Consider the following 124,971-nt stretch of genomic DNA (forward strand, 5'->3'; position numbering starts at 1 on the left):
GCCCAACAGCATCCTGGCTTCTCACAGAAATAGTACGACCAGCAGTACTAGAGAAGCAGCATCCCCCTGTACTCAGCACTGGTGAGACTGCACCTTGAACAGTATGTTCAGTTTCGGGCCTCTTACTACAAGAAAGATATGCTGGAGATTGTTTAGAGAAGGGCAATGAAGCGAGTGAAGGATCTATAGAACAAGTCTTATGAGGAGCAGCTGAGGGAACTGGAGCTGTTTGTCTAGAGATGAAGAGGCTCAGTGGAGACCTTATTGCTGTCTACAGCTACCTGAAAGGAGATTGTAATGTGTTGTCAGTCTCTTTTTCCAAGAAATAAGTAAGAAGATGAGAGGAAACAGCCTGAAGTTGCACCAGGAGTGGTTTAGGTTGGATTTCAGGAAAAATGTTGTCAGTGAAAGGGTTGTGTAGCAGTGGAACAGGCTGCCCAGGGAAGTGGTTGAATTACCATCTGTCCTAGAGGTATTTAAAAGATGTGTAGATGGCGTACTAAGAGACATGGTTTAGCAGTCGTCTTGGCAATGCTAACAGTTGGATTCTATTACCTTAAGGGTATTTTCCAACCTACAAGATTCTATGAAAATAAAAGTATTCTCCATGTGTGGACACAGCAGACAGATGGTAAAATCTTGCAAGCAATCCTTTCCATCAGTGGAGCTAATTAATAAGATGATTTCAGAGGAAAGTTTACTTCACTAGTGATGAAATGAGGTTTATGAAGGAACAGCAAAATTCAAAGACGTTGTTTAAATAGTCTTTACTTTCGCAGAACTGATGATACTCAGTTTGGAAACACATAGGCAGCAGAATAGGTAGCTTCAACCAGGGCTTCATCTCTGCATCCGTCCTGGCCACATGAACTCACTATCCAGAAACCATTTTATTATAATGATTTAATACAACTATATAACATACATTCGTACTTGGAAATAATTAACAGTAATTCATTATTAAAGAACAGGGAGGTCAGGGCTGGTTGTTGCAGTTTAAGACTAAATTGACAGTGCAGAGACTAAATGGAATCAGATACTGAAACAGTCTAGTCATGGATATGTGTGCTGTTAGTGATGAGTAACATGACTTTCTGTTCCACAGGACAGATTGTGTGGTCCAGGAGAGAAATCAGCTTGGTCACTGTAGCAGTTCCTAACGTTACTTCCTTGTCCTGTATTAGGAGAGAAGTCAAGTGGGTCAGTGTAGCAGTTTGGATAGGGCCCAGGGCTATTTCCTCTGCCACTTGCGTTTTTACTTGTTGGAAGGCTTGCTTTTGCTTGGTCCCCACATAAACGCATCTTAATTACATCTCCATTTATAGTGGTTTCACTAACTCTTTCTGGGAATGTGCATTTGTCAGAATCCTACCATTCTAAGGCAATGCTTGAGCTTCTTTTTCGTTGTTAGCTTTGGGAAACACCTCATCTTTTCTACCATTTCACTAGATATGTCATCTTCCACCCATTTTACCCCAAGCAACTGCATTTCTGTGTTAGACTTCAGATTTCTTGATGGCACACCTTGCCTTCAGCAAGATTTTAATGACAGCTTAATATTTTTTCAAATATTGCTTTTTTTTTTTCTCCCCAGAGTATGACATCATCAATGTACTGCTGGCGTTCAAGGCTACTGCCCATCTCCAAGGTTTCTTGAATCAGTCCATGGCAAATGGTGAGACTGTGCTTTCATCCTTGGGGTAATCGATTCCAGGTGCACTGCATTCCTTCGCAGGTGAAGGGAAACTGAATTCTATGCCCTTCTATTATGGGAACATAAAATAATGTGTTGGCTATGTCAGTGCTGGCATACCATTTTACTACTTCTGCCTCCAACTCTTACTGCAGCTGGAGCATGTCTCTTAAACTAAGCCCTGAAATTACTCCCCTATTCTTGTGTACCTCTTAACTGAAGTATAGCCAAGCCCAGTCAAGGTCAGCTGCCACACTGGCCAAAAATACAAAGCTTATTTTCAAACCTCTGCTGTAGCTAGGTCTATGCAGTGTTCCATATGCCCCCCAATGCTACATGCAGTACCTTGCTCCAAGCCCACTTCGACAGACTCTTACGTGCTGCCACTTCAAACCAAATGGTAGTGATGAAGATAGGGAAGGTGCTGGTGGTAGAAGATGCCTAAGCAAACTCCCACCCCCCATCAGATTGACTGACAGCAGAAAGGCTCTGCTAAAAATCCCTGCCACCCTATCCTCCCCACTGAGCTTGCAGCAACAGAACACCATCAGTGGGCTCCAATTATACCTTCCAGAGTTCCCATGAGGAAACTAGAGAGTAATACAGGGGGGAGAGCTCAAGAAACCAGCAGCCTCAGGTGATACAAAGCACCAGATTAACAGTAGCAGCAACATTCCTGTCCTTATAGGCCAGGTATCCAGGCCATGGGGTACCCCTCTCTTGCCTTTTCTTCTTCCAGCTAAACCAGCCCGGTTTCCACTGTCAGTCCTCATACATCATGTGCTCCAACCCTCAGATCATCCTAGTGGCTCTACTCCAGACTTGTTTCAGTTTCTTGAGATCTCTCCTTGTACCTGGAAGCACTCAAACCAGACACCGTATGCAGACACAGCCTCACCAGTGCTCTGTAGAGGAAATAATCACTTCCACCTGCTGGCTACACTTCCACTACACAGTCCTGACTGCTGTAGGCCTTCATGACTGCCAAGGCAGACTGCTGACTTTTGTTCAGCTCCTTGTTACTCTTCTCCAGTGTATTCCAGCATGGGACTGCCTTTATTGAACTCCAGGAGGTTCACGCTGGCCCATTCCTTGTGGCAATCAAGCTCACTCTGAATTTCCTTCTAGTTTATCAACAGCTAACAGTCATCTCCAAAGTACAGACTGCGAGATGGAACCAGTCCAGGATGCCTATTCGAGACATAGACATAGGAGAGTCATTGGATTTGCTCCTGAAAAAACTCTTGGTCTACAAGCATTGTACACTTTGACTTTTAGCTGACAGGTAAACAGTCCATTTCTCGTGGCAAAATGGCTTGACTTAAAACAGGGGAGATGTTGATATCAGTCCCTCAAAATTACTTCCTCAAATGGTATAGCTGGCAGTAGGAAATTTGAGATTTTTCTGTAACTTGATAATGCTGTAGGCTATGCTGTAGTAATTGCAGTGACCCCAGAAACAGAAGTCCATGATAGAAATTCCGCATCAGCTTTGCATATAGGTAGCCATTGAGGTCCCTGTGTGCCATGCAGGACAGTACCAGGACCAAGGAAGGCTCTGATAGCCTGGCATAGAATGCAACATTTGTTTTTCCTATGCTACTGCTGCAGGTGTAAACACTTAACTGTTACCTGTATCCAATGCAATATCACAGTAATACCAATCTCCAAACCAGGCTTAGAAAGAAAATTGATCCCTTCAAAGCTGCTCTTAAGCTGCTGTATTGTGTCTTGGAACTGTCAGCAGCAATACATGCAATCCAGGGACCCTGAAAGACACTTGAGAAAGCATGGGCAATGTTTGGATGGATCTTGCCATTGAACTAACTAGAAGGTCCAGAGCACTGAGGCCAACACAGCAACTCTGAGTTGTGGGTACACATTTCTCAGAGAAACCTCATGGTCTGAGACAGGCAATGACATGGTACAGAAAATGATCATCCCTTGTACCCTATAAACATCCTTTTTCAGCAGAACTTCCATTTGCTTCATTTCAGACCAACAACGTTGTTCAGCTGCTGCCATTTCCTTCCTTTTTTCTTCTCTTCTTACTGGAGACTCCAGCAAGAATTAATAAAAGGATGCAATTAACAGTGTTTTATATGGGATCATTGAAAATGAAAAAATTATGAAAAACAGTTGACTGCCCACTGTTAATTTCCTTTTCCCCTTACTCAGACCAGGAGTACAGACAGGCATTTTTTATTTCTGTTTTGTTTTCCCCCTCACCAAGGAGCTGACATAGCCACGTTTTGTTATCTATCTCTTTATTTAAACAAGAGTTAAGAACTTGCTTGTTCTGCTCAGGCACCACCATAGGCAGAACCTGTGGACAGCATGAATAATTTACACCAGCATAGGACCGATAGAGTACCCCAGAGTGTAGCTTAGCAGTGCAGCAGGGTGGAATATGGAATCAGAGCCTGTATTTGCAGCCTCCACCAACATTACCACACAGTGTTTGTGTTGCCAATTTGTGTCATGACAGCAAGGGAAAGGGCAAATCCTGAACCCCACTGGGATGGTGAGGAACAGCACATAAATGTGTCATCCTCCAAGCCACAACCAGTTTTCCTCAGAGCATACACTCAGTTCTTTGAGAAGCTGGAAATGTGTGGTTTGTACCTTTGTACTTAAGAGAGCCCTGCACTTTGCATCCTGGCTCTAAAGACTTGATTTCAGAGTCAGAGAATAAGCTACTATCAAGTTCAGAACCCACAGGGATGACTATACTTCCACAAACCCTAATGATTTTTCCAAATATGGAAAGAGCTGTGAGATGTAATCTTGGTGACTAAAACTCTCCTACCCATCATACAGATGTTCACAGCTCAAGGACTTTCACCACACTGTGAAGTACTCATCAAAATAGAAGCCTAATCAACACCTCTTATAAAGCCTGCAAAAAGTGATTAACCAGTGCTATGCTGTAAACAGCAATAACTGGATTCCTTGAGCACCTCAAGCAATTGGACAGGAACATCATTCACACACTCACTTGTGTTTTGGCACAGCCGCTGCAAAAGTGCACATTGGCAAAAAAATTACTCAGGGCAGAACTGAGCTGATTTTCCAGACTCCAAACGAGATCATAGCCTAGTGACTACTTTCACTACACAGTTAAGACACATAAACAAGTTGTCCTGAAAGGCTGCTTCAAGCATTAGCTGTTCAAGACAGTCTGAATACACATTGACAATTAGACGAAAAAAAGGGAGAGGTTTATAATTTTTTTTAAAATATACTTTTAATGTGCTATATAGGCATGATCGTTATGAGATCTTCCACCATATACACAGCACTACACAATGCAACATACCACATTTTCACTGTACATTAAGAAGTCTGGGAAAAATATTCCTTCACTGGAAAATATAATACAATCACTTAAATAAAGACAACATTACAGTGCAAACAAAATCCTGGTTTTATTTATTCTGCAATTACTTTCTAAAAGTCTTTTTTAAAAATGAATCAAAAAAAACACCCACAGACAACTCTCATGTTCTGAGATGATCTCTTCTTGCTGAAACAAGAACCCTGATATGATCCTTGAAGCTGTAATAAACTCCATACACATTTGTATGATGCATATCAACCTCATTTTTATGAAGCATGGGATTCCAACCCAAAATCTGAAGACAGCAATAAAGCGGCATCTCCGGGCTTCAGCTGACTTTCGATCAGGCACATGACAAGAAAGATTCAGTACAAAAGTCATCCCCATGAGCTAAAGACAATATGCTTAAGAAACCTGGAAAGGCCTTGGTAGATGATGCTGTTGGTTTCTACTGGTAATTGCTGTTAGAGACAGTAGGGGCTCACTTTTCCATTGCAGGAGAAGAAAAACAGGCCATGGAACAGCAACACTGCCAGATTGCCAAAAAAGCACTTCAACACGCAAAAGAAGCCATATGACCTATTTCTGTCCCAAGGGGCATGATGGAGTTGTCAGAGCCCACATAAGCAATGACCCAGAGAGCAGCAGATGCAATCTGATTCCCAATCTCTGCAAGCTCTGCTACCTTCAGGAACTCCTACTCTGGTGAGAAAAGAACTGAGAAGTGTCTGTATGCTCTTGCCAATTGGGTGATGTCAAAAGGAGAATGAAAAGTTCTGCAAAGACTTAAGAGAAATAAAAAGTGCATGTAGGTGAGTACATTAAAAAGGGGATGATTTGTTTCAGTTGGAGAGGAATGTTGTCCTTGTACTCCGTTGTGCCACCCAGTAAGAACCTATTCCAATGTAGCTTCAAATTCTGGATTAGATAAGGACAGTTTAACCCCCTACGGTTGCTGCACAGAGCGACACGGGGCTCCTCACATATATGTGATCCACTCATGTTCAAACTGTGTTTGATGTCATATAATGAACAAAGCAGGCTTAAACTGAATCAGAACATTAATCACCAATGACATTATATGGGACATCCTTGAGGTACTTATCAGATTACACAATACAATGAATCACTACTTTTACAAGCAGTAAATGGTTATTCTGTTAAAATTTTTCAGCTTTGCAATCATAAAAGGCATTAGCAGGTAAGAAAGCTGAATTAAACAATACACAATTTCAGAGTCCTGTTGAAGTCTGTAAAATAAAAAGCTGCATAGAACCAGTTTGCTACTACAACAACTGATGGGTTAATGCACAATATTCTAGACATAGATGGGAGATGGCAGAAAGTGCGGACTATCAGGCTATTGATCCCCAGTTCCAATTTCTGCACAATTATATTTTTTTCACTTATCCCATTCAATAAGCACACAGAACATGGTAGAAAATACCTCCCAAGCAGATGGGCACTGAGTTGGCAGGACTAACGTACAGAGAAGCTTCTGCAGAGCTTCTGACTGAGAATGGTTGAAACACAGCAGGAGGCTTCTGCTCATGGTGAAAATGAACACTGTGCAAAAGGTAGATCTCAAGTGATCATGTTTTAAGAATGCCTTGGTACCCCAGAAAAACAAATTCTGTTCTGTTACATACTGCAGTTCTCATTTAAACAGCTGTAAGGGCCACCTTGTGGAAAGCCAGCATGACATACACTTGTTAGTTTGCTACCTCAGTAGGACAACCATTTGATCCAGATGAATAAGCAAGTGAAGATTTTGCCTACTAAAGCTTTATAAAAGCTTTAGACCACTCGCATACGTAAATACTAACCCACATATTAAAATGACTCATTCTCAACTAATTAAAACATTACGGTATAACTACCCCAAACAGAATTAGCTGCCTGCATCTATGAATGAAACTTGAAAATGAAGACAGTAACCCTTAAGAGATCATTGTACCAAAAAGGATAAAAACTTATAACAAACTACTTTTAAATTACATCCCCTGTTCATAAATAATTGACCATGATTTGCTCTCACAAAATCATTTTAAGATTCTGTGCCTGATAGGAGTTCAATATTTGACTACCTTAAGAAACTGTATTAAAATATCCCCAAACTCACCAAACTAAGTGACCAGCACCACAAGGACTCATGTGCTAAGCAGCACCTTCTAAGTTCCACCAAGAACACCCTAGAGTCCTTCAGAGCCAGGTTACTCTTTCACATTGAGAAGTTTCCCAGGGTAGCAAGAGAATCAAAGTTGCTGGTGTTTTACAGCTGAGAAGAACTTATTGATTCTTCTCACAACATGGATGAAGAACTTTCATCGGGAAGTACTTTCAACAACAGAGAAGCTCCGTGAAGTTTATCTGTTATTCTTGCACTAAAATAAGATTTCTTTCTCTTATGTAGAAGCATAGCTCTAGAGGCATGCTGCAGCATTAGAGTACCATACACACAGTCCCATACACAACTCTGCAGAGTGCCCATGTTCCCAAGACTAAAGCCTGTCACTCTTTGTCTCACTCAAGCACTGAACGTTCCAGCAATGAATTCTGTGCAGCCCAGCTTACCTCTCACCTCCCATCCACAGGAAGGGGTGAGACTAGGTTATTAGAGGGTCCGCACAGCCACAGGGTAGAGCAGTGACAAGTGTTCTGCTCCTTTGATAGGCAGCTTTTTTGTAGTGTAGTAGTGGATGACTTCAGGAACACTGTCAAAGGGAGGGCTGTTCTGACCCAGGATGTATTTCTCTTTGGTTTTCATCAGTTTCATGTGCATAAAACCTTGACTGCTCCTGCAAGGAAAGCAAAGTGTTAGTTCATGCTTGTGCATAGGGAACAAGGAAGCAGCACCACAACAGGCCCTCCTTCATGATGTAGGGGCGTGTAAGAGAACAAAATGTATGCATTTGCTAAGTGACTGGCCAAGACAGTGGCCAGACTCTGACAGACAGTGACTGCTAGCTGCAAATCCCCATGGACAGTCCAGTACAATGGCAGCTTAAGCTAGTATTTTGTTTTCACCACCTGTGCTGTCTGGATCCAAGCGCAAGCCTGACAAGACAATTAGCATGGAATTGATCCAGAGGACAACCCCTTTCCTGTCCCACCCCTACAGTGTTTTCCTGTGAACATCTACTTTTCATTACAGCCCATCATTACTTCTGGACCAAAAGTTATCATTGGTTGTGATCTGTTAGAGGCCTGAGGTTCTCTCCGTAGACACATAGGCTGGCCATGAACCTCAGATAAGGCAAGGCCTGTCCTGTGTTGACCTCATGACAGACCACATCCATCCCAACCTTGCAGCAGCTGCGCAGAACATGGCTATGTACAGAACCTGGTGCCTTCAGCTGGGAAAACTTCCTTAGATGAGCCTATTCCCAAGATAATTGGCATAAAGAATTTCACTTCCACACCACTGGGCAAAGGCAGCCTTTCTCCAGGCAGAAACCAGTCTGTAACTTCCATACCAGAAGCATTCAATTCCTAGATGACCTGCCTGCACAGCACACTGCCTCTTTGAGGGGTCATGATTACACAGGGGAGAGTGGCACGGTAACTACCTTGTTTGCTCCTGCAAAAGCAACCCATCCAACATAATGCCACTCTGGTGGGTAGCATCCATGTATGACATAATATAGGAGATGGTAGAGCTGACCTCATACCTTCTCATGGGTGACCCTTCAGTGTCTGCTGTCTTTAGCATGTAATACAGGCTATTTTAAGAGTGTAGAGATTAGCCAGGACAAAACAAGAGCAGAGGACAGCTCCTACACTTCAAGAAGTTAAATGAGGCCCAGAGGGTTCTTGCAGCTTGCTTCGTGTCTCGCTCCCTAACTTTATGACTCCACACCATAGTTTCTTCCAAGTGTGTGCAGGGACAAATACCATAGTGTTAAAACTGGAGTTGGCCTACGTCAACAAGGAAATCCAGTTTAAGATGACACAGAAAGCTACAGCAGGAAAACAAATCATGTTATGTTAAAAGCAGCTTCTCTAAAATCTGCCATTTTTTAGTTAGGAGGTACAGCGTTCCTTCTGGAAGTGTTTGTAGCACAATCAATCTCATATCTTTCAGATGTGTTCAACAATTCTCTGATAAGACACCCTTTCTGGTGAGCAGAAATCACTGCAGACACTATAGTTATAGCTATACACACTTAAAATCTTTCTTTAAATACCAGTTTCTTAGGCAAAAAGATCTCTTTCAAATCATAATTACTCTCTAAATAATTCCCCTTTAACAAGGGAGGCATCTATAAATACTTTATTATGAGGACAGATGTATTGTTCCCCTCCTTCGGTTCACTACACATCTGCTTTTCTACAAAATGCCTTAAAATTGTGCAGATAACTTAATGAAATTACAGATGCGTGCTAATTCCAGGAGTACAGCAAGAACTGGAGAACAATCTGCCAACTGTACTTTCATGCAGAAAGGGCAAGCACACATGCCCTTTTTGAAACAGAAAAAGCCCACATATAATGTAAACTAATTGCTACAAGGCATGTATTCATGGCAGACAGCTGTGCTTCCTTAATAAGGACCCGTGTACGCACTTAGGTTTGGGTAGTACATGGTCACTAAGCATGCAGTATATGAAGCCTATGTCTACCAGAATTACACAAGCAAACAAAAAGCATCTCCTTTATGTCATGACAGGTCAGCCTTTTGGGAGGCCACACTGTTCCTGAAGCTGAGTAAAAAAAAAAAAGTAGCCTAGAAGATATGGATAGTAGCCTAATGGGATTCAACCAAAGCAAATAGAAAGCTTCTGCCCTTGGGATGGAATAAACCCAGCTAGCAGTGCAAGCTGGGGCATGACTGGTCAGAAAAGCAATTATGGTGGACAGGACACAGAACATGATTCAACAGTCTGCCCATGAAGTCCTAGTGCACTCTGGGCTGTGTAGTAAAGGTGTAGCCAGCTGCTTGAAGAAAGTGACTACTTCCTCTACAGAGAACTGGTGAGGCTGCATCTGTATCTGTAACTGGTGTGAGGGTCCCTCATCAAAAAAAGAGAAGCCAACATTGTTGTTGTTGTTGTTATTGCTTATTTGTTTTTCTTTCACTGTTCCATTAAACTGTTCTTATTCCAACCCACAAATTTTACTTTTTGTTTCCTGATTCTCCTCCCATCCCACTGGGAGCAAGGAAGACGTAGGTAAGCAACATATGATTCTCGTTGCTGGTTGAGGGCAGGGGCTAAGCCACATCACCTACTTATATCCTAGTGATCAGAATGGAAATTAGCTGCCTGCTAGTGACATCAAGGCAGCAACTTAAGTCTATAACTGAATGTTTCGGGGGCTTGTTTTTTTTATGTCAAGAGAAGTAATTTTACTTTCAGCAGTGGGATTAACACCATGAACTAGGCTACACATATCCTCAGTCCAGTCTGAGGAAGGGATTGCTGGTTGCCATTGTATCTGTGGTTAACTCTGTTAACTACCCCATGCAATACCTTGTTTAAGTACTTCTATACAAGCCAAACATCTGTCCTGGTGAAAATGGGAGGTGAAAGAGGGTGTCTTATATAAACATCACTCAAAGATTAAGCACTAGGAACAGTACAAAGCCACCTAAACACTAGCTGCACCACTTGTAGACTTCTTAGTCTATTCACTGAATTTGACAAAACCGTGAAAGAACAGAGGCTTGAAATCTCTCCCATCATCACACATGGGAAGACATAGGACTGCTTAAGCTAGAAACCCATTGGGACACAAAGTACATTAAGAATAGAATTACTTGATAAAATAGTCTAGATTGGAAAGGGGCTTTAAAGGTCATCTTGTCCAACACTCCTACAATAAGTAGGGACAAACTCAACTAGATCAGGTTGCTCAAAGCCCTGTCCAGCCTGACCTTGAAGATTTCCAGGGATGGGGCATCCACAGCCTCTCAGGGTAACTTGGGCCAGTGTTTAACCACTCTCATAATAAAAACGTTCTTCCTTGCATATAGTCCGAATCTACCCTCTTTTAGTTTAAAACCATTACCCCTCGTCCTGTTGTAACAGGCTCTACTAAAAAGTCTGTCCCCATCTTTCTTATAAGCCCCCTTTATGTATTGCAACACCGCAATAAGGTCTCCCTAGCGCCTTATCTTCTTCAGGCTGAACAATTCTAACTCTTGCAGCCTTTCCTCATAGGAAAGGTGTTCCATCCCTCTGACATTAATAATTTTTGTAGCTTCTGGACCTGTTTAAGATAATTGGGTCCAACTGTTAACCCCACACAATCAAGGCTACCTCTAAACTATGTCCTTAAGAACCCACACAGACAACACTCATCACTGACCTCCATCTGGATATTGAGCCATTAACTGCTACTGTCTGGACACAACCATCCAGCCAATTCCTTACCCACAAAACAGTCCATCCATCAAATCCATCTCTCTCCAATTTAAAGAAAGATGTTGTGGTGGACCATGTCAAAGGTTACAGAAATCCAGATACATGACATCCATAGTTCTTCCCTTGTCCACTGATGTAGTTACTCCATCACAGAAGGCCATTTTATTGGGCAGGTAAGACTCACTCCTTGGCGAAGCCATCCTGGCTGTACTGAATCACCTCCTGGTCTTCCATGTGCCTTAGTGTAGCTTCTAGGAGGATCTGTTCCATGATCTCATCAGGCACAGAAGTGATGCTGACAGGTCAGTAGTTCCCAGGGTCCTCCTTTCTATTCTGTTTTAAAATGGTTGTTATGTTTCCTTTTTTTCTGTTACTGGGGACCTCAAGTGACTGCTATGACTTTTCAAATATCATGGACAGTCATTTTACCAGTACCCTCAGGACTCTGGGATGCCTCTTGTCAAGTCCCACAGACTTACGTATGTTCAGGTTCCTCAAGTGGTCACTAACCTGATCTTCACTTATAGTGGGAAGGACTTTGCTCCTCGAGTCCCTGCCTTCGGGTCCATCCACTCAAAAGTTGTGGGAAGAGAGCTTGCCAGCAAAGACTGTGGCAAAAAAGTTGTTGAGTACCTCAGCCTTCTCCTCATCCCTTGTTACCAGTCATGTTCACCAGGGGAGGTACACTTTCTTTGACCTTCCTTTTCTGGCTGACATACCTATAGAAGCTCTTCCTATTCTTCACATCCCCTGTGAAGTCCAGCTCCAGCCACATGTTGACCTTCCTGACCTCATCTCTGTACAACCAGGCAGTGTCCCTGTATTCTTGCCAGAGTAGTGGCCCTGCTTCCACTGCCTGTGGATTTCCTTCTTGCCCTGTAGGTTAGTTGACCAGCAAGTCTCAACTCAGCCATGTCAGCCTCTTGCCTTCCTTACCTGATTTCTTACACCTGGGGACCACAAGCTCTTTTGCTCTATGAAAAACATCCTTAAAGATCTGTCAGCTTTTTTTTGCTCCCTTGTCCTAGGGGGCAGTTTCCCATGGGGTTCTATTGACTTACCTACTTGAACAGCCAGAAGAGCTTTAGGTTAGACATCAGGGAAAGGTTCTTCACCCAGAGGGTGGTGGAACACCGGAACAAACTCCCCAGGGGGGTAGTTATGGCCCCAAGCCTGACAGCATTCCAGAAGGAACATGTCCCTTCCAACTCAGGACATGCTATGATATTTATTTAAGCTAGAAGTTTGCTTTCCTAAAATTCAGAGTCCTGACTTTTTGTCTGACCCACATCCCCCAGGACTGCAAACTCCATCAGTGCCTGACCACTGCATCTCAGGCTGTCTCCAATCTTGATGTCTCCTATTAGCTGACTTGCATTGGTGACCATTGGGTCCAGTATCACATCCCCCTGGTAGTGCTGTCTATTACCTGGCTTAAGAAGTTATCCTCAATGCACTCCAGAAGTCTCTTGCATTGCCTACATCTCACTGTGCTACTTTTCCAGCAGCAAAGGAAGCAGGTTTGCATGATAACTTAGGTGTAGTTAAATTACATGATCCTTTATTCAGCTAGATACTTTTAGAGAAAACGCTGATTGAATTTGCAGGATGTCGGGAGAGCTCCTGGAAAGAAAGAAAACTGATCACCCACTAATGGAGAGGACATGAACTCTGATTGCAATATCATGAGCTTAAGAGGATTATGTGAGCTTTGGAGGGGTCATAATGGAACGATCATCATCACAGGGAGATGGTATACAGAATTAATAGACTGCATCAAGAGGCTAGAGTCAGCACTAGTTTTGGCAGAAGTATGGCAGAAGAGCTGATGAGTAGTGAAAGAATCTTACACTCCAGAAAGCATGGATTGGATGAGGTCAATCACTTAGCTACCTTACCATAGAGCAAGTTACAGCGAGACTTAAATACCACCAGGAAATGTTTTCAAAAACTTAGGAATACAACATGCAAAGGGACCACAACATGCATTCAGATGTCCATAATTGCAAATATAAATGTAACTGTCACATTTTCCTCTTGAAGTTGTGCTTTAGCTGTGCTGATGCAAGAATTAAGTAAAATACTTAAAAAATGAAAGTCATATTCCAAAACTTAGAATAATTTAAGGGAAAATTTATACCTACATATATGTGAAGTATGTGCTATTAATGCCTCAACTTCTGAAAATATCTAGAGGATCACTATATAAAAGAATACACAAATCAAATGACAAATGTGACAACAGGAGCTGAACAGCATTTATAAAGTAGATGTGTTCCATTTCAAGGCAGAACTCTGTATTACAGAGAGATCCCAACAATAATAGCACAGGAATTGAGATTTTTAAAAATAGTTCTACAAAATATTTTTCTTAAGCCCTAGAATACAATCTCAAAACTAGGTTAACAGAAGGACTTCTACTCAGCCCAAAGTGGAGATATAAAACCAACCTAAAATTTGCTGAACTAAACAGAGACTAAACCAGGGTTTCAGCATAAAACAGGGCTAGGCGTGGCTCTTTATTTCTAATGAAGATAGGAAGGTAAAAAGGATCAGGTGCTGTCTATGAAAGTGTTGCCTTATTACCATCAAGTATCACCATCATCCCAGCAGTAAAATGTGTCACTAGAACAAACCTGTGAAGAAACCATGTAAAAGCCAAACTGGTAGGAGTAATGCTAGGAAAAAAAACAAGTAGGCCTGTTTCTCAGACATACTTGGAAGGATAGGTTCTACATCAGACCCTGTCCTCTAAGAAGGAAAGAAATTAAACAATTCACTTTTACAGCTTATACCAAGGTCAAGGGCATTCTTGTTCTCCTGCACTGAGTGGAAACCTTCCCTGTGCTAAAAATGCAAGTGAGTTTATGTCCCTGCCTATGGCAGAGCTGTTGGACTAGATAATCTTTGAAGGTCCATTCCAAGCCAAAGCATTCGTGATTCTGTTCTAAGATATGTTGAAACCAGCATCTGTAATGTACCCTGATCAGGCTAAGGTAAGTGAGGTAAGTTCAAAGCAACACTAAGACTGCAACAATGCTCATTTCCTAATTCTGTAGATCTTCCATCCTTGATCTTGGGCTTTTCAGTTTCTAAAATTGCAAGAATACTACCACAGTAAAGTATACAAAGACTTCCTCCCATGTATGAAGCAAAACAAATAAAATTCCCCAACAATACAGTGGCTTATTCAGCCTGAAGCACAAGCAGCAGGAGCATTTCAAATCAGAAAAAAACCACACATATACAAAAAACCCAAAACCAAACCAAACAAACCCCCAAACACAAAACAAAAAACCTACCACAAACAAAACCCCAAACCAACAAGTTTATTTAGTTAAATAGGCACAAAATTAAAACTAAAAATCTCTTCACATTCCCAAACTGCACTGTAATTCAGTATATATCATGCAGACTGACAATCTCAAACTCTGCATGGCCACCTGAGCTGAACCAGTGCAGGAGACTACATAATTTTATCTTCTTGTATTGTGGTGTCTATAAATAGCTTATAAAAAAAAAACCCAGAGAAATTAGGGCTTATAAATTAACTTGATTATGTTTTACTGACAAGTACTTACTTCAGTGAAAGAGAATAGTCATGCTTGCTTGTTTGACTGTTTCTTACAAGGTAGCTACACTCTTTACATAAACGTAACAGGTTTTCTGCATCTGTCCGACTGATTGCTCCATGATACCATCTAGGAAAAAGCAGAGAGATTAATACAGTACATGCTCCAATTCATAATCCTTTCAATACTTTGTTTCTTTAAGGTATGAATTGTGGTTAATATCAAACGGATATTTTGAAGATCTAACATATTAGGGAGAAAAAGCACATTGCTTGCACTAGCTGAAGTTAACTTTACAGCTTGTGAAGAGGCCTGTAGTTGCTGTCAGCTGATGGAAAAAAAATTAGATCAGGAAAAGGTGCAACAGGATTGGTGTACATATTTATGTAAGAAATTCCCACTCAGTGCAACACATCATAATCTTTATCTTGCAAGCAGCAGATCCACAATGTACACATTTACCCCACTGCATGCCTGTGATATATCAATATTTCACTAATATACAAAAGCACAAAAAGAAAACCAAATCACATCTGAAGATTATGAACATTTAATAGTGGAAAAGATTTGCTAAAATAAATCTTCAAGAAAGGAGGAAAGTTACAAAGTATGAAGATCTGTAACAAAGATACTTGCTCTAAATGTAGCTGTGACAACTCCGAGCACTTTAAGTAAATCTCTGGTGGACCCGTGGAGCAGGTGTGATCAATTCAGGGAAGCAAGGAAATGAGGAAAGGAGAGGTGGGTCCTTCACTAAACTGACTCCTGCAATCAAAGAACCTTATTAGCACATGCTACTTTGTATCAGCAATTAAAATCTCACAGTCCAATGGTGAATGCTTTGACCCTTCCCTCAAGTTTCCTGAGCAATGTAATGTGCCTGGCCCTGCACTGCAGCAATCACACCCCTGAGGAACATACCTTCCTGCAGTTGTCAGATGCACTTCAAAGCACAATGTGACACTACCATGCCTAAGAAGGCTAATTCATAAAATCAGAAGTGTTCTGTTTCTGTTATTACCAGGAACTGTTGATGGCCTTGTGCAAAAAAGTTTTCTTTCATTTGTTCCAATTGTATTTCTCTGCTGAATTTACTCTGAGGGAGATGTTCCAACTAAAAGGTAAGTGAATAAAGACCAAACAAATCCCTTTGACAGAAGTCATGCTCTTAACTACCTTGCGCTGATGCCAGCTCCATTGTAAAATCTGAATAATGTGCTAAAGAAAACTTGATGGTCAACTTAGAAGTTGATTTTGTGCCTGGTTACAACCAAAGTCTGCATCAGAGAAAGCTAAAAGAGGGTTATACTATTGTATATCCGAGATAGACTAGAAAGGAAGACCCTGACAATTCTGTCACTTCAGATATAATTGAGACACAGATTCAAATGTTTTTGGGCAGTATTCTCCCTGTCTCCCATTAGATAGTTAGGGCTGGAGGATATTTCTCAACAAATAAGACTAGGTTGTCTTCTGAGTGTAAGGGAAGAATATAACACGAAGTGTAAATCAGAAAATGGATCTGGAGAAGTCTAAAAAGATATTCCTGTTACCTATAAATATTTTTTGCTTTCTTTTCTCCCAAAAGAGCCAAATAAAATATGACCTAGCCAAAACCAGGGACATACCCTGGATTCTGATATTGAGAGGGAAGTATTTTATATATCCTTCAGATCTAGCACTCCCCATTTGGCAAAGAGGTTCATGGAAAAAGAATGCAGGGCTGGTTCCATGCAGCAAAACCTGCTTTTAAAACAGCTGGAAGAAAAACAATGAAGTATGAAAACAAGTGCTGGTGGAAGAACGTCTGATTCAGAAGTGATGCCTGGAAGCTGTTGTGGCTACAGCTGAGAACAAACAGCAATATCCAGAAGTGTGATTGCTTGTGAATCATATGCCCATGTAAATGGGACACTCAGTTTGCTCCCGTTCTAGACACATAGTGAGATAAGCACAGTGCTATTGTCAGCTTAAAGTTCCTAACTAGTTTGACGTTCCAGCTGTATTAGGTCTGTTTGCCCTGGGTCTATCTACTTTTTAAACGCCAAAATACAGATATTTGTACAGAAAGGTCAAAGATTCAAATGTCAACGATGCAATCACAAAATAGGGAAATAACACCTTGTCAAAGATACCAATGCAAGAGCATGGGACATAAAAACCTGAAGACATGTATGACTTCTAAGATATCCTGGAAAACACAGGCACACAATGCAAACCTGAAAGCAAAATTCAAACCTAATCACACACTTTGACCTTTATCAGGACCTTCTTCTAGGACAGAGAGTACCCTGATTGTGGTTTATAGAAAGTTTTTCCTAATGTCCCTCACTTTCTCAATGGCCAGGTTTCGGCCACTATATGGCCACAGCTCCACCGAAGACAGGACAGCTGCACCAATTATGCAGTAAGTATAATCAGTTATTACAGCTCATATAATGCACAACATTGGTCTGTTTCTGAATTGTTCAGAGCAAAATAGGAAGTGACCAGATCTTGTAAATCAAGGCTGGGAGGGATTCACTTTCAATGAGACAATAGAAACAGCAGAAGACACTTTCTTCTTTTCACTATTACTGAGGAAATGGAACAAATTCATTCATCGCCTCTGGGTCCATGAGTTACTAAGTTCACATTTACAGATTCCTTGATCACAAGTAACTAAAAGTATTTTCTGGATATATTAATACACATAGGTATTTCTGACTTCTTGGGATACTTCCTAATCTACCTGTCCACTTGTCAACTTGCATGTTTCCTTTCCTCTAGATCTTGTACTCCTTTCAACAAAAACAGACTAATTTTTTTAGAGAAAAATGGAATGGCTTGGCATGTGCTGTGGAGAGGTCTCATGCTGCTAAAACTTGAGCAGTCTGAATAATTATGAATAACTTAACGTACAATACATTTAAACTCTTCCATTTTCTGACACATTATTTTAAACTGTGCATTTCAGGTTTGATCCTGTTTAATTCAAAAGAATCTCACGTGATTAACACTTGAATAATTAAAGGAAAAAACCTAGCTCTCCAGTTTTCAGTTATTATTATCATCAATTGCAGTTATATATAACTGCAATTGTACTAAAAGAGAGAACTACACAATGACATATTTATGAGTCCAAAGTTATTTACATATGCTCAACTTCTTAAAGTATTCAAGTAATTTAAATGTATGGGGGGTATGGTGGGCTGGAATTACTGAAATCTGAGGACCAAATTTTACACTCAAATTTATACCCTTATAGTCATTTATCTAACAGTATCAGTGAGTGATTTCACAATAGTGGTTGCTACTTCTTCTGTTGGAGATACACCTACATTCTATCAATGAGCAGATGGTTCAAAGGCTGAGGTTGATTAGCTGGAATATGATACCATGGGGATGACAGGGTTCTGTTTCAAGCTTAAGTTTTCAAATATTGCATATGAAAATAGTATATCAAAATAAAAGGAATTTCTGAAACTACTTTCTCGCAGATGCAATTGACAGATGGGATTCTCTCCTACTGAGGGTCTGAAATGCAAAAGGATTGCTAATCTGCCCAATATTGCTACCATTCAGGAGCAAAGTATTCTCATAGAGAGCACACTCACATGCACACTAAATTATGCCCTCCCTCTTCTGTGAAAATAAATTCTGCATCTAACTTAGAATGACTGTGTCTGGAGTGGGACTGCGTTCAGGGATTCAAGGCACAGCTTCCTCACTTTACTGCATTAATCCATTGGCTTCTCAGTGCTTGAAAGTATCTGTGTAACCTCTGTAAATTGCTCCACAAGATGACCTTTCTTTGTGTAACAGGGGATTCTGGCCCCTTCAATGAGACTGCACCTTGAGTATGATACAGGACAGTAGGTCATTTCATTATAAAAGTCAGTCTGTCCAAATGGTTCAAGGAGGGTAACAATGAGGCAGGACAGAAGGGTACCCTCATGGATACCAGACATTCACTCCAGGGAATTCCCCTAAAACTTGAGTCTTGAGCTGAAAAAACTGCCTCTAAATACCACCTTCATTTGACACCATCAGAGTAGAAATGACAGTCTCTTTTCTGAAAGTTTTGTAAGTGGTCTTATCAATCTCTCCCTGGAATAGTATTACAGATAGATGCACAGCATGTCTGAATTACTAGAAACGCGCTATTCAGCCACAAAGATATAGAATTTGTGCAGTTTTAAAGCACAACGTGTACAAATGCAACATAAACCTGTTTTCCCTGATGCAATGTAATCAACTTGGTTGAAAGCAGAATAACTGTACATATTTGGGAGATAAAATTCACTGTTCCTGAGATGAGTTTCCTGTTTAAGTCTATTTTGTTTCTCACAAAAGTTACTTACAATTTGCAGGATTAATAAGAATAGTTTTTTTGTGAGCACTACCACACGGGATACTGAGGAAAGGGAGCTGGACAGCAGGATGTAGGACACTTGCTGCTCCTGTAAGTGGGGAGGCAAAGAGCTAGAGAGCAATTACTGTGCTTACTTACATCTGCTTTTCCAGTTGAATAGTTGGATCTATTCTCTCTCCCAGGATCCCGCAAAACTCTGGACTGCCATGTTTGATGGGTTTAAAGCCTCCTCCAGGTGCTCTCAACTGCCTGCGCTGGTCATTTGAGGGAGATCCTTGCCGTTTCTCACTGCCATTAAATTGGGCTGCAAGATACATAAGAATTACCTCTCCAGTGAAGGGTAGCAAGAAGCAAAATAGTTGTAGCACTTAGAGAGGTTTCACACTACTCAGGAAGAATAAACATGCACCCATTAGCATTAAGATGTAGTCGTTCATCTCCAAAGTTATATGTATCATCTAAAGGTGTTTCTAACTATGGCAGATACAGTCCTAAAACTCTTGCTTTTCCAGTATTAAAATTCATACTCTTCTAAACCTTGTTACAATAACTAGTGCTTATCCTAACATTTGATACTTTCTTCCCCAAGAGAAGATACTTTTAAACAAGTAACAGTAACAAAGATAGGCTTTCAGTCACCTGCCATAATTGCAATAACAAATGAGAACATCAAGAATGCAGCATAGTTCAAATTATGTGGAATCATCTGACAGTGATCTAGGTGCAAATCCAGACAGCTAACACCCACCTATCCATGTCAAAAATACTGGCAAGCAGCAAAGAATTGAAAGTATATCCATTGACACAATGCTGGCACAAAGCTTTTATCTTGAAACACTAGTGTCCAAAGTAATGACAATGGCGTTTGTTAGTTTCTCTCACAGACTGTATTGTTCCAAGAAAAGCAATACTTTGCAAAGCTGTAATTTCTTAGACCGCTGTAACATCTGTAGCAAAGCACATACTAATTATGTCTGCATCCTTATTCTACAGTTACACTTAAAACTACGGATTCTACATACCAATCATTTCAAAGAATTAAAGGACTGAATATTGACAGAAACAACAAAAGGAGCTACATCCACCATCTTTCTGACTCTCACTGCCTTCTGCTTCTAATCAAAAACTAATACTCTCAACTGCAGACGGATTATTGTTTTAATGTCATCTACTGGGGACCAGGCAAAATAACCCCTTCACTGTATCAGAAGGCAAACATCACAACGTGAGCTTCAACAGCAATATCAAAGAAAAAGTTAAGAGGAAAATTAAAGGCACTCCCTACAACAGAGTGTTGTAGATCTCATCCATTTAGAAATCAACTTATTATAACACATAGCCAGTTAGGCCTGTGGCTGGTAGTACTTACTCTCTTAAAGCAATGCTATACAACAGGCAGACAGCTGTGATGTCCAAAAATATAAAGCATGTAGAATAAAGATGTGTTGGATATAGAAAATGTTTTGGAGCATTTCTTGTTGTTTTAATATGCTTTCCTCATGGAGCTTAAGACACTGCCAAATCCCCTCTCTACTCAGAGGAAGTAGGCACAGACTAGTGAAAAAATTGACCCAATGTATTCAATCAAATTCTGAAGTATGCATGGCAGAAATATGCTGGTTATTTCTTAAAATGAGAACTCAGATTTAACCTCATTACTGCTTAATGAAAGCTGATTAGCATAACAAGAAGAAACATTGCTTGTGTGTACTTGGCAGTGATATATATGAAGAGCACTATTACTTCAACTGTAAGAAAAACATCTGGATGTAATTTGAGAACTCTAAGAAGACTGGTGAACATCATGCCAGCTTCTGACCAAGCAACATCTTTCAGACAATAAAAAATTTAGTTTAAAAAAAAGTGAAATTCAGTTCTGACTGTAAACAGCAACATCTTTACAACACGATGGTTACAAGTAGAATCTGTTCTCCAAAAATAGCACAAAGTTAAATTTCAGATTATTTTGAATGTTTGTCTGAAAAGTTCAGACATGTCTCTAGACTCTTGCCCTATTTCTTTTGTGTGTGTGTGAAATAAACTGGCAGGAAGAAGCAGTCTGAAAGGGATATCCAGGCAGATTAAACTGACAGGCATTATACTGAGTCAGGAAACAACCCACATAATGTTATCAGGACTGAGTTTTGGCTGCTATAAATCTCCTCTTAAAGCTGTAGTATATACCATGAAGGTTCAGAAGCTCAACTCCACGCAGCTGGGAGTGGAAATGTTTTTATTGCTATGGTACTTAGGTCTACATAGCCATCACAGTATTGAACCGACTGGATACCTGACCCTTTCTCTTTCTCTATGTGGCCTCTGCCCCCTAGTGGGTGCCACACCCCTCTGCTGGTGACATGAAAGAAATCCCCTGCTTCAAGTCCCCCAGGGCTCCAGCTCCAGGGTTCCAGCTTTCTGTGCAACCACCATTGCAGCCAGCAGAGGTCATGAAGTTTGGCATCTACAGATCCTCTCTCAAGAATCATAGAATCATTTCAGTTGGAAAAGACCCTCAGGATTATCAAGTCCAACCATAACCTAACCTAACTCTAGCACTAAACCATGTCCTTGATAACCTCATCTAAACACCATTTAAACACCTCCAGGGATAGTGACTCAACCACTTCCCTGGGCAGTCTGTTCCAATGCCTGACAACCCCTTCCGTGAAGCATTATTTCCTAATATCCAATCTAAACCTCCCCTGGCACAACTTGAGGTCATTTTCTCTTGTCCTGTCACTTGCTACTTGAGAGAAGAGACCAATACCCTCCATGCTACAACCTCCTTTCAAGTAGTTGTAGAAAGCAATAAAGGATCTCCTCAGCCTCCTTTCTTTTATCCAGGGTGAACAGCTCCAGTTTCTTCAGTTGCTCCTCATAAGACTTGTGCTCTAGACCCTTCGCGAGCTCCATTGCCCTTCTCTGAATTTGCTTCAGCACCTCAATGTCTTTCTTATGATGAAGGGCTCAAAACTGAACAGAGGGTTCAAAGTGGAGCCTCACTAGTGCTGAGTACAGTGGCACAATCACTTCTCTAGTCCTGCTGGCCACACTATTCCTGATACAAGCCAGGATGCTCTTGGCCTTCTTAGCCACCTGGGCACACTGCTGGCTCATAACCAGCCAGCTGTCAACCAACATCCCCAGGCCCTTTTCCACAACACAGCTTTCCAGCCACTCTTCCCCAAATCTGTAGTGCTGCCTGGGGTTGTTGTGATCCAAGTGCAGGACATGACACTTGGCCTTGTTAAAACTCATACACCTGGCCTCAGCCAATCGATGCAGCCAGTCCAGATCCCTCTGTATGACCTTCCTACTCTCCAGCAGATCAACACTCCCACCCAATTCGGTGTCATCTGCAAACTTACTGGGGGTGCACTCAATGGTCGCATCTAGATCATTGATAAAGAGACTATACAGAACTATCCCCAATACTGAGCCTTGGAGAACACCACTCATGACCGGCCACCAACTGGATTTGGCTCCATTCGCCACAACTCTTTGGGCCCGGCCATCCAGACAGGTCTTTATCCATTGAGGAGTACACCCATCCAGGCCATGCGCTGCCAGCTTCTCCAGGAGAATGCTGTGGGATATAGTGTCAAAGGCTTTACTGAAGTCTAAGTACACAACATCCACAGCTTCTACCTCATTTACTAGGTGGGTCATATTGTCATACAAGGAGATCAGTTTTAGGTATTTTGTATACTTTGAAAGAAAAATTACTTCTGGGTGGCACACAATCCTTGTGTGGGAAGCTAACATGTAACTCTGGTATTATTCTTAGCATTTAGAAAATTATCAAAACTAATATGTAAGGAAAAATTCAACTCACAGAACCCTTGTGCCACACTAAACCACAGCAACAACCTGCAGAGAGGTAAATAGCCCTAAAGAATTTCACCTTTGAAGACTTAAGCGTCACCTGCTCAAGCATTTGATCCTCCCTGCTCTTCTGTGCAGTTCAAGGGCTTTACTTACCCTCTCACCTTCAAACAAAATATTTTTTGCTCAAAAGCAGGTCTAACACCAAACTGTCCAAGAACACATGCAAGAATGGCTGAATATGTCTCCAGCCAAGCAAACACTGGATAGGTTGGCAAAAAATAACTGGAAGCCTTTAGACTAATACAGTCAGCAAGCATTAACTGTTCACCCTCCTCGCAGAAGCTCTTCAGCACCAACCCGTGGTCACTGTAGCCCAGACACTACCATGGCTTCTGGTCTTGCTCAGAGGGCTAGAACAATGGGGATGAATGAGGAAGCATACCATCCTTCTTCCTCATGGGCAGAAATGCACACACAGCTAATATGAGAGGGTCTTGACTGACAGGGAAGTCTCTCAAGGTGGGAGAAAAGAATTCCCAAGCAGACATAAGAAGGTAACAGAGTGGGACCAGCTGTCAGGTAGGAGGACAAATGAGAATGTAGGCATAGATGCAATTCTGTGGGACAAAAGAAATTGGAAAAGAAGACCACAACCAAAAGAAAGAAAGATGGACAAGAAGCAGCCATGGTGCTAGAGGGAAACGAATGGGAAACCCTCTAGAATTTGGAACAGAGAAATTCCCTGGAAAACACTGCAAAAAGCAGCCTAAGGCCCATTGCAAATCTACTGTTGGTGGCTCTGCACAGCTTCTCAATGTGTTGTGGGTAGCTTGTTGGTCCTTCCAAGTAGCAGACATCTTACTTCTGCAACAGTTACTGTGGACTGTGCTGCTGTGTAGTAGGGCTCACTTGTCAGGAGATGGACACTGCGCACATGCTCTGGGCAATGGCAGCAGTGCTGCCATCACAGAGACACATGAAAATGCAAGTAAATATCTACTGAACTGCGATAGACACCAATGCCACAGCACAAACCCAAAGCAGAAGGCTTTACACACATACATGAGACTGATATTCAGCATCTGTAAAACAGACATTGTGGCACTGGAAACGTGGTGATAGCTTTCTCTGTTGATCAGTCTATCTTGGCACACAATGGATATCCCAGATCTCACAGACAGAATAACCAGAATCTCACAGACAAGCCAACTCCCAGCACAAGTCTTGCAAGCATTTAACTGGTCCAGCAAAGGGGATGAGTAAGTTCAGACAAGCCTGAATCAAAGCCTGCTTCCTCCTGGCAGAGCTCAGAGCTCAGCAGTGGAACCATATATCCTACTAGAAGTCACACTAGCAGGTTAGATTTGTGTGATGGAGTTCATGTTGTCTAAGGAAAGAGGCTCCTTTACCTGGACAGCATCCAGGCTGGTTTAGATCCAGCCTTTAAAGAACTACCAGCATACACTTAATGGGAAAGTGCCTGAGCCAGGAACTGCACAAGATTGTTAACAGCTCACACACGAGAGCAAACCATGCTGCTAGGAAGTAGAAATCTGTTTTCTCTAACCTCTTCTTATGTTCCACAGGAGCCCAACAAGAGGAAAGGGGATGCTGAGCAAGAGGTTTTAAGCAGCTACTTCAAGTTCATCCATGTGTCTCTTGCTCCCACCCACATTTCACAGGATGGATACTGCAGAGATCAGCCTAGCTTGGAAACAAACCCAAACAACCTAAAAAGATGTAATAAAAAATGAAGCAGAGAGGCAGAACGACACAACAGATTGCCACTGCTCTACTCCACTGTGCTAGAAGAGAAACTTATTTCTGCCACCCACATGTCCCTGCCTATTAGGGGATCAGATCAGAAGCACCCAAGAAGGGTATTGTCACAATAGGCTCTGTTTACAAAACAGTAGCCCTATATAGCTGTGGAGAGAAGCCACTTCTCATTCCTGTAAGTATAGTAAAATTATTGCACACAGAATTGCAAAATCACAGAATCATTCAGGTGGAAAGAGACCATGTGAGGTACCTAGTCCAGCCTGCTCAAGGCAGAGTCTGCTATGTGATCAGATGAGACTGTTTAGAACTTTATCCAGTCATCCCTTCACACGGGATGAAAAAATCTGAAGATGGAGACTGCAAGAGCTCCTTGAGCAATTGGTTCCAATACTTGAATGTCCTTGCAGAGAAAAAAAAAAAGATTCCTAATATCAAATCAGAACCTCTCCTAATTCAACTTATGTCTCATCTTCTCATCACATACTTGCTCATTTGTGAAGAACCTGGCTCCATCTTCTTAAAGATCTCCTCACAGGCATTGGAAAGTTGCCATGACATGCCCCTAAATCATTCTCCAGGCTAAGCAAGCCAGTTCTCTCAGTGTCTTCTCACAGGTTACATGCTACAGTTCCCTGTCATATTGGTGGCTCTCTGCTGACATCAACATTTATCAACATCCTCCTTGCAGCAGAATTCTGGACACAGTATTACACGTGTTGTCCAAGAAATGTGAAGTATAGAGGAACAGTTGCTTTGCATGATCTACATTTGATGAGGTGCATTTCCTCTCCTCCTCCTCTGGGTTACTAAAAAAGATGCTGAACAGGAAGGTTCCAGAACAGAACCACACTTCTAACCATACTCCAGGAAGAATATGAATCACTAAGTAATTTACTTTTGAGGTCAATGACCCTGAGAGCTTTTCATGCATCTAGTAGTCCAGACTATCCAGGCTACAGCATTCCAAACCAGGTAACACAGCTGATGCCACAGCACAACATGCTGAAGGCTAAAGTCAAGATAGATGACACCTACTGCTCTCCTTTCATTAACAGATCTAGTAGTTTCAATGCAGAAACAGGTTTGTTAAGCAAGATTTAATCAGGGTAAACGAACACTGACTACTAATCATTGCTCTCAGGCTTCTTCCATGCTCCCTCCCAGAACCACATCTCTTTTTGCCCCCCCCCTCACCACAATCACCAACACACACAGCTCTCCTTTCCAAGCTTTCTGCCAAGTTGACACCTACAAAGGAAACGGAACAACCCTGCTCCTAGACACAGCTTTTCACTAGAACATGCCATTGAAGGGAAAAATCATAGAACATGTATGACTCTAGGACCCTACAAGAGCAATCTCAAACATGGTTGGACCAACTGATACAACTAGGTTCTACTGGGAACACATAGGCTCCACAAAAAAAAAAAAAAAAAAAAAAGAGCAGTCTTGGCCTTTAGGATCACATCCTCACTGAAGTAAGCAATAAAAGGGAAAAAAGAGAGCAGTATAACCAACACCAAGCACAGACATCTACAGAGACAGAAAACAGTTTGTGACAGATCCTACTGACTGATAAGTTCTTATGTGGGAGAACTCCAGCAGTTCAAAAGGATTAATCCAAAACCAAGTTCAACATACCCATAGAAATGTTTGCTATTATAACAAAACCAGTCCAAATATTGAGAAACTCATCACTGAGTAGAAGCATGCTACTGCATTCACATTACACAGCTATTTTTTGTCCTGACCCTTTAAGAATTGCCCCATAATTTAAGGACCTTGCAAAGCAACTCCCTCATCTAGGAATCCTACCTGCCAGAGCTGGGATGGTGACTTTGTTCCACTCCCATGGCTGATCATATTCATCTGCAGGCCTGTCATCATCCTGTGGCAATTTGCTTTCTTGTAAATGGTGACTCATCACACTTTCAGAATCAGAATCCACACCACTGCCTTCTGGTTCATAGGGTGTGTCATAGAGCTGCATGTTTTTCTGGTGGGACTGAAACTCTGTTGGCAAGAAAGAAAATCACATCAGCATCACTACTAACCATGCCTTATCATTACAGTCAATAATTTTAGAGCATGCAACTTTGACCTGTTCCTTAATAGACACATAATTATTCAGATGGTAAGCTTGTACAAGACTTCTAAATTCTACCTCTGCATTTGACAAGTGGCCAGAAGTAAAAGTTTGCTCTAGTTAATAACCACAGCACAGTCTCATGCCTCCACCAACAATCCCCAGCTTGCACAGAGCCAGCTTACAGGAAGCACACAATCCCTGTGTAAAGCACACTTAAAAGCAACTGCACATAAATCCCCAAGAACATTGAAATTTGTTTTACAGTTAACTCTTCCAGAGCAGATTGTTCAGAAGTGAAATTCAAACATACAAAAAAACCTCACAAAAGCTGATAATAAAATTATCTGCAGTTACCTCTACAGAATATCAGCAGAAAATGACCTAAGACTAGAGGAATACTAGTTCATAAAACTGGAAAGGAGCCAGTGCAGAGCTACCAAGACGGCAGGGTCCTGGGGCCTATGATAAGAAGATATGGTTTTTGGTTGTTCTGCTGAAGGCAAGGCCAAGAGGGATTTACCAGCAGCTCTCAGCTGCCTGAAGGGCAGTTAGAGCCAAACACTTTGAGCAGTATCAGAAGATGCAATAAAGAGAAAGAGAAACAGACACAAGATCAGCTTGAGAGATCCAAGTGGGACATCGGGGGAACCTTTTTCTCCTGGTGTATAGTGCAGTCCTAGGACAGGTCACCAGGTATGTCATGGTAAGTGTCTCCATTCTTTGGAGTTTGCAGAGCCTTGGCTAGACAAAGCCAGGGTGACTCAATCTACTGATGCAAAACTGGATGGAGTGGGTTACAGACCAGATGACTGTGACGCCATTCAGAGGCACCTGCAGATGTCAGAAAATTGCAGGTTAACTGGCTGGAAAGCAGTTCAGCAGTGAAGGACTTTGGGGTCCTCTATGACTGCAAGTTGAACACGAGCCAGCAATTCACCCTCAAGGTAAAGAGGGCAAATACTAACTTGGGCTGCATTAGGAAGAGTGTTGAAAGCAGGTCAAGGGAGTGCTTCTTCCCCTCTGTTCAGCACTGGTGAGGTCTCATCTGGACTGCTGGGTCCAGCACTCACCTTCCCAGTGCAAGAAAGACACAGACATACTGGAGCAAGTCCAGCAAAGCGCCATGAAGCTGGAAATGGGACTGGAGCATTTTTCATAGGAGGACAGACAGAGAGCTGGGACTGGACAGGATGAACAAGATAAGTTTCGTTGGGGACCTTATCAACACATACAAACACCTGATGGAAGAGAGTAAAGACAGAGTCAAAGTTTTCTTGGCAGTGCCCAGTGACAGAACAAGAGGCAACAGGCATAAATCAAAATACATGAAGTTCCATCCAAACAGAAGAAAATACCTTTTCACTGCCATACTGGTCAAACATTGAAACAGGTTGCCTAGAGAGGTTGCGGAGTCTCCACCTGTGGAGATATTAAAGACCTGACTGGACACAGTCAAGAGCAACCCATTCCAGCTGACCCTGCTTGAACGGGGTGTTTTATTAGATGATACCAAGAAGTCCCTTCCAACCTCACCTATTCTGTGTTCATTCTGCCCACTGACGGGAAAAAATTAATTGCAGCAAATTGCAAAGTTACTTAAAAAACAACACAACACCTCGGGGAGAAGGGAACTTATTAACCTGCAAATGAAGCAAAGATTCAGGGCAATTCTCTCCATTACTATAACAAAAGCTGTTCATAAATTCATCTACCAGCAAGACCTTTCTAACCAGGTCATTGCTCCAAATCATTTCAAAAGTACTGTAAAATTCCTAAAATATGGCAGTGCCCTTATCACCTGGAAAAAAATTACTACCTTGACACATTATAGATACAGTAAACTTGAAGAAATATACACCAAAACCCATAATGTAAATCCAAGCAAGACAGGTCATGATAATTCCTACTTATGAATGATAACTACATTACCACCTTTCAACACAGGCAGAACCTCAAAAAGGTTATCTTAAAGGGCAGCTTGTTTGGGGGAAAAAAAAAAAAATCCTTCAAATATTTTAAATTAAAACCACACAGTATCACAGTATGTTTGGGATTGGAAGGGACCTCAAAAGATCATCTAGTCCAATCCCCCTGCTGGAGCAGGAACGCCTAAGTGAGGTCGCACAGAAACATGTCCAGGCGGGTTTTGAATGTCTCCAGAGAAGGAGACTCCACAACCTCCCTGGGCAACCTGTTCCAGTGCCCTGTCACCCTCACTAAGAAGAAGTTTTTTCTCAAATTTAAGTGGAACCTCTTGTGTTCCAGCTTGATCCCATTACTCCTTGTCCTATCATTGTTTGCCACCGAAATGAGCCTGGCTCTGTCCTTGTGGCACTCATCCTTTATATATTTATAAGCATTAATAAGGTCACGCCTCAGCCTCCTCCAAATTAAAGAGATCCAGCTCCCTCAGCCTTTCTTCATAAGGGAGGTGTTCCACTCCCTTAATCATCTTTGTTGCCCTACGCTGGACCCTCTCCAGCAGTTCCCTGTCCTTCTGGAACTGAGGGGCCCAGAACTGGACACAATATTCCAGATGGGGTCTCACCAGGGTGGAGTAGAGGGGAAGGAGGACCTCTCGATCTACTAACCACCCCCCTTCTAATACACCCCAGGATGCCATTGGCCTTCCTGGCCACAAGGGCACAGTGCTGGCTCATGGTCATCCTGTTGTCCACCAGGACCCCCAGGTCCCTTTCCCCTACACTGCTCTCTAATATGTAATTTCCCAACCTATACTGGAACCTGGGGTTGTTCATGCCCAGATGCAGGACTCCACACTTTCCCTTGTTAAATTTCATCAGGTTATTCCCCGCCCAACTCTCCAGCCTGTCCAGGTCCCACTGGATGGCAGCACAGCCTTTGGCAGCACAGTCTTTGTCTTTCATCTATCTTTTGAAATGAATTCTGCTCAAGGAAAAATGCTGCACTAAGAAAAAACTGTGTTTGAAAAAATATACAGTCGATATTTTAATGAATTCTCCTGGATCAAAAAGATAAGTAGTTTATTTCTTCTGAAGTCAGAAATGTATGTATCTGTCTGTCTTTCAGTACTATGAAACCAATCACTGCTACACCAGGAAGTCTGCATTTCTGAGGAGCAGAAGCCATGATTCTACCAAACCAAAGACTCTAAAAAATAACCCCACAAAAAACCCCACAACAACAACACAATAACAATGCAACCCACAAACCAAACCAGATTATTCATTTTAAGTGCCAAATTCATCTACACGACTGGGTCCTGGTATGTAAGTCTATTTCAATACAGGAGCCCATGACCAACAGTTCTTTTTTACCTACAGGACCAAGCATGCAACTGCACAGAAAACACTACCTGTAAATATAAGGTGGTTTGTTACTGATTAATTGTTCATGATCAGGGCCCACAATTAGAAAAGTTGGAAATATTTGATTCTAGAGCAGAAAGGTTTCTCTAGAAAAAACTAAAACCTAGGGACAGTAAAGAAGCAGAAGAAGGAGAAAATATGTATGTGCATATATAAAAACATATGTGTGTGTACACATACACACACATATTCAGCCTCCTTTAAAATGTTTTCTATAAATTTGCTTGGAAGTCCATCTTTTACTTGATATATTTGAAGAGTATTGGTAAAGTAATTTTACTAAAAGATAGATCAGAAACAGTTCCTTTCAACAACAAACAGCACAGCTGAATCTGTACCACAAGCAGTACTAGCATTATACACACTGATAGTTCAGTACAGACTTGATATTTAAGAATTAGGTAGTTGAAGACAACAGAACATTTATGATGGTTCTCAGAATGTTCTCAACAGAACATTTATCATGGTTCTCAGCCAGATGAGATGTGCTCTTATCTTAATTTAGCCATCTGCTCGCATTCCCCATAGAGACAAGGCAGGGAGAATGACTGCTGCTTAAGAAAGCCTAGAATGTATTTCTTCGATGGACATGGTAACTATATGGTGAAAAGCAACATCGAAATGTGAACAGTACATTGTTTCTAAATAAACATCTAACCTGTGAATGATTGTGTCACTATGATTAAAAACAAGCACACAGCCCAACCAAACAAAAACCAACAAAAACAAAAAAGCCCAAAACTACATCAAAAATCGAGAGCTCAAAACATAGTCTGAAGCTTCACTGAAGACTAATGCCCATCTTTGTTAGCCATTTTGTCAGAAAAATGCCATGGAAACAAAGAGTAGTCAAAACTTTGGATGTGGTATCTGATGCATCCATAAGACATCTTTTCCTCTGACCAGGATTCCAGCAAGAGCAGGTACCATCAGTACTTTGTATCATCCTCTGGCAGGACTTAAAAGCACACAGCATCTGTATACTAAACTGTTTTTTTCCTGTTCAGTGCAAGGAACAGTGCCAGTGACTATTTGCCACAGTGATAATTTGCAATTTTACAGATGGCAAATTTCAAGAAAAAGCGATCAGCAACAGTGATTATTTGCAATTTGCCCACTTTGACTTGCTTTTCCCAAGGAAAGCATTCTCCTAGTTGCAATCTTTCTCTTCTGTCACTCAAGTTGAGCTACTGGCACAATGTAGGAACTCTGATCAGTACCCAAGCATCTAATGAAGATGACTCAACATCTGTTGGATGTAAAAGCCTTCAGATATGACTCCAAATGTTAGAATGGGAGTTTCGGTAAACTCAAACTCCAGCACGCTCCTGCACATGCATACAGCAAGGATCAGTAATGTAAACATGAAAGATGGTCTACATTTGCTCTTCAGCTCGGGAGTCAAAATGGTTTAATCTCGAATTCTACCTCCACGTGAGTAGACCAAGAAAGCTGCTCAGTTGTCATCACATCCAGCCACAGATATTTGCTTTTCACAGTCCAAGGCATTGAATGCAGTAAAAGACAGCTGACTTTCTAGCACAGAAAAACTGACAGGCATATGAATAATCAAATTACTGTGAAAATCATTCAGCTCAATCCCTTTGGCCTATAATCCCTTTACTTATTGTGTCAGCTCAGCACATGATTGATGGAAGGAGCAACTAGTACCTCGCATATGTAACACTTTAAATACTCTATGCTGAGCTTCCCAGTTGCTAATACTCAGCATCTTGCACTTATTTGCAGATTTGTCTGTAGTTATTATGCTACTCAGCCAAACTTTGACTAGATGCCGATTCTTAGTTCAAAGGCCACTTACCAAGTAATCCGTTAGTAATGCAGTGGTGTTTACTTCCCCTTGGACAACATCTTATATAATAGTACAGAACACAAAGCAGTGTTTGAGTGTAGCCAGCTACTGACAAAATGCTGTAAAGTATACAGGCTATCACATCATCACTCAAGAGCATTTGTGCTTACAAATATATCTAAAACCAGCAAATAAATCTGGTTAGCATTCAATAAAGCATCAGTCACAACAGACTCTACTGTTAAGGAAAGCAAACCACAGTCATGTAAGCACCATAAATCAGTTCTTTTCCCTTCTTGCAACAGAAACATCACAAATCATGATGCATAACAAAGGATATTTTCCACCTAGGTCAGGTCAGAAAGCATCATGTTAAAAAAATCCATTCCTGTCATGATCTTGATGCATACAACTAAGCCAATGCTTTCTGGTCATTTTTCTAGTTACATTCTTATTTTCCAACATGCATCTCTAAAACACTAACAAATGTGCATGCAAACATTTTTCAATGCACAAAACCAAACCCAAAGAGAAAACTGCGGAAAGCTGGATTTTTTTACTGGGTGTTTTGTTCTTTATTTGTTTTTAAAGAAAGATATAGGAAGATCCTTTAAAAAGTGATTAGGAAAGGTTGTCTGTTGATCAAAGCTCTGTATTCTACCATGATGCCAAGTTTTCTTAGTGACATTGCATCTCACAACCAATGGAAAGGAGAATAGTAAGTGCTATTCAGGTTAACATACAAAAGCAATGGCATATCTGAAAGATATAATTTTTTTCCTTTGTCTCACTCTTCTCTTTCTACTTCAACTGAGATAGTAGCACAGACACCTTCCAGCTCACCTCAGACTACATTATAGTCATAACAGCTGCTGCAGGACTTGCTTAGAAAAAGCTCAAAAGGGCTCAGCTGCGCCTTCATGCTTTTCTGTCTTGCAGCTCATCCCAGCCAAGCACAACTATTTAACAGACCATATGAGAGCTACAACCGCACAAGAGCCACCAAACCCACTACTTCTTCACACAGATTTTCAAACTACCCACTCCACAGAAAATTAATGCAGAACTCAAAGCCCAGGGTTCCTCCAGGCAAGCCTCATTTCCCCGCAGTTTGCCTGGTTTGTTCTTAATTGCTAGTCTGACCTACAACAGCATTAGTTTTGCAGGCCTACATTCTGCTTCATAAATCCAAACTGTACGCAAAGTCTCCCACTCCAAGCCACCAACACCTGAACAAGGCAGAATCAAGAGCAAGCTCAGATGACGATTGAATATTTCCATCTTCTTTTTGCACACATTGATATTGCTCAAGAAATTCAGTCACAATAGCATGGCATAGCCCAGGAGCATGCAGAAACACACTGCAGGTTTCCTAGATCTTTGCCTGAGTAGGGGTGACAAAAAGAAATGCACATATCAGCACACCAACACACACCAAACCAGATGAGGCTTACCTGACCGCAACCAGAAAGGGCAGGCTTCTCCTGCAGAGAATAGCCTCTGATAATTGTAGCAATTAGAATGGTGATGAACAGCTGAGTTTGTACAGGTATTTGGGCTTCTCCAAAAGAGCACTTTCAAGCAGAATTATTCAGAGCATGACGCAGGGACTCTTCAAACTACAGGCAAGGGTTTTATAGCATTTTGAGCTCAATGGTTTCTCTTCCCCAACCATCCAAGCACCCAGTCCTTTTCTTCACTTTTTGTGGAGGAACATAGGTCAGATTCATCACACACCAAGCAAGTAAATTGCATGAATGAAGATAAGTTCCTCCTACATGCACTCTCATCTAGCCTGTTATGATGTTGACCTACTTTGCCAAAGTTCTGGACACCATCTTCCCATTATTTTGGGAGCAAGTTGTGTCTTAACAAGAAGCAGTGGCAAGAAACTGAAAAAAACCCTAAAATTATATTCAGGCTTGTGGTTCAAGTGTCAGCATTTAGTCCACTTCAAGACCACACCAAGTCATAAGAGCAAGATGAGGGTGTTGAAGCAGGAGAGGAAAAAAAAAAAGGGGGGAGGGAGCGGGGAAGAGGGCATTTAAATAATTTTGTCTTAAACTCATCCGGGACAATATGTTTGTACATTGAAACCAAGAAACAAAATACTGTGCATGCAACTGGTGCATTGAGTGGAAAGACGTAGGATCTCTCTTGGTCTCTCTTTCTAACCCCTATTCCAGACCAACGTGGGGGGATGGTTACTCTTTCAGGAGAACACTAATTTTGCAATTACCCACCTGTACAGAATAGAAGAGTTAGTTTTTTATTTTCACATATCTGTAAGCTGGTATGCAGTATCCAGAGCAACAAGCACTGCTATAATATTTACCATTAGAGAGAATGCCTTATATTATTTTCAGGGAGAAGACAGATTTCAGCATAGAGGAATGCTATTAATTTTATGCACACCTGGTTTTCACCTCCACTTATGCACCTAGTCATAGCAACCACAACACACCACAGTCTCTCCCAACACGAAAAATAAGACTCTACGCATTCTAGCCTTATTTCCTTACAATTACTGATGGTGTGTGAAGTGCTCCACGAAGACAGGAAGAGAAGCACCAATCATCATGGCATCTAAAGTGACAACATGCCTCAATTGATGCATGAGACCTAATGCAAAGGAAGAAGTCTTCTTCTGTAATTGTTCCTAGACAACTTATTTCCTTTAAAACCTTGCTGAATGAAATATCTGTACAAATTTCTAATGAAGTAAGAAACAACTTGAAATAGATGCCAAAGCCCTGGAGGTTTCTAACTAACATTACTTCTAACATATTTTAAAGTAGTAGCACAGCTGTTCAGAACATATGCCCTGGCTTCTACTAGGCCGCAGGAAATTCTGCACTACAATCAGGCTAGCAGCAAGTGCAGGCAAAGCTCTATAAACACACACAGTAATAGTAGCACTATGCTCAGGACACATCAGACATCCTCTTCTTTGTCAGTTCTAGGAAAAGCTCTCCAAGATTTCTAGTTCAGTCCTCTAGAAAAACCTCAACATCTAAATAAAGTCACCGTGTTACCAGTCAGAAGCCTACTCTGTGTGCTACTGAACTTCTTCAAATCTCCCTCAGTAGCTCCTCACATGGCAAACGATGAGCTGAAGGCACATACACATCACATTTCAAGAGTGAAGAGCTACCTTGCACTTTTCCCCACTTATTACATTTAAAAAAAAAAAAATTAAAACTTCATCCCCTAGAATGACCAACATGTAGTCGTCCTATTCACACCATCTGGCAACAAAACAATTAACATAAGAATTCTAGTGAGGAATCCACAGTACCATGTGAGATTGAATGATGATGGATGAATTATAACTTTGAGTTGTTTTCTAGTCATGGCCAGCCTAGTGTTAGATCCTCAAATAGAATCTAGAATTGGAATACATACAACATAGGAATAAAAGAAGAAACTTAAAGTCTGTTGAAAACTATGCCAGTGGCTTAGTGGCCAAAGACACTGCCTGACCTGTGTTGACTGCAGCTGTTTGCCATGTTCAAACGCAAACAGATTGCAAATCTTAAACTGAGCCACAACAGTGGTTAAAGATCACATGTTCATTTGCTAGACTCAGTGACCTTCAATAGGCCAGAAATGTTCTTTCTAAACATCCCATGCTGTATGTGCTAATCTGTGTGGCCTAATATTTATCAAAGTAATTACCATTGCTCTTTTTACATTATTTACAGTAGTAAACTCAGTGCCAACAAGTGAGTTGCCACAGGCCACTAGTAAGGGAATCTGCAAGAACTGACTCAGCATTGATGTGTTATAGTGACTATTCAAGTGAAGTTTTAAGACTATTCAAATGAAGTTACATGTCTGAACAAAACAGAAAACCAAAGAAAACCAAAGAAAACCACCAAAGAAAAAAAAAACAAAGAAAAAAAACAAAGGAAAAAAAACAAAGAAAAAACAAACAAACACACACACCCAAACAAAACAAAAAAGAGGCCTCTCTCCAACTACAATGGAAACTGACACCCAAGACTTTTTGAAGTAGGTGCGCATTCATGGGAATGCTTGTTTTTATCACCAGTCCCAGTATTTCTATGATAGCTTGCATCAAGAACTACCTCTCTCAGCATGTCCACAGATGGCTCCCAGTTGACGCAGGTGAACTGCTTTTGCTAGGCTGCCTGTCATGCATTGGAGATTCCATTGTGATTCAGATACTAGAAAAAAGCAATGAAGTGCAGAAAGGCATTTGCTCTGCTAACATCACCTGCATCTAGAGAGGAGGCTCAGCTTTCTGCATCCATAGGTGTGAGCTAGTTAAACTTGCTTACTGCTGTTCTACTGTAATGCCAGAATAATGTAGATATATAGACAGCACGATAAACACACAGAAAAAGAAAGGAAGGCGGATGCTAATATTGCAAGCCTGTGAACAAAGCCGTGAATTTTCCTTTGGAATTCTCTCTAATATTCTCCTTGATTAACCTCAGAAAAGTTCCTGTTGACTGCGAGGGCAAAAAAAGCACTGCAGCTTCTTGTAGGACATGCAACTGAAGAGAATTCTCAGAAAACGATATTTGAGCTTATAATTTACTTAACAAATCTTGACCCAAGAGAGGTATAGGGCTTTCTGGCAAATACAGGAATTCATATGGTAAAACTTTGTTCCAAATTTGACGTTCCATTGGTCTCAAAAAAGGCCTTTCATTCTCTCTTATGACCTCAAAAACTAGCACGGTCAATTTGCTAAGAAATCTCTTACAACTAGTTACCACAGAATAAGTCTATTAAAAAAAAAAAAAAGGTTTAATTTCCCAGCTTCATTAGAACTATGGGTCCACTGCCGATGCCTTTAAATTTCACCCTCAGACTCCTTCATGCAGTATTACAGTTCTCTAGCAGTAACATTGCTGGGGGGGAATAAAACCCCCCTCTCGCCCCCATCTAAGACTGCAGGATTTCTAGCCCTGCATGAAAACAAATCAGTTCAAACTCCACATCAAACCAACCTGGCTCCACTCCACACCCAAATCAGTACCAGTCTGCCCCAGAGAACCACTGAGCACTCTGACCCCCTCAAAGCTGACCAGTGTGAAAAGACCGACTTCAGCAAGGAGGTAAAATGATGAGCTCTCTCCCCAGATGTGCCAAAATCTAGGAAACAAGACAGAAGCAAAAAGAAACAACACCAACAACCTCTGATTCAAAGCCAAGAAGCAACACAATGCCACAACAAGGATGGATGACAACACTTCATGGAAAAAAAAAAAAAAAAAAAGAGAGTGGGGGGAGTAAAGCTCCCCCTTTCTCTGCTTAGGAGCGGGCAACCAGGTTTTTCCTTTTTTTTTTCTTCTTCTTGCTGCAGTTTAGATATAGCCAAGGCCACGCAGCTGGCCTAATTGCTGGTATGAAGTAGGGGGCTCTGGCAAACTCCTCTGTTACAATGAGCTGAGTTTATCTTGCAGCTTGAGACAGGCCTGAAATTTATATTCAAACTGTACAACACAGGCCTGGGATAATTTATTTTTTTGTTTTCCCATTTCATTCCAACCATAATACACTTTATATGCAATTCCAATTAGCTCAACAGTTGTTACATTACTCAGCCCCATTTACCTTTTACAATTTACAGCTGTCAAAAACCAGTAGATTAAGCATCAATCCATTATTACATTTTCCTAGATCCAAATCAGTTCATATTCTAGCAACTTTTAAATACAACTTCATACAATACCAAGTTCACATCCATCATAGCATTTAGGTGTTTTTTGTTTGGTTGGGGTTTTTTTGTTTGTTTGTTTGTTTTTGTTGTTGTTGTTGTTTTTGGTTTTTTTTCCCAATGCAACGCAGAGTTTGACAATTTAAATTCTTTTCTGGTCTCAAAATTACTAGATAACAATATAAGCAATTACTCTAGCGTGTAAGGATGCATCCTAAGGGGGAGCAAGGTGGAATTTTAGCAGTGAAAACAGTTCCCATTTTGTAATTATCTCCCCAAACAAAATTATTTTGGTACCAAATATAAATATGCAAATTAAAATACTGAGCTCAGATATGAAAACCAAATACCAAGTTCAAATATGCAGACAGATCAGAGTTACACTTATTCAAGACAATATCTCAATTTTTGCATTGCACCTTTGAACCTCTTACTGCTCATCCAGGTGGAGGCACTGCTGGATCTCCCTGACAAAACAGGTCAGTGCACGCTGGAGCCCAATCGGCACCTGCCTCCCCGCCGCCGCAGCAAGCTGGACAGGGCAAGGCTCTTATCAGTGTCTCATCTGATGTGCTAGAACTGTTATTCCAAAACCAGGATTCCTTACTTGGTGTGCATACAAAAGAGCCAAATCTAGCACATCAAGACAAGACACAGCCTATCACAGAGTTGTGCAAGTCTGGATATTGGAATAAAGCTAGCATGCTAGAAAGAAAAGTAACAGCTACTAAACACAAAATCTTATCATCATGTTCATGCAGTAAAGAACTAAATTACTCATGATATTCTGTATTATCACAGAACACACATTTTGAGTCCATGGATTCTTATTATATAACAGTCTATGAACTTACTGTACCATATAATAGACAAAGACCTATTAAACTGTAATATTCTTAAACAGATACCTACAAAGAAAAGAGGTTAATAAGGAAAGCATCTTGTAGAATTCAGCAAGTTTTCTATGACCTGGATGTTATCAGTTAATTCTCAGCTCGTTGAAGCTCTAACCGTTCCACCTGTAAAACTGTCTGAAATGATTTAATGATCTCTTGTAGAGATTTATTTTGTCCTGCTCTTGTCACCTTAAAAACAACATTAATTGCAACAAAGTATTATACTTCAAGATTCTATTCTCCGGACACTTTTCCCAATCATTTAACTTATACCGCAGCCACCATTAATTGCAATATTTCACAAGATCTTCCTTCCTCATATTTCCAAGTGCTTTCCTACGTTTTAAAACACCTCCCAACACCAATTTCTTAGGAACATGACTGAAAACAGTCATTCCTGACCCCATCTCATAAATAAAGACCATGAGAAAAGGGAGGGAAGGGGGGAAAGCACAGGGCTGCTTGCATTGCAAGTGGGAGAAGTGAGGAGAAGGTTTTACGGTGTACTTATATCACAAAGAAACAATTCTAGCAACAACCAGTAAAACAATTAACTCACATTGCTGACAAGCTGCTTGATTTTCAGAGAGGCAATACACAGAAGCACGTAATATGTACTGTAAAACTCACAAATAACACATTGATAGCAAACATTAGCATTCTCTACCGCTCATTTTAACATCAGTGCATCCTTAGCTTCTAAGTTTTCAATCTGCTTATTGATGGCCTCTTAAGGATGGTCAATAAATTGCATGTAATTCCCACTGGGACCCTGATTAATAGTTGTAAATGATTTGGCTGCTTTGTTGGTTTCAGGCACCTCTATCATAGCTTGATATGCAAGGTCTGTTGACTGCCTCAGGATTTCAGAAACTAATAGCGCCTGTAATTGTGGTATGTCAATTAGTGTCTGTTCCAAGAGTTAGGGGATACCTGCCCCTTTCAATGAGTCCCCATCATTCCATCCTAAATGATCTATAGCTGTTACATTGCATAGGTCTAATTTTGCTTGAGTCTTTCATGGTTTTTATCTGATCTTGGGACAACACGTACACATACTCATTTTCCTTTTAACTTTTCAAAAAAAAAAAAAAAAAGCTTCAAATCCTCATCTTCATCCGAGTCATCAGATAACATGGACTTGAATGGTGCTGGAGAATCATTAGTAACGGGGGGGGTTCAGAACAGTGCACATTCTCGCCAATACTTTCTAGCATCATAATTATTCGTATAACCTGAGTCCCCAGGCGCACCCCCTTTCCCATCATGATCAGCATGATTGCATTGCTGACTGTTGGATTCACTCGCTATTAGCTGATCTGTCACACAGTTCTCTTGTCCAGTTCTTACCCAGTGACTCCTGCTCTCTTGTGGAAGTTGGAGGGTTAAAAGGCGGTAAAGGCAGATACAAATTGGTAAAAGGACTGATAGTACACTTGTTTACGACTTTAGCACTCTCAGCTTTCACAGGTTCTTTGGGCAAGTTGTCTGATTCCAACCCTTTGGACTTGCTGTTCTCATCAGGGTTGGGTAACAGTGTAGGAGGCCACCCGCTCAGCATTTTTCCCCCCCCACCCCAGACTGCTGAACCATCGGGGGTGCCGAAGGCATAGCAGGGGACAGAATAGGGAGGGTATCAAAGACATGAACCGGGTAAACTTCACAGTGACTTTCAGGATACTTATCAGGCTGCAATGATGCAAAAATTCCAGCAGCAGCAGACCGTTCGGCTCTAAGATCTTTTAAGGTGGTAATTATGAACTTCCATGTAGCTGCTAATGATTTAGCTTCTTTATCCCCGTTGCTGACTTTATCCCATAATTTCTGCCCTATATCATCCCAAAGTTCAAGTTTAAGTTTTGAGTCACTAATGCTCATAACAGTCTTTTCAGGTTTTAATTGCTTCAGTGTAGTAATTATCAGCTTCCAGGCGGTTACAAGGCCGAGAATATATTTTTCACTGTGACTGATTGCCTTCCACAACACAGTTCCCACTTTTTCCCAAGTCTCTATTTGAAAAGCTCCTAACAGATCAGCAGGAAACCCATTGCCTCTGCACCAAATTAGTAGTCTTTTGAGGTTACTCTCCTCATACCCCTCTCTTAGAGAGAAGATGCAAGAGGAGCTGCAGTATTTCTTCTTCTTCTTTAAAAATATTCTGCCCCATCTCCTCTCGCCCCCAGCTACTCACCTCTTTGGGTGTCTGTTGTAATGATATCGGATCCTTTATCCCTCCTCTGTCACTTCTGTAGCGATCAATCAGGAGCCACGCAGCCCACAGGCTACATCCCGGTCATGGTCCAACCAAGCCATTCCAGCTGTGGCTCGCTCCCCACAGCAATCCTCCACCTTCCGTAAATTCTCCTTCTGGATCACGTCAGGGTCAACACTTGCGAGGTCGAAAACTCATGGACTCCACACAATCCAATATGAATTCAAGCGAAGCCATTTATTACAGAAACAAGCCTCCTTATATATGCAGTTCTTTCCTGATCATGCGTCCACGCTCCAAGCATGCATTAGCTGATTGCATATTGTCCATGTTCACGAGCTGTCCACGCGCCCAAGTCTCACTGCTAATAGGTCTGTTGATTTACATCTTGTTGAGGCCCTGTTATTGTAGAACTGCCTCACTCCCACAGCAGGTCCTGTTTGCAGCTTTTTGAAGTGGCCTTGAAATTCCTTTGGGCCTGGCTAGCTCAATAATAAATCTCCATCTAATAGAAACCCATCCACATAACAACCTCAAGAAAATCCCTCAAATCTCCCACAGTTGACAGAACCCTCACATTCATCAATGCTCTGCCCTTCCTCATCAAGCACTTCCCTTAGTTTATGTTCACCTTTGCTGATAATGCACGTGTCATCACCCAGGCTGATGAATGCATTGAACAACACAGCCAACAAAACTTGTATCTCTGTGCCATGATCCAAATGCTCTAGAGCATCCCTAGAAATAAATTCCAGCTCTTCAGATGCAACATGCAGACCCCTGTTCCATACCAGTTACCGACCCCTGGAGCATGTATGCAAGATTATCTGTTCAGTCTGCACCACACAGACCAGGCTTGTATGGGGTAGGACATGTTCTTTTCAGAATTCACTACATCTGGGAGACTTGAATTTAGCTTTCCATTTACGGCCAGAAGCCCTTTTGCAACTTCCAGTCTTCAAGGGGTACTGGAAGCACACTGCTAGGTTGATTAGGGAACTGATCTAACACGTTTAGTTCCCAGGACAGCTGTGTGACTAGCCTCTTGTGACAAATGCATCAATCACAAAGTAACGTCTCAAGGAAAGCAACTATTTTCAGAAATGCTACCCATTGAAGTCTACAGAATTCTGAAATACAAGAAGAGGGGTTTCTCCCTGTCTACCGTATAAATGAAGCAGATGCGTGATACCAAGGCCAGAATGACCAGTGTCCCTGGCACAACGCTAGGTGATGACTGACAAAGCAAAGGAAAAACATGGTTTGCATTCAAACTTCCAGGCAGGGCACAAACCCGAGGCACTTCTAGGCCTCTAAGAAATCAAGGTACTGATGTACCATATGCTTACCTCAACTCTCAAATCATCGTCCTAACTCAAGGGCCCAGACTGCCTCAACTCTCCTTCACTAGCCATTCTAGAACACAAAAACACAGCTCATGATCTGGAATGGACAGAACCGTTTTTGCTGACACACATTCCACAAGGTAGACATGCCCCTTAGATAATGATTTTTACCTCCTCTCTCACATATCCCCCTCCCTCGTTTTTGATAACATAGTACCAAATTAGTTTGAGACTTAGTGACCTTAATTTTACTATTATTCAAGTAAACTGCTTTTTCTGTTATAGCATGTATCATGCTATGCACCTTGTACTCAAAAAAATTGTGAGCTTGAGGTAAGGAGCTCCCTTCAAAGTCAAGTAGCAATTTAAAAAGGTAACAGATGCAGTCTATTATCTCCTTCTTGTAGCCAGTACTCTTTGTCATACCATAAAAAGATACAGTTCTTTGTGTAATAACTTGATTGACAGCCTATCTCCATCTGAGTGATGATCCAAAATTGGATGCTCCTGCAAACGTGAGTTTTAGAGGCAGGTCCAACATCTGGACCAGCTATAGTCCAACAGGCAGACTGCTGCCTTGTTTTGGCATTTGATTACAAATGTTTCATGCAGTCTGAGGATTTGATTAATTCCTTCTAAGAGACACCTGGAAAAGCTGTGTCAACGTGTGCAGTGGTCAGGAGGAAGCAGAAAGGCACTATCCCTCCCAGCTCACAGGGTATGGCTGGGATAGGGCCTTATGACTTTAATGGGACTTTAAAGGGGAGAAAAAAAGCACATTTTTCCTCAGCATAGCAATATCCATGAACTGAGGGCATCCTCTCAAGTAAGAGATCACCACAGAAAACAAACAGACCCTGATGAAACTCAGTGATAGTTATGTTATCCTGCATTGCTGCTTCTTTCATCTTCTCTTTGCCTCCAATCCATATTCGTCTATTTCATGCTGGGATTACGGTTACTCAGGCAGTATCAGCAATGTTGGTATCTTCTTTGCAGGTTACGTTTTTCTCTCTTGTCCAGCTGCTTCTCAGCATCCTTCGAATTCAGCATCTTATCGCTTATCTCTACTTGTTTTCACACATGCTAGCAAGCAGGCCAGGATCTCACTCCATGCATAGTCCAGGATGCAGTATGTCAGATATTAAGATCAAAGAGAACTTCCTTCATATATCTGCACTTACGCTGGGACAACCAATCTCCAAACAGGTTGGGGATAAAGCAGAGATGGAACACTGTTCCTGTGGCTTTGAGTGTACACCCATCCAAGCTGAGACTCGCATTGCACAGCACACCAGGAAGCGGATTTCTAGGAATTTTCTCTGAGCCTCTGGCATGCACTTCCTGAAGACAGGATAAACATGAATATCAGCACAGGCCATCAGATGTGTTTGGCTGCCAGGATATGACCGCTTCTTATAAACACACATTCATTCTCAACTTGCTCTACCTTTGCCTCAGGTCAAGCCTTTCCTTGAAAGCCTTTCCAAACCCTAGCATAAGTGTTGATTTCTTTCAATCAACATAACCACAAGTCTAGGAAGACAGTATTTGGCGGGGGGACACTATCAGCAGAAGAAACTTCAAGCCTGATTAAACCCAATTCTAACCACAAACAACATGGAATCAGACAGACAAATAGTTTATTGAAACAACTGCATGTCCACAGAGGTTCATGAAGGAAGAATGTTTTGAATCAACATATTCACTACTTCTAACAACATACATTTCTACTCAGGTGTAAGCTTAGCTTCTCAAATTGAAATAATAGGGTCTTATTTCATATGGACATTTCCTTTTGCATAATCCTCTACTAACTCAAGGAGCATGCAGCACATACAAACTTTAGGTTCCTATTTCAAACTAGCCTTTACACCTGGTTTCCAGATTTGTTCAAGAGTTAGAGTACATCAGTAAACATGCAGTAACTAACAAAAAGCTATTTTGTTTTCTGTGTCTCCTAAAGTGTATTCTTCCGGGGTTTGCAGATTCCCCTTCTCTGGGATTAACCCACATTCAATATAGTCAGAAGGATTTCACCATATATGGATAGCCACAGACTGCTCTTTTGATCATCAGACAGCACAGCTAACAAACACAACAAACAAAGCAGTAAACATTTTGAGGCCAACCAAACTGCACTCCAAAGGTCTTCTTTAGAAGTACTAGATACATAACAGAACTCAGCTGAGAAATATAAACTGAATCTTTAAAGTTGCCTTTGGATTTTCATTTGCCAAATACAATTCAAAGACATCTGTGCAAAAACAAAACAAAAACAAAACAAAACAAAAGTGAAACATAACCTGACCTCACTGAGGGGAAGACTTTTTCTGTTTTTACCAGCATTAGGACAAGATGAGTGGAAACCAAATATCCAGATCTCAAAAGACTAAAGGTTTTCACAGAGATATTAAGCACCTTATACTAGCTCAATCAAATACATATTCATAACATTGGCTATACCATTATCTACAATTCAACCCCAGCTTTGGAAGTGCCTTTAGCATCTTTGAGAGCTCCTTATATTTCCTTTATAACAATATATGGAGCAGATAGAACAACTAATCTGCTGCACCAAACACCAGTTCAGCAAAAAGGTGTCTTGCAATTGCAAGGGTACAGAAATTTACTGGCCCTTACTTTAGCTAAGCCACCCATCATCGTGCACTAAACCATACCATGCTCTATGGCTAATCTGGAAAATGAGATAAAATATGCTTATGTCCTAAACACAAGAATAAACTGATAGACTTCACAGTTAAAATTACAAATGCTTATCACTGCTGTAAGAGCAAGAACCTATTGGGACTAATCTGTTGTTTCTGAGAAATTACTTGACTAGAATGAATAGATTTACATCAGTGAGAAATAAAAGCTCCCAGCCCCTCTGTATCATACTGAAAAATTCCAAATAACATAGTCTAGATGCCATTTCCTGTGTCTCTCTTCGGAAATGCTATTTGAGATAAACAGGAACACTTGCATGAAACAAGGATCTTTGCATCCAACAGCCTCATCTTCTCCCACTGATTAATCTTTCCTGAGGGCCCAAAACAGGAGATGCCAATAGAAAAGGAAAGCATAGAATCAACTTAACTGGGCACAAGAGTGATTTCTGCTTTACAATGAGAAAAAGAGGATGTGCTGTACAAATCCAAGAAATGCACAACTGATCTGCACAAAGATGTGTTGACTGAGTCAAATCATCATAAAGTAAAAACACATGGTCCCATACCCCAGAAAAGTTTACAGACTGCACAGTCAGGAAGTAGGAAATGGATGCAGATAATATGAGGAAAATACAGGGACAATACAGTCACATAACACCAGGACAAGGAGTTCAAACAGTCCAAACTCCTACAATACCCCCATTAACCACCTCATTAAATCACCTACATGACAGAAAAGGACAGATACTACCAAAATAGCAGTTAAAGGCTCACAGACGTCCTGAAGTGTCTCATTTTGACAACTGGTACAAAAAACTCAGAGAACCAAGGAAGGCAGGAAGGAATGGAGCCACACAAAGATATAGCGGCCCTCCTCCAGAGGGAAGACCAAGAAGTCTGAATCTGATCGAGGGAAAAAAGGCCATAAAAAAAGTTGATCAACTTTTTTTAAGTGAACTAACACAATGTTATCCTTGGGCCATCCCTACTATGAACACAGATACAGCACTGACATGGTCAAGCTGAGTAATACACACTCCTACTCCCACGTCTCACATTTTTATCTCCCCACATAACAGTACAAATTCTCTATATTCAATGGTGAGTTCTAGAGCAGTGTTATCAAGGCACATGCAGGCACATGAAAATCGTCCTTAATGTTGACCATCTAAGCGCCTTCAGAAAATGGTTTTGCAGACCAAAGGACATTTCTATTCCATAGCAGCTATAATACCCATGTCAACTGCCATGCTATTAAAACTCACATGAGCAATTGCCTTTTCTTACCAGTCATTATTCTCTGGGCTTCATACGGTTCCATATAGCCAGTGTTTTCCCCTTTCCCCATTCTGTTCAACTCACTTTTGGCATCAAATGGATCTGAGTAGTCATCAGCTATCAACACCTGAAAGACAGGAACGTAACTGTTACTAGAATCTCCAGTCAGGTGTGCAAACCAGAAGGCAGTAACATACCAGAAAAAAACAAACCAAACCAAAACCGAAACAAACAAACATCAACAAAAAAATCCCACACAAAACAAAACAAACAAAAAAACCCACAAACCACAGTTTCACACAGCTGTATCCTATGACATCTTCGAAGTACAGTCTAAGTTCAGAAAACTAATACACAATTACCACAAATCAGTTATTAAACGGTGCTGAAACAGAAATGTGCTCCTGTTCATACCAGAAACCTTACAAAGGTAGGCTCTATGTCAAAAGATTTCTGGCTACCGTAAAATATGGAATAATTGGGATGGACAAATTAGAAAGATCCAATCTGTCAGCACATTCAATCCAGTGCAATTCTTATCAGAGAATTTTGACAATATTCAGCAAAAGCGCACACTTTAACCTACCTCACTCCCTCTGCTTTTTAGGTTTATCAGCTAAAACCAGAAATATTGCCAAGAACTTTTAAAATAAATACTCAAAGGCTACTCTTTTCACTGCATTAATAAGAAGCTTCGTAAATTAGTTCTCAGTTGAAAAGTAACAAAACACAAAACAAGTTTCTTGCTTAAACTTAGTTCTTGAACCCACCTGTGCCAATCTTTCTCTCAAAGGAACATTATATTTACCAGCAAAATATAATTATCTGTCAGAAGAACAAGCTTCTTTCCTCCATTAGGAGACTAGAAAAAACTGAAGGTTAGAAAAATCCCACCCCTTACACTACATTACCACACTCCCCTGACTCCTGTAAAATCATTGCATGCTGTGCAAGTCCCATTGGTTATACAGGCTTTTTAATCAGCTGATTGAAGTACCAGGAATCACTCCTCCTGTTACTGAAGGATAGAGTTAATCTTGGTTTCTAGAAAATGAAAAGAGGACTGTGGCAAAGAAAAAATCTCCATATAAGAATTACTGCAGAGCAGAGATGCAGTATAAGACAGGCAAAAGCATCTGAAGCAGAGAAGGCAGCAGCAGGCCTCAGCATCAGAATTTCCACAGAATAATAAAATAATTCAGGTGGGAAAGTACGTCAGGAGATTACCCTACCCGACCCCTCACTCAAAGCAGGGTTAGCCTAAAGGGTCCTGCCCTGAAAGCCTACTCTCCAAGATGGATTTTTCAACCAAGACTCTTTCTGTCCCATCATTTACCAGCACCAGCAAGACCGACAGCAGATTGCTATTCCAACAGCTTCAGTCTTTTAAACAAAGAACCAGGAATACAGTGCCAGCTATGAGACTGAAGCTGCATCTGCTTCTGTCTCCTGCTACCACCATACCCCATCAAACAGAGCAAAAACTAGGACACATAACCATTCCCAGAACAAACACCTACACAAATGCCATGAAATAAACAAACACTGTATTAGGAAAGGCAGAGATCTCTTAAGATTAGGGAACAAAACATCAAACACGTTAGAGTCACTGCTCAGGCTCTGCAACACTGCCACACTGCAATTTTATATTGCTTATTTTGCTTCCCAAATAAACATAGTAAATATTTTCTAAAAAAAACACACACACATCAAAAAACCCAAAAATCTCAAACACAACCAACCAAAAACCCACCAAAACCAGTCAATAATAAAAACTCCATCACATTCCTCTGCATAAGCTCCAAACAGCTGGACTACAGATCACTCACAAGCACATCCCAAAGAAGGAACATTTTAGAAGATGTATTTGTTATCGCTAAACATACAGATGTGAGTGTCAGAGCATGACTTAGATGTCCTAGAGTCACAGGTTAACAGCTGAGATACCAATGTATTTGGGATTGATGTTTCATTTATAAATTAATATTGTTTTCCTCCACTCAAAGTTTGAAGTGCCTGGAAGTTTATGTTTGACCAGAAACCACTGAACTGACACAGATAATAGAGGGAGGAAAAATAATTCTCTCTCTTAGTGTCTGAAATGACTGCCTCATTATTATGAAAAACAGTTAACCCAAATGAAAGAAGTCCCCTCCCCCATGTCTGACAACATATGCCCAAGCAGCAAATCAAGTGATAGCAGCTGAACACACTTAAGACAAAGACAACAATGTGTATCACACAGCACTAATTTGTCCTAGTCACAAGGACAGGTTTATCTCCAAAAGTGCTGCAGTTGAAATGCCATCCATTTGGTCTTCTGATCCAATCCTGTCAAGAGCTGCATAGGCTCTGCTGCTCTCCTATATAAAACTTACAAAGTAATACTAGCCAATCCTTAGCTAAACTATACTAAAACATGAAAGAGAAAGCAGTCTAACACAGTTATTTGACATTTCATCTTCTCCATTCGCCAAAAATGTACTAGGAGGAAAACTATACGTATAAAATGCTGTCATATGAGATAGAAGTCAAGACTGATTTGCTTTAAGTATAATGGTAACTTATTCAAGAGCTTACTGTACCAAAAGCAAACAGAAGGTCTAAAGAAACAAACTTGTTATTCAGAGAGGTCTAACAAAGCAAAAGTTGCTTTCCAACAAGGAAATTAAAAAAAAAAAAAAAAAAAAAGGGAGGAAAGTCCAAACCCACATTATTTAATTATTGGTTTTATTACTATTATTTTTTTATCTGTGAATCTGTACCAGATCAGACTGAGGCTGGAAATATATCCACTATAGTAATCCCTGGAATGAAAACCTCCCCTAGCTTGGATAGTGGGTATAAACTCCTCCCCTTCAGATGAAAAACAGTGTCAGAAGCACCATGAAATGACTTGTTCAGCTGGCTGCCAAATTGATCTTTGATGTTAGCAACTGAAAAACACGACAGTAAAGAGAAGGGAATGGATGCAGTCTATCACATACCAATGCATCCCTCCCAGAAGTCTCAACTAGTCACGCTACCTAGGCTCTCATGCTGTACCTGCTGTATCTGCCTTAGAAACCATTGAAGTAGCAACATGCTGAGCTTTTGTAACTGCAGGCTAGAGAGGGCATTCACACACCTTTGGAGTGGGACACAGTTAACTTGCCCCTCTGACAAAAGCAGCCAACTTTTATGTGGGTCCTACCTGTCAAAATGAACCACAACCACCAGGGAATCCTCAGAACGCCTCAGGCAAATTCAGATTCCAAATCATGTCTCAATTGGCTCTATTTGTTAGGGCTATTGTTAAAGACCTCTAGCTTATCTCTTAACAGAGTGCAAGATTATCAGAGAGGACTGCGAGCTCCTACAGCTCCTGATTCCTGCTCTATACAAGCCCACCCCATGTCACCCCATACACGTATGATATTTTCTATCACATGGATCTAGTAATAGTAACTTGGGGCATGAGAACTTTAAGCAAAAGAAACTCCAAAATATAAATAAAGGTAGCTGAGTAGCTGAGATACTAGTGAGTTGTACTGCCATCCAGAAGGACCTATATAGCCTGGAAAAATAGGCTGACATTAACCTTGAGAAGTTCAACAAGAAGTGCAAAGTTCTGCACCTGAGGAGGAGCAATGCTATGCACCAGCACATGGTAGGGGCCACTCAGCTGGAAAGCAGCTTGGCAGAAAAGGACCTGGGTGTTCTGGTAGACACCAAGTTGAACTTGAGTCAGCAACATGCCCTTGCTGCAAAGAAGGTGAACGGCATCTTGGGCTGCATTACGCAAAGCATCAGCAGCAGGTCTAGGGAGGTGATCCTGCCCCTCTCTGTAGCACTGGTGAGGTCACTCCAGGAGTGCTGGGTACTGTTCTGGGATGACCAGTACAAAATAGACATGGACATACAGGAAAGAGTCCAGCAAAGGGACACAGATGATGAAGGGAACGGAGCACCTCACATATAAAGAAAGGCTGAGTGAGCTGAGGCTGTTCAGCCTAGACAAGAGAAAGTCTAAGGGGGATCTTATCAATGTATGTAAATACCTGAAGGGAGAGTGCAAAGACAGAGCCAGGTTTTTTTCACTGGTACACAGTGACAGAACAAGAGACAATGGGCACAGACTGAAATATAGGATCTTTCATCTGAACATCAGGGAACACTTTTTCAAATGTGAGGGTGATTGAACAACAGCTCAGGTTGCCCAGAGAGTCTCCACCCTTGCAGATATTCAATAGCTATCTGGACATGGTCCTGGCAAACTGGATCTGCGTGGCCCTGCCTGAACAGCGGGGAGCTGCATAAAATAATCTCCAGAGGTCCCTTCCAACTTACATGATTCTGCAATTTTTTGATTCTGTCCTTGCAGTAAAAACTAAGTCCCTAGTGCCAATTTCAGTCATTACCAAATGTGTTTTGGTAACTAATTCTAAATGTGACTTTGAATACACATGGAGAAACAAAATTTTAAGCACCAAGCTCAGACTAACACTCCTCCAAGAACACATACCAGCCACCTCTGTGCCACAGGATGTTCAGAAGAAATGCTGAAGAGACAGAAAAACAGTCATGCTAATTCTTATTGTCCAGAAATAGGACAGGGACACATTACCAAGATTGAAATGTCCATTATTACAGATGCTAACAAACAGATTACAGCTGGACAAAATGCAAGGAAAGACAAACATGGGTACTTTTAAAAAGAAAAATGTATCCCTTCTGAGTTTTTAGCTATAACTTTTAACCTCATGTCTAATATCCTGTATCCCTCACCCTCTCAGTCCAAAAGGAATAAACACTTTGTACCATAAGACCAGAAATATCAGCTATAAGATTCCGTTAAATACACCTGACTTCTTCTCACTTGCAAGAACAAATAAAACTTAGACCTTCCACATACAACACCTTCTTACCGTCTACTAAAAGGTTTTCATTATATAAAGATACTAATAATGTTCCATGGAGCCTAAACATTTTTATACAAGACCTTCAAAGTTCAAACAGCATTTCCATAGTCTATTGCAGTATCAAAAAAGTACTTGTTTCTTACATAATGTAAGGAAAGCTTTCAAGGCAAAGAGCTTTAACACACATGCTCAGCTAGCAGCCAGATCTCTGTACAACACACTTCTGAGGTGGATGCCATGGAAACAAAGGATTTTATCTTATACAAGCACAGAATTCACACACAGACATTGTTTCTAGACCTTTGTAAACCAAGTCAGTAACTGTGCTACTCTGTACAGTTTCCTGCCTGATTGCTGCTGTCACACAGTTACATGCCTTTGTACTGGACCAGCTCTGCCTGTGAAGAACCAAGCTATTTTCCATGGTAATAGATACATCCTGTGGAAACGGATCTGGCATCTTGCAGCGTCTTCTGCATTCAATATCCAGAACTGTGGCACAGTTCTGCCTCCATTGCACAGAAGGAGTGCAAAGTGCTGGTCATTATGAAATAATTATCTCTTAAAGGACAAGTACACTACAATGCCAGCTTTTAAATTCTACAAACTTCCTGCAATGCAGTGCGATACAGTTGCTCTTTGAATAGTGTTCCGTGTTCTTCAGCTACAAAGCCAGGCAGAGAAATGTTCAGATTCAACCAAGTGTAATATGTGAGAAAATACACAGTGTCCTTTCACACATTTTACCCTCAAAGATTACTACTTTCACAGATTTACACACATCACACAATGCCAAATAGAGGAGAGTCTCTCAGGAAGACTTAAACTCATTCTTTTAGATCCCCAATTCACCAGGTGGTCTGTCTACTGAGTTGATGGTAAGCCAAGTCTTGTATTTATTTTCACACAAATACAGTAGCCACCATATTGTTCCGGCATATGTCCACATGTTGTTCTGTCTTGCCTACATGCATTTTTTTTTTTCCACAGGAGAGCTAAGAAGTTACCATGTCCCAGGCCAGCACAAAAGAAGGAAGACAGTAATCCTTCATACTGGAGGAACTGAGCTGCTTCTGCCATGAATTCTAACTCAGCCTGCCCTCCCTTGTTTGAAGATAAGCATCATTGCTAAAGCACAAAAACCTGCCTGACTGTATTACCTAATTAAAAAAATAAAAAAATAAAAAAAATCCACCCACCAATTTGAATGACAACTCTCCCTTGGGCATCCGTTGTAGAGGTTAGTCACCTCAGTATCAAAGATGCATGGTTATTTGTTCTTCTCTGCCTCAACTTAGTTGGTACTGCTACCTCTCCACATCAAAGCTTTCTGAACCCCAGACATATTACATCTCTGTTGTTACTTTTACAACTTATACCTGGAATCTTTTATGCATACTTTGCTGTTTGTCCTTTATAAGTAACCGTACCAAATAAGCACTTTCCTGAATCTCCTTCCCATTCAAGTAACTCTTTCAAGTTTAACACACAACTGAGCTCTTTGGCTAACTCTTTACTGGTGGTGACCAGTCACAAAATTGCTCACTAAATTTGTTGAAAACTGTATTTCTTGCTTTTCAGTTGACACACAAGGAAAACAGCACTCTATCCTTGTATATGAACAAGAAAAAAACCAGAGTTGCTGGAACAGAACACAAGCATTTAGCAAATACTATTGGACCATTCAACGTTAACATACTTCTATGATGATAGACTACTATTTGGCTACTAGATCCTTTTTTAATTCCTAAGGCACTTACTAGCTTAAGCTATGCTACTCACAGATTTCTCTCCAATGCTTTTAACATTTCTATCAACTCTTCCGAATGTCGGACCTCTGTTCTTTGTTTTTTTAATATACCACCTTTACTGTCCTTTCTACTATACCCTTCTTACAGAAGTTTATTTCCACTTGCTTTATTTGCTACTAAACTAGACACACTCTATTAACTAAATTCCTCATTTTTTCTCCTCTGTGAATAACAGGTGTTGGAGAGAGGCAGTTTTCTGCCTGCCCAGTATGACAATTGCTTACCAGATTCACCTGTCAGGCTTTACATTTCATGGCTGTGAAATAAGAGTGATTTCATTTCCATTACTAGGAGGAAATAACACAATTAAACAAAAGGCCAACTATGTAACTCCCCCAAATGAAACTCAGTTGTGGGTGGGGGCAGGCACACTTACCTTTTGAGGTGTAGGGACAATTTCATTTCTTAGACATGTTAAAATTTCCTGCTTGTCACAAATAGTTCACTGTCTCAAAACCAGAAAGAATGTGACTATGAGTGTTATTTTTTTATTTTAATGGAGGCTGCAAATTGAAAACAAGTTTTAGAATGTGCAACAAATGCTTGGGACAGCACACAGATTTATGATCACACAAGGTAGCAGATTACCTAGCAACAGATGTATTTTCTGCTTCAAAACCTGCTTCAGTAGGGTCTAAGACTGAAAGATAATAAAAAATCATACACCACTTAGGAAAAATAAAATACATAGTAGTTGCACTTCCAAGTGTTTTGCCTCAAGCAGTTATTTTCTCTCAGTATGAAGTTGCTGAAGTATTGCCTAAGAGCAGATACATGGTAGCAAATACAGGCAATTGAAAGAAGACTGAATATACTGAGATTGTAACATAGTAAGACTCTAACTTTTACCAATCACTTCAATAAAAGATGTTGCTTCCATTCAGAAACTACACCTAAAATGACAAACAATGTAATAAATTCTAGACTTTCAATCTTGCACTATCACCATCACAAGCTGATTTATTTGGAATTCCATCTGGACATGATATAATTTACTAAGTTGTCATGGAAATGCAACCATGTTACGTATTTAAACATGTACGCACAGATCATTTAAATTGATAACATTCTGCACATACTTAGAATTCCTGTGATGTGACTATTACACTGAAGTTGTGAATGCCAGTTTACAAAATAGAGAAATATTAATTTCTCATATATGAAAAAATAAACCATACTCACAGGAGCAACAGAGGGAGGGGAACATGTGCTGTGCTTACAAAATAACTAATACTACCTCCCTCTGTGAAGTTTCTCAGCTATAACCTGAGTTCCTGAGCACAGCACTTTCCAGTACTGTGTCCACATTATTTTGTTAATATTTGTAGAGAATGGCCAGTAAAAGAGGGGAGAACACAACAGAACCAGTAGTTACAGAGTTTGCTTCAGTATCTGTCAATTGGAAACAAAGTTATCACGGAAGTTGTGATGTTGTTGTAACACAGGACTTTGAACTACTTCAATGCTGAATTAGGAGGCAAAAAAGCTATTACTGAACACATGACAAATTGTCTCCTTAAAAACAGGCATTTTGACTCGGGATGGCACCTCTTTGAGTTCTGGGTTTTTGTGGGTGCTTTGTTTGTTCGGGGTTTTGTTTGTTTGTTTGCTTTTTACTTAATATGTGACCATTCCATACCACACGCAATAGGGCTGAGGCCACAACTTGGGGTCAAAAGCATGGAGCTTCTCAAGTGACTCTAGGTCTACCCAAGCAACCCCTCACTCACATTCTGTTCTGTAGGAGTATGCCAGCCCAAGAGCCTTGGTACCAGTCATGAGGCTGGCAGTACACGGTTCTTCAGAGCAAGTCTAGGCACACCTGCAAACCTGCCCCATCAGAAGGGAGGTGAGTTTGAAAGCCAGCCCTGAAATGTTAAAAAGGGCCAGGACACTCAGTGAAGCATGGTGGAAAGCAGTGGACACTCCAGATGTGCTCAGACAGGAGCTAGCCTTCTCACCAAAAAACCTCCAAGGGGCTATATAGCCCGAGCCCTGGTACCTAGTCTACGGGGGCGGGAACTGGAGCACAACACTCACTTTATCTTTCATGGCAGGAGGGGCAGAGGTCACCAGCTGCTTGGAGCCCTTGTCGAGCTTCTTGTCTGCGCCATCGCTGCCACTGCCGCTCTCGACCTTGATAAGCCTGTGCTTGGAAGAGATGTACTTCACGTCGGGCGGTGTCACCGGGCGGCGCTCGCTGTGGCTGCGAAAGAGGAGAGGGGATCCCGGCGTGCAGGTGGCGGAGGGCGCGGCGCAGCATGACGAAGAGGAGAAAGTCTTGCGGGCCGTCTCTCTTAGGTCCTCGGGCGCATAGTCCGGGTGGCACATGGCGCGCAACTTGCGCAGGGACGAGCCGGGCCCACTGTACGGGTCCTCGAAGTCGCGGTCTTTCTGCGCCCGGTAGGCGCGGAGCAGGTCACTGGTGTCGTCGCGCAGCCTGCGGTGCGGAAAGCTGGGCGAGGTGTGGTGGTGAAGATGGAGGAGGCGCGGCGGCGCGTCGGGGCGGGGCGTGCTGCCAGCACCGTTGCGTTTCTCACGGTAGTCGGGCCGTGGAGGCTGCGGGGGACTCTTGGTCTTGTTATTGCCCAGGCTGAAGTACTTGTTCAGCCATTTGGCCATCGTCTCTCTCGGCCGCGGCCTCTCAGCACCACGCGTTGCTCCTGGCGCACGGCGCCCCAGCCCCCCTCACCGCCGCCGCCCGCATGGAGAAGCAGGGCGGCGAGGCGGACCAAGCGCCCCCCTCCGCGGGCACGCCGCTCCTCGGCTGCCAGCGCCTGGAAGGGCCCCGCTCAGGCCTCCGATTTTCCAGCAGGACCGAAGCGTTCCAGGCCCGAGCAAGGCACTGGCCGTAGCTCCGCGCGCGGCCCCGGGCTCTCGCGAGCGCAGCCGCAACACGCCCCAGGAAGGTGAGGGACGCACCCACAGGCAGGCCCTTCCATGACGGCCCGCCCACCGGCGCGGCAGGGGGCGGGGAGAGCCGGGCGGGCCCGGGCCAGGCGCTGCCGGGCGTTGCTGTGGAGGGCGCTCCGCCCCGAGCGGAAACGCGTCGGCACAGTGTCTCTCTGCTGGGGGTAGGTTCAGGGGTTTTCGCTGTCTCCTCGTGAACGCTGGAAGGGACAGGTTATGCAGCAGCAGAAGCAAGCGTCCCGGGGAAGTGTCCATACGGCGTCTTCCTGAGCTCCGCGGCCGAAAGAACTCGCCCACGCTGCTTCTCCGAAAGAGCGAGGAAGCGGCGCTGCGGACGTGGGGAGGTGGGGGTGCTTTTCCTTTGCTGTCTGTCCTCTAGCCTGTCGCCCGGAGGGGCCGGGCCACCTGAAGCGAGACTGATGTGGTCTCAGCTCTTCGCAGAATTGACCAGCCAGAGCCTGGAAACAGCATTGTCTGAGATCACCAGTCAGGTATGAGGCTGTGAGACAAGTCAACAGGCATATATTCATTGCATCAAGTTAAATCTATGTAGACCCCAGGGTCTGCTCTGTTGTAGGTGTGCACTGCACTGTGGTACAGCACAGAAGGGCTTAATGAACATAAAGAATGAGAAGAAGTAAATTGTCAGCCTTTTGTCTTTTAATTCTGTCCGATCATACTATACTAAAATGACTCCTTTTTCTCATCTGCTCAGTCTCCAGGTGTTGATGGCATGTTTTTTATCCTTCCTCTCTACTTGGATTCAGATAAGATGAACATATTAAAGTGAAAAATAATGAAACTGACAAATACAGGTCTCCCTTCCAAGGGAACTGGCAGCCACAGCCTCAGCATACCAGTAGATTCTTGAATGTTTTATGATCTGTGTGCTGAACATGTGCCTTTTCAATAATTCACTTCTTCCTGTAAGACATCTAGGATGAATCATGTTCTTGGATTCACTACTCAACTGCTTTTTTTGAGTTTTTTTTTTTTTTTTTTTTTGTAAACCAGGTACTTGGCATTTATGTACAGTACTCATGATAAGTTTGCATATATAATGGACTACCATTAGAGACCACATATGGGCCAGAGGATTTTATACCAAATGTAGTTCTTGCATTATTAAATTATTATTAAAATAAAAGTGATTTTTTAATTGAGAAAACTGCACAAAACAAGTTTATTTTCAGCTTTTTTAAAGTGGTGTACAAAATTCATTGGGTTCTGTGCTGTATGATAGGATGAGTTCCTCTGTTGCCTCTCAGTCTGAGCTGAGGTTGCTTAGCTGCATGTTCATGAGCTCTCTTTTATTACTGTTATCCAGATCCTTTGCAGATTCTGATGAAACTTATCCATTGTTTTGCTGAATTAGTTTTCTACCAGATTAGGCAGCTGAAGACTTGAATCAGCCTGCAGAGGAATACAAGCATCAGAGTTGGTTCAAGGTAAGTAGTAAGACCATGAGGCAAATGTAGGCAGAGAGAAGGACATTGCCATGTACTTTGGCACGTGATGAGCTGTCAGACCTGCCTAAATCTTCATGCTTAACTGTATTCTAATTTCAACTACGGAAAAAACAACTTTTCAATTATGCCCTGTGGCATTCTGACCACAAAAGCTGATGAGATACTTCTGTGCTACCTAGGGGATATATTAATAGTACATTATCATTTCTAGCTAGTACGTGCTTAAGAAAAAAAAAAAAGAAAGAAAAAGTGAGTCTTTACAATCTAGAAGTAAGATACAAGCATACTACAAATATTAGAAGGAATAGAGAAAAATACATTGATTTCACTTCAGAACTTGAAAGTTTTTACAGTTTGTTTATTTTTGTGATGTAAACAAAACCAGCAAAGCAGTGAAAGCTTTTACAGGCAAAGTGTCTATACTACAAAAAAAATTCTAATGTTCTAACACAGTCATGACTCTTCCTCCTTAGAATACATCTGTGCTTTTTTTTTAATCTGTAATGTAGCACTGTAATCCATCTCAAGGCTCATGTGCTACTGTAGTTTATTTCTACGTCGCTATTGAGAACAGGAGTGCAACTGGCATCCTGTAAAATCCTTGTTCTAGGCCATAGAGAATAAAAAAGTTGCTGGATTCTAAGAAAATACACAGTTAAACAACTTAAGTAAATTATTTTGTGAGCAATGGAGCTAAATGAAATGTAGTTGTATTTGCATATATTAACTCAGTACAAATTCTTAATAGACACTTTTCTTGTATTAGCATCCTTATACGTTCCCTCTCATATATCTCTACATGCACAATTGTACGTGTTCCTATACAAGGTTACATGTTCACGATTTTAAGTGTTCCTATGCAAAGTGTATTGTTCATATTGGAAATTTTTTTTCTTTTTGAGGCATTTATGGTACCTATCCTTTTAGATCTATTTTCATCTAACTGGTAGAAATTTTGTTGCTCTTTATATGTTTTCCCTAAGATAAATGCAAGTGGTCTTAGAGTTTCTGAAAGTGACACAGAGGCAAGGAAGCTGTGTAAACTTAATTACTACATCTATTCAAAAAGAAATGGAGAGCTAGGAAGTATTGCTGAAAGATAGGTTGTGTGACAACATAAAATAAATAGTAATGACTCCTCTGTGGAGGCAGCTGCTTCTCCTACATACAGATAGACCTGTAGAAATAGATACCTAGAAAGATAAGGATATTTTCATTATAAATGGAATGCTATGGATTTCTTGAGATAATACAACTGTAGTTCCTGCTGGCGGGAGGTGAGTGTGTCAGATGTATGCAGAATAGCATGCACAGCAGTTAAACAATTTTAGCTTTAAATATAAAACCTTAAATTAAGGAGGAAATGTATTAATCAACACTACTAACTATTTCAGCCAAGGAATAAAGAGACTTCTCCATTCCTTACCACTGCTCAAGCTTTAGGCACAAGTGTTTGTTGGGCATTTTTTTCATCTCCTTTTAAGGTCATCAGCCAAATTATTCACCAGTCCCACACCTGATTCTGAGCTACCTCTGACATGCTTTAGCAAAACTGATGAAGTAACTCCTTTGTCTCCAAATGCCTGGAGCTTCTCATCTACAAAGCTTATTACAGTGTAACTTCTTATGTGAAGATCTGGCTGAAACCAATTGAAGACTTTCAACTCTGCCAAAGGCACCTAAATGTCTATCTGACATTTTTAATGTTCTTGTGGCCAAATCTGTTTCTCTCATCAGAAAAATAAACCAGAACAAAGAAGGTCTGAGTCATGTTTCATGCAGTTTAAAAGCTGAAGTATCTCAAGCATTCTTTGGGGGAAGCAGGTCTTCAAAGAGGAGAAAGAGGCAGGGTTGCTGGCAATCATATTCTACCCCATGGAAAAGACTCAGTTAAGATATTGCTGAATGGAGGCTGCCAAACAAACGTGAAATATAAGTCATTGCAGATGCTTTAAGGATATACTTAGGGATTTGAGTAGCTAAAGTAATGTTTTATTCTTCACCCTGGAAAAACAAGAAGAAGAACACAAAAAACCCCAACCAAACAACAAAACCAACCACGACAAAAAAACCCCAAACCAAACACCAAAATCTCCACACCAAACAACAACAACAACAACAAAACCCCACCAACACCCCCATTGTGGTAATAATTACTTAAGGCCTGAAAAAAAATCCAACAATTTAACATTCTTCACTTTTATCAATCGCTCATACCACTAAACTGTAAGTAAAAGCTGACTTTTAGAGTTAAAAGGATCTGTAGCTTTCAGATATAGGGTTTTTTCATCACATTGTAGAAATTCTAGCTTTTTTAATAACTCCAGCAAAGCTGGAGCTTCAATTCTGTCGTAAATGATGTTATACAAAATTACACTGAAACTCTTATTCTTCTAATATTGATCAGATGCAAACAGGTGATACTGTGAAAGGACCTTTATACCTAACTCCATCTGGATGAATAGTTCTCACTGTATTCTCTTAAAACTTGATTTTAATAGGAAAATCCAGATATGGAAATTTCTGTATATGTAATGAAGCATTATCTTATTTTAGCTCTTTTGCTTCACAGAGATGTGTCATGCTAATTAAGGATTTTGGATTGGCAAAAGTGAAGAATGTTGAAAGCAAGTGATGAGGAGCTCAGAAAAAAGATAGTTTGGCAAAATTAAAAAAATAAAAAAGAAGAGAGTATATTAATTTTAACTGGCCTCTGCATGACATGGTATAGGATCCCAGCACTGCAGAATCAGCTACATGCTTGTTAATGATGTCTTGATTCTTAAAAATTAAGACTTATTGTTTAGACTTCAAGGATTCATATTGTGTAGAAATATTTGCTATGTATCCAGAAATGTAACTTCCCTTAAGAAGATAGCAGGAAGACAAAAGAGAAACTCAAGGTTCTAGTGGTGAATAAACCTTTCAAGAGGAACTGAAAAAAATTGTAAGAGAGGACCATCCTGACCCAGAAAGAATTAGCAAGCAGGATGATTGCCAGAAAGTATGAAGTCAGCAGAAATTGGCAAGGGGGATGGTGAAGATGGTAGGGGAGATTGCGACCTCTGCCTCAAAAAACATGCCCTACTCAGAAAAGCCCACTGCTCACTAAGCACGTGTAGAATAAATGTGGACTGTACCTTTAAACTGAGGCCTGCGGAGTTTAGATCAATGAACACCTAGTAGGCATAAATATGTACAACATGTTAGTGCGTGGCTAAAGGCTGAAGTGTATGAGTATTTTATGCAGCTTAACTCTGATGTGCTAGCTTTGTGGTTTTGTCACCCAGCACCCGACATTGCACAATGTCACAATAAAATGATACCTTGAGTCTGTGGATATTCAGATGTCTGCACACTAGCTAAAGAACCCTGATTTTGGGACACTAATGTTTCTTTAATGTATTTAATTATAGGCCAGCCACAGTCAGCATGTAGAAAAGAAAGCTCTCAGGACATCTTATACTGTTATAAGAAATGCTTTGCTGATTTATTAATTTAAGTTTTTCTTTTGAGGATGGGCAGATGGAGCCAGGCTCTTCTCGGTGACAACCAATGATAGGACAAGAGGTAATGGGTACAAACTGGAACACAAAAGGTTCCACTTAAATTTCAGAAGAAACTTCTTCTCAGTGAGGGTGCCAGAGCACTGGAACAGGCTGCCCAGGGAGGTTGTGGATTCTCCTACTCTGGAGGCATTCAAGACCTGCCTGGATGCCTTCCTGTGTAACCTCATCTAGGTGTTCCTGCTCCAGCAGAGACTAGATGGTCTTTTGAGGTCCTTTCCAATCCCTAACGTTCTGTGATTATGTGTTAACATATGTTAAGAAATATCTAAGAAAACATTGGTAAATAAATTATCATTAAAACTCGTATAGCTCTGTGCCCAATGTTTGGGCTAGTATAAAATTCCAAGGACTTGGTGAAACATAACTATGACCTAGTTTGTGCGACAGGGTTGTTAGTGTAACTAAGTGTGTGAAACACTTAAACTAAGGCATAAAAAAGTGCGCTTCCAGGTTTATGAAACAGTGAAAACAGGTACAGGACTGAGAATAGGTCCTGAGTCCCATGGACGTCTTGCCCTGATCCCCCTCCAGTTAAAATTAATTTACTATATTTTTTTTTTTTTTTGGGGGGGGGGGAAATAAATATAGCGGCCTTTAGATTTCGAGTTCTTGAACTCCCATTTTTTTCTTTTCCAACAATTAACAGTTAAAATTTTCCAATGTTCAAGAAAAAGTATTGGTATTCAGACAGTCATAGCAGGAGTGTCATGGTCTGGGAGGAGGGGGCAGGTAAGGCAGTAATAAGGCTAAAAATAAAATCTAAGGTTAAACAGCGACGAATGGAGCATGGTGCAGATAGGCAGGCCAAGCTGGCCCAGCTCGGCAGCATTGCCACGGCCGTCAGGCGCCCGCGGGGCCTTCGTGCAGCGCGCTGGGGAGCCCCAGAGCTACACAGGGGCCTGAGAGGCAGCGACCGCATCCCGCCGTGGCCAGGTCATTCCGCCTCCGCGGCGGCCGGCGTTCGGCTGAGACGGCCAAAGTCGCCCAAACAAGTCAAAGGACAGCGGACCGCCATTTAGACGCTCGCCCGAGGTTCGGGAACCTGCGTAAGACCCTGCAGCCCAGCGAGCTCCTGCCACAACCCTCCGGGGCGTGAAGCACACTGGGCGGCACGGCTGTGTGAGAAGTAGGCGGTGCCGCGTGACCCGCAGGGGGAGGGGAGAGCGGGCGCCGAGACCCGGGCGAGTGATGGCTGGTGAGGGTTCGCGCTTCTGGGACTGGTACTGAGCGGGGAACCGCGGGCTGAGCCGGTTGTGTCCCCGGCCGCAGAAGGAGCGGCACAGGGTCGGTGGGCACTGGCTGAGGCGTGTGGGGCCTCAGCGGCTCAGGGGAACCCGAGGCAGCGCCTGTCCTGGGAGACTGCGGCGGCAAGAGGAAGAATCGTGGCTGCGTCTCTGCGTCGTCTTCTCGCTCTTCGCCAGGGCTTCGCTGTCGCGGGCTGAGGGCGGACTCCTGGAGGAAAATGGAGCCGTTTCCTAGCGGTGAGTACCGCGGCAGCGCCGTGCTGCAAGTGGGTACAGCCGGGGACGCGCGGCCTCTCCGTAGCGGGCCTACCCGCCCGCCCGCCCGGCAGAGCCGCTTCCCGGCGGGCGCTCGCTCGGCTGGGCCCAGGGGCAGCCGGGGTTCCCGGGGAGCCACTTGTCCAGAGAAACAGGAGAGGCTTCTTAGGCGTGCCGCCCCCGTGACCCACGGCTTGGACATTAGCTCAAATCTTGTTTTATTTCGGTTAATTAGGCACGCATGTCTGTAACGAGGAACGTGAGAGGAGGCTCTTTTTCGGTACTGTTGTGCGTTTTGTTGATCGGCCGTAGTCTCACAGTGGCAGATCCTGGCCGCCACGGGGCCGAGGCAACTTCTGCACCAAGGTGTGCTCTCTCTCTTTCCCTGTTGCTCCGAGGAAAGAGCTTTATGTGCGTCCAAATTGCCAAAGCCATCGTGACTCCGGTGGGAAGGAGGAACCAGACATGCTCTTCATGCCGTTCTCCTGGTCGAGGCGCTCTGATCAGTGTCTCCTCCCGGTGAGAGAAAGGAGAAGCCCAGGAGGATTTAGGGTGTTTGAAGCAATGTTTCAGGGTGTTCCTGGAAGCCAAAAAGCTTTCACAGCTGTCTGTACTTCAACATAAGTGTTTAAAATAGTGATGTGTTTGCAGCTTAGAGATAAGCATATAGGACCGTTTGATAACATCATAACAGAGCAGTGTGTGTGGATCTTGTGTTTGTGACAGAAATGAAGCTCGTGTTACTACTGCTTCTCTGTTAGCAACACATTCTACGCATCAAGGAGAGGAGGAAATGACGCTCTCAAACTGAAACTGAAGTATGTTTGGTTAGACTCAAGACCATAGCCAAATATGGAATTAGGAGAAGACACTGGGTAAACCAACAGGCTTCCTGTTGAAAATGCAGCACTTTTATTGCAGGTGGCATCTTGTCTTTTAAATGGCAGGCATGATGGGTAGCCATAGCTAAAGCAGAGTTTGCTGCATTGTATTTTAACTCCTCTGTCACCTGCCAAATCGAAGTACAAAACTTCTACAAAATTCAGAAAAACCTGATGCAGTAAAAAGTCAATTTTGTGTTTCACTTGAGAAGTACATTGTCATTGCCTTGTGTTTCCCTTTGCTCAAATACACTAAAAATTGCCCATCCTTTGTATGCTGCTGCTTAGAATCCAAAGCTTATGAGCTCTAGGCATATTTTGTTGGTTTAACTAGTAAGATGGAACTTTCCCCTTTATTTATTTATCTATTTATTTATTAAATTACACTTCAGTGGAGGGTTTTTTTGGTCATGTTAAAATTACAGTTTGTGCAAGCATTTGATGCTTTGGGTTTGTACTTAATCCTAGCCCTCATAGAAGATCTTTCAACTACAGTTTATTACAATCACAGGGATGTAATCTGAATTCCTCTTTGCATGGTAAAAAGACCTTATCTTTAATAGTAATGCAGTTTTGGAGAGATTTATTTACAGTCATCTTGCTGAGTCCATTCCTTTTGAGAGAGACAGCCATCATGCTATCACTTTAAAATTCTGTTTGACATAATACTGTTACTGCCTCATGACAAAACATTAAAAAAAGATCTGCTCTATATCCATGCAACTGGAAGAAATCATGTGTAGGCCTGATCATTCAGTTCAAAGGTACTTCTTGCTGCTACTGAGAAGCGATGTTCATTCCTAATTTTGTTCCATGAAGTGAAAAACCTGGAGATGATAGTGGGAAGAAAATAGTTTGGAAGAAAATTTGGAGCTGAGGCTGGTCGATGAATTTCCTCCAGAAAGGTGGCTCTGCTGGATGGGACACTAAAAAGAATGTGCAAATATTAGTATAGAGATGTTGCTCATTATTTTTATGATCATGAGAGGTGCATGGTGCTCAACAGCAGCTGATGAAATCCAAGGTGAAGGGGATGCTTACACTACCGGCTTTTTGAATAGACTTTTCATTTCCATGGCTGGTGATCTGGAAGCTTTTGTGAGCATCAAATCTTTCAAATAAACTGGAAGGTTTTTTTGGTTTGTCTTATATTGTATTAATGAGTTCTGTTTGTGACCCTGTATGTTGATTTCTGGTGCAAAGTGTTGTGTAAATTCAGAGGAAAAGAGAGCTATGACAGGAAGGTTACAATATTATATTTGTAGCTCTCTGAGTTCTTTGGGGATTTTACCCTCCTAAAATAGAGAGAACAGACTGAATCTTAAGATTTTCCAAAAGCATTTTGATTGGATTCAGAACTGGCAAGAAGAAAAATCATTGTTTTACTTAGCAGATGTAGATCTGTGTCAGAATGGATATGTATCTTAAAATAGTCTTTAAGGCAGCAAATGCACTGAAGTGGATATGGAGGATGACTGTTTTTCTAGTTCAATATTTGGTGGGTTTAAAATTTTCTTTAAATAAAAGGAAAACCACAGCCATAATTTATTTCCAAAGTCAAAGAAGCTCTTATCCTTTCCTTGAAATGCTAGTGGTTGTGCCAGACTCTTTATTGTTTGAATAGGTTCTCCAGTAGAAATACTCAGATATCCTAGATATTTTTATTTAGGTGTTCTTTTTTGACTTCAGCCCTGACCCCTGCACTGGAAACTTAGGTTCACTTCTCTTTGGAAACACCTCTGCTATGCCTTCCCTTCTGCCCAGGAGTTTAGTTGGATATAATGTGTGAGGTCTGTAGCTCTGGCTACATTAAGGCGTGGAATAGCTGAGTTAATCACAGAATCATAAAATATCTCAAGTTGGAAGGGACCCATAAGGATCATTGAGACAAACTCCTTACTCCTTGCAGGACTACCTAAAACTAAACTGTATGGTCAAGAACATTATCCAGATGCTCCTTGAGCTCTGGTGGGCTTGGTGCCATCACCGCTTTCCTGGGGAGCCTGTTCCAATGACTGACTGTCCTGTTACTGAAGAACCATTTAATAATGTCCAACCTGAACATTCTCTGAAATGTTATAAATTAGTAAATGTTTTAGAAATGGTTACTGCTAAGATTTTATTTTTTTAGATAATTTTCTCTGTTTTACATGGCTATTCTTAATTTGAGACCTTTCCAGAAGTATGAATAATCAAAGTGTAATTAAAAGTACATGGAAGACTTCCTTGTTCTTGCTTATATATATATATATATGTTCTTGCTTATATATATATATTTCTTCCCCCCCTGCCCCTATTTTGTATGATCTCAAATTTCTCTGAATTGGGAACTGCAAATTAATGAGCAGAATGTATTTATTGTAACTAGTAATTTGTTACTGAAATACTGTCTTGTAATTTGGGACATCTTTATTTTGGACAATATTACAAAATATTTTGCAAGCCTTTTGCTTGTATTTTTATATTGCATGTGTTTCTAAAAGATCATTTCACCATTTCCTGTTTAATACATTAAATGTGGAATTTTTCCATTTGAGATGAAACAGAAAGGTGGAAGTAACCTATTAGTGTTTCTCACTTAAGACTGAAGACATGCATAAATGAGTAACTGCAGAAGGGATAACTTGTGATGATCTGCTGAAATGCAAATAACATTCACTGTCACATTCTAGACTTATTTTTATGCCTTTTTTTTTTTCTTACACAGTGAGTGGAAACATTGAAAATTAATTACGTAAGTAAACTGAGGAACAAAATAAAAAGGCTCTTATGGGAAGACTTTTTTTCTTTTTTGTAGAATGTAGAAATAAACCAAGTTAGGTAGTCATTTACAAAGTGGAAAATGTCACTTACAAAATCTAGTTATCTCAACTAGTTCCTATCAATACCAGAATGTTTCCTTTGTGTTAGTTTTGTTCATTATATACACATATTGGAGATGCAGAAACAAGTTCTATGTGCGTAGCCTAAGTCTATTGGGGACGATAGGCATATTGTTATCTGTGAATATTGTATACTCTTGTGTCATGGAGCAGAATGGTTCCTGTTTGTTTTAAACTGTATTATTCAGTCATAGACAATAGACAGTAATCTGTTTTAGTAAGATGGTAGATAAAAATTCTAAGAGGTCTGTTCTCAATGTTTTTATTTTCCCTTCATATTTTGCATACCCAGCATTTTACTATAGTCAGGTATTACTGACAGAGAAAGTGCTGATTTCATCTGTTTCTAAATGTAATTTTTATGTTTTTCAAGTTCATGTTGCTGGATAGTATTTTGCAACAAAGCTGTGGTGTAGCACCTGTGTCTTGTGTTCTTCTGTGAGCTAAGCTGAACAGTAATCTGTTTGCTCAATAAATTGGATACGTATTTGCTTTTTTACTGCATTATGTTGAACTCACTGTCTAGCAACAGATGCTGAGAAATGAATTCAGTAGATACTGCTTTTAATAGTGAAAGTATATTAACCTTAAATTGTAAGAATCATAAAAAGATTGTGTGCCTTGTAGCCAGGAAGAAGCAGAGACAACAGATGGAGATTCTTGAAGGAAATTAGGAGGAAGGACCAGAGGGAAAAGCTTTGCAAAACTCGTCCAGTTGATCAAGAAACAAGAATTTCAGGGTTATATGATGTGTTTGGTTTAGCTCAGTTTGCCTGCCTGAGCACAGATGATGTTTTATTTCATGATGAGTGTTGTCTCACAAAAGACGTTCAAAGATCTTGTGTAGTATTATCACTGGAGTTGTCAAGTATGTGTTAAGTAACAATAGTAATTCGGAAGGCACATTGGTTTGTTCTGTTCAAGGTGAGACGGTATGATAGTTTGAATTTATTGCTTTATTTAAAAACAAACAAAACCCCAAAACAAACAAAAGACTGAGCAAGCGTCAGGTTGCGTGCAGTCCATCAGATTGTAATCTTGAAAGTCTGTTAGATGTTTTGCAAAGTTCTCTGAAAATTTTTCTTCCAAACAACTGATGCTAGCAGAGAAAACTTCAGCTGTGATGAGCCTGGTATTTATTAGCCATTAAATTGATGGACAGATATAGTGAATAAGATAGTCAGCAGTTCTGACTGGCCTGAGGAATTTGAGACAACTTTCTGCATGTCTCCAAGACTCACGGCCTTTTTGTTAGACCCCTGTGGTGAAACATCTTCTATAATTTTAATTGCAAAACATATCCTTGATCAGATTTGAAACAGGAAACTAAAATCCAAAGTCTAAAATTAAAGTTCAGAGCCCTCTTTCCCATCCTGTGCTTCAATCAGCCAAGGGAACAGTGACTTAATATTGTTGGGACTTGGTGCAGGGTTTTTCTCTCAGGTTTGCTATGCCCAAAGAGCAAAGTATCATTTAAAACAACTTCCTTGTCTTCCCTTTCCTCCACTTTCCCCACTTTTCACAGTGGAAACCCAGCTTGTACCAGATTGAAAATGTTTGTTAAGATGTGAATGGACATGATATACCTGTGTTGGATACCAAAATCCAGACTAAGCTTGTATTGGTTAATCTTAAAATCTGAAGTTACCTACACTCCAGAAAAATAATTATGACAAAAGTGGCTTACATTTTTTGCCAGTTGAATAGGTAACATGTTCAGTAAATGAACCAAACTCTTATTTTTCCCCTTTCATGATGTTTTCTTTTTGTTGGTAACATTAAAGTAGAGATTTGAAAAATCATGTCAGTAGTAGTCTGACTATTTATGTATAATTGATCCATTCAGCCTGAGGTCCTGCCAAAGAAAATGCCATTGTGCTTTCCTTAAACAGGAAGAGACATTCAGAAAACCTTTTAGAAATACCGAAGACTAATAAACAGTCACTTACATGAGATTACACTCGTAGCTCCTGTTTCTTATGGCAATTTAAGAAATACATAATCATGTGTTGTTTTAATTTCCATGATACAGACCAATTGGCAGAATTTTCCCCAAAAAAGAAAATAAAAACAACCATAAAACCAAATCCCCACCAAAAAAACGCACAAACAAACAAAAAAATTAGATCTTCAGTATAGGCCGGAGGACAGGAAATAGAGAGTGACTTTGTATGGCTTAGAACTTCAGTTCCTTTGCTTATTTTGGATCAGTAAGTAGCAGCTGGGGTTGGAAGGGACCTCTGGAGATCATCTAATCCAACCCACCTGCTAAAGCAGCTTCACCCAGAGCAGATCACACAGGAACATGTCCAGGCGGGTTTTGAATGTCTCCAGAGAAGGAGACTCCACAACCTCTCTGAGCAGCCTGTTCCAGTGCTCTGACACCCTTAAAGTAAAGAAGTTTCTCCTCCTATTCAGAAGGAAGCTCCTGTGCTTCAGTCTGTGCCTGTTACCCTTTGTACTATCGTTGTGCACCACTGGAAGGAGTCTGGTCCCGTCCTCTTGACACCCACCCTTGAGATATTTGCAAGCGTTGATCAGATCCCCTTTCAGCCTCCTCTAGGCTAAACAAACCCAGCTCTCTCAGACTCTTCTCAAAATAAAGATGCTCTAGACCCCTAATCATCTTTCTAGGTCTCCGCTGGACTCCCTCCAGTAATTCTTTGTCTGTTGTAAACTGGGGAGCCCAGAACTGGGCACAATACTCCAGATGCGGCCTCACCAGGGCAGGGCAGAGGGGTAGGATAACCTACCTCGACCTGATGGTCACACTTTTCCTAATGCACCCTAGGACACCTTTGGCCTTCCTGGCCACAAGGGCACATTGCTGACTCATGGTCAGCCTGTTGTCAACCAGAACTCCCAAGTCCTTCTCAGCAATGCTGCTTTCCAGCAGATCCACCCCTAACCTGTACTGGTGCCTGGGGTTATTCCTCCCCAGATGCACGACCCTACACTTGCCCTTGTTGAAATTCATCAGGTTCTTCTCTGCCCAGTCCTCCAGCCTGTCCAAGACTCGCTGAATGGCAGCACAGCCTTCTGGTCTGTCAGCCCTTCCTCTCAGTTTGGTATCATCAGCAAACTTGCTGGGGGTGCACTCAGTCTCTTCATGCAGGTCACTGATGAACAAGATGAACAGGACTGGACCCAGTACTGACCGCTGGGGAACACCACTAACTACAGGCCTCCAACCAGAGTCTGCACCATTGATCACAATCCTCTGAGCTCTGCCATCCAACCAGTTCATGCTCCATCTCACCATACATTCATCTAGCCTGCACTTCCTGAGCTTGTCTACGAGGAGGCTGTGAGAGACAGCATGAAAAGCCTTGCTGAAGTCAAGGCAGACAACATCCACTGCTCTCCCCTGGTCTACCCAGCCAGTCATGCCATCATATAAGGTGATAAGTTTGGTCAAACATGGTTTCCCTTTGGTGATCCCATGTTGAGTACTCCAACTAACCTTCTTTTCCTCCATATGCTTGGAGATGATGTCCAGGAGGAGTTGTTCTGTCATCTTTCCAGAGATGGAGGTGAGGCTGACTGGCTTGTAGTTTACTAGGTCGTTCTTGTTGTCCTTTTTGTAGACTGGAGTGACATTGGCTTTCTTCCAGTCCTCAGGCACCTCTCCTGTTCTCCAAGACTTTTCAAAGATGATGGAGAACAGCCTAGCAATAATGTCTGCCAACTCTCTCAGCACTTGTGGGTGCATCCCATCAGGGTCCATGGATTTGTCCTCCTTTGTAATACAGGAAAAACTTTACATTTTCAAGTTAGGATAGTACAAAGCTTGTGAAAAATGTTTTTCTTACAAAGCAGCATCCGTTTTGTGTGCTTTTTTTCCCATCCACTATGGCTTAATGGTGAAAACCATGATAGGTGCTTAACTAGACATATTCTTGTAAACCTCTGCCATTTTTATTACACTTAGCCTTATAGTCTTATTTGTCCCCTGAAATCAAACCCTTACAAAGTGGTAAGGGGGTTTTGCATGTGATCCTCAAGAGTCTGTGCCAATGCACTTTCTGAAAGTGACTTTCTGTGTCCCAGTAAGCTGTGTCTACATACTGCACATGAACATAACAGGGATTATTTACTCACTATGCTGTGGATTGTCCATGGGCAAAATTTAAGATACCATATATAGCTTCTGTTGGGTGGTATTTTAGAAGAGCAACAAAGCAATTTCTAAAATCAATGGTTGTTATTTAATGATTTTTTTTCTGCTTCAGAGTTTCTTTTTGCTTCCTCTAATATTTTGAGGCATTTATTTCCAACCTATGACAAGACAAGACATACTGTGACAGAGAGGGAGACCTTGCAGTTAGAGAGCTGAGAAATTAGAAGTGTATCTTATGTCTTCACTTGGAAAAGAAAGGAAAGAGCTAATTAAGAGTTTGTGACCATTTTAGACTCCAAAGTAAGGAACCAGAAGTTAATTCCTCTGTTAAGTGCACCTGAAAATAAGTGTACAGTCCTTGTAGTGAATCTGTGGGTGTAGTGCTCAGAGGAGAAACAGGATGAACCTGCTCACATTTTAATCATTTTATCTTTTGCTGGGTAGCAGCAGTAGGAAGCTCTGAAGGGAGCAGAGGAACAAAGGAGGATGGAAAACAGAACTGTCTCTGCATTATCTTGGGCACAGGTGTCTGGGAAAGGATGGTGAGATGTGGTGAGAAGATGGTGTATCATTCTGTCAGAGTGGAAGGTGGTGAGTTAGGAGGGGGAACAGGCACAATGATGTTCAGTATGTGCTGTTCTACCAGTTTTAATAGTTGGGAATATAACATGCTATCAGAAATTGAGAAAGTCTGTGCAAATTGACCAATTTACTTGATCAGATTTTAAAGACTTATACCTAATGGTAAAAGTTCCCACAGTAAGCAATTAATTTATAGAATCGTTTAGGTTGGTAAAGACCCTTAAGATCGTCAAGTCCAACCGTTAACCTAACACTAATAAGTCCACCACTAAACCATGTCTGTAAGTGCCACATCTACATGGCTTTTTATTACTTCCAGGGGTCGTGACTCAACCACTTCCCAGGGCAACATGTTCCAGTGCTACACAACCCTTTTGGTGAAGAATTTTTTCCTAATATCCACCCCAGGTGCAACTTCAGGCTGTTTCCTCTCATTCTCTCACTTGTTACTTGGGAAAAGAAAATGGCACTCACCTTGTTACAGCCTCCTTTCAGGTAGTTATAGAGAGTGATAAGGTCTCCCCTTCAGCCTCCTTTTCTCCAGACTAAACAGCACCATTCCGTGAGCCTCTCCTCATAAGACTTGTGTTCTAGACCCTTCAGCAGCATCATTGCTCTCATCATTGCTGACTCAACAGATGAGACAAGGTGTAAGTTAACTCTGGGTTAATTCTGCGTGAGGTCACACTGACAGGCCTGTAATTCCCTGGATCGTCCCTTTGGCCCTTCCTGTAGGTAGGTGTCACATTTGGCAACTTCAGTCAATTGGGACCTCCCTGGTTAGCCAAGACTGCTCATAAATAACTGAAAGTGGCTTGGTGATCACTTTCACCAGCTCCCTCAGCACCCTTGGATGGATCCCATCTGGTCCCATAGACTTGGTGTCCAAGTGGTGTAGCAGGTTGCCAGAGATTTCCGCTTGGATTATTTGGGCTTCGTCCTGCTCCCTGTCCTTGTCTTCTGGCTCGGCGGGTTGTGTACCTTGAGCACAACTGGTCTTACTATTAAAGACTGATGAAAAGAAGCCATTTATTTCCTCAGCCTTTACCTTGTCTTCTGTCACTGTGTTTCCCCACACATCCACCAGAGGACAAAGATTCTCCTTTACTTTCCTTTTGTTGCTCATGCTTCACAGCATCCTTGTATTCCTCCTGAGCTGCCTGCCTCTTCTTCCAAAGGTTATAAATTCTCATTTTATTCCCAAGTTCCAGCCAAACCTCTCTACTCAGCCAGGCCAGTGGTCTTCCCCACTGATGTGTGTCCCCCGCCCAGTATGTGGGGACAGCCTGCTCCTGCGCCTCTAATATTTCCTTCTTGAAGAGAGACCAGCCTTCCTGGATTACTTTGCCCTTCATCACTGCCTCCCAAGGGCCTCTGCCAACCAGACTTCTGAACAGGTCAAAGTCTACCCTTTAGTAGTCCAGTGTAGCAGTTCTGCGGACCACCCTCCTTACTTCTTCAAGAATCAAAAACTCTATCCTTTCATGATTGCTATGCCCAAGGTGACTTCCGAACATCACACTACCCATGAGTCCTTCTCTGTTGACAAAGAACAGGTCCAGGGGGGCTCCTTCCCTAGTTGTCTCACTAACTAGCTGTGCCAGGAAGTTGTCTTCCATGCACTCCAGGAGTCCCCTGGACTGTTCCTCTCTGCTATGTTGTATGTCCAGCAGACATCTGGTAGCTTGAAGTCCCTCACAAGAACAAGGGCTAGTCATTGAGAGACTTCTCCTAGATGCCTGCAGAATATTTCGTCTGCCTCTTCATCCTGATTGGGTGGTCTGTAACACATCCACACCAGGATATCTGCCTTGTTGGCCTTCCCCCTGATTCTTACCCATAAACAACTTTATTGTCACCAAGCTCTAGACCGTCAAAACCCTCCTTAACCTACTGGGTTACGCCACTTCCTCTCCTTCCTTGCCTGTCCCTTCTGAAGAGTTTATGACCATCTAATGCAGCACTCCAGTAGTGTGGGTCATCCCACCATGTTTCCGTGATGGCAACTACATCATAGTTTTTCTGCCACACAGTGGCCTCCTGTTTGTTGCTCATGCTGCATGTATCTGTATGGTTGCACTTCAGCTGGGCCATTGATCCTGCCACCTTTTTGGGGGGATAAGCTCTAATTCCTTTGTGACCATTCTCAGGCAGTTACGTGGTTTCTAACACATCTATAACTCTTGTGCCTTTGCTACTACACTGCTCTCCATCCCCTGCCTCCACTGAGATGGCAGACCAAAGGGCCTTGCTAGGACCCCTTCCCTCAAATGCTGGCATGCCACCCTTGGTACAGGGAAATGTACATACTTCTCGCATCAATAGCGCTATAGGAAGATAGTGACTCTGAAAAATAAAGGAATAATGACTTTTTGTATTCTACAGAATATTTATAACGACTTTCAAAACTGAACATTCTAAAGATACTTCGTTGTTGCACGTACTGAGATTCATTACATGTGTTGCCTGAGGCTTTTACACTTGGGAAAGCTTACATTATCCTTGTTAGTGTCAATGGAGGTCTTTGGACAACATAAATACTTGAAACAAATATTAGGCAGTTTTACTGCAGCCCCTGATTGTCCCTGCATGATCATGTTTTATACTAGAATATTGTGGTAAAGTTGCTTTGTAATTTAAAAGACTAATTTGTGAAAAGATGTAGCAGTGAAAGATGTATGAATTATAGGAACACGACAAGGGACCACCTTCTGTTTAGCTTGGTCTGATTAATTGCTCATTTTTGTGTCCTTAAGTCATGCCACTTTCTATCATCTAGATATGACTATGTTGTCCACAGAGCAGTGGATGTTGTCTGCCTTGACTTCAGCAAGGCTTTTCATGCTGTCTCTCACAAACTTCTCGTAGACAAGCTCAGGAAGTGCAGGCTGGATGAATGTATGGTGAGATGGAGCATGAACTGGTTGGATGGCAGAGCTCAGAGGATTGTGATCAATGGTGCAGACTCTGGTTGGAGGCCTGTAGTTAGTGGTGTTCCCCAGCGGTCAGTACTGGGTCCAGTCCTGTTCATCTTGTTCATCAGTGACCTGCATGAAGAGACTGAGTGCACCCCCAGCAAGTTTGCTGATGATACCAAACTGAGAGGAAGGGCTGACAGACCAGAAGGCTGTGCTGCCATTCAGCGAGTCTTGGACAGGCTGGAGGACTGGGCAGAGAAGAACCTGATGAATTTCAACAAGGGCAAGTGTAGGGTCGTGCATCTGGGGAGGAATAACCCCAGGCACCAGTACAGGTTAGGGGTGGATCTGCTGGAAAGCAGCATTGCTGAGAAGGACTTGGGAGTTCTGGTTGACAACAGGCTGACCATGAGTCAGCAATGTGCCCTTGTGGCCAGGAAGGCCAAAGGTGTCCTAGGGTGCATTAGGAAAAGTGTGACCATCAGGTCGAGGTAGGTTATCCTACCCCTCTGCCCTGCCCTGGTGAGGCCGCATCTGGAGTATTGTGCCCAGTTCTGGGCTCCCCAGTTTACAACAGACAAAGAATTACTGGAGGGAGTCCAGCGGAGACCTAGAAAGATGATTAGGGGTCTAGAGCATCTTTATTTTGAGAAGAGTCTGAGAGAGCTGGGTTTGTTTAGCCTAGAGGAGGCTGAAAGGGGATCTGATCAACGCTTGCAAATATCTCAAGGGTGGGTGTCAAGAGGACGGGACCAGACTCCTTCCAGTGGTGCACAACGATAGTACAAAGGGTAACAGGCACAGACTGAAGCACAGGAGCTTCCTTCTGAATAGGAGGAGAAACTTCTTTACTTTAAGGGTGTCAGAGCACTGGAACAGGCTGCTCAGAGAGGTTGTGGAGTCTCCTTCTCTGGAGACATTCAAAACCCGCCTGGACATGTTCCTGTGTGATCTGCTCTGGGTGAAGCTGCTTTAGCAGGTGGGTTGGATTAGATGATCTCCAGAGGTCCCTTCCAAGCCCAACCATTCTGTGATTCTGTGATTAGCAAAGGATATAAATGTAGGAGCTATACAGTCCTAAAATTACATTCGGCCCTTTGAAGGCATCCACGAGGCTGATACGGCCGCTGGAAAAAATGATTTTGACACACTGGTCTGCCACACTTGGTTTTTAACTTCACATCACTTCTCAGGATTGTTTGTGAACTGTGAATGTTCATACTGTTCTGTTCTAGATGTGATAATAGATCACATAAGGAGGAAGATGTTGAAAATCTCTAATTTGCGCACTACACATTTGTGGAAGAACTTAGTAAAATTGCTTCTACTGGGGGGTGTGTTTAAGCTTTTAGCTGCTGTAGCTTTAAGCTTCTAGCATCATAACATTAGTGCTAATCGGGGAGCAACAAGACTTAGCCCCATGACTTTTTTTAACCTTTTTGTTCACTCTCACACTAAGCTTATGTTTAGTAAAGATTTAGATATAAATTGCCATGCCTGATGACAGATAATTTTGGCAGCTCAGATCAGCACTTCCTTAATTGTATGCTAGTGTGACTACACATGCCTTTAGTGCACCTACAGCCTCTGGCATGACAATGGTAGTTCACTGGAACCATGCAGCTTCTTTGCAGGTTAAATTTCCTTAGTCTTGCAATTGTATTAATTTTTCCTGCATCATATTTGGAATCTGAAGTAATTTGCTTGGATAGCTGAATTAATGTTCTTTTAATATGGCAGTGTTTGCCTCTTGGCCATACTTGGTGTGAAAGATGACAGTGAAATGTGATGGTTGCAATCGTGTTCCTCAGGCAGCTGCTTATTCCTTATGGATTGTTTTGGTTTAATAATACCTTTTTTCTGTCTTTAGTGTGGTTTTTTTTTAGCTCATATTGTAGCTCATGAGTTAAAGCTGGAAGGTCGTAAGACGTTCACGTGATTGATGACTCACAGTATTATGTTATAAATTCACGTAAACCATCAGGAAGCAAGCAGTCCGGAATTTATCTGAGTGTAAAAGCTTTAAACATGTTTGCCATGATTCCTCTCCAAAACGTAGCCTGGCTTCAGTGCTTCTGTGAATGTATATGTCAGCATAAATAACTCCAGTAACCTTTTGATACGGTGTCCATGTGCTTTCCAGTGGAGAATAGTGGTCTGGTTATGCCCTTGATTTTCAGTAAAGTTGTGATCCTACAGATTTTCAGCATTGCAGAACAACCAAGACTTGGATTGCTTCTCATTTTTGCAAATACTTATGTAGAAATTAGTTTTAACTGTTGTTTTCCTCAAGATTCATGTATCTTGGCTACTAAAACTGTGCATTGCCTTGAAACTAACTTCTGTTTTATCTCTTATGTCTTAGTTTCAGTTTGAGAATGTTGTATGATTATTTTTGACTAAAAGAGTTATTAGTTCCTACATGGAACTTTGAAAATATTAAGAAGGTTGACCTTAGAAGAAACTTATTAGCTCTTTAAAAAGCAATCTGTTCTGTCAGCTGCAAAGCTGACGAAGCCTACTTTTTGCCAGTTTTATGCTATTTATCTTTTTCCTCCTTCCCTCTGCAGCGCCTCCCCTGTCTTCTGCCTCTTTTGCTGGCCATGCAGCAGCACATGCCATGGCTGTGGTTGGAGCTATGTGCTGACTGTCTGCTACCTTTTGGAGTGCTTACAATGTGAGTCTTAATATCTGCCTTTTCTACATAGCAGATACTGATTTGGGTGTGTTCCGCCAGCAGCTTGTTGTTTTGGGGTGGGATTGCACTGGGACTTGAAGAGAGATTCTGTGATTCTGTGAAATTTGGTCTTGAGTCTGTTTTCAAATTTGATTGAAGTTAGCCAGCAGATTTGAAAAGCAACCAGCAGAGGGAGTAATCAACAAGAATCTGCTAGAAATAGATTAATGAATTGTTCATAAACGCTTCTTGGGTAGAAGAATTGCAGAAGAGCTTCTATTGCACAATGCTTTGTCTTTCCACTTTTTTCTTCCACTACCTAGTGTATGTGTTTTCACTTGTAACTTAGATTTTTATCCTCTTTCTTGGCTCTGTGAGGCCTCCAAATCTGACTTATGAATGCACATGCTACAATGTAGGGACCATAGTGCTAGAGCACTGAACTCCAACCACAGCCCGAAGGCTAGAACATGAGCACTGTACTGGGAAATGCCATAAGGACAGAAACATTTAGAAGCTGCTTTTGCCTGGAGGTTGGAGTAGATGACCTCCTGAAGTCCCCTCCAACCTCAGGTATCCTGTGAACCTATGATCCTATCCTTGTCAAAGCGGCATGTGTACAATGGCACAAAGGCTGAGTAGGTATATCCAAATTCCAGCAAACTCCCTGCTTTCATCCATGTCCATATTCCTTGTTCACATTGACCAGTGCATCTTCCTCTTACTGGCTTCTGTGGGGTAGGATTTTTTGTTTTCTTTTTTTCTTATTTTAAGACCTTTGCAGAGAAATGTTCAAGGTTGATATTTTTTAAAGTAACACAGCAGGTTTTTTGTTGGAGATGCAAGGTGCTGATTTATGAAGCTATTATTTGTTTTGAAGATATCTGAATGGTCTGTATGTATAACTATGAAATAAATGGCAGACAAATATTAGAGGTTTAATACACAGATATCACACAAAGAGAAAATAATGGTAGGATGTGGGCTAGAATAAAAATTCTTGCTCCAACCTTTTCAGTGTTGCACCTACTGACACTATAGTTTTCTGAGTTTGTGGCCTTGATACGTTTTAGACACTTAGTTGAAGAGTTTGGTATATCTAGTTTGTAAAGATTCTTGACATATTTTCTTTAAGATGTTTTGTTTTCACCTTTCAGAATTTCAGCCATATAGAAACCCAACTTAAAAAAGAAAAGGGGGGGGGGAGGGGGGGTGTGCGGAAATAAGGCTACTACCAAACCATAAATCTTTACCCTGCCAATATCTTCCCTTAGTCTGCTTCAGTGTTTTAAGCCCTATCAAGCAGCTATGCATAGTTATATTCCTGAAATTATTGGTGCAATTTATTTATGTATATTATCCTCAATTATTGGATAGGAGCTTAGTAATACAGATAAAATCAGTAATGTATGGTAGGAACACTGACATTGTAGACTGTATATAGACTTGCCAAATGTACATTCTTGTCAGAAATTAATGAAGTTGGCCTACTTTTCAGTATGCTTAGATGTAAATAAAAATTTATCTTTCTCATTCTGAAAACAGAATATGGAGGATAGAGGCATGATGTGATTATTGTTCAATTAGCAGTAGACTTTCATGTGTGAAATGCATTAGTTTCATTGTTTTGTTCTCTAGACAACTCCATGGTGTCCTAACAAAAGCCAGTTGACATCTTTTCTATGTTTATAGTGCTTTGAATTAAATACAGCATGAAAAAAAATAAGCTCCTTGCTTCTAAGTTAGCTACTTTTGGATGTCCATGTCCCATTCCATATATATGCTTCTTTCCAACAGTATTTTTATTTTTTTCCACTTTCCACCAAGCAGGTCATCTGAAAGATAACCTTTTACAGAAACAGTTATAGACATTTGATTAAAATATAACTGCATGTAGAATATGAGAGTACATGATCCTCTTAACATTTGATATGAATTTCAATTCTTCGTTTGTATTCAGTGTTCCATTATCTATTAAGGGCAAATTTTATGGAGACAAACAGTCTGATTGGCACTGATTTTAGTTCTTGCCTGCATGGATCTTTTTCAAGGGTTGTATGAGCTAGATCTTAAAGAAAGATGTCAATTGGAACTGTAATTTTTATACTGCCATTTTTATGTGAGAAATACTATTTATATTTTGGGGGATGTGTGTGAAAAATTAAGTTTAATAATGTCAAGTGGATGTTTTATTTTTGTAAGTGCCAGCACACTGGCAGATTTTCTCCTGTATTGAAGAACTCTGTACCTAGCATATTCAGAAACACCTCTAGAACTGTATTGGCCTCCTGTGCTTTACCCTGCAAGATAAAGAATATTCCATCTTAACTATTTTAGTTGGATACAGATATAGTTTTCTGCGGTAGAGGAAATGTAGCCAAGATATTGACATCAATGAACTGGGCATTCTATGCAGTGATACAGCTGATCCCCAGTTATGATGCAAGACATGATAAAATACGTACAACAGAAGCATTCTTTCAGAGATACTGAATGAAAAATTACAGTATGCAGAAAAGCACATAAATGTTTTCTAGAAGCAAACCTGAGAGAAAAAAATCAAAGAGCTCTTGATCATATGTACCGTAAAAGTGTTTCCCATTCTGTAGTTCAGTAAGCTATCTTTGAGGTATTATAATCATGCCTTTTGTTTGTGATGTAACATATGATCTTCTCTTTTTCAGATCTAATTCAGTTACCCAGGAATATGATTGAAAATAGTATGTTTGAAGAGGAACCTGATGTGGTTGACTTGGCGAAAGAATCTTGTTTGCATCCCCTGGAGCCTGATGAAGTGGAATATGAACCAAGGAGCTCCCGGCTCTTGGTGCGTGGCCTTGGAGAGCATGAAATGGAGGATGATGAAGAGGATTATGAGTCATCAGCAAAATTGTTGGGGATGTCCTTCATGAGCAGAAGCTCGGGTCTCCGGAATAACATGTCTGGCTATACGCAAAATCCAAATGGATTGTGTTCTGCACCCTCTACGAGGACCGTGGTGGTTTGCACAGTTGTTCTTGTGATTGCAGTTTCATTAATAATGTTGATTTATCTTCTTCCCAAATGTACCTTTACCAAAGAAGGCTGCCATAAAGAAAATCATTCGATGGAACTAATATACCCTTTGGCAACCAATGGAAAAGTGTTTCCATGGGCAAAAATTAGACTTCCCCCTGATGTTGTACCGCTGCATTATGATCTCATCTTGCACCCAAACCTTACTACTCTGAAATTTGCAGGCTCTGTAAAGATAGTGGTTAACATTACCAAGGAAACTCAGAAGATTGTACTTCACAGCTCAGGACTTAATATCACCAAGGCAACCATTACTCCAGCAGGAGGGCATGAAGCAAAGCTAGTTGAATTCCTGGAGTATCCATTGCATGACCAGATTGCAGTCATGGCTCCTGAGGCTCTCCTTGTAGGACAGAATTATACCGTCAACATAGAATATTCATCTAATTTATCAGATAGCTACTATGGCTTTTACAAAATTTCTTACAAGGATGAGAATTCTAAGCAAAGGTATGCCCACAATTGTAGCTTCTCTCTTGATCACTTCTAGATCGTGCTTTGATAATAGAAATAACAAGGGTTGCTTTTTTAATTGGATGTCTTGTACAACTGATTCCTGTTGAGCAAAATCAATCTTCGATCTCCTGATTATCTGAAAAATGTATTTCATGGATGAGTTCATTAAGTCAGGGCAGCCTCTCTGTCAGTTAAATGGGGTGCAGTATGCTAGTTGTAGGTAGCTATAGTGTGGCTTTTTGTTTAATTTTTAGTTTCTCTCTTCAGAAATTCTTTCTACATTTCTCAGACTCCTGACTCTCAAGACAGAGAGTGGGGAAATGGTGTCCCACCATCATAGAGAAAGATCAAGTTTGAAACCATCTGAAGAACCCGAACATATACAAATCCATGGGACCTGATGAGACTCATCCCACAGTCCTAAGGAAACTGTCAGATGTAGTTGCCAAGCCCCACTCGATCGTATTTGAAAAGTCATGGCAGTCAGGTGAAGTCCCCAGTGACTGGAGAAGAGGGAAACATCACACTGATTTTTAAAAAAGGGTAATCAAACATTTTACCAAGAAGATTGATTAAATTGCCACCCACGACCACCCACTTCAAATGGGCCTTACACTGGTCATGCACGTAAGAGTGTTCCTGCCTTCGTTGTCACATAATTGTCCATGCAATTTTTATAGAAACAGAGCAGTGTGATAAACAAAAGACTGAACGAGCAGTATGAGTCAGTCCAGGACCAGCTGACAGAACAGTAGTTTTGAAGGGTCCACAAAACAACTGCTAAATAAAGATAGTACCAACTTGTGCTAAGAAATGCTAAGCTCTAAAGCTTAAAAAAAAAAGAAGTTGAATGGGTTGTAAAGGAATAGCAAGACAAGTCAATGTATATATTATTACAAATCTTTGCAAGAGAGAAAGAGTTTATATGGAAATTCCCAAAATACTAATAGATTTTTGTTTCCTGAAAGCGGAAGGCAGAATTTAAAATTAGCATCACCAATGCAATCTTTTTCAGATCGACAATATATACTTGAAATTATTATCTGGGAAGATAATCACACTGAGATTGTATTTCTTTTCAGTTACTTAAGATGTTTCATTGAGCTGTTGCAGACTGTTTCAGTGAGACTGCCTGAAGAAGAAAACAGAAGTGTGGCAAACTTAGTCATAATTTTTCTATTTCCAGTGAGATATGGAAACTATACGCTGCTGATGTTTGAATTGTTTAAGTCCCTCAGTGACTGCTCATATTTAAAAAATAAACAAAACAAGATACTTAGTGTAAAGTTTATTTCTTAGACTGTTAGCAAGCTGCATAACACAGGAAAGATGTATTTCTTTTCTGTTCTCTGAACAAAATCCCAGGGTCAGGAGACCTCTCTGAGCATTTTCTAAGTTTTTTTACAATTTGCCATTAAAACTCCCACTCCTATTGGGTCTCGGAGGTAGTGCTGAAGTGTGCAAGAAGTTAAGTTAGCTGCAACAGTTATTTTCAAATATATGCAAAACCTGGTGCACTCAGATTGAACCGTGGAACATTTAAGTGAGTTCTTGAACTGGTCAGCAACTTAGATAAGGTAGTAACTCTCTGCTTTTTACTCCCATGTGTTCCTGTTGGTCCTCATCTGAAGTAGTCTAAGGGGCTTTCTTTAGGAAATCAAGGATTTTAAGAAACAAAACTGGGTTAAAGGATTGTTGATCTGTTTCAGTTGGCCAACATCTCCAATGGAGGTGGGTGTGTTTTACTGAGGTGCAAACATGGGTGACTGTTCAGATCCTTCAGGTAAAGTGCTGTTGATAAGCCTCTTATGAAAGGGCTGTTCCTCAGCATATACTAAAACATTACAGTGTATGCGTGATCGTTAGAGAGAATCTGTTGTCACTTGGGAAACTGCTTCAGAATTCTGTCATTATAACAAAAATGCCACAAGTTGTTTCTCTGTTGTGGAATGTAGTGGATAATAAAGAATCACAAAGGGTGTAGATTGCATCAGAATAACATAACTACAAGAGGAAATGAAATAGAGCTAAGTAGCTTATCACAAACAATAATTACAAGCATTACCATGAAGTGGGAGTAAGAACACAGTAAGTGTAGAAGGCAAACATCTTGTGAATGATTAGCCTCTTTTTTAATCTCTGTGTTTTTTCCTATTCTGATGTAGCTGAAGCTTTGTTTTCTCCTTGTTTAACTGTAGTAGAAGAAGAATATGTAAGTGTTCACAAAGGAAAAATATGATCTATCAGTAAGTTCTTGAGTTTTTGTCCCCCTTCAGTCCAGTGCTACCTGCTTTTGTTCAGGAACAGGATATAGCACGTGCTTTAAGTTGTATATTTTTCAGTAAATCCTTTTCAGATAACTGTTATAATAATTGCTGATATAATTTCTGTTGCCTTGCCTGCCTCTTCTATTTCCACAGGCTTTGTCTCTGTATGCCTAATGCCAGTGGTTTTACAAATGCAGACTACCTTGCCAGCCTCTGTTGTCATTGCATTTTCTGTATAAGACTCAAGCTGTCAAGCTGCTTTTGCAAGAAAATGTCTTTTTTTCTAGTTTAATTTTCTTGTGAAGATTTTTTATATTGTGACAAAAACATTAAAATTATCAAATGACAAAATAAGTCCCTGTTGCCAGATGCAAGTTTAAGAAGTTGGGCTTTATTTTTACCTCAATGCAGAATGGTTCTATATTTTTTAGTTTTCTTCTGTAAAATCTTTCGGTGAAGATAAAAAAAAAAAGAAAAAGAAACTTACTGCACCAACATCAAGATTGTCAGTGAGGGGGAAGAGAAGGGTAAGAAGTTGAAAGCTGGAGAGCAATCTTATTAGTTGTCAGCAGCATGGAGAGCAATCTTATTAGTTGTCAGCAGCGTGCCTCCTCAGAAAAGCTGTAGGTCCAAAAATGTTTGTATCATGGTGCAGAAGGAAAGAAAAGCCCCCAAAACTTGTGAGTAGCTTAGCAGTAGGTGTTTTATTTTGGTTTGGGTTTTTTGTTAATTTGTTTGTTTTGTGGGGGTTTTTTAAACCAAACAAAAACCAATCAACCAACCACAGTTGTCTCCAGTGTTTAGCTCTAGTAGAAGACTTAATTTCACAAACTCCTTGTTGAGCTCCCAGTGTTGGCTAGAAGGAGCAAGTCAGAGATGCTCTCTAGGAAAAGCCATCATTTCTGCAGCTGGTTAGTATCCAAATACTGGAGGAAGAATGTAGGCTTCTGGGAAGTTCTCTTGTGATGTGACTCATTGTTGGATTGGAGACAAGGCAGTGCATGAACTTAGAAAGAATCCATCTACCAGCCAGCAAAGGGAGCCGGTATACAGTTAGGTGAACTGTGGGAGAATCTGCGGAAGAGGGCATGACAATTAGATAAAAACACCTCATTGTAGTCTCATCTGCTGCTGAGGTTTTAAAATTTCTATTTAGTTGGCATGACCACTGACTTAATTTTTCAATCTCTTTTTTTTTTTTTTCTTTTTACTGGAAGCTGTCTGGCTGATATTTTGGTGATTGTTCTTTAATTGTATTATTCCAGTTGCATTCTTCTTTGTTAAGATAGTGAAAAACAACCAAATACGTTTTTTTGAGTTTAAAAAAAATGTTAATGAAACATTTATTCTAAATGTACCAACCCTGTCATGTACCATTCAGAAAGCTTCTCCCATAACAATCTGTTGCAAGGTTATAAATAAACTGACATTTATCCTTTTCATAACTCTTAATTTGCTCTCTCTACTCTTTCTGTTAGGTGGTTTGCAGCAACTCAGTTTGAACCTCTGGCAGCAAGGTCTGCTTTTCCGTGCTTTGATGAACCAGCATTTAAAGCTACTTTTTTAATCAAGATCAAAAGAGATGAGACACTTTCTGCTCTGTCAAATATGCCAAAGGTAACCTGCTTTTGTAGAGGAATTTTAGTAGAGCTGCTGTCTAGGTAATCTGTTTAAGTGTTTCATATTGTGTTTTTGTTGCAGGGGATTGACTTGAGCAGATAAGCTATAAACTGTATGACTTTACAATAAAACAACTTCCTCTTCCTCAAAAACTTGAACTAATTAACTTCGTAGAAAACACAACTGTTTAATGTGCTGCCCAGTGTAGAATATTGTTGTAGGGATAGTTGAATGGCCATGGGAGGGGTTCTAGTTGAATTTAAAAGAATCCTTATTTTGCAGGAGTTTTGTTGTTGGGTACATCAGTCTCAAGAGCCCTTAAGATTCTCTTCTGAGTTTTCTGTTTGCTGAAGTCTCAAGAGCCCTTAAGATTCTCTTCTGAGTTTTCTGTTTGCTGACAGCACACACATGCAGAATACTGGAATATCTTTTTCAAAGATTCATGTAACTAGCAATAGCCTCTGTGAAAGATATGTGTGATCTTGAAAGATGTGCTTTTGAGTCTAGAAAAGAAGAAGCAGAGTGTGAATACAGAGTCAACTCCAGCAAATGAATAAGAGATCTGAAATTCCTTAAGCTAGATCTTTTCAGGCAAAATCTTTTAAGAGGATATGTGAATTTTATGGTGATGCTTTGTGCCATTAAGCCTTTGGATAAAACTTTATAGAAATCTAATTCATTCAGACAGACCAGCAAGACTAATTTATTACCTTGTCTGTATCTGCAGTAGGCCCTCTCTCATCAAAACATTACCACTATTTATCACCCAACAGAAAGATCGTTCATACTGACATTGATCTAACCAGTAATGAAAAAAATTACAACCTTCATATTGGTAGGACACACATATAAACTGTGCAGTTTGGGTCCCAGAAGGCTGTCAAAAGCTGAGGTGCTGATGTAGCTACTGTGTTTTTGAAAACCAAGCTAGTAACTGCAGCCTCGTGAAATAATATATTTTTCACAGTTCATGAAGGTTTATGATGCTGATTTGTGGTGATTCCCAACCATTAGTTTAACAGGATTGCAGCACTTAAGTTTACATCCAGGCCTCAGAACACTTTATTTGCTGCTCTTTTCTTCACTGAAAGAAGAAGCAGTCTCTGTTAAACAATTCTCATGTTCTCTGTAAACAAGTAAGAATTCTCACTTACTTTCCTGTGCTAGGAGTTGGACAAGTGGCTAGAACTACTTTGAACAGCTTCCATAGCTCTTCATGTACAAAAAGTAAAATGTGGTTTACCATTGCTGCATGTGTGCAACAGAAATTGCTGAGCTAATTGCACTTAGTTACTAAAAGTCTATTTTGTTCTTCAGTGTACCTTCCACACATGGTGGGTACTCTGAAAGACACTGGTGTGTTTTCTCTGGAAAACCAAGTGAATTTTTCTTTCGCGTTCACCTACTGCACCACACTAACACAGAATGTTCCTACTACAGATTCTTCTGTAGTAATTGCAGGTCTTGATAACAGGCTGTACTGAATGGAGAGACTTTTCAGTTTATCCACTAGAAGGTTCAATGTGAACTTCATTTTCTGTAAATACCTACATGAGCAAGAGATCTCAGAAGCAGGCTTTCTCAACTAGCTTGTACATCGCTGATATGACAGCATATAGTGGCTGGCACACATTAAGACTACAAATAAACTGTGTGTGGTTTCTTTTATAGTTTTGTTTGTTTGTTTTTTAAATGAGGATTTTTGAACCAGCTTAGCTGCAGCAACTGTAGATTTCCTTAGAATGTCACCTCTTTTTGAGGATGAAGCTGTAGTAAATGCAGAAATTCATTTATTCACTGAAGAACTTCAATAATGGCATTCTGTTCATATGTAGTGCTCAGACTAGATTAGATGATAATATTGATTATATCTTCAGGCTTAAAAATCTCTTCCTCTTTAGGCTGACAGTTAAATATTCAGTGGCAGTTAAATGTGAAATCATTGTTTAGTTTGAAATGATTTTGTCTAAAACTAAGGTTAGTGTAGTTGTTTTTAAATGTTTGTGGTTTCTGGAAATAAACTTGAACTGCCATCCCTGTCTCCAAACCTTTACTATTCTGTATTTATTCTACACTTAGTAGTGCATTTAAGCTGGGTATTTTTTTGCTTTGGACAAACTGAAACCTTAGGTTTTCTTCACTTTTTAAAACGTGATCTCTGTTTATTTGTAAGGGTATGTGTGAGGGGTTTTTTGTTCTGTTTTTTTTTTAGATAATGACTATGTCTGGTTAGCTTGTTTTGAAGAGGCTTCTGGCAAGAGACAAATGTTTAACTCATGTAATACCAATATTTTTAGTAGACTATGCTGAACTGTTTCTCCGATGTAGCCTAATGTTCTCTTGAGTTACTGCTAATCTTTATGTCGATATTGGATTATACTGGGGGTTTAAGTGTGAAGTAAGTTAGATTGATGGTTTCCCCAACAATGCATTTGTGTGGTAACAATGCTTGAGAAATAATTTTTGGGTATATAGGCTTAAATGTGCGATGTCATGTTAAGCTTTGTTACACCATGAGCAGGTTGGAGTATCATGTTTCCCACTGAAATGTAACTAAAATACAAAGATGTTCTGCAAGTTTACTTATAAATTGTTCTAGCATGAGGTAGTTCTTTGATTTAATATTGATTCCTTGTATGTCTTAGTGTTCTTTTGTCTGCATTAATAACCATGTTTTCCTTTCACCTGCAGAAGGCCACCACTCCTGTGACAAATGGAGTTGTTCAAGATGAGTTTTTTGTGAGTTTGAAGATGAGCACTTACCTAGTAGCCTTTGTTGTTGCAGACTTGAAAAACATCAGTATGGAAACTAATGGGAGTCTGGTATGTTTGTTTCACTTTAATTTCTTCCTCACCCCTCCTAAGCCAACCAGCCAGCCAAAACAAAAGAAGAAAATCCCAAAACCAACAAGTAAACCCCATCTTTTAATTTATTTTTTTTTTCTTGGTTTTACTATACTCATCATAGGTAGGGGACAAAAGCCATATCCTATAGGTTGGACTGACTTGACATCTTATACCAGATTGAGAAGACTTTTACAGCAAGGGACTCAGCATCGGGTCTTGTTATACAGTGGAAATTTACAAAATCTAAAATTCATAAGAGCTTTCAGAGCTGGAAGCTTTAAACTTTTAGTTTTAATGCTTCATCTGTGAGAGAGTAGTGTCATGTAAACCAGGGAAGCCTACATACGATTTCGAGCAGTGCTGCAAATATGTTCCATACCTGCAAAAAGAAATAAGCTACCTAAAAAACCCAAGCCCTCCAATAAAGCAAATCTAGACTACATTTAAGTCTGCATTTAGTCACCTGAACACAAAGATTTCTTTGTGAGGTTTTTGTTTTTCTAAAGGTTCCAAAAATCAAACAGTTGGTCCTCTTTGATCTTTGCTCTTCATAGGGATGTGGCCTGCAGGGTCAGTGAGCAGTTACTACAATGTGTGCAATTAAAGTAACTAAACAAAAATATGGTAATATTAGGAGAGGCTCCTTAATCTTATTTTAGGAGTTGCAGGAGTTTTTCAGTGAGCAATGATTTTCATGACTCTAGCAGGAACTGCCCCTGTGTGGTGAAATGTCAGAAGTGCCAGTATCTACCTAGAAACAGCCAAAGGGAATAGTGCTAGTAGCATTTTAGAAGGAGAAGTTCTCTCTTTAATCCAATATACACAACTAAAGATACTGGTGAATAGGCTTTGATTCTGACTTGGGCAGGAGGAAAGTCCAGTAGGCTTCTAGAATCATAGAATCATTTTGTTTGGAAAGACCCTCAAGATCATCGAGTCCAACCGTTCCTGTTTCCCCAAAATAAGACCTACCCTGAAAATAAGCCCTAGCTTGATTTTTCAGGATCTTTGAAGATGCTTGAAATATAAATCCTACTCCAAAAATAAGCCCTGTCTTATTTTCTGGAAACAGGCTAACTATCACTAAACTTTGTCCCTAAAAACCTTATCTACGCATCTTTTGAACGTGTCCAGGGATGTTCTTCAACTACTTCAGTCACTTCCCTGGGCAGCCTGTTCCAAGGCACCAGACATGAAGGATCTAGCAATGTATACAAGTATTTGCCAGCTTGAAGGGAGAATGCACAAGAATGATCATACCAAGTAAGTGTCGAGTCTGGCTAGTGGGTTGTGCTGTTGCTAACAGTGTCAAGTAGGCCAAGGGAGACTGTAAGAAGGAAGTATACAGTGACATTTTCCACAAAATATATTCTCAAAGTGCTTCCAGTAACTTTTCACTGGGAGATTCAAAGAATTTGACCTAACCAGTTCACGCAAAGTAAGTTTATTGTTCTGAATCTTATAGCTTAAGTTGAAGGAAAGTTGTTATGTGTTCATAATGCAGTTGAGATTTTTCCCAACTCCAGAAGATCCTGGGGGGGTTTACGTCTTGTTTTTGAGCTTAAAATTTGCAGCTAGTAATAATTTTGTACTTCCAGGGGCACTACATTAGAGCCTTACTTGTATGTGGTTGGTTCAAACTCAAAAAATTAAAAGGCCACCCATCCATCTATTGGCAATGTCATTTGTTTACAGATTTGTAGCATAGTGAGAGGGACTACTTTCTCTTTAATAGAAGAGGAAAATTAGTCTCAACCTATTTTGTGTTTGTGTGTGAAAGGGCATCCTAAACCTGGATCAACCTCTAACCTAATCAAAGTTATTTTGTTGATATAGCAACTTTAACATGAATAGAGGGAGACTGTAATATCTCGATTTTTATAAATGCTTCTTACATCGTGTCCAGTGTGACCCTACCTTACATAGAGGAAAGGGTGAACTTTGTGACAATTATTATTTCTTGAGATAATTTCTTGCAGATGATGTCATACTGATAGCCTATACTTATAGATTATTTGAGGTATAAAGGGAGAGTCACTTAATAACTCATGAGTAAAAAAGGAAATGGATCAACTTCTGTTCATATGGACCCTTCCTGAACACCTTCCTTAAAGCTGTCAGCCTTTAATTGTTCTTGCATACACATTGGTCAATTGGATACTTTGTCTGTATTTTGACTAGTCAATAAGGTCTAGCAAAAAAATTAACTCTTCATTGACAGCTTCATAACTAGTGTTTGTAACGTATGTGCATACTCCCCAAACTGTGTCCTACCTGTTTCAGGAAATACTGCCAGGTCCTCTTTTACTTCTAAAGCTTCTGTGTGTTTCAAAATTTTTTCTCTTTTCTTCTCTGTTTGGACTAGGTATCTGTCTGTGCCATACCACAGCATCTAAACCAAGTTGGGTATGCCTTAAACACAGCAGTGAAACTTCTGGAATTTTATGAAAAGTACTTTTTAATAAACTACCCTCTTGAAAAATTAGGTAAGTTCTTTGGAACTTCTTTTAAACAGAAGAAGAAGCAGCCCTAATTGATTCTGAGAAATGCAGGGGAACTTTTGTTCTGAAAAGGTGTGCTTAAAATAAACAAGAACATAAAGCATCTGTGAAAAAAGGTTCCCTCCAAATTATTTTAAAAATTTATAAAATGTTTGAGTATTAAGTGATTCCCAAGCTAGAAAACTTTTGTGAGCATTTGACATCAGATTGCTTATACATGTATTTAACATGAAAGAAATAATTCAGTCTAAATTTGACATGATGTGCCTTGAGTAGGGAGATACAGAATTCTCAGTCTGTAAAACCATATTCACGGGTGCAAAATCTGCAGCCTGACTTCTGTGAATGTGCTAGTTTGACTGGAAAGATACTGAAATGAAGTCTTTTAAGACATTGCTTTCAAGAGGGGAAGCCCGGTTTCCTCATTACTTGTGTGCATGCAAGATCTATATGCAGTGTCTCTAGTGCTTTAAGTTGTTTCTGTAAGAGTACTGCTAGAGAAACATGGCTTTAAATCTATGGGTCTTCTGTGCTTGAGATGTGAGCAGATGCCAACACAACATGATTTAAATAATGAGATTTTTAGTGATTATGTAATAGAATAGGTAGCCTTGAAATACAGAATTGCTTTAACTAGCAGTTTTCAAAGCTTCTTCCAAATCTTTTCCAGATCTGGTAGCAATTCCTGATTTTCAGTCTGGTGCAATGGAAAACTGGGGCTTGATCACCTTCCGAGAAACAGCACTCTTGTTTGACAGTAATACTTCTTCAGCAAGAGATAAGAAGTTAATAACTGCAGTGATAGCACATGAGCTTGCGCATCAGGTATTAGATTGTGGAGGTCATTCTTTGAATGTGATGGCTTATTTTTTTTCTTTTAAAATGAAATTCGGTCCTTAAATTCACTCCTGCTCTCATTGTGACTGGGATGTGCATTTTATCTGTTCAGCATACCTGCAGGTGTATTTTCTCCAGCACAACAGGCAAAACACAACTCTTAGGGAGTTGTTACTGCAAATACATTACTGTGGCTTTGACTGAACTTGACTTTGCCACAAGGTAAAGCTGAGGATGGATGGAGTGTTACTGTATTTGCTTGATTTTATGTCTGAAAAAGAATTACATTTTTTGTGTTTCATAGTGGTTTGGTAACCTAGTAACTATGGAATGGTGGAACGATCTTTGGCTGAATGAGGGATTTGCCACTTTCATGGAGTACTTTGCCATGGAGGAGATTTTTCCAGAACTACATTCAGTAAGTTCTTTCTATGAGTAGGCTTACGTTACCTTTGCTAAGATGTTTTTTAATGATGGCCATAAAGGACTGATAGTTATAAAATTATACTGACATTCACTTTGGCCACCATTGAGATCGTACTTTTATCTCCTCTGCTTTGGCACTTTCATTATATTGGAAGTGAGTTTGGGAGGGTTTTTGTGGAGGGTACGTTGTTTTTGTGGAGTTTGTTTTTGTTGTTTTGGTTTGGTTTGGTTTGGTTTTTTTCTGTAGTAGTAGTAGTGTGTATGCAGCCTTTGTGTTTTGTGTTGATTAAAAAATTCTGTGCAAAATACCAGGTCTTAAAAGGTGTAGGCATCTATATATCAAATTATAAATTAAAATCTTCATACAGAAAGTCCAGGCATGTTGTTGAGCATGTTTGTTTGTCTCTACTTTTCCTAGTACACTTAGGAAGCACTAGAGCTTTAAGTTACTAAATATGCTTGGAGTAATTCCTGTCTTTCCATCATTGTGGTACATGCTTGTGTCTAAACCAGTCTGAAGTTCACAAGTCAGAGGACCAGATATAAAAGTGGCATATGGTCCCATCCAATGGATTCTGATAGCATTGAGTTACACTAATAGTACAAAGCACAGGCAATCTGTTTACACATATGGCTGAAAGATAGAATCTTTGATCATTTAACAACTCACTCTGGTACTAAGTGACCTAGCTTTTCAGAATCCGGAAAACATGAAGGAATCAAACTTGATCTTTCCTCTCCAAGGGATACCAGCTACTGCTCTAAAGCATCCTTGTCACTAAATGCAGGCAGAGAAACAAAAATTAGTGGAACTAAATGAAGGGGGCAATGGAGAGACTAATTCTGCATTTTGGGTAAAGGCATCTCCTAGGAGAGAATAGCTAGGCTCTGGAACCAGCTTCCAGGAGAGTTTATGTGATTTGCATTAGTCACTGTATTAAAAACCTGATGTGTACTGCCTGTTTCCAGTTTGCTGTTCTTCTCAGCATTCTGCCTGAGTGTTAGAGTTCCTAATTCACTTATTCTTACTGCATTAAGAAACTTGGATTATTAACTTGATTCAGTAGAATTCTTTCTTGAAACTGGGTGTTTTTCATTTGGCCTATCTTGATTGTTGTGTCTGATGACCACTGAAAGCATGTTTTTGTAGCCATTCTGCTTGTTAGGTGCATATGTGGTGAGGGGAGGACACAAAACTAGTTTAATTTTTTAACAAGGACACATCTGCCACTTATCTACTTCATTCTAAACGTTGCCTTCACCAACATCTCATTTTACCACTTGCTGATGCCAAAATGTGTTGTTGTGAAAATTAATTAAAAAAACACTTGGAACATCTACATTCAGTAATAGCTTTGAAATTTTAGACTTAAAAGGTAAGACCTGTGTACAAAACAATAAGGATACCTTTAATTTTTTGTAACTCTCTACTGTTTAGAGAAAACTTTATAGTGAATTTTTTCTTGAGTCTTCATGAAATGAGATGGACAAATACCAGCACAATCAGCTTCTTTTCAGTGTTTGGGGTTGTCTCATTCTCGTAACAATGTATTAAATTCAAATATCTTCATTCTAGAAGAAAATAAGAAAGAGAATTTGATATGATAATGTTTACATTCACACAAATGTCACTGTAGTGAGTAATTTCGCTAGACTTAATGCTTTAATATTAAAGGATACTCAAGAAGTCAGGCTTTTGTATTCCCTGCTTCTGGTAAATGAACTGAAAGCATTGGTGAGCCAAATCTGAAATCTGTCACGTATGTACTTAGTAGGTACATTTATTTTCTGTAGCGCTAATTATGCATTTGCCTGAGACAGGAGCATAATGATCTGGGTAATGATTCACTCTCAGGACTGGGATTCCACTGTTAAAATGTGATAAGGAAAGAGCAGATTTTACAAATGCTATGTTGACAATTCTTTTGCTCCCTCCGTTGGCAGGAAGGTGAGCAGTGGCATTTTAGACCAAGAGAAGAACAAAGCAGTGACAACTTTTACTGTTCTGCTTACCATATATGTTCTAGCTTCTCTGACATTTATAAATGTTTCTCTTATAGGATGAAGATTTCCTTAATTTAATTTTTAAGGCTATGATGAAGGATTCCTTGAACTCCTCACACCCAGTCTCTTCTGCTGTTCAGTCTTCAGAGCAAATTGAAGAAATGTTTGATGCGCTTTCTTATATCAAGGTAACTTTAAAAATATTTGGAAACATTAGGAAAATGATGTTTTAGCTATCGAAAACTTGAATGGAGTAATGAATAAGTGGGCAGAGGCTTATAAGTAAGAAGTTATTTTTGAGATTATGTTAATTAGAAAAAATGTCAAGCTCTATTAGCCTGTTTTGTAGCTGTGTATATATATATATATATATGTATATATATCATTCAAATGATATCTTTTTGGATAAAATCTGCCATCTTCTGAGTTACTCTTGTATGGTGAAAGAGCTATAATACGCATATGCTTCAACAAGTTCTAGGAATTTAATTTGCAAATTCTGTTTCTTTTTTTTTTTTTCCCTAAAGGGGGCTTCACTTCTTTTGATGCTGAAGCACTATCTCACTAAGGATGTTTTCCAAGCTGGTATTGAGGTATATTTGCATAATCACAACTATGGTTCTGCCCAGAGCGATGACTTGTGGGACAGCATGAATGAGGTATCCACCTTTGATATACTGTTCTTGTTTTTTTCACTTCTGTAAGTGTGTTGTAAATTTTGATTTATTTCCTTGTCTATGAAAGAAATAAGATAATAGCAGGCAAGTACTTTGAAGTTCTTTCTCTTCATAGTCCAAAGTTCTGTAATATCGATATGGAGATTCATGTAGCTTCTAGGACTTTACTGAGTATCATCTACGTGTGTGGTCATACTGGTATATTCATATCCTCTCTAGAGTTGCACTGTTAGTGTATTAAAACCAGAATAAAAATAGTCATCTTAAATGTAGTACAAAACTTTCAAGACACAGCTGAATCCAACCTCTGCAGAGGTCTTGCGATACTCTATACTAATGTAACTTTCAGTTACAGCCTCTGTTTCAACAAGCGGTGCTGAAATTGAAGGGGATGCTTTAGTTCATCAGCTCTGCAATGATAAGGCATGCAAAGGGCTGTGTCTGATTAAAATGGCTGTGGGTGAAGAGAGCAAAGCTGCTAGAAAGAAAGAGCATGGGCAGGAGAGAGCAAGGGCAAGAGTTGGCAAGCCTGTGGGAGCTGGGGAGGGCAGGAGTGAGAGGGCACATGTGAAGAAGGGGAGACAGATGGCAGGAGGGAGAGGTGGGAAGAGAGAGACTGAAGGAGGGAGACATAGCAAGAAGGGGTGGCAGTGGAAGAGTGCGAGAGAGCACATGGGTGGGGGAGAATTGGAGGGAGAGTGGAAGGGGAGGAATATATGAGAGGGAAAGAGTGTTTGTCCAAGAGAAAGAGTGCAAGACAGAGTGATCCAAACAAGAAAGAGCTGCTGAGTATTTCCAGGGAGTGTCAAGGTAATTGTATAAGGGAAGAGAACAGATTTCCCTGTGAGTGTGTGTACTGCATAGCATGTGTTACAGTGTCCGAAATACATGTGCGGTTCCCTCACAGAAGCTGAGTGCTAAGCAGGATACTAACTTAATGTTTACTAACTAGAGCTGCTGTTATTGACAGCTGTCACAAGTGGCTGTAAATTTGTGTGTTTAGTCATACACTGTCACTAGTTTGCCAGCTAGTGATGGATTATTACTGGTATCAGACTGTGACTCTCTTATGACAGAGAACTCTTCTGGTTTGTGCGGTGATTTTTACATTCAAAATAGACTTTCCTCAACCTCTGCAAAATAGAGCCTCCTAACCAACCATCTTCAGTCATGCACACCTAGAGAACATAACACAGGGAGATGGTAGGATCCAAATAGAGTGGCTAGGGAGACCACACAGATGCCTCACATTTAATTAATATGTTCCCAGATGCAGGGTTTAACTGTTACTAGAGCATGGGAAAAGAGTAATTCTCAAAACTTTAGATTACTTGCTTGGTCTGTCTCTGGCTCAGAAATGCACTTTTTTTTAATTGTAACCCAACTGTTCGTCCATGGGGCAAGTTCAGCTTTTCTGCAGACTCAGCAGGCCTCTTTCTCCAGTCTTCTGGAACCTCAGTCATCATCTTTTAAGAGTTAAAAGTAATTGTGTTAATCTCTGGGATTGCTTCACCCACCTGTATTGTTACGTGAGTTGCTTCCAAACAACTAACATCAGAACTCAATGTGTATTTCCCATTTTAATGATAAACAACCTTTTGTATTTGGTGCTAATTTAATAGTTACCTAATTCTGCTGACACCAGATATTTAACAGCATTGTTTGCCAGAAATTGCCCTTCTGTGTGGAGGAGCACACCAGCACGTTGTTTAGATGTTTTCTGATGCATGCACCCAGCACATCCTGGGCAATTTATGAAGGGAATGCATAATGTAACATTGTAGTAACAATGATAGCTTGTGATAATATAGTATTTTCCTGTAAGGGTGAACTGTACATATTATTGTTGACTTGAACAGAGAAGAATGGGCAATAACATGCTGATGAGGTAAACTAGAGAAAGGCAGAGTACAGGTTGGTAAAAGTTAAATGTAAATTGATTAGTGATATATTAATTTCCTTATGTTCCTCATAGCTCCACCTAAAACATATTTTTGAAGTTAGGAGACTTACTGTCTTTTTCAGATTGGATTATCATCTCTGCTAATAGAGAGGCAGTGATATGTACATTATAAAACACTTGTCTCTCAGTGATGATGATGTAGTGCAAACAGTTCCTGAAAGAGTAGAAGAGGTTGGAGGTTAAGCTATGTAAAGGCTGGTAAGTGGCAGGGGAAGGAAAAAAAAAAAAAGAGAAGAGAAATATAAAGGATGTATTGTTTTGTTGTACAAACATTATCACTCTAATTCAATTTATAATGTTCATTTCAGAATTAAAAGAAGATCTTTAACATTAAATGCCCACATAATATCAGAATATGAATAAGGAAAGAGAAAGGGTAGGGGGGAGTTTGGGAGCTTAACATAAGTGTATTTTCTGTAACATTTTCTTCTCCACTTCTATGACATACCATCTCAATGTACCTGATGTTTTAAATTTGTCTTTCTACTGCTTGGCTAGGATTCCCTCAATTTAGGAAAATTAAAACTACTAGTTCCCTTAAATTGTTGCATATGAAATATACAAGATTGGTGTCAAAGTGATTGTTTACAGATACAGAATCATGCTACCAGCTACTTGGTAAGTTAAAGAGGAAGGTTTAAAAATGTTCTCCATTTGCTCTTTTCTTGTCAAGTTATGATTGTTTTTTACAGATTACCAATGGAACACTAGATGTAAAAAAGTTGATGAAAACTTGGATTCTGCATAAAGGATTTCCTTTAGTTACTGTTGTCCGAAATGGAAAGAATATTTCTGTGCAACAAGAACAATTTTTATATCATATGGAAACAGAAAATTGGACATCAGACACAAGGTTATTACTTCTTAGCCTTTATTCTTCCTGCTTGCAGTTCACTTGAGGTAGTCTTTGTGGTATTAAATCAATTATGCTTTCTATTACCAAGATTTGTAACTTGAGTCTTATACTTGAATGAACTTTTTTTTTTTTTTTTTAATAAAACTTGTAAAATTTCAGGAAGACAGAACATTGGAGTGAGGTAAAATTATACTGGTTGAATTTCTGATGCAACAAGAGATTTCCTGTCTATATGACTTTGGACAAGCCTACTTAGTGTGTTGCAGTGTTTTGTCCCTCAGGGGTCTGTACTGGGACTAGTACTATTAAATGTCTTAATCAGTTACATTGACAGTGGGATTGAGTATACCCTCAGCAAACTTGCAGTTTACACCAAGCTGAGTGGTGTCATGGAATGTCATCCAGAGTGACCTGGACAAACTCGAGAAATGGGCCCATGTGAACATCCTGAGGTTCAACAAGGCCAAGTGCAAGATCCTGGGCCTGGGTTAGGGCAGCCCCCAGTGTTAACACAGGCTGGAAGATTAATGGATTGAGAGCAGCCTCTGTGGAGAAGGACTGGTGGATGAAAAGCTGGACATGAGCTGGCAATGTGCACTTGCAGCCCAGAAAGCCAACTATATCCCAGGCTGCATCAAAAGAAGCACAGCCAGCAGGTCAAGGGATGTGATTCTCCTCCTATACTCTGCTCTGGTGAGGCCCCACCTGGAGTTCTGCATCCAGTTCTGGAGCCCTCAGTACAGGAAAGATGTGGACCTGTTAGAACAGGTCCAGAAGAGGGCCACAAAAACGATCAGAGGGCTGGAACAGCTGTATGAGGAAAGGCTGAGAAAGTTGGGGTTGTTTAGTCTGAAGAAGATAAGGCTCCAGGGAGACTTTATTGTGGCCTTTCAGTACTTAAGGGAAAGATAGGAACAGACTTCTTAGTAGGGCCTGTAGCAATAGGACAAGGGGTAATGGTTTTATACTAAAGGAGGGGAGATTCAGGCTAGACATGAAGAAGAAATTTTTTACAATGAGGGTGGTGAAACACTGGCCAAGGTTGCTCAGAGAGGTGGTAGATGCCCCATCCCTGGAAACACTCCAGGGCCAGACTGGACAGGGCTCGGAACAACCTGATCTAGTGGAAGATGTCCCTGCACATTGCAGTGGGGTTGAAGTAGATGACATTTGAAGGTCCCTTCCAACCCAAACCATTCTATGATTCTTTGAAATGTTCCCACTTCTCAGCATGGTGGGAATATAAAAATAATTGCTGTACATGCTGTACATGTATTCTTTCATCATATTCTGATTATATGAGTTAAGTTTATACTTTATTATTCTACACAGCATGCAGTTATTGTAAAACCAATATATTAAAATGCTTAAATTAAAAAATAAAAAGAGATTAAAAAAACCTTCAAGGTAATTAATATATATTTAATATGTCAGCAAATATTTGCTTTGCTTTGCAGTTATCTGTGGCATATTCCTCTCACCTACATAACCAGTAGCTGCAACTTTATCCATTGCACTAATGCATATTTACTGGACCGAAAGTCAGGTATGTGACTCAAAACTTGGGTGCCAAGTTACTTAAGTGTTATAGATTACTGATCTTTCTGAACACACACTTGCCTAAGATATGAAAATGAAGGTGTATTTACAGAGATCTGAAGCCAAGCACTACTAATTAGAGAGTAGGTTCCCTATAGCACAAGTAAGTGGCAGCAACTGGGGCAGAAGTACAGGTCTGGAATTTGTAAAAGCCTGTACTCTTTTCATCCCAGTGCCAACACAAAATCTCTCAAACTGCCTGTGCTTTAGAGGGGGAGTAATATGAGAGTTGCTCTGCCAGTGTACTGAAATGTACATCACTTTCCATGAAATATTATTTATTTTCTTTAATGGTATAAGAAAATATTACATTTAGAACAGATTAACTTTTTGAGAATGCTGTTGTAAAACTTGAAATTCCTAGATCTTTTCACATAAACTCTGCTTTTGCTGCACTGGCTACTTTGAATCCTAAATTGCTTGTCTATGGTTTGGTTTTTTTGTGATTTTGTTGTTGTGGTGGGGGTTTTTTGTTTGGTGGTTGTTGTTGTTGTTGGTTGGTGGGGTTTTTTGGATTTTTTTTTTCCTCCACCCCTGGTTTTTTCTTTACCAAGTGAAGAGTTACTATACACTTCTATGCAGTATTGTGCTAAAATCACTTTGGCTGTCTCTTGCCACTGACATGAATCAATTTTTTTATTTTATTGAAGCTGGTCTGACCCATTGTCTTACATCTGCTCATGTATTTTCTTCTCCCTTGTTGAAGTTACTATTCAGTGCATTTAAGTGGAAATTATTTTAAATTCATAAACCTATCTCACACGTCTATTTTTTTAAATAAAACTACACAAAATTAAAATCAAATTCTCAGAGCTGATCTTGACATTGTTGCTGTTAACTAATTTTCATTAACTGCCACCCCTCTAGAATGACTTTAAAAGTATTAAAATAAATATTTTTGTCATTCTGACATTGTTTTTACAAATCCATCAAGTTATAACTGCCCTTTTTCATTTGAGAGGGAGTTTTAGAAAAAAAAGTGATAAATTATCAGAATTGAAAAGGTGTTCTTGATCTTGTTAGTACTAATGGGTAAGTAGTCTGATTTTACCATTTTTGTTTCACTTTAAATGGCCCAGTTGGTAGTCTTGTGTTCATCATACTAATTCCTCACTCACTGTAGAAACTTGGATACGGAGGATAAAAGAGTAGGAGACATGTACAGAGGAGGCTTGGATAGAATGTTTACTAAATTTCAAAGGCATCGTAGGTGCTATGCAAATGGTGGTTTTGGCAGTATAGGATCAACTGAAATTAAGAACTTTTTCCCAAAGCCTCTCTTCTTGTATCTAGTTGAGTTTGAAACTAGACTGTGGCCTTTCATCTACGGAAATGCCATCTCTATTTCTTTATATGATGTGTGTAACTGCTCTTCATATATATATGAAAGTGGGCAGAGAAAAGACAGCGTTGTTTGAAAGGAGGACTGTACAGGACGAGAAGAATTACTGCACTAAGTGATGAACTGCATAGATACAACTCGAGGCAGATTTTGATATTGTTCATTCAATCAGATGTAGGAAGAAAGAGGAAGAAGTACAACGTGGAATTTTGGACCCTCATGGAACCTTTGTACTGGCTATTCCTTCTTCATAGCAGGAGGAAATAGTGGGTAGAAAATGACTTATTGACTCTGGAACCAGTCTACTTCATAGGTTTGGATTTGAACAAACAGTCACTAAATGTTCGTTTCTGCTTCCAATTGTCCATTAGCTGTCATTGAACTTCCAGAAGAGGTGGAATGGATAAAATTCAATGTGGACATGAGTGGCTATTACATTGTACACTATGCTACAGACTGGAAGATGCTGATTGATCTGTTGAAAAAAAACCACACTGCTTTGAGTCCTAAAGACAGAGCTAATTTGATCAACAATATATTCAGCCTTGCAGGGTAAGACTTCTATATTAGAAAACATAGCTAATACATGTTTCAAGTTTTTTTTCAGAATCAAAGAAGATGATAGTTAGATTCTAGAGAAAACTGCTTCAGAGAAATTTTAATTCAGTCTTTATTAGTCTATTGAAATTGTTCACCATTCACTAATATTTTTTAAAGTTATTCCACTGATACTTCCTTATTGCTGTTAGATGTTATCTCTCTGTTCTTTATAGCAGCATACATTTATTTCTTATCACAAAGAGACACATGATAGCTTCCATTTCTGGAAGACACTGTTTTCTTTAGTGTCTGATGATCTGCCTAGCAGAGTGTTTACCTGTGCTCTGTCAATGAGTGCTCCACTTTAGAGCAATAAGCTATTTGCCTCTTAAATTTTTACTGTCTCCCTCTCATCTTTCTTTTACATTTGCTCTTTCTGAGCATTCTGGATGGCCTCTGACAACTGCTTCCTGTATCTGACTTCCCTCACAATAATTATTTTCGTACATCATTGTCACACTTCGTCACCTGTTTTCACTTTTGTTAATTGAAGGCATGTTAGTGAGCACTGTTGCTTTGTTTCTATCTTACTAATGTTAACGATATCTGAACTATTTCTTATGTTACTCCCTCTATTCACCTATCTCTCTGTTAATGTAATGGACAAGATCACTTCTTATCTCTTTCCAGGAAGTACTTTTGATTTGGAAGCCATTTTAATGTTTTTATTCATTGACCCATAGTCTAGGAAAAGAGTCGCTGGAAAAGGCCTTTGAGTTGATTGAGTACCTTAACAAAGAGAACAGCACTGCGCCACTCACTCAGGTTTTGTTTCAGCTGAGTCTTATATACAGCCTTTTAGAAAAAAAGGGTGAACAACATCTGGCAGCACGAGTCATGGTATGTCTTAGTTTTCTATAAACTGTAATTTGAAACAATTAGCTGTAATGTTCTTTGTAGCTACCTTATCTTTTTAAGTGTTGCCTGTTTAACATATTCAGTAATCTCACTAAGTTGAATGGGGATTGTAGATAGTTGCCAGTATGTCTTGCTTTTCTTAAGCAGTAATGATCTCTTACTGAAATGCTAAATTGACTTCCCACACACACCCCTGCAGTGTTTTGTAAGGAGCATAATGCAGTGGGAACACAGTGGTGTCTGGGGGTTTGCTATAGTGGCTTTAAAGGGCAGTGTAGTACAGATATGTAATTTAAGAGAGTCCATGACATTTTTCTAGTACAGAAGAGTTATTTCCTGTAGGAAACAATTATTTTGCAAATATAATAGGCTCAGGCAGGATCTCTCAGCAAAGCATATTTTTTTAAACTATATTGCAACACCAGCTGTTCTACCTAAAGGTAGGCACACATAATAGGGCAAAAAGCCCCTGCTTATATCCCCCAAAAATCCCGGCTGCAATTTCCCTCCCCTGTTCCCCATTGGTTGGGTACTTCAGGGTTTACAGACTACCCTGACACATGCCTCAGCTTACATACAATACCCTTCCCCGTATCAATCTATTTAAAATATGAATTCCTGGTACTTTGGCTACCCTTTCCCCTAAACTGACTTGTAAATACAGGTATCAGTATATATTCCAGGAAGAGACTGTGTTTTACATTAAGGATTCATAGTCTGTCTCTCGGTCCTTCCCCCGTACTGGGGTCAGGCGCCAGGTCCTCAGCTATGTAAAAACAACAGTTCTTCGTTAAATGTTCCAAATTCCAAAATTATTAGAGTGGCCAGGGATTTCAGATATAACTGCTTTGTATAGAAGCAGTAGAAAAAAAACTATTTTCTCTAAAAATAGGAACACATGAATGGTTGTCATTTTCCCATTCCAGCTATGTGATAGATTAATATGATACCATACTACAGACTTAGAAATGAAATCAACATTGTAGCCTCAGTTCTTGCTGAGGAAATGTCTTTCATTTCCCTGTTTACCTTCTTATTATGAAGCCTTCTCTCTATATTAATCTACAGCTTTAAAATGATCCTTGCTGCTTTACATTGCAGAATGTCAGCAAAGGCATGAAACCTAGAAAGAAAACTATTAAATGGGTAGCTAAAATAGCAGATGTTTTTTCTTTCTACTAGTTAATTGATGAGTGCTTAAGGAAACCTATGAGAAATAAAAAAAAACCCCTATAGTTGTAGTTTTCCTTCTTTTGTATTTATTCAAACGTTTTGCAGATCTGCCTTGATAAACAGCCCAAGCTATGGTTTGCAATGCAGTGTCTATGAGGTTATGTTTAAATTAAAGTGTTTCAGCTCAGAAGTGGTAGCTGGTCAGGCACCTAGCTGTGGTTCTGGCAAGCTACAAAACTACAAATGTGAAGGGTGTTTAGCCTATAGATGAAATTTTTGTTTGTTTGTTTGTGCTAACCTAAGGTGCATTAACTGTCACTTGGTGGAGTTAAAAGCAGTTAAACATACAGGAATTGTAGTTAGTTGCAATAGTAAGCTGACTGCATTGAAGTCTGAAGTGTAGTTTGAAGAGTAGTCTTCAGTTTCAATGCACAGTTTAAGACCTGGCCCATCTTTCAGATCTGTGTGGTGTCTGACATTTATTAACACAGATCAGAAGTGGCATATGTAATAGTAGTTTTTCATCTGCCCATTCCATATGTTTAAACCACGATGTTTAAACTAGTTTTGTATATAGAAAAACCTTTTGGTAAGAATTAGCTATTGCTAATATTTTTTCCTCCTTTAGCACAGAATAGAGCACCTGCTTGGAGATAAAATTGATCAACAACGTTGGACAGATGATGGAACCCTGTCTGAACGAGAGCTCCGTTCAACACTGCTAGATTTTGCCTGCACCCATGATTTGAGAAACTGTAGAACAACTGCCACTGAGATGTTTGAGAAGTGGATGAAGTCTAACGGAACACTGAGGTACCACAAAAACTGGGCTTCCTCATCTTTCATCTACCTCTTTTCCTTTTACCTTGCCACCATTCATTTGGCAACAACAACAAAAAACACACACCACCACTAATAACTGAATATTGATAAATCACTTCATTCTGTCTTTTACTGTTCCTCATGTAGAAGTAATTGCTGTTATAAGATGAGAGGAACAACTGTGCTAGAATTTTAAAAATGGCTTCCATCTCCATTCCCTAAGCCGCATGCTCAAGTAGGATTATGTAGTAGCAATGTCAATGCATACCTTTTTAGCTTGCATAATTCATTTTGCTCTGGATTCATGTGCATTTTAAGCCACAGAAAATTACTCATCTTTTTGTACAATTTAGTGTGCTTTCATTAGACTAATATGATTTGCATTTTCCCAGTGACTTAAAATATTGGACCGGCATGAATTCAGTCCAGCAAACTTAAAATTGCTACAGAAATAAACTGCTCAAAACAGAAGCATCTCTTTCAAGCTAATAATTTCATTTTGTAACTTTTCTTCCTTCTTTTCTCAGATGAGCATTTTTATGTCCCCCTTTTGTTTGTTTGTTTGGATTTCTGTTGTTGTTTTGTTATTTGTTTTCTTCTTCCCTGTAGTCTGCCTAGTGATGTTATGAAAGCCATATTTACAGCTGGAGCCAAATCTAGTGATGGCTGGGAATTCCTCCTAAAGATGTACTCCTCTTCAGTTTCTGAAGCAGAGAAAAGCAAAATCATTGAAGCTTTAGCCAACACGGAAGATGTCAGAAGGCTGATCTGGTATGACACTGGGCATAAACTGGAACACAGGAGGTTCCATTTAAATTTGAAAAGAAACTTCTTCACAGTGAGGGTGAAAGAACACTGGAACAGGCTGCCCAAGGGGGTTGTGGAGTATCCTACTCTGGAGACATTCAAAACCCGCCTGGACACGTTCCTGTGTAACCTCATCTAGGTGTTCGGGGATTGGACTAGATGATCTTTTGAGGTCCCTTCCAACACCTAACATTCTGTGATTCTGTGATGAAGGAACCAAAAAGCTATAGGCTGTGTAAATTAAAAGAGTTAAAATATTCTTTGAAAAAAAGTGCTGCCTTTTTTTTGTTGTTGTTGAAAAAAATTCTGATTGCCAAAATAAACATATCCTCGTATTTTGTACAGGCTTCCATAAACATGAAGAACCTGGTATTTTTCACTTAAAAATAATATACATAACAGAGTAGCTTAAAAGGCCAAATTCTGAGTATGCCAAAAGAGAAATCAATTGAACTTAAATGCTTTGCACTACTGGTAACGCAAAATTGAAGATTGTTCTATGGAGTCTTAAAAGATTGGTATGTCTTTATAACCAAGATAATAACTAGTTGGTGGTTTTATTTATTTATTCATTCATTTATTTTCTTTCTTTGGGTGAAATTTTGACTTTACATTGTGCTCAAACACCTTTCTATAGACTAAATCACAGTACAGCACGGAGGACACAAAGGTTGTCCCAAAAGCAGGGAAAACCTGCTATGTAAGCAGTCCCAAAAGCAGGAACCTGGTGTGCAAGCAGTCGAATATACACACAGAGTTGAGATATTGTTTTATTACGAGATTGCGCAATGATGGGTGCTAGGTAATAAAATCACAAAGCTAGTACCCCTTCTTCACAATATTTATGCCATTTATACTTTAGATTTTGGTTAGTATGTCCCCAGGTTTTCCACTCACTTTCCAGCATTGTTTAAGAATTTACAGATGGTGACACAGTCATTTTCTTGTACTACGCATGCTCATGGCTTGGGGTCTTCGCTTGGGCAGGGGTCTTCACACTTGTGAGAATGCTTTTTAGTATTATAATGAACTCATGATGAGCAAAGTCCATCTAAAGGACATTCTATCTGACAGTCTCAGTCTCAAGATATATGTTAAAACAAACTCACCTAATTACACATGTTCCAGGATGTTCAAACTGCAAGGGCAGGAATGCATTGTTAAACAATTGTGGTTATGTTATACGTAATTTTAATGTGCTTTTCTTGATTGATGTTTTTCTACTCCTAACTTAGTACTCGCCGTTTATATTTATTTTAAACTATGGCAATGTTAGACAAAAAGCAAATTTGAGCAATTTTCTTATTTGAGTTCACAATGGGTTGTAAAGGAGCAGATACAACTCACAACATCAACAACGCATTTGGCCCAAGAGCTGCTAAGGAACATACAGTGCAGTGGTGGTTCAAGAAGTTTTTCAAAAGAGATGAGAGCCTTCAAGATGAAGAGTGTAGCTGCCAGCCATCAGAAGTTGACAACGACCAGTTGAGAGAAATCATTGAAGCTGATCCTTCCACAACTACACCAGAAGTTGCCAAAGAACTCAACGTTGACCATTCTATGGTCATTTAGTATTTGAAGCAAATTGGAAAGGTGAAAAAGCTCGATGAGTGCCTCATGAGCCGACTAAAAATCCAAAAACTAATTGTTTTGAAGTGCCATCTTCTCTTCTTCTATGCACCAACAACGAGCCATTTCTTGATCGGATTGTGACATGCAACAAAATGTGGATTTTATACAACTGGCAACAACCAGCTCAGTGGCTGGACCAAGAAGAACATCCAGAGGATTTCCCAAAGCCAAACTTGCACCAAAAAAAGGTCATGGTCACTGTTTGATGGTCCGCTGCCAGTCTGATCCACTACAGCTTTCTGAACCCTGGTGAACCCAGTCCATCTGAGAAGCATGCTCAGCAAATTGATCAGATGCACCAAAAAATGCAACACCTGCATTGGTCAACAGAAAGGGCCTGATTCTTCTCCACAACAAAGCCCAACTGCATGTCATGCAACCAGCACTTCAAAAGTTGAATGAATTGGGCTATGAAGTTTTGCCTGATCCACCGTATTCACCCAACCTCCCACCAACAAACCACCACTTCTTGAAGCATCTCAGCAATTTTTTGCAAGGAAAACACTTCTACAACCAGCAGGATGCAGAAAATGCTTTCGTAGAGTTTGTTGAGTCCCAAAGCACAGGTTTTTGTGCTACAGGAATAAACAAACTTATTTCTCATTGGCAAAAATGTGTTGATTGTAATGGTTCCTATTTTGATTAATAAAGGTGTGTTCAAGTCTAGTTATAATAATTTAAAATTCATGGTCCAAAACTGCAATTACTTTTGTACCAACCTAATAGATGATTCTTATTCAGCTTTCCTCTTCTATTTTCAATATATTATGGTTTCTTTTACAAGTTGATGCAATTTACTTCATCTTTTCTAACAACAATGGTAATTCAGGTATTTGGTTTAGAGCTAAGGTCACTCTGATACTTGGAAATTAAAGCTAAGTAAGTACAGTGTTATACAATTGAGTGTTGATGTGTTCCAGATGCCAGGCATTGCTTGTCATTTGACCTGTTACATAATATTTTCCATATAATTCAGGAGTATCAGGAGAATCATGTGAAGATATGAATTGATGTTTTTTCTCTTGTCCCTTTTGACATGCTTTATCTTTTAGGTTAATGCAGAACAGCCTTGAAGGAGAAATCATCAAGACACAGGAGCTTTCACATATCATAGCAACTGTTAGCCAGGGTTTGCCTGGATATTTGCTGGCCTGGGACTTTGTCAAAGAGAACTGGGAAAAGCTTACGCGAAAGTAAGGCTTTTGATGTAGTTGAGCCTTCACTCAAAGCAAATGCACATGTTTGTCTCTGTCAAGCACAAGATAATAAATAGTTGGATTCATAAATGATTCATATTAAAATTGTAAAACCTGTTTTAACATATGAGTTTACAAAAATAACTTGGAGCATAAATTTTGAAGTCTCACCAATAGTTAGTGGAACGTTGGAGCCTCCTACAGCTTCACAGTAATTTTTAAAATTCTTGATTTGAATTTCTGTTAAAAGGATACTGTCTCTAAGATGGTTGCTGCAGAAGCAGGATATTTATGTGGATCAAATCCATTCAAAAGCAGACCTAGGGAATTCATTCAGCGTTTTTCTTCTGCCTTTTTACAGCAATCCCCAAATCAAATAACCAGAAAATCCTACTTGCTTTAGAAATATGTGTTCTCCTTAACTGGCCTTGAAGGGTACCCAGCAGGAAAGCTGGCCTGCAAGTCTTCTAAAAGCTAACAGTACATGGAAAACTCTATTTCCAAATTCTCATTTTGATTTGGAACAGTTTCACATTACTAAAAATGCTTCTCCTGGATTAAAATTGTGGCTCAACCAAGCTCTTAATAACCAATATTACAATATTACTTTGCTTTAAATGACATCTGGTTGCAAATTCAATTTCTGTAGTGTGTTGAAATATATACCACAAATATAGGTCTTGGTATTCGGCGTGTGGTATCCTTAGTTCTTTGCTATTTGAGCTGTGATAGAAATCTGAAAAATTTCCAAGTCTTTTTTTCTGAAGTTGAAGTTTTTGAGGGATTAGGGAACTAGAGGCTTGAACTTCTAAGATGCCTTTTATGTCTTTTGAAAAATGAGGTATGTAAAAGTTGAATTTAAATGCTTTTAATGATTTCCAAGTATTAAAACAAAAAAGTAGAAATAAAAATGTGTACATATAGTGAACCTGCATCTTAAAGTGGCTCCTGGTTAAAAGTAACTTCTTTATTTGTATTTCAGGTTTCACCTAGGCTCATATACTATCCAGAATATTATTAGTTTGTCCACTTCTCAGTTTGCAACAAAGGCACATCTACTTGAGGTTGGTGGCTTAACATACCAGAAGGCCATATTTTCTAGTGCCAATGCTGTTTTCATTTAATTGAGGGATGAGGAAAACATGTTATTTCTCTCCTTGTAGACCTTTCGCAAAGATATGTATCTGTTGCTTTCCCTGTTTCACACATGGCAAATATATACGTGTATGTTTTGCGGATCACATACTGAGTCTGTGGCAGAGTTGCCCATGGAGTTGAATTCAGTTATCCATTTCTACTGTTTTGTTTTCCTCTTCACTGGAACTCACTGTCTCCCAAAATAATTATTTGGTCTAGATAGAATTTTGGTCTATATTTTGTAAACAAGCTGTGATTTCTGCATCTCTGGAACGTGATGGAGTGCGACAAACATTGCTGTATTTTATGTTTGCTGTCAACAGTCCCTAGGAATTATTACGCATCTTGAGTATCAGAGGAGAGACAGTTAATAGCCATTAGAAATCACTGTTGTCTTCCCTAACAAGGCCTTGAAATTAATGTGTCAAGAATGGTTTATGGTTTAGTCTAATGTTTTCATTTAGATAATTTAGTAGAGATAGTTGTTTATGGTTTGATCTGTATTTTAAGTGTTAGCATTGACAATCACAATGATGACTGGGTGTGGGGGTCATTGCAAAGAGCTGAAGAGGGTTGCTTGCAACAATCAGTTCTTTGACACAGAATGAGACTCTATTTCTGGAACTTTGAGTGCTCTGGGATTGCTATGTGATGAATACAATAAGTGAATGTCTGTTTACTGGTGAAATAATTTATTGTAACTTGTTAGTTATTGCTGCAGTTCCCATGAAAAACGCTTTCCTTGCATTTTGGGAAGTTTGCCTGATGCCTAGATAAAAATGATTCTAGGGAACGGATTTTCTGCAACTTATCTGTAGCCTTTGCTTTTGAACCTATTTGTGTGGCCAATGTTGATTTTCATTTAAATTTTCTTTTTCTTCCTTTTGCTATGCAGGTGAAGTCATTTTTTAAGTCGAAATCAGAAGAAAGTGCTCAACTGCGCTGTGTAAGAGAGGCAATTGACACAATTCAGCTCAATATTCATTGGATGGAAAGGAACTTAGCAAAGCTACAAGAACTGCTGTAGTGTGCTGTGGTGTGTCAGCCATTTAGGAGCTCTGTGGACTGTTGCTGTGTTTCTTTTGCAAAAGCCAGGGTGGTATCAGGCATAACTACAACATTGCACTATTAAGGAGTTTACATAGCTCAGGACATGTCTCAGATAATTTTTTATTTTCCTTGGAGCATTTATGAGCAAGATATAAGTATTTATTCTGAAACTGTTTTCATCTATAGACTGAACATCTAAAGAAATTATTAAATATAATTTTGTAAATGAAACATATGCCCTTTCATTTGGAGTTGTGTTGTAGTTTCTTAGTGGTGGGTTAATATTGACAGGGTCAGAAAGAAGGAGTAAGTTGCCATGAACTGATACTTCTTTGCAGATTGCTCATTGAGCAGTAGAATTTTTGATGCAAAACTCTAGGTGGTTTCCACATTTTTAGATACAGAAGCTGTTGTGAAACGAAATCATATTTCAGATCTATGAGTAGTAGTAGATCTTACGAAGTATAACAGTTAGAGGTGAAATAAATAAGATTCCATTTTGACTTAAGTTGGGATTTTTATTTTCACAGTATTCGTTAGGAATTGCACCAAAAAAAAAAAAAGATATCTCATGCTTATAGTATACACTTTGATGTATAAAGTGGCCGAGTAGTAGTATGGAAAAGAAAAAAACAGATAGCAAAATGGAGTGTTTTGGGGATTTTCAGAAACACTGATGTGACCTTGGAACTTTTATTCTTTACTTAATAGACATTTTTGAGAATCTTATAATTAATCAATGAACTTTAACTGATTTTGCCGTATTGATCTCTGGCCAGCTACACAAAATTGCGTTTTTCCAGACTGGTTCATCTGTAATACTGACTACTGATTTGTGCCCTTTTGACTACTGATTTCACCACTTGTTGCAGAGGGTCTGCAATTAATAGATCTGTCAGCCACTTCATTTGGGTAAACTTCTGTTTTTCCTTGCCTGATAACTCACATAGCACACAGTATAATTTTTGAACATTGCTCACTCTTTATAAAATTAGCTTTAGCAAAGCTTTTCATTTAGATTTTAATGATTTGTTCTTTTATTCTTGTGAAAAACCTTGTGAGGCAAATCTTCAAAGTCTTTTAAAGAAAAGGATCTAAAACCCTAATGTGCTACATTAGAAGGGCAAAATACCTACTGCATCTCTTTCAAAACCAGTGCAAAGGGCCATTTTTGAGGTATAGCATGGATATACCACACATGCAAGAGTCAACATACCTTTTTATCTGGAGATCTGTTCTATTAATTTCAGAACTGGTACATCTTTTGTGGATTCATGCAAGCAGATCCAGACCTGTTGTTGTCTTATCATCATCCAATTATGTGATCAGTTATAAACGGCTATGAAAGCACTAACAATTAAAAGTTGTACCATTTTAATTAAACTGATTTAATTTCAACTACAGTAAATTCTGAATAAGATAATAGTTCAAATGAGTTGAATTACCGTGTGACAAATTTTTAAGTTCATTAATTTAAATTGAATGCTTTAATTTATGAAACTGTAGCACTGGCTGTTTATTTGGTTAGCAAAAATTATAAGCTATGATTGCTTAACCCATGCCATCCTTTTCCCATCTTTTCACAATATCTGTCAAAACTGAAAAAAAATTCCTCATTTTCCAGCTCACATTAGAATTGCAGATGTCATTTTTAACCTTGAAATTATCAGAAAGAATGTTAGGCTATAGGAGTGTACAAACACTTGTTCGCCCAAAAGGCCCAGAAATGAATAATTTTTACATGCGCTGAAGAAGTAACTGGCAGTATGAGCACTAAAAATATCATCATGCTTCCTCATAAGTTATGGAATTAGAATTTTAATTATGGTTTGGGGATTTTTGTACTCCCATGTGTTATGGCTTTATTTCCTTCTTTATTTACAGTCTTTGGAATCTCACATAAATATTAGTTCCATCATTGCATATTTGTGTGTGTACATATTTATACATATCATGTCTATTTCTTTCTAGCCACTTCTTATTAAATGAGAAGTCAGTAGAAAACTTTTTGCTTTTCTGTCCCTTCTGTGCCCTCACATGTGTCTTACCTCATCCCTGAGTGCAGTATTGAAGCAAATAAAATTTAAAATGAAACTGTGAAGGAGATCCCATCTTCCTCCTGATTCGTGCTGTGGAACTTAAAAAGTTAGTATTTTATTCAAATACTTTAATGATGGTTATGAGGAAATGGCATGCAGCTGAGTTTTAGACAGCAAATTATACCAAGAAGATCTGGAAAGTTGGAGAGGTTGTGGGGGGATTATTGAATATTTTTTTTTATTTGATTTGTTGGTTATGCATGGTATGTCCATTGTAGAGGTTTTTCAGTTATTTTTCTGTCATGGAGGCTCTGACCCTATTAAAAATTGTGCTGGAGTCCTCCTTCTGTGAGAAATGCTTAAATATACTCCTAAATTTTTGAGTGTATTTGGAACTGATGAATACTGGAATAACTAATGCCTGGTGCAGAACAGAGCACCACTGCTGGGGTAGTCTTTGGCAAGGATACATGGAGCCTCTGGAGCTCAATAGTGTACTTTTGCCACTCATTCTGAGTTAGGCTTACCTCAGCCTCCAACATGAACAGTTCTTGAGATCCTGTGTCACTCTAGAAATACAGATGAATTCTGCCCCTTTGTAATGTGACGGCATTAGAGTCACGACCGATAGTATTAGAGGGACCACAGTCTACTAGAACTTCATACTTAAGGGTGGCTGATGTGCCAGGACACTGAACCTACACAGTTCAGTAAATCCTGTTGTCCCTCTCCTCCACCTGGCCAAAGGCAGAACCCCTCTGTTCCTCATCGGAGTGTACATTACTTGATTTTTTTTGTAACTGCGAACTAGAGGTCCCTTCATCAAGATCAAATGTATGATCCACTCTTCTACTCTGCCCGGAAGACACTAGAGAAGAAAGTTTTCCATTTGGCTGTTGTGGTTTTCTTTCAGTTCCTGCACCTGACCTTCTAGTTTCCTGGTAAGTTCACCATCCCACTTCCTCATGTCATCCCCCTGGTCACCCATAGAGACACAGGTTTCCAAGTGGAGTGTGCCACCAATACTTTCAGCAGAAAATAGCTGACAATAGCTGAGGCCTTGGTTGGAGTGCATGAGTAAGACCTACTTGGCTTCCTCAGACATTTTTTTGGGTTGGTCTGCCCATGGACAAGCGACAGGCCCACATGGAAGAAGTCAGATTATCTTCGTACCCTCAGGGCTCTGGCCAGTTCATCTATAGTTGGTGCCTCTGTGTCTGTCCAGCTTATTATGGCCAGGGTATGGGTGTATAATGTCAGTACATTTCGTATGACCTTTTGCCACATGGACAGCATGCACTGGATTTCATCAAGGTTTTTGGATACCTGTTCATCTTCCAGGTTGTTACACGTCACCTCCACCATGGCTAACTCCTCAGATACTGGATACCTCCCTCAGTGGTGGTCCATTTGCTCTGGGAATTTGCAAGGTCTTCCTTGAAGTGATATTTGTCCTTCACAGGAGTCACCACCAAAGACTGAGGATCCCTGCCCTCTTTCCAATACCTTTGTCAATAGTCTTACCCCTAGCAAGGGTTCCTAGCTGCTGGGCTTCCTTAAATTCTAATTCCTGACTATTGGACCCAGTATTCCAGCACTGGAGTGACCAGATAAGAATTTGCTCACATGGTTGATAGCTGAAATATTTTAGCCTAGATCACAGCTTATTTAGGGCTAGGGACTGGGTAGTTTCTGTCTCAGGCCTTTCTCCTGCTCTTGTGACTGCACTACTGCAGAACAGGCTGCTGCCTCTAATTCTCTTGCTCTCTCTTAGGAGAAACTTCTTCCTTACCAAATGAGTTTACTTCAGATTCCATTATTTCAATTATAGGGAGGACTGACATAGTTGAGGGCTGTGTCTCCAGTTTAACTGTAGTGTCTGTGGGCATGTTTTCAAATCCAGAAAATCTCTCTTCTCCTTGAGGGTGCTGAACAGTATTGAGCAAGAGTTTGGTAGGTGCAGGCCAGGCCCCAGCACTGTGCAGTAAGTTATGCATCTCCGGAATAGCCAGGGCATCTTCCCCTCCACCCCCCAACCATTCTAGTAATTCATCAGGATCCCATGCTGTTTCAGGAGTGAAGTTTCAGAGCCTTGGAGGTGAGAATCTTTCTAGATATCTCCCCATATTCTCCCATGCCACACATAACCACACTGCAGCAGGGCATGTTTCTAAATAGCTTGTTAAACTAGAAAAAGGTGAAACAATATTCCTAAGAAATACCAATGGGAGTATTTTGATTACCCAAGGATGTTCAAGATACTGAAGAGTTATTGTAACAAGGGAGAAAACATCACAGAAGCAGGTGGTGAAGATGCCATTCTGTATTTCCTCCACAATAAATTCTCAGAGGAAGAAGTTTAATAGTTAATTGACTCCATGAGCTGATACCTGAAGTCCAGTAATAGCTTCAGTATACATATTGTCGTGGTTTAACCTGAACTAGCAATACAACCACTCTAGCTGCTCACTCACCCCCTCCCCACCCCCAAAAAAATGTGAGAGAATAGAAAGGGAAGGAGAAACTTGGATTTAGATACACACAGTTTAATAAAATACTAATACATTACTAGTAAATATAGATATAAAATAGAAATAGAATATCAAATAAAAGATACTCAATGCAATTCCTCACAAACTCCTTCCACACCGAGCAGCCAGTCCTAGGAAGCAGCACCTGGTCCCAAAAACTGATCCTGTTACAGAGAAAAAAAGGAAAAAGGCAGAAAGGCCCAGAGACCTCTGCAAAATGGCAGGATGGCAAAAGGCTGAACTAAACATCCCAGTCTCCCCCGACTCCGACAAAAAGAGCAAAGAAGGTGAAGAAGCAAGAGAAAATGTGGAAGATGCTGACTCTCCTTAAATATGAGGCATGACACTAATGGGATGGAATACTCTTACTGATCAGTCTGGATGTCCCACCCATTCCCCCCTTCCTTGATGGCTCACACCTGTGGGCAGCACACTCAGAACGTCCTTGGCTCTCAGACAAGAGCAATTAAAAACATTAACTCTCTGCTGGGATGTTATCTCTTGTTCTCAAATTAAGTCCAAATAATGACTGTGCTAGCTATGGTAAAGAAAGGTTTCTAACTGTATGAAGAAAATTAACTCATTTTCAGTCACACCAGCACAGACACCAAATACCAGATTAAGCTGAAAGCCAGTGTTCTAATAAATAATCTCCCAGGTAAAACATCACTGAATGCTACAGAGCACAGTGAACTGCAAAAGCCAAAACCAGTTTTTAATATCTATGTCAAAAAAGAGCATGGTACTGATCTGATAAACTAGTATAGAGAACAGATGAATAAAGATTTTGACTAGCAATTGTTAACAGATATAAATCTCTTCTAATATGCTCTGGGAAAACCTCTTACATCTCAAACCCTTCAAGACCCAAACTGAATGCCAAAAAGGACTGTTGTGGTTTAATCCTGGCTGGCAACTAAGTACCACACAGCCCCTTACTACACCTCCCCAGTGGGAGGGGAGGAGAATAGGAAGGGTATAAGTAAGGAAGAAACTCGTGGGTCGGAGTTAGAAATAGTTTAATAATTGAAAAGATATAATTCAAACGAACAAACAAAAATGTGAGAGGTAGGAAAATAAAACCTAAGAAAGAAAAGTGATGCAAATGAAACAATTACTCACCACGAACAGATCAATGCCTAGCCAGTGCCCAGGAAATGGAGAATCCCTACTGACCTCCCCCACCCAGTTTTATTGCTGAGCGTGACATCATATGATATGGAATATCCCTTTGGTCAGTTGAGATCAGATGCCCCAACTGTGCCCCCTCCCAACATTTTTTTTCCACATCCAGTGTACTCAATGGTGGGGTAGGGTGAAGAGTAGAAAAGATCTTGGTGCTATGTGAGTATTACTCAACAGTAACTAAAATATCAGAGTATCAACACTGCTTTCAGCACAAATTCAAAATACAGCCCCATAAAAGCTACTATGGAGAATTTTTGCTCAATACTAGCCAAAACTAGTGCATCAGTGGCCCACATCTTCCCTTGGCAGCCCCTTCACAGCACTGCCCCTTCTATGCTGCCCCTCACCTACTCCATCACCCTAACCAGTGCCCTGATTCAAAAAAGAAAAATCTGCAGTGATGGCTCTCACACTGAAGTGGCCAAAACTGTGGTCTCAATTTCTGTGGTAGCCCTTTCACACCCCAGCACTACTGCTGCTCTGAGCTTGCCTTACTACCTCTCCTACCACTGCACTACAGCAGAGACAAGGTCCAAAAGATAAAGTGTCCAGCAACAGCTTCAACAAAAAACGGGCAAGAAAAAAAACTTGTTGCTCGCCCTTATACTGCCTCGTCAGATCCTTAAGAGTCCAAACAATACTGGGGCTCTGTGCTCCTCTATGACCTGACTGTCACACTCAGCTACCTGCTCATCCCTTACCAGAAGAGGTAAGGACAACAAAGAGAGCTGCTAGCTAGTACTCCCACTGAGATCTGGCCAGGACTGGAAGCTTTAATGACCACAAATCTTTGCCTGGCAGCCCCTTAGGAGCCCTCTCAGAGGCTCTGGATTTCATTTCTCCACCCTCAACCCTCAAATTCAGCAAAGCAAGCAAGAAAAAAAAAAGCTGTCAGCTGCAGCTTCCACTCAGAAGAGAATTGGAATTCTTCCACTCAGCAGAATTGGAATAATTCCACCAGGAATTAATGCTGTTTGGCGCTTTCAGATTTCCTTGGCAGCCCCATGACTGCTCCATAATACTGCGGCTCTGAGCTCCTTCTACTGCCTTAAGCACTTCTCACTCTAACCACGGATCAGGTAAAAAAAATCTTCCTTCTGTGGATGTGCCTCTCTTCACTTAATAATCCCCATTGTTACAGTTAGCTGCATTTTGCTTCGTAAACTGTATCCAAGATTCTTACCTTATCTTAAAAACTATGCAGGTTGTATATGAGTTTCATATTTTAGAGAACTAAAAGTTAGTACTTATCTCAAGAAGATAGGATGTGCTGAGAAGGTACATTTACTATCATCCAAGAATTTATATAATTTTGTGAAGAGTGCGCATGTGCTGTGATGAAAGGTGAAAAGTACGCTAGTGATGAAGACTACTTACTTCATCCTGAAGACCCCCAAAACGACCACCAGAGGACACTGCACATGCTTAGGGTAGTTCCAAGGTGTTGCAACTGATATTGTGAAATAATTGTGTAACCTAATGAATATGCAGTATTCACGTTGTAACTCTAATGAATATGTATGTAACCAAACTGTATAAATGTAGTAGAGTTCAAATCAGTGGTCGAAGCCAGCTTTGGGTGCGAACCCCTGGTTTCCCAGCGCTGGAATAAAAGCACCACATATAACTACGTCCGTGGTTATGTGTCCTTTTTGCTAACATTTTTGGCGACCCAGATGGGACCTCACGAGCACTGCTGAGGCGGATCGCGTCTTGATCCTGCTCCGGCTAGCACCGAGGTATTCTTGGGGAGCGCATCGGACGCGACCGACCTTCCGCTGCTCTCGATGGACCTCTGATTGGTAAAAAGGTGCTTTTATTTTTTGGATTTGGGGTACTCCATTTGGTTTGGTAGCCTGCCGGTCAGACGCAGTGAAAGCCATGCTCGGTTGGGCAGGGAGCTCCCGTTTGGTAAAGCCTATAGGCGCCGTCCGTCAGACAGAGGGAAACCTCTGCAGGTTCAGCATTTGGTTAGGCGCCAATTAGTTTGTGTAGCTGAAAGGTTCAGCACTTGGTTAGGCGCCATTTGGTTTGATTTGCGTATTTGCTGCAGGTTCAGCATCCTAATCTTGGTCTCTGAATTTGTTCTGGTCTGGTTCCTGTATTTGTTCCTGTATTTGGTGTGGTTCTTGTATTTGTTTCTGTACTTGTTCTGGTTTGATTCGGTTCCTGGGTGCCATTTGGTTTGGTTCGTGTATTTGTTGCAGGTCCTGAACCTTAGTTTCTGATTCTATTCTGGTCTGGTTTTTACATTAGTTTCTGTATTTAAGCTGGTTCTTGTGTTTGTTTTTGTATTTGTGTTAATTTGGTTTAGTTTCTGTATTTGGTTTACGTGTCTGAGCTCAGTATTTTAGTTTGTACGTTTATATTTGGTACCAAAAGAATTCGTTTGGGGAAATAATTACAAAATAAGAACCGGTTCTGTTACTAAAGTACCACCTTGCTCCCCTTCAGATGCATCTGTACACAGGAAAGTAAATTGAGTTATCTGTATTGCAGTTAGGCTTGTCCTGTGGATAGACTGATTTGGATCTAAAATTAATGTCAGGGATTGATGCTTAATGTGCTGTTGATTGATATTTGTAAGAAGTTACAAAAGGCAGCAGCTGAGGAATGTAACTATTGTTCAGCTAATTGGAATTACATATAAAGTTTATAATCGCAGGAATTAAATGAAGAGAGAAAAAGGGCAAAAGGAGCCCAAACCTGTGCCCGGCAGCTTCTCCTTGATAAGCTGCGGAGAAAAAAAAAGAAAAAAAAAAAAGGGTAAAAAGCTGACTGCCTGCTAAAGCGGTGGAAAAGCTGGGGGGGGAGCGGCGGCTGCTAGAGCTGGAGCTGCAGCTCCTCTCCTCCGGGCTCGCCGCCTGCGGGGATGAAAAGGGGGGGGATCATCAAACGTAATAGCACCCCTGCGGCAGGCAGTAGGTGTGGGGGGAACCAGTCTATGTAGAAGTTCTGTTTTCACCAGGGGATTTAGTAACCTGGAAGCAATCGGCTGGTCCTTATCGGGAAAATCCAGATAAGGTTGCAATAAATAAGATGATAATTAAAATGCAGAATCCTGATTGGGATTATTTACAAGTGATTTTGGATACATTAATGGACTCTACAGAAAATACATGGTTATACAGGTTGCGAGGGATAAAGTGAGAGAAGATATTCGGAATGGGAAAGTAGAGAGTAACGTTGATGAGAACTTTCCAAAAGAAGATCCCCGATGGAATTATAATACAGGAGGCGGGTTATGCCGTCTCTGGAGATATCAGGATTGGTTATTGATTGGCATTCAAACTGCTATGCCGAAGCAAATGAATTGGTCAAAACTGTATAATGTGAGGCAGGAAAAGAATGAGTCTCCCTCAGCCTTTTTAGAAAGATTGAAAGAAGCTGCCAAAACCGGGATGTAAAATTTTTAGTAGACACAGGGGCTACTTACTCTGTACTGAATTCCTTACAAGGGGCGGTAGGTCACAGAGCTACAATTGTTGGTGCCACAGGGAAGGCGGAAGTACGGCCATTCCTGCAACCCTTGGATTTGTATTTTGGAGAAAAGGAACTAACCCATGAGTTCTTGTATGTTCCAGATTGTCCAGTTTCTCTTTTAGGACGAGATTTGCTGACTAAATTGGATGCCACAATAACATTTGAGGATGGAGAGTTGGTAATGAAAATTCCAGAGTCAAAGGTAGGACAGATTTTACTATTAAAAGAAAAACCGTTTGTAAAAATACCACAGGCAATAGAAGATGCAGTAATTCCCACAGTATGGGAAACTGACATACCTAGGAAGTCAAAAGCAGCTAGACCTGTGAAAGTGGAGCTGAAGGAGGATGCTAAACCAGTACGGTTGAGACAGTATCCATTGAAATTGGAAGCCAAATTAGGAATAGTATCTTTAATTGAGAAATTTTTGAAATATGGAATTCTAGAAGAATGTGAATCAGAATATAATACCCCAATTTTTCCAATAAAGAAACCTGATGGTAGCTATCGACTAGTCCAAGACTTACGAGCAATAAACCAGATCACTAAGGACATACATCCAGTAGCTGCAAATCCCTATACCTTGTTAACATCTGTGACGGATAAATATAAATGGTTTACAGTACTTGATTTAAAAGATGCCTTCTTCTGCATACCCCTTGACCAGGAAAGCAAAAAGCTATTTGCTTTCGAATGGGAAAATCCTCACAACGGAAGAAAGACTCAATTGACCTGGACGCGCCTTCCACAAGGATTTAAGAATAGTCTGACTATCTTTGGAAATCAACTAGCCAAAGAGCTTGAGGAGTGGACTACAGGAGGCCATATCGGAATTCCCCGACAATGGTATTTGTTGCTGCAATATGTGGATGACATTCTGATTGCTGCTGAGACCCAAGAACTTTGCATCCAGGTAACAATTGAAATATTAAATCAATTAGGAATGAATGGATATAAAGTGTCGAAAAATAAGGCTCAGATTGCATCCACGACTGTGATCTATCTAGGATGCAAGCTTTCTCAAGGGCAACGAAGACTAGGTATAAACCGTGTGCATGCTATCTGTGCTATCTCTGAACCACGTAACTTGCATGAATTAAGATCTTTTCTAAGAATGGCAGGATGGTGCAGGCTCTGGATTATGGACTATGGACTTATTGCCAAACCTTCATACGAGGCACAGAAGAATAAGATTTTGGTGTGGGAAAAACTGCAACAAGAAGCTTTCCAAAAACTGAAACAAGCTTTAATGCAAGCGCCTGCTTTGGGCCTACCTGATCTGAGTAAAGACTTTCAGTTATTCGTGCATGAGCGACAGAGACTTGCCCTAGGGGTATTAATCCAACAGCTGGGATCTTGGAAACAGCCCGTAGGTTATTTCTCTAAACAACTTGACCCGGTAAGTGCTGGATGGCCGGCGTGCTTGCGGGCGGTGGCTGCTACCGTGATATTAATCCAGGAAGTTCGGAAACTGACCATGGGGAAAAGGATCGAAGTATTTGTATCCCACATGGTCACTACTGTATTGGAACAAAAGGGGGGCCATTGGCTTTCCCCAAGTAGAATGATGAAATACCAAGCAATTTTGACAGAACAAGATGATGTTATCTTAAAAACAACTAACCTAATGAATCCAGCTGTGTTTTTAAATGCAGAAACAGAAGAAGGGGATTTGGAACATGATTGTGTGGAGGTCATCGAATATACCCACGCAAGTTGTCCTGACCTGAAGGATACCCCATTGGAGGAGACGGATTGGGAACTTTTTACTGATGGCAGTAGTTTCGTGGAAAGCGGAGTGCGGTATGCAGGATATGCGATTACTACTGTCAAAACAGTGATTGAAGCCAAATCCCTACCACCAAACACATCAGCACAGAAAGCTGAGTTGATTGTCCTAACTAGGGCATTAGAGCTCAGCGAGGACAAAAGGGTCAATATTTGGACTGACTCAAAGTATGTATTTGGAGTTGTTCATGTGCATGGGGCTCTTTGGAAAGAGTGTGGACTACTTTCCTCCCAAAGAACAAACATCAGATACCAGAGGGAAATATTAAACTTGATTAATGCTGTTCAGAAGCCATTACAAGTTGCCATCATGCACTGTAAAGCTCATCAGAGTGGAACATCGAAAATTATTGAAGGAAATCGATTTGCTGATCAAACAGCTCGATCAGTGGCACGACAAGTTTGGACAATGGTGGGTCTTGTCTCCCAGAAGGTAAGAGCAATTGATTTATTACCTACACCTTCAGAGGCACCTAAATATTCTACAGAAGATGAGAAATTGGCAAAATCAGTAAAAGCTGTCAAGGATAATTCTGGATGGTATGTAACCACCAACGGACAAGTTGTGGTGCCAACCACGACTATGAGAGGAATACTTCAGGTGGAGCATCAGAAGTGTCATTGGGGTGCAGAAGCATTGGTAAAATACCTGAGAAAATGGATTATCTCAGTCCAGATGTTAACAATGGCAAAGTCTATTACAGCTAAGTGTGAAATTTGTTTGAAAAATAATCCTTTAGTAAAAAGAAAAGTAGATATGGGAAAAATTAAGACAGGCATACAACCAGGAGATTATTGGCAAATAGATTATGTGGAACTCCCCAAAACTCGAGGATTCAGATATCTATTAGTTGGGGTATGCACTTCTTCAGGATGGCCAGAAGCCTTTCCTTGTCGCACCAACCAGGCACAAGAAACTGTAAAATGGCTATTGAAGGAAATAATTCCAAGATTTGGGGTACCATTGGGAATATCATCCGACAGGGGACCACACTTTGTTGCTCAAGTGGTAAAGGAAGTCAGTAGATGTTTAGGAATTAAATGGGAATTACATACCCCATGGAGACCCCAATCTAGTGGACAGGTGGAGAAAATGAATCAGACATTAAAACGACAACTTAGCAAAATTTGCCAGGAAGCAAAAATTCAATGGCCTCAGGCCTTACCAATAGCGTTATTGCGAATTAGGATTAAACCCAGGAGCGGAATGTCAGTAAGTCCATACGAAATTTTGTATGGCAAACCATATGAAGCACCTGATCCAAATCCAAGTGTACATGTAAAAGGTAATCAGGATGTATACAATTATGTGTTGTCTCTCGGCAGGACATTGAATCGACTCAGATCCGCACTAGTGTGGAATCGCCCACTAGCGCTTGAGAATCCGGTACATGATATTGAGCCTGGAGACACAGTGTATATAAAGACCTGGAGAGAGGATCCTTTAAAAGAACGTTGGGACGGACCCTATCAAGTACTTTTAACTACATTTACCGCAATCAAGGTTGCTGAAGTAGATTCCTGGATACACTACACCTGAGTAAAGAAAGTCCCAAAACTGTGGCAATCGCAATTAGTGGGTCCTACCACACTTAAAATTACGACGCAGGATGTCTAGTTTTTGTTACCGTATTGTGTTTATAGTAGTAAATGTACCCAGACTGTTTGCTTTTGTGGGAACACCTCTTGAAGAAGGAACAGAGAATGCCACTCTGATTTGCAAAGTCACTGGAGAACAATTATGTAGGACACGAAGGGCTATAGGAGATACTGACCACACTCAAATGCCACAAGTGGTGCAAAGTGTACAGAATCAGGCAGAGAACCTGAGGATAGGATTGATTCGAGATTTTGCACAAACCCAGAACACCAGTAGTAGCATCACTGCTTGCCTTCCCATTCCGAAATCAGCCGAAGACCCAATATAATGGGGAATAATATCTACAACCTTACCAGAAATAAACAAAACTGGTAGGATAGTGTGTGAATCTCGCACTAGGTTAGAGCAAGTGCCAACTGAAAAATAGGAGAAAACAGGACCCGGACCAGTGGAATTTGGAGGAAAGATAGTTCTCAAAGAAAGTTGGACCAAAAAGATAGTATATGAAAAAGTCAACTGAACCTATTGGGAATGTAAAGATCAGGATAATCAGAACATAACTGAGTCATGGAATAACATGTGGACGTTGAGTATTGTACAACAATATCAATATAGTGAAGCATTCCCATGGTGTGTACAATGGTCCAATGTAACAAGAGGGATAACAGTACCATGGTGGAATTGCTCGCGAGTAATAACCTGCCAGACGGATGTGAGAGATATACCTCTGTCCATCACTAAAGTTGCAGTAATAGCAGGTTGCATCTGTCAGAAACAATTGGATCCAAAAGAAGCAGTCAAAATAGGCACAAACGAGAGATAGATGAAGATGATGCGTGGCATGAACCATCAAGCAGTGTTAAATTCGGCTGGGCATTAGAATCTTTCTTTGCACCAATTGCAGCTTATAGAAGCAGAGAAATGATTGACAAATTAATTGGGCAGATGGATCGATTGGCAAGGATAACCAAAAGGGGTTTTCGAGATTTCAATATACAATTGCAAGCTACGACCAAAATGACCTTGCAGAACAGAATGGCACTTGACATAATGTTGCTAAAAGAAAATGATGTTTGCAGATATTTAAAAGATAGGGTTGATCATTGCTGCATTCATATCCCAAATGTAACCTCTGAAGTGGAGAGAGATATCTCCCAATTAACTCAAACGGAAAAGGAGCTACAAAAGAAAAAACAAGATGCAGAGCAGAGCTGGATTGGGGCCTTGCTAGGCACATTGAACCTGAATTTGGGAGGATGGGTACATTCATTATTGGAAAGCTTATTTTTGCTTGCAGTTACAGTTGCTCTTCTCTTTCTGCTGTATGCTTGTATTAGGCATCAAATAGGTCAATCGAACGCCAGGAACGATCGCATCTTTACTGTTCTTAGCAGAAATTATACTAACCCACTTTTTGACAACCCTCCGGCTTATAAAGATACCCAACTATAATTAAAACAATGGAGTGAAAATGCATTGTCTAGGAATAGAAAAGCATTTTCAAAGGGGGGAAATGTTACAGTTAGCTGCATTTTGCTTCGTAAACTGTATCCAAGATTCTTACCTTATCTTAAAAACTATGCAGGTTGTATATGAGTTTCATATTTTAGAGAACTAAAAGTTAGTACTTATCTCAAGAAGATAGGATGTGCTGAGAAGGTACATTTACTATCATCCAAGAATTTATATAATTTTGTGAAGAGTGCGCATGTGCTGTGATGAAAGGTGAAAAGTACGCTAGTGATGAAGACTACTTACTTCATCCTGAAGACCCCCAAAACGACCACCAGAGGACACTGCGCATGCTTAGGGTAGTTCCAAGGTGTTGCAACTGATATTGTGAAATAATTGTGTAACCTAATGAATATGCAGTATTCACGTTGTAACTCTAATGAATATGTATGTAACCAAACTGTATAAATGTAGTAGAGTTCAAATCAGTGGTCGAAGCCAGCTTTGGGTGCGAACCCCTGGTTTCCCAGCGCTGGAATAAAAGCACCACATATAACTACGTCCGTGGTTATGTGTCCTTTTTGCTAACACCATTGCTTGGCTAAGGTATGCTGTCTGTCATTCTGTTGCCCATTCCCTTCTGTCCTTGGTCATTCTGACTGTACTGTCTTCAAATTCTGACACGTTTTTCATCTTTTATGCTTATGGTATCTCCAGTTTCCTGGTATTTTCTCGCCTAATCTGTCTGCATGTAGTTCATCCTTTCATATGTTACACACTCTTTCACCACTCAAATCCCAGATAATGGAGTCATCCTTCATGGGAGGCTTTCATTATACTGATGTCTGCTTGAAGGACAACACAGCAGAGCTCAAACAGTCTAGGAGATTTCTTGAGTAAGAAAACCTGCTCCCCCACCAAAAAATAATGTTGTCAAACTTGTGAAAGCAAATGGAGTTCTCTTGAGATAGGACCTCCCTCCATGAGAGGCTGGAAAACTCTCTTATGTACAGGAGAGAAGTGAATGTGCCACACAGCTGGGTACAATAAACCAAGTTGAACTTGTTGGTGTAAGGCAAATGTTCACCAGCCAAAACGAAGGGGTTTGTGTTACAACAGGACAACTAGGATATATAATAGATTTGCGTGTTCCAGGGTCCAGCTTGATTGGATGTTTTCTTTAGGAACACTAGAACTGCTTATGGATGCCCCCTTAGGGCCTGTTTCCCGGTTCAGCTATGTTGAAATGGAAACTCAGGCAGCAACAGAGCCCTGAAGCAATGGATATGGGTTTTTGCTATGACTGTTCTTTGAACATGGGAAAGCAGTGCTGAAGATTAAGCTGTGAGGCTACAACAATGAGCCATCCAGGCTTCCTCTGATAGTGTATTGAACTAGAGTTCTAAAGCAATTACAGAATTTGTTCTTAGTTGTCTAGGCAAGTGGGATGTCTTGCTATTCTGAGACAAGCTACATAACAAACACAGATCAAGGAAATATAAAAAAAGTAAACATATCTTGGAGTTACAAGAGCTGAATGCTGGGCTCCTTGTTAGAGCCTGAGTAGCCTCCTCCATCCTCCAGGTCCTTGCCCATTCCTTCCCCCCTGGGGCTGCTTTCTACAGCCTTTCTGCAGATTAGCTGTCTCAAATCTGAAGTTTTCTGTCTCCCCAGTTAGTAGACAGCCTGACATGCCTCCTCCTTGACACCAGCAGCTGGCCTGGGTACTCTGTGTCATGAATACTGCAATCTTGCACCCCATGTTCCTGGGTCAGCAGCTGTGGCCATGACAGTATCTGGAGGCCACTGCAACACCAGACATGCTTCATAGCAGCCCAGGGATACTACACAAGGCCCAATTCCTCTCAGCACACACACACAATTATTAGGGAAAAGAAATTTCACACCTATAGGTTGTCTCCACTAAACACGTACAAATTGAGATTTTTCCAAAACCAGAGGCATGGCTAAGATTTTCTGGCTCTCTGCAGAATTTGCATCCTTTATACAGAAGGCCACTTATACTGGTAAACACCAAGTCCTTCTCAAAAATAATAGATTACAACTTTTTCAGAGAAAAACAGATCAATAATCTGTTAATTCAGACAAAAATTGTTTTTTACGTAGTGCTGGTTGGAAGTTCCAGTGCAGAATATTATTAGTTCAAATACACAGGTTTAGCACAGATAGTAAGAACAAAAGTCTCCGTAGGTAATGCTATTGCCTGTTCATGTTTCTGTTCTATATATCACAATTTTTTGCTCCTGCCAGCTGCAACCAGGGAGGTAGGAACTTTTGAAATTCCTGTCTCTGCCTGCTGCTGCGAAAGCCATCTATGAAGGCATACCACACAGACCATGCCTTTGGGACAGAGTTATCAGAGGGCTATTAGTTGCAATGGGAAGAAAAGTTGTATATCACAGTATCACAGTATGTTTGGGATTGGAAAGGACCTCAAAAGATCATCTAGTCCAATCCCTCTGCTGGAGCAGGAATGCCTAGGTGAGGTTGCACAGGAACATGTCCAGGCGGGTTTTGAATGTCTCCAGAGAAGGAGACTCCACAATCTCCCTGGGCAGCCTGTTCTGGTGCTCTGTCACCCTTACTGAGAAGAAGTTTTTTCTCAAATTTAAGTGGAAACTCT

General features: G+C 40.5%; 2 protein-coding genes and 1 long non-coding RNA gene across 9 annotated transcripts; 2 read left to right on the forward strand and 1 right to left on the reverse strand.

Moving 5' to 3' along the window:
- Positions 1 to 1,047: 1,047 nt before the first annotated feature.
- SHB (SH2 domain containing adaptor protein B) lies at positions 1,048 to 55,875 on the reverse strand. 5 transcript variants are annotated; one of them, XM_080362734.1, is made up of 7 exons: positions 55,035 to 55,875; positions 46,292 to 46,409; positions 26,750 to 26,947; positions 19,463 to 19,628; positions 14,980 to 15,099; positions 7,608 to 7,831; positions 1,048 to 1,175 (listed from the first exon to the last, which is right to left on the reverse strand). In XM_080362734.1, the coding sequence occupies exons 1-6, from the start codon at positions 55,614 to 55,616 to the stop codon at positions 7,648 to 7,650; spliced, it is 1,368 nt and encodes a 455-aa protein (XP_080218860.1). In that variant the 5' UTR covers positions 55,617 to 55,875; the 3' UTR covers positions 1,048 to 1,175; positions 7,608 to 7,647. The 5 variants fall into 5 exon arrangements, 4 of the variants coding, with proteins under 4 accessions (XP_080218860.1, XP_080218861.1, XP_080218859.1 ...); XM_080362735.1 differs by lacking the exon at positions 1,048 to 1,175 and adding an exon at positions 3,348 to 3,472; XR_013923539.1 differs by lacking the exon at positions 1,048 to 1,175 and adding an exon at positions 12,828 to 13,021 and having other exon boundaries at positions 7,700 to 7,831.
- A 198-nt stretch (positions 55,876 to 56,073) lies between these two features.
- On the forward strand, positions 56,074 to 59,112 carry LOC308051695. Of its 2 annotated transcripts, none has more exons than XR_013923519.1 (3): positions 56,074 to 56,395; positions 57,280 to 57,352; positions 58,768 to 59,112. It is a non-coding gene; the product is annotated as an uncharacterized lncRNA (long non-coding RNA). The 2 variants fall into 2 exon arrangements; XR_013923520.1 differs by having other exon boundaries at positions 58,858 to 59,112.
- Positions 59,113 to 62,112: 3,000 nt separating this feature from the next.
- Positions 62,113 to 110,262, forward strand: LNPEP (leucyl and cystinyl aminopeptidase). 2 transcript variants are annotated; one of them, XM_080362912.1, is made up of 18 exons: positions 62,113 to 62,423; positions 79,186 to 80,026; positions 83,778 to 83,916; positions 86,611 to 86,742; positions 89,132 to 89,252; positions 89,938 to 90,092; positions 90,409 to 90,522; positions 92,591 to 92,722; positions 93,062 to 93,193; positions 95,867 to 96,027; positions 97,488 to 97,576; positions 99,343 to 99,523; positions 100,255 to 100,411; positions 102,231 to 102,415; positions 103,034 to 103,195; positions 105,916 to 106,056; positions 107,042 to 107,123; positions 108,092 to 110,262. In XM_080362912.1, exons 1-18 carry the CDS (start codon positions 62,405 to 62,407, stop codon positions 108,221 to 108,223), a joined length of 3,075 nt encoding a protein of 1,024 aa, XP_080219038.1. In that variant the 5' UTR covers positions 62,113 to 62,404; the 3' UTR covers positions 108,224 to 110,262. The 2 variants fall into 2 exon arrangements, with proteins under 2 accessions (XP_080219038.1, XP_080219039.1); XM_080362913.1 differs by lacking the exon at positions 62,113 to 62,423 and adding an exon at positions 76,400 to 76,501.
- Positions 110,263 to 124,971: the final 14,709 nt, after the last annotated feature.

The sequence above is a fragment of the Nesoenas mayeri genome (genome assembly GCF_963082525.1).
Source record: "Nesoenas mayeri genome assembly, chromosome: Z".
Lineage (NCBI taxonomy): Eukaryota > Metazoa > Chordata > Aves > Columbiformes > Columbidae > Nesoenas > Nesoenas mayeri.

Bases quoted from the DNA above. Each gene is read 5' to 3' on its own strand.
- SHB (XM_080362734.1), bottom strand. From the start codon at position 55,616: ATGGCCAAATGGCTGAACAAGTACTTCAGCCTGGGCAATAACAAGACC. The intron at 46,410-55,034 runs GTGAGTGTTGTG...CCTGTCTTTCAG, and splicing joins CTCCTGCCATGAAAGATAAA to GTGTTGATAGCTGATGACTA. The intron at 26,948-46,291 runs GTAAGAAAAGGC...TCTTGCCAACAG, and splicing joins AGCCCAGAGAATAATGACTG to AGTTTCAGTCCCACCAGAAA.
- LNPEP (XM_080362912.1), top strand. The intron at 92,723-93,061 runs GTAACTTTAAAA...TTTTCCCTAAAG, and splicing joins ATGCGCTTTCTTATATCAAG to GGGGCTTCACTTCTTTTGAT. The intron at 96,028-97,487 runs GTTATTACTTCT...TTTGCTTTGCAG, and splicing joins AATTGGACATCAGACACAAG to TTATCTGTGGCATATTCCTC.